Source organism: Oncorhynchus keta, chromosome 32 (assembly GCF_023373465.1).
Source record: "Oncorhynchus keta strain PuntledgeMale-10-30-2019 chromosome 32, Oket_V2, whole genome shotgun sequence".
NCBI lineage: Eukaryota > Metazoa > Chordata > Actinopteri > Salmoniformes > Salmonidae > Oncorhynchus > Oncorhynchus keta.
The window spans coordinates 4807811-4951989 of record NC_068452.1 but is presented as its reverse complement, the minus strand read 5'-3'; the positions used below and the strand labels follow the sequence as shown (position 1 = coordinate 4951989).

Sequence of the window (144179 nt, the reverse complement as noted above, 5' to 3'; positions counted from 1 at the left end):
GAAGAAGGCGCAGCAGCGCCTCTTCAACCTCAGGAGGCTGAAGACATTCGGCTTGTCACCAAAAGCACTCACAAACTTCTACAGATGCACAATCGAGAGCATCCTGTCGGGCTGTATCACCGCCTGGTACAGCAACTGCTCCGCCCACAACCGTAAGTCTCTCCAGAGGGTAGTGAGGTTTGCACAACGCATCACCGGGGGCAAACTACCTGCCCTCCAGGACACCTACACCACCCGATGTCACAGGAAGGCCATAAAGATCATCAAGGACAGCAACCACCCGAGCCACTGCCTGTTCACCCCGCTATCATCCAGAAGGCGAGGTCAGTACAGGTGCATCAAAGCTGGGACCGAGAGACTGAAAAACAGCTTCTATCTCAAGGCCATCAGACTGTTAAACAGCCACCACTAACATTGAGTGGCTGCTGCCAACACACTGACTCAACTCCAGCCACTTTAATAATGGGAATTGATGGGAAATTATGTAAAATATATCACTAGCCACTTTAAACAATGCTACCTAATATAATGTTTACATACCCTACATTATTCATCTCATATGTATACGTATATACTGTACTCTATATCATCGACTGCATCCTTATGTAATACATGTATCACTAGCCACTTCAACTATGCCACTTTGTTTACATACTCATCTCATATGTATATACTGCACTCAATACCATCTACTGTATCTTGCCTATGCCGCTCTGTACCATCACACACTCATATATCTTTATGTACATATTCTTTATCCCCTTACACTTGTGTCTATAAGGTAGTAGTTTTGGAATTGTTAGCTAGATTACTTGTTGGTTATTACTGCATTGTCGGAACTAGAAGCACAAGCATTTCGCTACACTCGCACTAACATCTGCATGTGACAAATAAAATTTGATTTGATTTGACATCCACTTATGACTCTAACCCAGTCATTTGTCATATGCTTAGGATCTGGAAACAGATTAGGTATTTTCCTAACATACTCACTGTTTACATTGACAGCCCAATTTGCCTGAATCATGATTTCCACCCTGCATTGGATGATGTGGTGTTTTCACAGTGGAGGGAGAAGGGGCTCACAACAATTGGTAATCTAATCATAAATGGTCTGTTAGCTTCAGTTCAACAATTACAGGGAAAGTTCAACATGCCAACAACTCATTTTTTCAGATACCTCCAAATCAGGAATTTCGTAAGGACACATATCCCACAGTATGGCATGAAGCCAGATAGTCCTACGTTCAATAGCTTGATCCTTGTCAAACCCCATTCAAAAGGGTTGGTCTCTAGACTGTATGATGTGCTACAGGCCCACATAGAGGTATCCACAGACACCATGAAAAGGGCTTGGGAACAAGAACTTGGTTCAGAAATCTCAGATGAGGACTGGGTAGAAGCTCTCAGGAATATAAACCACAGTTCAGTGAATGCCAGAAACAACCTTGTACAGTTTAAGGTGACACACAGGTTACATTACTCAAAAGTAAAACTGCATAAAATATTCCCGGACACCTCACCACTGTGTGAGAGGTGCAAGCAGGATGAGGGGACGTTGACCCACTTATTCTGGACATGTCCTAAGTTACATGCTTACTGGGCTCTCTTGATTACTTATCTAAAGCCTTTGTTAGAGTTCTAGCCCCAGACCCATTGATCGCTCTGTTTGGTACAGTTGATGGGAATAACCAGGAAGGGAAGGCTGTCTCTCTTTGTACTCTATTAGCCAAAAGGCTCATGTTGCAATTTTGGAAATTGGAGCCTGTACCTACCTTTGAAATGTGGTTACGGGATTTAGGGAATGTAATACGTATGGAAAAGATTCGATATAATACCTCCAATAGAAGTCCAATGTTTTGCCAAATATAACAGCCGATACTGGATAAATGGTCTAGTCCCGCTTCATAACTGGTGTAATGAGTTTCCTCCTCTTCTTCCGAAGAGGAGAGGCGAAACGGATCAGAGGACCAATACGCGGCGTGGTAATTTTCCATGGTACTTTTTAATGATATAAGGTACACATGAACAAACTAACAAAACAAGAAAACGTGAAAACTCAAATTACAGTCCTATCTGGTGCATACACAGAGACAGGAAACAATCACCCACAAACACACAGTGAAACCCAGGCCACCTAAGTATGATTCTCAATCAGAGACAACTAATGACACCTGCCTCTGATTGAGAACCATACTAGGCCGAAAACATAGAATTTCCCAAAACCTAGACAAACAAACATAGACTGCCCACCCAACTCACGCCCTGACCATACTAACTAAACACAAAACACAGAAAATAAAGGTCAGAACGTGACAGTACCCCCCCAAAGGTGCGGACTCCCGGCCGCAAAACCTTGACCTATAGGGGAGGGTCTGGGTGGGCGTCTGTCCGCGGTGGCGGTTCTGGCGCGGGACGCGGACCCCACTTCACCCTTGTCTTTGTCCGCCTCATTTTCCGCCTCCGTGGCTTTCTCACCATGGCAACCCCTCTCAATGACCCCACTGGACAGAGGGGCAGCTCGGGACAGAGGGCAGGGGCTCTGGACAGAGGGACAGGGGCTCTGGACAGAGGGACAGGGGCTCTGGACAGAGGGACAGGGGCTCTGGCGCCTCTGGGCTGAGGGGCTCTGGCGCCTCTGGGCTGAGGGGCTCTGGCGCCTCTGGGCTGAGGGGCTCTGGCGCCTCTGGGCTGAGGGGCTCTGGCGCCTCTGGGCTGAGGGGCTCTGGCGCCTCTGGGCTGAGGGGCTCCGGCAGCGGCGCCGGACAGGCGGGACGCTCCGGCAGCGGCGCCGGACAGGCGGGACGCTCCGGCAGCAGCGCCGGACAGGCGGGAGGCTCCGGCAGCGGCGCCGGACAGGCGGGAGGCTCCGGCAGCGGCGCCGGACAGGCGGGAGGCTCCGGCAGCGGCGCCGGACAGGCGGGAGGCTCCGGCAGCGGCGCCGGACAGGCGGGAGGCTCCGGACAGGCGGGAGGCTCCGGCAGCGGCGCCGGACAGGCGGGAGGCTCCGGCAGCGGCGCCGGACAGGCGGGAGGCTCCGGCAGCGGCGCCGGACAGGCGGGAGGCTCCGGCAGCGGCGCCGGACAGGCGGGATGCTCCGGCAGCGGCGCCGGACAGGCGGGAGGCTCCGGCAGCAGCGCCGGACAGGCGGGAGGCTCCGGCAGCGGCGCCGGACAGGCGGGAGCACCTGCAGAGAGGAGACAGAGAGACAGCCTGGTGCGTGGAGCTGCTACAGGAGGCAGCGGCGCCGGACAGGCGGGACGCTCCAGCAGCGGCGCCGGACAGGCGGGAGGCTCCGGCAGCGGCGCCGGACAGGCGGGAGGCTCCGGCAGTGGCGCCGGACAGGCGGGAGGCTCCGGCAGCGGCGCCGGACAGGCGGGAGGCTCCGGACAGGCGGGAGGCTCCGGCAGCGGCGCCGGACAGGCGGAACGCTCCGGCAGCGGCGCCGGACAGGCGGGAGCACCTGCAGGGAGGAGACTGAGAGACAGCCTGGTGCGTGGGGCTGCCACAGGAACTACCAGGCTGGGGAGACTTTCAGGAGGCTTGGTGTTAGGAGGAGCCTGAAAGACCGGGCTGTGGGGAGCACTGGAGCTCTGGTGCGCAACCTTGGCACCACTTCCCCAGGCTGGACAACTACTCGAGCCCGGACCCTCAAAAGTGCAGGCACAGGTTGAACCGGGCTGTGGGTAAGCACGGGAGATCTAGTGCTTACTACACGCACCTCTCCCCTAGGCTCCACTCCCACAGTTGCCCGGTACGAGCGGAGCGCAGGCAGAGGACGCACTGCACCCTCCCAGCGCCCGGAGACACAGCACGCAGAGCCGGCGCAGGATAACCTGGACCCAGACTGCGTACCGGCGACCAGACCCGCTGAGCAGGCACCATACGCCCTGGCTCAATGCCCACACTCGCATGGCACTCTCGGGGGCTGCCCTATAGCGCACCGGGCTATGGACACGCACTGGCGACACCGTGCGCTCAACCGCATAACACGGTGCCTGACCAGTAATGCGCTGCTCATAATAAGCACGAGGAGTGAGCTCAGGTCTGCTACCTGGCTTAGTACCACCCCTCGTGTGCCCCCCCCCAAAAAAAATTTGGGGCTGCCTCTCGTACCTGTCGCACTGCCGTGCTGGCTCCTCATATTGCCGCCGATCAGCTTTCGCTGCCTCCAGCTCTGCTTTGGGGCTGCGATTTTCCCCAGCCCGTGCCCAGGGTCCCTCTTCGTTCCATATCTGCTCCCATGTCCAGGAGTCCTGTGATGGTGGCCTCTGTTGTTGATGCTGCTGCTGCTGTCGTCGCTGTCCTTTACCACGCCGCTTGGTCCGATTGTGGTGGGTGATTCTGTAATGAGTTTCCTCCTCTTCTTCCGAAGAGGAGAGGCGAAACGGATCAGAGGACCAATACGCGGCGTGGTAATTTTCCATGGTACTTTTTAATGATATAAGGTACACATGAACAAACTAACAAAACAAGAAAACGTGAAAACTCAAATTACAGTCCTATCTGGTGCATACACAGAGACAGGAAACAATCACCCACAAACACACAGTGAAACCCAGGCCACCTAAGTATGATTCTCAATCAGAGACAACTAATGACACCTGCCTCTGATTGAGAACCATACTAGGCCGAAACATAGAATTTCCCAAAACCTAGACAAACAAACATAGACTGCCCACCCAACTCACGCCCTGACCATACTAACTAAACACAAAACACAGAAAATAAAGGTCAGAACGTGACAACTGGGTTGACGATCTGCTGCTACTCTGTGCTGTACTCCACTCAATATTTATTTTTGGCTTAACTTCACTACTTGTAATGACTATATGCTGTCTTCTTATACATGTACCACCTAATAGGATTTTGTTTATGTGTGAGTTAAGTTTTGTCCTCTAAATTGGCCATCCCATTCAACAGTACAATGAATGTCTGTAACGGTTTTCTTCTGTAGACGAAGGATCGGACCAAAGCGCGGTTAGAGTTCAACATGTTTAATAAAGACCATAAATGTGAACACTACAAAATACCAAAATAACAAATGTGCAAAACCAAACCAGTCTTATCTGGTGCATAGACACAAAGGGGAAGACAAGAAACAACCACCCACAAAACCCAACACAAAACAGGCTACCTAAATATGGTTCCCAATCAGAGACAATGACTAACACCTGCCTCTGATTGAGAATCATATCAGGCCAAACATAGAAATGGGACAACTAGACACACAACATAGAATGCCCACTCAGCTCACGTCCTGACCAACACTAAAACAAAGAAAACACAAAATAACTATGGTCAGAACGTGACAGTACCCCCCCCCCCCAAGGTGCGGACTCCGGCCGCAAAACCTGAACCTATAGGGGGGTCTGGGTGGGCATCTGTCCGCGGCTCTGGCGCAGGACGTGGACCCTACTCCACCATAGTCTTTGACCGCTTTAGTCTCCTCCTAGGAACGGCGACCCTCGCCGCCGACCTAGGATTGGCAACCCTACTAAAGGGCCCCACTGGACTAAACAAACTCCTCTGGACTGAGGGGCAGCTCCGGACTGAGGGGTAGCTCAGGGCTGAGGGGCAGCTCAGGACCGAGGGGCAGCTCAGGACCGAGGGGTAGCTCAGGACCGAGGGGTAGCTCAGGACCGAGAGATAGCTCAGGCTGGTTGACGGCTCTGGCGGCTCTGGCGGATCCTGGCTGACTGACGGCTCTGGCGGATCCTGGCTGACAGGCGGATCCTGGATTACTGGCGGCTCTGGCGGATCCTGGCTGACTGGCGGCTCCTGGCTGACTGGCAGCTCTGGCGGCTCCTGGCTGACTGGCGGGAGACTCTGGCGGCTCCGGACAGGCGGGAGACTCTGGCGGCTCCGGACAGACGGGAGACTCTGGCTGCTCCGGACAGGCGGGAGACTCTGGCGGCTCCGGACAGGCGGGAGACTCTGGCGGCTCCGGACATGCGGGAGACTCTGGCGGCTCCGGACATGCGGGAGACTCTGGCGGCTCCGGACAGGCGGGAGGCTCTGGTGGCGCTGGAGAGGAGGAAGGCTCTGACGGCGCTGAAACGGCGGGAGCACCCATAGGGATGAGACAGAGAGGCAGCCTGGTGCGGGGGGCTGCCACCGGAGGGCTGGTGCGTGGAGGTGATACTGGATAGACCGGACCGTGCAGGCGCACTGGAGCTCTTGAGCACCAGGCTGGTGCCATGTACGCCGGCCCAAGGAGACGCACTGGAGACCAGATGCGTAGAGCCGGCTTCATAGCACCTGGCTCGATGCCCACTCTAGCCCGGCGATAGGAGGAGCTGGAATGTACTGCACCGGGCTACGCACCCGCACCGGGGACACCGTGCGCTCCACAGTATAACACGGTGCCTGCCATAGCACAGGAAGTTGGCACAGGTCTCCTACTAATGGACTATTTAAAAACATCAGACCTGAGTTAATCTTTTGTGGGTACCAGCTTTCTACACAGAGGAGTGTGCAGTTGCATGAACGCTGGAAATTGCATTGACTGGCTGTCCAGGATACAGTACATCTAGATTCTCTAGAGAGGACAGACGCTGACTTTGTACAAACCGTAGGTCACAGTAGGCAAATAAATCTCCTTCAATGATACGAAAAAATAATATACAATTCATTTGCATTGTTTTTATCTCCAAAATGAAACACGTGATCCCCCATTTTGACTTCCACACATTGTATGAGCCATACCATGCTTTCAACCCTCCTGTACCTGTGTTGATTTACAGTTTGTTCCCTATTTGGAGACTTAGGAATGTCAATGTGCAAAGTGCAAGAATGTTACAGAAGTCTTGTATATAATACTGTATGTTATTTGAAATTGTTTTGAATTGTATTTATATGTAAAAAGGTACAAAGACCTAGCCTGGGCACCATGTGTTTGACAGAAGGGACAAGGAGCAGAATGTTAGTTAGACGGGTACCCAGACTTACAAAGACCTAGTCCAGGTTAATAATTCCCTTCATTCCTTGGCATCACATCATAAATGTACTCCTAAAAACCTCAGACCTGATACGTTTTATAGACTACATAACATATATTCATTCTAATTATCAAGTCATATGTTTGTACAAAGTGTTATAGTTTTTAAATAAAGAATAAGAAAAATATCTTAGCATGTTATGATTGAGAGACTTCCGTCATGATCACTGATGCACCGAGGTTGCAAAGTTTTAATCCCATGCTGCCCCACTGTGATACATCTTGGTCATATCATGTAGACTACTGAATGTAGAGGTGAGCTCTCCTTTCCAAACACCTGTCTTACATTACAGCGTTTCTGAGCAAGATTGTCAAGAAGTGTTAGAAATGTCCAGGGGTCCAACTTGTTTTTTTTTTTTCTTCTTATGGCCAAACAATCCTCAGAAGCAGCTACAGCATTTCATATTCTACTCTTTGTACCATTTATTCTTGTAAATGATCCGTTTCAGACTATTAACGGAAGCGTTTTTATTTAACGTATATTAATTCACGAAATGTTCGTCGTTGTTAATTAACCGATTCATTTGAAACGTCTATTGTATAAATTATCCCAAAAGCCCAAAATTCGAAACATACTGTATTTTTAAGCAAAGTAAATGTGTTGATCTAATCAAAAACAACAATTTAAAACACAGATTTTCAGGCCACACCATAAAACAATACAATGGATGGTTATTGGTTACATTGAGCATCAGGCTCCTCTATATGGAATGTAAAATATATGTATCAGAAATAAAGTCATAAAAGACATGTCTTTTGAAAACAAAGTCACGCAAAATACTTCAAATAAAGTGTTTATTTTTTCAAATAAAAGTTCAGAGAGAAATTTGTTTGGTGCCAAAACAGTCTCTCAAAACATCCTGTATCCCAAAATGGAAAATAAGACAGTATTAGACAGGCAACATACAATGTCTTTTTGGGATCTGAGGTAGGCCTTGTTGTTATATCTGTCTCTGTGTAAATGTGTGTGCGTCCATACACTTGGTTTGTGTGGATGTGATTTCTAGTATCCGCGCCTGCGACAATCCTCCATCCACAATTCTTCCGCTGTTTTTTTTTCTAAAGGCCAAACAAACCCGAGAACCAGCCGCAACCCTTCTTCTTCTCCTTCTTTTTATTATATTCCTCCTCCATCATTGCCATCCATCCCATCTTCCAGAAGGGTTCGGGTTCCTGTGAACAAACAGAGTTGGTGAGTGGAAACTACAGGCACCTTAATTGGGGAGGACGGGCTCATAGTAATGGCTGGAATGGTGTTAATGGAATGGTATCGAACACATCAAACACACCGTTTCCATGTGTTTGATGCCATTCCAGTTACTCCATTCCAAACATAATTATTAGCCCTCCTCCCCTCCTGTAGTGGAAACAAACCTCAGGAAGCCATCGCCATCAGCAACCTTTCAATGCTGAAGCTGAAGCTGCAGCTCAGTACGGGACAAACAACATTCAAATTGACTGATATTATCAATGAGACAATACAGAAAACAGTGTAGCTTACCTTCTCAAGTGGGGTGAGGAGTTCCTTCATTCTGTCAGCGCTGGCTTTCTCAATGCAAAGCTCCAGCTTGGTCTTTTCTACGGGAAATGGAAATGTGAGAAGATAGTACATTTGAAAGGAAGGGAGGAGTTCAAATTGTTATTGTCCAACTGGTTAGCTGACTGTTACTGTAGCAGTTGACTCTACATCGGATTTTGTTGTGAAATTGTGAATGAAAGAACATTGTGGAATACAAGTAATTTACAAGAGACGAGGCCTGATTCTGAATGTACAACACCAACAGTAGCATTGTTCTACCTGTATCATCCGGGGTTCTGGTCTCTCTCTTGACCGGGATGTTGATGCAGTATGGCCGGTCATCACCCTTCTTGGTGTCCTTGGCGAAGGTCAAGGTAGGCCTCAGGTGAGCCATGATCTCTCTGACCATGATATCGCAGACCAGCAGAGGCTGTATTTCTGGGTATAGCTGGGCTTTAACCATTGGCCACTCATGGAAAGTCCTGAGGTAATTGCTCCTTATAGAGAGTGAGACGTCTTCTAAGAATTTGGCCATGATGTCCGGCTCATCGTTGAGCTTCCTCAGAGTGCGTAAGAACAGTCTTTGGTTTTGGTATTTCAATGCCTCTTTCTGAACCTGGATATGTATGTGCTCTACCATATCATTGCAAAGTGGGACAGCTTCCCATGAACCGTATTGCTGCTTGATTGTACATGAAACTGGGAAGACAGAGTCAAAGGCTTTCCTGACAAGAATAACAGGAACAATATCAAGGTTTGTCACCTTTGGTTTGTTCCTCTCAGTCTCCGTCTGAGTCTGTTCTTGCACAGGCTTTCCACAGTCCTTTGTGGTTGACTCGAAAGCAACAGTCTGTGGGAATTCTTTCGCTGTTTTTCTCTTACGGCCAAACCCACCCCAGAACCAGCCGCAACCCCTCTTCTTCACCTTCTTCTTTTTATTATTTTCCTCCTCCATCATTGCCATCGATCCCATCTTCCAGAAGGGTTCGGGTTCCTGTGAACAAACATAGTTGGTGAGTGGAAACTACAGGCACCTTAATTGGGGAGGACGGGCTCATAGTAATGGCTGGAATGGTGTTAATGGAATGGTATCGAACACATCAAACACACAGTTTCCATGTGTTTGATGCCATTCCAGTTACTCAATTCCAAACATAATTATTAGCCCTCCTCCCCTCCTGTAGTGGAAACAAACCTCAGGAAGCCATCGCCATCAGCAACCTTTCAATGCTGAAGCTGCAGCTCATTAAGGAACAGACAACATTCAAATGGACTGATATTATCAATGAGACAATACAGAAAACAGTGTAGCTTACCTTCTCAAGTGGGGTGAGGAGTTTCTTCATTCTGTCAGCACTGGCTTTCTCAATGCAAAGCTCCAGCTTGGTCTTGTCTAGGGGAAATGGAAATGTGACAAGATAGTACATTTGAAAGGAAGGGAGCAGTTCAAATTGTTATTGTCCAACTGGTTAGCTGACTGTTACTGTAGCAGTTGACTCTACATCGGATTTTGTTGTGAAATTGTGAATGAAAGAACATTGTGGAATACAAGTCATTTACAAGAGACTAGGCCTGATTCTGAATGTACAACACCAACAGTAGCATTGTTCTACCTGTATCATCCGGGGTTCTGGTCTCTCTCTTGACCGGGATGTTGATGCAGTATGGCCGGTCATCACCCTTCTTGGTGTCCTTGGCGAAGGTCAAGGTAGGCCTCAGGTGAGCCATGATCTCTCTGACCATGATATCGCAGACCAGCAGAGACTGTATTTCTGGGTATAGCTGGGCTTTAACCATTGGCCAATCATGGAAAGTCCTGAAGTACTTGCTCTTGATAGAGAGTGAGACGTCTTCTAAGAATTTGGCCATCTTGTCCGGCTCATCGTTGAGCTTCCTCAGAGTGCGTAAGAACAGTCTTTGGTTTTGGTATTTCAATGCCTCTTTCTGAACCTGGATATGTAGGTGCTCTACCATATCATTGCAAAGTGAGACGTCTTCCCATGAACCGTATTGCTGCTTGATTGTATATGAATCTGCAAAAACAGAGTCAAAGACTTTCCTGACAAGAATAACAGGAACAATATCAAGGTTTGTCATCTTTGGTTTGTTCCTCTCGGTCTCCGTCTGAGCCGGTTCTTGCACAGGCTTTCCACAGTCCTTTGTGGTTACCTCGAAAACATCAGTCTGTGGGAACTGCTTCAAAAAGGCAGCCTGACTGACGTCGAGAGCAAGAGGATTATCAGGCATTGTGTTGCTTGATGTTACAACCTCTTCATCGTCGTCCCCAACAAAGTATTTGGGGTCGATCCAGACTACATCTCTGTTGGAGGAACGAGGCAGAGAAACACGACGGATGTATTCCAACTTGATGCGGTCATTAAGGGGGAAAGCCTTCAGGAACAGTGCCAGTTTCCCAACCCGGGACCCGTAGTGATTGTAGATGGTCTTCCTAAGGTCTTCGGGTAGGGCTACTGCAAAGAGTTTGCTCTCCATAGCCTCTTCGCAGCTCCTAGCTATTGGACACCGTGGGCCGAGGACTTGAAGCGGATAGGTGTCACTGATGCCCTTGTACACCATCAGGATCCCCTCACAGATAGCGCTGGGGATGGTGGAGATGATCACCGTGTCCTTCATGGCAACCAGTTTTTTAATCTTGATTGTCGTGCCAAACTGATGTATCATGGCACTCTGCATGTGGAACACAGTCTTTCTCATGTTGCAGAAGGGGGGGCACAGATTTTCATCCACAGATATACCTGGAATCTTCCTCAAGATGTTAAAAGCAACGGAGGCCATTTTAACGACCAGTAAGAGCAGAGCCTGTTGGTCAAGCTGTTTAGTACCGCGTCCGTTCATTGGATGAAGTTTTAGAATAAACTTCACTATGAAGTCACTGAATAGTTCTCCACTAATGATCAATCTAGCAGGTAGAGGACAGATGTTCACCATATCCTGACTAATACGTCTCTCCTCTTCATTGGCAGTATAAACAACGGGCACTGTCTTAGCAATGCATAGACCTACGAGATGAACAATGTACCTTGTCAAGATGTGTGACCTGATTCCCAGTGCTCTCGCCAGCACCGGTTTTGGGCCCAGCACTTGCTTAAGGTTGTTGATGACAGTCTTAGCCACCTCATAAGCATCAATGGACTGCTGACCGTTCAACAGCTCCTCCTCCTCAGTGACCTCGACCCAGGGAATAGACCACAGAAGAGCTTGGGTGTCGTTGATGATAGCAGGTGTCTCCAAATACACTCCCCCCTGAAAGGCTTGGGGATCTACTTGAAGAAGCACCTGGGTGATGACATGCTTGATGTTTGAACCAAGTACCACAATCGTCTTCGGCATGATCTTGTATGCAGTCTTCATCACGGTCTCAGTGTCTGTGAGGACCGTTTGGAGTATGGGACATGTGCTAAGGTCAAGGGCCTCAACCTTCCTTGCCTTCACATAGAAGAGAAATAAAGGCATTGCAATACTTTACTACCTATCACGTCTTGTAGTGTATTTCTTATTACATGTACAGGTTTAGTACTACACTTAAAAAAAAGGTGTTATCTAGAACCTTAAAGGGTTATTCTGCTGTCCCCATAGTAGAACCCTTTGAAGAACCCTTTTGGTTCTTTTTTGGGGAATTTTACCAATTTTTTCTCCCCAATTTCATGGTATCCAATTGTTTTAGTAGCTACTATCTTGTCTCATCGCTACATCTCCAGTACGGGCTCGCAAGAGACAAAGGTTGAAAGTCATGCGTCCTCCGATCCACAACCCAACCAAGCCACACTGCTTCTTCACACAGCATGTAGCCAACCCAGAAGCCCAGAGGAAACACAGTGCACCTGGCAACCTTGGTTAGCGCGCGCAGTGCCCGGCCCGCCACAGGAGTCGCTGGTATGCGAAGAGACAAGGATATCCCTACCGGCCAGGCCCTCCCTAACCCGGACGACGCTAGGTCAATTGTGCGTCGACCCACGGACCTCCCGGTCGCAGCCGGTTACGACAGAGCCTGGGCGCAAACCCAGGGTCTCTGGTGGCACAGCTGGAGCTGCAGTACAGTGCCCTTAACCACGCGAGAGGCCTGATAGAACCCTTTCTACAGAGGATTGTATATGGAACCGAAAAAGGTTCTACCTGGAACTAAAAAGGGTTATCTTATGGGGACAGCCAAAGAACCTGTTTGGATCCCTTTTTTTAACAGTGTAGTATTCAACAAAATTTCACAAATAAAGGATCCTGTCTTACCTTGTCTACCTGGCTGTCCAGGACCTTTATGACGTAAACTTCTGAGGATGAGGGAGGATAGGGGTTCAGGTTTGCCACGAGGACCTCAACATTCTTCTCCTGTGCTTCTCCATCTGCCACCTTGTCCAGCAGGCTGTCCATGACCTCCCTGACCTCTTGTGGAATCTCCACCTGGGTCTGACTGGGGAACTCCACCTGGAGCATCTCATCTGACCTGATCTCAGGTTGGGCCTGTTTCTCTGAGAGAATATCTGCTGTGTCGCCACTCATCAGAGCTGCAGAACCAAGAGGCTCATGGGAAGGAACCGATGGCTTGGCCTTGTCAGTCAGGAGCTGCTGCCCCTCCATGGTTACCTTGAGATGGAAGAGGGGAAGAAGACATTAGTTCATACTGTTCCTTTGTGAACTAAAGGTGCAATAACAGGTAAATAAACAGTCTATGTGGGTGATAGCAATGGTGTAGTATATAGCAATGATGTACTATAGTTTAGGGAATGGAAAAGTATCAGTATACCTCTCCTGGAGACTGGTGACATTGGCTTGGTGTCACGCTCAGCTCTCTATGAACTTCCTGCTCAATCTCATGAAGTCTCTGGCGATCCTTCACCTTCAGCATCTGTACACACAGTAGGAGTTTAACATTAGCAGTGGAATCACACAGGATGTTTTATTTTATGGCCATGACAATGCCATTTTGTTCAGGATATCAGATTTATCATGGATGTTGTCAGCCCAAAACCTATTAAATACTAAAAGGAGAACATCAAAGTAGATGCTTAAACACATGAGAGCTATTGTATAATTAATGGCAAACTTACCAGCTCATCAAGGTAACAATGGACCCAAGAAGACCCGTGGATGGATGTTGAGTCATCCATATTTGCTCCAAGTTATCCCCAGGAGACCAGTAAACTAGAAAATATTTATTGACAGAAAACTCAACTAAAAACTTCAAAACTGTACTAGAACTAAATCCAAAATAAGAACTAAACAATCGAGCAATGCAACCAACACGAGTGCTGTATTATAGCAGTCTGAATTCAGAATACATGTCTATAAATATAGAAGTATAGAATGCTCAAATTTAGAACTTTAGAATCTTTGGCAAACATAAGACATTGTGATGTCACAACTAAATGGTTCAAGTGAGCAAAAAAATAACTGCGGCAAGGACAGGACTAGAAATGATTCTGGAACAGAAAGGTCTTCATTCTGAACTACCTAGTTGTCACAGTATGCTATTTTGCATGATAGAACAGCACTGCAAACGTGAAATATTATCAATAAAGAAAATCTTAACCATATGGCAAACTGTAATGTTGTATTACTCCATTGTTTACAAACAAATCATTTACAATGTAAGTACAGTTCTGAGACCCCATGTTATTAAAATATTTACACAATCATTTATTTTCAATAAATTGTTTTCTTTCACAAAATAACACTCCCGTGCAAATGAATGGCAGGTCAATAGTTTTATTCTGATCATACAAAATGATTTCCAACAACCACAGAATACAGTAACACACGCTCAATAAAACCTTGAATATGAATAGACAACATCAGATACAGTTCAAATCTATCACTAGCTGGTAGGGAACTGGTAATAAAACCCGCTGTCTTTATAAATTATATTTGTTTTTATACAATATGTAAGGAACTATAAGGAAAATATTTGTCATGGATGACTGTCTAGTAGGAACCAAAGCTTTGTCAGTGTCCAGTCCTTATGTCAGTCCTATGTCAGTGTCCAGTCCTTAAAGTCCTTCTCAATAGTTACTTAGATTTGAAAACATTAGCCGAACATAACACAATGTAAAGCTAACAATAAGTCCTGTTAAATCCTTTAAATCATTGAGAACATGTTATGGCCAAAGGCAGAACCAGAACAGTGGATAGTCTCCGTTATGTTGTTTCACGACTGGGACCTTCCACTGGGCTCTGTTGAGAAAACAACGCCCCCAGCAGGCAGTCAGTAGCGTTGCAAGCAGAGGGCTCCTCTCCTCCCAGGCACAACAGCCTGTGGTACCTAGCCTGCGGAATCCAGCACAGCACCCTGGAACGAACACGAACACACACACACGCGCATAGAGATGCACAAACACACACTCAGGCACACACACAGTGTGAGTTATATTAACATGGTCCTGACTCTTAAGTATTCTTTAAACATGTCAAAGATGAAAGAGTGCTGTGAAACTATCTGAGTGTGACTTTGTACCAGTCGTTGATGTCGCCTCTCACGGGGTCAGGATACGTTTGGATCCACTGACCGATTGACCACATCTTGACCATATTGCCTATAGCAACCGTCTCCCCTTTTCCCTCTCCATCGCCCCCCTAAGCAGGCTCCTCAGGGACGTCCTCGTAGCACAGTAAGTAGCTGCACGAGAAACACACACACAGTCACACAGGCAGTGAGAGATGCCATCTGATCCGACTGTTCTTAGGCCTGAATTTCGAAAATGCACATTGTCATCGAACATCTCAGATCAAAAGAGTCCCACATTTTTCTTGACACTAATTTTACAATGATTGTTTATTGGCATGTTGTGCCTTACTTTAACACTTTTTCTAGCTCCCCCCCCTCTCTCTCTCTCTCTCTCTCTCTCTCTCTCTCTCTCTCACTCACTACTCTGTGTTGGTGGCTCTCTCGTTCCCTGCCACTGGCATGTCCTCCTCTGGATGTCCCTCCATCTCGCCATCTGTTTCCTGCTGCAGGCTCACTCTGGGTCTCTCCACATTCCAGCGCATGCGTTTGTACAGGCCAGTGTGGACCCCAGCCAGGTACGGGGCTAGACGACAGTACCTGTATATGGACAGCCCCACACTGTCTATCTGACACTTGCCAATGTAGAAATGGGAAACACTGGAATGGAGAGAGGGGGAGGAAATGCTGTCACTTAAAGTTGTTGTATTTCTTTCTATGAATGTGACCATAGAGGACCTGGAAAACATGTTCTATGTGGTCCTCCTGCCAGTGATAGCTCTGCTCAGGATCTCCAGTCCAGGGAACACTGGGACTGTCTCTCAAATGGCCCCCTATTCTCTATATAGCCCACATAGTGCACTTCTTTTAAACAGAGCCCTATGTAGGGAGTAGGTTATATGGTATCATTTCAGACTAGAACTAAGAGATTGCTTTTGAAAGGACTCCTTGGGGCGCTAGAGAGCGTGCTGTGGAGTAGACGTGCTTTGCTAGAGCTCCGCTCTATTTTGAAACAAATTAGTATTTATCTTAACCTCTCACGACCTATAACTTTAAACAAATATGTCAAAGGGAAAAGGCACCAAAATAGGGTGCGCTAAACAAGATCATTTGAATGAGATAGACAACGAACCAATTTCAACGTCGCTGACGTTAGCTGAAGAGGCTAGCTTCCAAGAGTTCCCCACAGATCCTACTCAAAGTGACATACTGGCTGCCATAAACTCACTAAGCAAGAAGGTGGACACAAGGTTGGCTGATATCGCAAAGAGTATTGTGACTTGGGCCAAATCTGTGAAGGCAACTAAGGGAAGGGTGCATGAAGTTGAGCAGACGACAGTCGATCACGAGGCCAGGCTACAGGACATAGAGAAACAGTGCGCGACGTTCAAAAATGACAACAAAACCCTGAAAGCCCGAATGGAAATGCTCGAGTCGCATTCAAGACGCCAGAACATCCGAATATGTGGGATCCAGGAGGACACTGAGGAAGGGAAACCCACTGAATTAGTCTCGGATCTGATAGAGATTGCTGGGGTGTGAACACTTCAAAACGGCCATCCTGATCGACCGCGCACACAGATCTCAGGCAACGACGCCGGCCAAGGGCGGGCCACCAAGGCCATTCATTGTACGGCTGCACTATCCCCAGACCAGGGATCTCATCCTCAAGCTGGCTAGACAAAAGTTCCCCCTTAACTACAACAGAGCCAGGGTGTCTTTCTACCCAGATCTTAGATTGGAGGTGAGCAACCAACGGAAAGAGTATGATGAGGTACGCAACAAATGCAGGGCGGCCAACATCCGATATGGATTCCTCTTCCCAGTCCGGTTTAAGGTGACAGTCGAAGGATCAACACGTACGTTTGACAACCCAAAAGAGGCCGATCTGTTCTTGACAAGCTCCCTGGCTGAGGATACAGAACGGCTGTGTCAACCGGCTAAATGGCCAAATACAGGCCAGGAATGTGTTTGAATTTCCGGCCTATGTCTTTTCGATTAGAAGATCAGAAATTGGGACTTATATGATAGGTGAGATGTTGTGGCTAATATAGCATTGTTTAATATATCATGTTTTAGTGCCATTCACCCCTAACGTGAGAGTTAAGTGTTATTTAATATTAGTTTATATGCGGAGCATTAATAGACGACGAGTTAGTTCATGCTGTATGTCTAGACACCCTAAGGTTTGTGTGTTAGCCAAGGAGAGCTTCGTTTGGGGAAGTCACTCAGTAAAGGGACGGGAGGGGGGATGGGGTCTGTGTTTTATGTTCACGTTTATTAATACAGGTGGCATGACAAACTCCCGCACGGCGGAACGTTTTTCTTTTGGGTTTTGTGTGACAGCAACAATTTGCTCTAAAATAAATAATGCCCCATAGTGACAGAGCACAGAGTAGACCAGGTGGAATAAAGATAGTCAGCTGGAACTGTAATGGCTTAGGGCATGTGGTGAAAAGAGCTAAGGTTTTCTCTCATCTTAAATCACTGGGTGGTGACATAGTGCTTCTTCAAGAAACTCATATTAAACGCTCCCCTCAGGCCAAGCTACGAGTCGGCTGGATCGGTCAGATATACCAGTCTAACTTTGATGCAAAAGCGAGAGGGGTAGCAATCCTGATAAGGAAAAACATTCCTTTTGTTTACTCATCCTCGATTTCAGATCCTAATGGTCGGTATATTATTGTGGCTGGTACACTGAATTCGAAACCAGTAACCTTGGTCAATTTATATGGACCCAGCATCGATGATCCTGTCAGGACCCGGTTACGAACCCGGGTCTCCGGAGTGAGAAACAGTCACTTAACCAACTGAGCCACGAATAGTCGGCAGAACCCAGAAGATGAGGCAGACACAGCAGTACTTGAGACGGTGTATTTAATGAAGTAAAAAAATGAAGTTCTTCAGGAAAACATGTAACTCCACAACCTCAAAAGGAATCCTACCAGAACAAAGGTAATCCTCCAAGACAAAAAAGGTAAATCCACAAGGTGGAAGGTAAAGCACAAAAAGCCTCAAAAGATACTCAAAAAATAAACAAACAAGAACAAAAAACAGAATTCCACAAGAGAGTCCATCGGGATCAACAAGAGTTCTCAGAGTACTAGGGCTGGGTGCTAACATACAAACACAGAGCAAAGAACAGAGGAAAACAAAGGGTTTAAATACAATCAGGGGAAACGAGGCACAGGTGCAAATAATAATGGGGATCAAGGGAAAACAAAAGGTCAAAAGGCACAATGGGGGCATCTAGTGACCAAAAACCGGAACAACCCTGGCCAAATCCTGACAGATCCATTATTTTTTCAAAGGGTATTTAAGGACATACCAAATATCTCGGATACAAGTGTTATTGTTGGAGGGGACTTTAACTGTACGTTAGATCCTCTTTTAGATAAACAGCTATCAAGGTCACGTCAACAATCAAATGCTAGTGTCTGTCTAAATACATTGATGACGAACGTTAACATTGTCGATATTTGGAGAGTGACGCACCCAACAGACAGGGATTATTCTTTCTTTTCATCAGTTCATAAATCATATTCCAGAATGGACTATTTTTTTGTTGGACTCCAAACTCATTTCAGCAGCTGAGTCGGTTATCTATCACCCTATTCTAATTACGGACCACTCTCCTCTGTCCATGGTGCTGAAACTCGACAATATGTCGCAGTCATTCCGCTTGTTCAAGGGGTGCCCTATTTCGCCTGCTCTCTTCGCTATAGCCATTGAACCCCTTGCTACTGGCATTCGGGCATGTGCCGATATAGCTTCTGTCAAAATAAAGGACACCTAGCACAAAATCTCCCTATATGCATACGATGTTCTTTTGTTTTTGTCCAAGCCTAAAACTTCTATTCTATCCTTACTTAACTTGATGAACACATTTGGCTCCTTCTCTGGCTACAAGATAAACTGGCAAAAAGTGAGTTGATGCCAATATCACGGCCTGTGGATATGCGATTTCTGCAATCTACCCCGTTTAAAACAGTGATGGACAAGTTCACAAGCCTTCGCATTGTAGTGACAAGAGATCTTGATCAGCTATTGAAAGCGAATTGGGACATGAAAATATATCACCTTAAACAAAATATAGATTTTTGGAAAACTCTGCCTATCTCCTTGGTTGGTCGTATAAACGCTATTAAAATGGCTGTCCTACCCAGGTTTCTTTACCTCTTCCAATGTCTACCCAATTTCATACCACAAAGCTATTTTAAGAAACTGGATTCAATAGTAACTCCCTTTTTATGGGATAACAAGGTCAGCCAGAATTTCAAAGAAGCATTTATGCAAGTACAAGATAGAGGGGGGCTTTGGCCTTCCTCACTTTAAACTGTATTATTGGGCTGCAAATCTGAACATTGTGTCTTTCTGGAGGGAAAGTTTACCTGCGATGAGACAGAAGGATATGCCTCCATGGCTTTTAATTGAGCAGGCCTCCTGTCAACGTTCCTTACTCCCTGCACTTGTTAATAGCCCATCATATGTGATCCCTGCCTACAGACAGAAACTAAAACAAGAAGCTCCCGCGCTGAGGTCTGTTCAACGCTGGTCCGACCAATCTGATTCCACACTCCAAGACTGCTTCCATCACGTGGACTGGGATATGTTCCGTATTGCGTCAGACGACAACATTGACGAATACGCTGATTCGGTGTGCGAGTTCATTAGAACGTGCGTTGAAGATGTCGTTCCCATAGCAACGATTGAAACATTCCCAAACCAGAAACCGTGGATTGATGGCAGCATTCACGTGAAACTGAAAGCGCGAACCACTGCTTTTAATCAGGGCAAGGTGACTGGAAACATGACCGAATACAAACAGTGTAACTATTCCCTCCGCAAGGCAATCAAACAAGCTAAGCGTCAGTATAGAGACAAAGTAGAATCTCAATTCAACGGCTCAGACACAAGAGGTATGTGGCAGGGTCTACAGTCAATCACGGATTACAAAAAGAAAACCAGCACCGTCACGGACCAGGATGTCTTGCTCCCAGGCAGACTAAATAACTTTTTTGCCCGCTTTGAGGACAATACAGTGCCACTGACACTGCCCGCAACTAAAACATGCAGACTCTCCTTCACTGCAGCCGACGTGAGGAAAACATTTAAACGTGTCAACCCTCGCAAGGCTGCAGGCCCAGACGGCATCCCCAGCCGCGCCCTCAGAGCATGCGCAGACCAGCTGGCTGGTGTGTTTACGGACATATTCAATCAATCCATATCCCAGTCTGTTGTTCCCACATGCTTCAAGAGTGCCACCATTGTTCCTGTTCCCAAGAAAGCTAAGGTAACTGAGCTAAACGACTACCGCCCCGTAGCACTCACTTCCGTCATCATGAAGTGCTTTGAGAGACTAGTCAAGGACCATATCACCTCCACCCTACCTGTCACCCTAGACCCACTCCAATTTGCTTACCGCCCAAATAGGTCCACAGACGATGCAATCTCAACCACACTGCCCTAACCCATCTGGACAAGAGGAATACCTATGTGAGAATGCTGTTCATCGACGACAGCTCGGCATTTAACACCATAGTGCCCTCCAAGCTCGTCATCAAGCTCGAGACCCATTCAACAGTACAATGAATGTCTGTAACGGTTTTCTTCTGTAGACGAAGGATCGGACCAAAGCGCGGTTAGAGTTCAACATGTTTAATAAAGACCATAAATGTGAACACTACAAAATACCAAAATAACAAATGTGCAAAACCAAACCAGTCTTATCTGGTGCATAGACACAAAGGGGAAGACAAGAAACAACCACCCACAAAACCCAACACAAAACAGGCTACCTAAATATGGTTCCCAATCAGAGACAATGACTAACACCTGCCACTGATTGAGAATCATATCAGGCCAAACATAGAAATGGGACAAATAGACACACAACATAGAATGCCCACTCAGCTCACGTCCTGACCAACACTAAAACAAAGAAAACACAAAATAACTATGGTCAGAACGTGACAGTACCCCCCCCCCCCAAGGTGCGGACTCCGGCCGCAAAACCTGAACCTATAGGGGGGTCTGGGTGGGCATCTGTCCGCGGCTCTGGCGCAGGACGTGGACCCTACTCCACCATAGTCTTTGACCGCTTTAGTCTCCTCCTAGGAACGGCGACCTTCGCCGCCGACCTAGGATTGGCAACCCTACTAAAGGGCCCCACTGGACTAAACAAACTCCTCTGGACTGAGGGGCAGCTCCGGACTGAGGGGCAGCTCAGGACCGAGGGGCAGCTCAGGACCGAGGGGTAGCTCAGGACCGAGGGGTAGCTCAGGACCGAGAGATAGCTCAGGCTGGTTGACGGCTCTGGCGGCTCTGGCGGATCCTGGCTGACAGGCGGATCCTGGATTACTGGCGGCTCTGGCGGATCCTGGCTGACTGGCGGCTCCTGGCTGACTGGCAGCTCTGGCGGCTCCTGGCTGACTGGCGGGAGACTCTGGCGGCTCCGGACAGGCGGGAGACTCTGGCGGCTCCGGACAGACGGGAGACTCTGGCTGCTCCGGACAGGCGGGAGACTCTGGCGGCTCCGGACAGGCGGGAGACTCTGGCGGCTCCGGACATGCGGGAGACTCTGGCGGCTCCGGACAGGCGGGAGGCTCTGGTGGCGCTGGAGAGGAGGAAGGCTCTGACGGCGCTGAAACGGCGGGAGCACCCATAGGGATGAGACGGAGAGGCAGCCTGGTGCGGGGGGCTGCCACCGGAGGGCTGGTGCGTGGAGGTGATACTGGATAGACCGGACCGTGCAGGCGCACTGGAGCTCTTGAGCACCAGGCTGGTGCCATGTACGCCGGCCCAAGGAGACGCACTGGAGACCAGATGCGTAGAGCCGGCTTCATAGCACCTGGCTCGATGCCCACTCTAGCCCGGCGATAGGAGGAGCTGGAATGTACCGCACCGGGCTACGCACCCGCACCGGGGACACCGTGCGCTCCACAGTATAACACGGTGCCTGCCATAGCACAGGAAGTTGGCACAGGTCTCCTACTAATGGACTATTTAAAAACATCAGACCTGAGTTAATCTTTTGTGGGTACCAGCTTTCTACACAGAGGAGTGTGCAGTTGCATGAACGCTGGAAATTGCATTGACTGGCTGTCCAGGATACAGTACATCTAGATTCTCTAGAGAGGACAGACGCTGACTTTGTACAAACCGTAGGTCACAGTAGGCAAATAAATCTCCTTCAATGATACGAAAAATAATATACAATTCATTTGCATTGTTTTTATCTGCAAAATGAAACACGTGATCCCCCATTTTGACTTCCACACATTGTATGAGCCATACCATGCTTTCAACCCTCCTGTACCTGTGTTGATTTACAGTTTGTTCCCTATTTGGAGACTTAGGAATGTCAATGTGCAAAGTGCAAGAATGTTACAGAAGTCTTGTATATAATACTGTATGTTATTTGAAATTGTTTTGAATTGTATTTATATGTAAAAAGGTACAAAGACCTAGCCTGGGCACCATGTGTTTGACAGAAGGGACAAGGAGCGGAATGTTAGTTAGACGGGTACCCAGACTTACAAAGACCTAGTCCAGGTTAATAATTCCCTTCATTCCTTGGCATCACATCATAAATGTACTCCTAAAAACCTCAGACCTGATACGTTTTATAGACTACATAACATATATTCATTCTAATTATCAAGTCATATGTTTGTACAAAGTGTTATAGTTTTTAAATAAAGAATAAGAAAAATATCTTAGCATGTTGTGATTGAGAGACTTCCGTCATGATCACTGATGCACCGAGGTTGCAAAGTTTTAATCCCATGCTGCCCCACTGTGATACATCTTGGTCATATCATGTAGACTACTGAATGTAGAGGTGAGCTCTCCTTTCCAAACACCTGTCTTACATTACAGCGTTTCTGAGCAAGATTGTCAAGAAGTGTTAGAAATGTCCAGGGGTCCAACTTGTTTTTTTTTTCTTCTTACGGCCAAACAATCCTCAGAAGCAGCTACAGCATTTCATATTCTACTCTTTGTACCATTTATTCTTGTAAATGATCCGTTTCAGACTATTAACGGAAGCGTTTTTATTTAACGTATATTAATTCACGAAATGTTCGTCGTTGTTAATTAACCGATTCATTTGAAACGTCTATTGTATAAATTATCCCAAAAGCCCAAAATTCGAAACATACTGTATTTTTAAGCAAAGTAAATGTGTTGATCTAATCAAAAACAACAATTTAAAACACAGATTTTCAGGCCACACCATAAAACAATACAATGGATGGTTATTGGTTACATTGAGCATCAGGCTCCTCTATATGGAATGTAAAATATATGTATCAGAAATAAAGTCATAAAAGACATGTCTTTTGAAAACAAAGTCACGCAAAATACTTCAAATAAAGTGTTTATTTTTTCAAATAAAAGTTCAGAGAGAAAATTGTTTGGTGCCAAAACAGTCTCTCAAAACATCCTGTATCCCAAAATGGAAAATAAGACAGTATTAGACAGGCAACATACAATGTCTTTTTAGGATCTGAGGTAGGCCTTGTTGTTATATCTGTCTCTGTGTAAATGTGTGTGCGTCCATACACTTGGTTTGTGTGGATGTGATTTCTAGTATCCGCGCCTGCGACAATCCTCCATCCACAATTCTTCCGCTGTTTTTTTTTTCTAAAGGCCAAACAAACCCGAGAACCAGCCGCAACCCTTCTTCTTCTCCTTCTTTTATTATATTCCTCTTCCATCATTGCCATCCATCCCATCTTCCAGAAGGGTTCGGGTTCCTGTGAACAAACAGAATTAGTGAGTGGAAACTACAGGCACCTTAATTGGGGAGGACGGGCTCATAGTAATGGCTGGAATGGTGTTAATGGAATGGTATCGAACACATCAAACACACAGTTTCCATGTGTTTGATGCCATTCCAGTTACTCCATTCCAAACATAATTATTAGCCCTCCTCCCCTCCTGTAGTGGAAACAAACCTCAGGAAGCCATCGCCATCAGCAACCTTTCAATGCTGAAGCTGAAGCTGCAGCTCAGTACGGGACAAACAACATTCAAATTGACTGATATTATCAATGAGACAATACAGAAAACAGTGTAGCTTACCTTCTCAAGTGGGGTGAGGCGTTTCTTCATTCTGTCAGCGCTGGCTTTCTCAATGCAAAGCTCCAGCTTGGTCTTTTCTACGGGAAATGGAAATGTGAGAAGATAGTACATTTGAAAGGAAGGGAGGAGTTCAAATTGTTATTGTCCAACTGGTTAGCTGACTGTTAATGTAGCAGTTGACTCTACATCGGATTTTGTTGTGAAATTGTGAATGAAAGAACATTGTGGAATACAAGTCATCTACAAGAGACTAGGCCTGATTCTGAATGTACAACACCAACAGTAGCACCAACCTGTATCATCCGGGGTTCTGGTCTCTCTCTTGACCGGGATGTTGATGCTGTATGGCCGGTCATCACCCTTCTTGGTGTCCTTGGCGAAGGTCAAGGTAGGCCTCAGGTGAGCCATGATCTCTCTGACCATGATATCGCAGACCAGCAGAGGCTGTATTTCTGGGTATAGCTGGGCTTTAACCATTGGCCACTCATGGAAAGTCCTGAGGTAATTGCTCCTGATAGAGAGTGAGACGTCTTCTAAGAATTTGGCCATGATGTCCGGCTCATCGTTGAGCTTCCTCAGAGTGCGTAAGAACAGTCTTTGATTTTGGTATTTCAATGCCTCTTTCTGAACCTGGATATGTATGTGCTCTACCATATCATTGCAAAGTGGGACCGCTTCCCACGATCCGTATTGCTGCTTGATTGTACATGAAACTGGGAAGACAGAGTCAAAGGCTTTCCTGACAAGAATAACAGGAACAATATCAAGGTTTGTCACCTTTGGTTTGTTCCTCTCAGTCTCCGTCTGAGTCTGTTCTTGCACAGGCTTTCCACAGTCCTTTGTGGTTGACTCGAAAACAACAGTCTGTGGGAATTCTTTCGCTGTTTTTCTCTTACGGCCAAACCCACCCCAGAACCAGCCGCAACCCCTCTTCTTCACCTTCTTCTTTTTATTATTTTCCTCCTCCATCATTGCCATCGATCCCATCTTCCAGAAGGGTTCGGGTTCCTGTGAACAAACATAGTTGGTGAGTGGAAACTACAGGCACCTTAATTGGGGAGGACGGGCTCATAGTAATGGCTGGAATGGTGTTAATGGAATGGTATCGAACACATCAAACACACAGTTTCCATGTGTTTGATGACATTCCAGTTACTCAATTCCAAACATAATTATTAGCCCTCTTCCCCTCCTGTAGTGGAAACAAACCTCAGGAAGCCATCGCCATCAGCAACCTTTCAATGCTGAAACTGCAGCTCATTAAGGAACAGACAACATTCAAATGGACTGATATTATCAATGAGACAATACAGAAAACAGTGTAGCTTACCTTCTCAAGTGGGGTGAGGAGTTTCTTCATTCTGTCAGCACTGGCTTTCTCAATGCAAAGCTCCAGCTTGGTCTTGTCTAGGGGAAATGGAAATGTGACAAGATAGTACATTTGAAAGGAAGGGAGCAGTTCAAATTGTTATTGTCCAACTGGTTAGCTGACTGTTACTGTAGCAGTTGACTCTACATCGGATTTTGTTGTGAAATTGTGAATGAAAGAACATTGTGGAATACAAGTCATTTACAAGAGACTAGGCCTGATTCTGAATGTACAACACCAACAGTAGCATTGTTCTACCTGTATCATCCGGGGTTCTGGTCTCTCTCTTGACCGGGATGTTGATGCAGTATGGCCGGTCATCACCCTTCTTGGTGTCCTTGGCGAAGGTCAAGGTAGGCCTCAGGTGAGCCATGATCTCTCTGACCATGATATCGCAGACCAGCAGAGACTGTATTTCTGGGTATAGCTGGGCTTTAACCATTGGCCAATCATGGAAAGTCCTGAAGTACTTGCTCTTGATAGAGAGTGAGACGTCTTCTAAGAATTTGGCCATCTTGTCCGGCTCATCGTTGAGCTTCCTCAGAGTGCGTAAGAACAGTCTTTGGTTTTGGTATTTCAATGCCTCTTTCTGAACCTGGATATGTAGGTGCTCTACCATATCATTGCAAAGTGAGACGTCTTCCCATGAACCGTATTGCTGCTTGATTGTATATGAATCTGCAAAAACAGAGTCAAAGACTTTCCTGACAAGAATAACAGGAACAATATCAAGGTTTGTCATCTTTGGTTTGTTCCTCTCGGTCTCCGTCTGAGCCGGTTCTTGCACAGGCTTTCCACAGTCCTTTGTGGTTACCTCGAAAACATCAGTCTGTGGGAACTGCTTCAAAAGGCAGCCTGACTGACGTCGAGAGCAAGAGGATTATCAGGCATTGTGTTGCTTGATGTTACAACCTCTTCATCGTCGTCCCCAACAAAGTATTTGGGGTCGATCCAGACTACATCTCTGTTGGAGGAACGAGGCAGAGAAACACGACGGATGTATTCCAACTTGATGCGGTCATTAAGGGGGAAAGCCTTCAGGAACAGTGCCAGTTTCCCAACCCGGGACCCGTAGTGATTGTAGATGGTCTTCCTAAGGTCTTCGGGTAGGGCTACTGCAAAGAGTTTGCTCTCCATAGCCTCTTCGCAGCTCCTAGCTATTGGACACCGTGGGCCGAGGACTTGAAGCGGATAGGTGTCACTGATGCCCTTGTACACCATCAGGATCCCCTCACAGATAGCGCTGGGGATGGTGGAGATGATCACCGTGTCCTTCATGGCAACCAGTTTTTTAATCTTGATTGTCGTGCCAAACTGATGTATCATGGCACTCTGCATGTGGAACACAGTCTTTCTCATGTTGCAGAAGGGGGGGCACAGATTTTCATCCACAGATATACCTGGAATCTTCCTCAAGATGTTAAAAGCAACGGAGGCCATTTTAACGACCAGTAAGAGCAGAGCCTGTTGGTCAAGCTGTTTAGTACCGCGTCCGTTCATTGGATGAAGTTTTAGAATAAACTTCACTATGAAGTCACTGAATAGTTCTCCACTAATGATCAATCTAGCAGGTAGAGGACAGATGTTCACCATATCCTGACTAATACGTCTCTCCTCTTCATTGGCAGTATAAACAACGGGCACTGTCTTAGCAATGCATAGACCTACGAGATGAACAATGTACCTTGTCAAGATGTGTGACCTGATTCCCAGTGCTCTCGCCAGCACCGGTTTTGGGCCCAGCACTTGCTTAAGGTTGTTGATGACAGTCTTAGCCACCTCATAAGCATCAATGGACTGCTGACCGTTCAACAGCTCCTCCTCCTCAGTGACCTCGACCCAGGGAATAGACCACAGAAGAGCTTGGGTGTCGTTGATGATAGCAGGTGTCTCCAAATACACTCCCCCCTGAAAGGCTTGGGGATCTACTTGAAGAAGCACCTGGGTGATGACATGCTTGATGTTTGAACCAAGTACCACAATCGTCTTCGGCATGATCTTGTATGCAGTCTTCATCACGGTCTCAGTGTCTGTGAGGACCGTTTGGAGTATGGGACATGTGCTAAGGTCAAGGGCCTCAACCTTCCTTGCCTTCACATAGAAGAGAAATAAAGGCATTGCAATACTTTACTACCTATCACGTCTTGTAGTGTATTTCTTATTACATGTACAGGTTTAGTACTACACTTAGAAAAAAAAGGTGTTATCTAGAACCTTAAAGGGTTATTCTGCTGTCCCCATAGGAGAACCCTTTGAAGAACCCTTTTGGTTCTTTTTTGGGGGAATTTTACCAATTTTTTCCCCCCAATTTCATGGTATCCAATTGTTTTAGTAGCTACTATCTTGTCTCATCGCTACATCTCCAGTACGGGCTCGCAAGAGACAAAGGTTGAAAGTCATGCGTCCTCCGATCCACAACCCAACCAAGCCACACTGCTTCTTCACACAGCATGTAGCCAACCCAGAAGCCCAGAGGAAACACAGTGCACCTGGCAACCTTGGTTAGCGCGCGCAGTGCCCGGCCCGCCACAGGAGTCGCTGGTATGCGAAGAGACAAGGATATCCCTACCGGCCAGGCCCTCCCCTACCCGGACGACGCTAGGTCAATTGTGCGTCGACCCACGGACCTCCCGGTCGCAGCCGGTTACGACAGAGCCTGGGCGCAAACCCAGGGTCTCTGGTGGCACAGCTGGAGCTGCAGTACAGTGCCCTTAACCACGCGAGAGGCCTGATAGAACCCTTTCTACAGAGGATTGTATATGGAACCGAAAAAGGTTCTACCTGGAACTAAAAAGGGTTATCTTATGGGGACAGCCAAAGAACCTGTTTGGATCCTTTTTTTTTAACAGTGTAGAATACAACAAAATTTCACAAATAAAGGATCCTGTCTTACCTTGTCTACCTGGCTGTCCAGGACCTTTATGACGTAAACTTCTGAGGATGAGGGAGGATAGGGGTTCAGGTTTGCCACGAGGACCTCAACATTCTTCTCCTGTGCTTCTCCATCTGCCACCTTGTCCAGCAGGCTGTCCATGACCTCCCTGACCTCTTGTGGAATCTCCACCTGGGTCTGACTGGGGAACTCCACCTGGAGCATCTCATCTGACCTGATCTCAGGTTGGGCCTGTTTCTCTGAGAGAATATCTGCTGTGTCGCCACTCATCAGAGCTGCAGAACCAAGAGGCTCATGGGAAGGAACCGATGGCTTGGCCTTGTCAGTCAGGAGCTGCTGCCCCTCCATGGTTACCTTGAGATGGAAGAGGGGAAGAAGACATTAGTTCATACTGTTCCTTTGTGAACTAAAGGTGCAATAACAGGTAAATAAACAGTCTATGTGGGTGATAGCAATGGTGTAGTATATAGCAATGATGTACTATAGTTTAGGGAATGGAAAAGTATCAGTATACCTCTCCTGGAGACTGGTGACATTGGCTTGGTGTCACGCTCAGCTCTCTATGAACTTCCTGCTCAATCTCATGAAGTCTCTGGCGATCCTTCACCTTCAGCATCTGTACACACAGTAGGAGTTTAAAATTAGCAGTGGAATCACACAGGATGTTTTATTTTATGGCCATGACAATGCCATTTTGTTCAGGATATCAGATTTATCATGGATGTTGTCAGCCCAAAACCTATTAAATACTAAAAGGAGAACATCAAAGTAGATGCTTAAACACATGAGAGCTATTGTATAATTAATGGCAAACTTACCAGCTCATCAAGGTAACAATGGACCCAAGAAGACCCTTGGATGGATGTTGAGTCATCCATATTTGCTCCAAGTTATCCCCAGGAGACCAGTAAACTAGAAAATATTTATTGACAGAAAACTCAACTAAAAACTTCAAAACTGTACTAGAACTAAATCCAAAATAAGAACTAAACAATCGAGCAATGCAACCAACACGAGTGCTGTATTATAGCAGTCTGAATTCAGAATACATGTCTATAAATATAGAAGTATAGAATGCTCAAATTTAGAACTTTAGAATCTTTGGCAAACATAAGACATTGTGATGTCACAACTAAATGGTTCAAGTGAGCAAAAAAATAACTGCGGCAAGGACAGGACTAGAAATGATTCTGGAACAGAAAGGTCTTCATTCTGAACTACCTAGTTGTCACAGTATGCTATTTTGCATGATAGAACAGCACTGCAAACGTGAAATATTATCAATAAAGAAAATCTTAACCATATGGCAAACTGTAATGTTGTATTACTCCATTGTTTACAAACAAATCATTTACAATGTAAGTACAATTCTGAGACCCCATGTTATTAAAATATTTACACAATCATTTATTTTCAATAAATTGTTTTCTTTCACAAAATAACACTCCCGTGCAAATGAATGGCAGGTCAATAGTTTTATTCTGATCATACAAAATGATTTCCAACAACCACAGAATACAGTAACACACGCTCAATAAAACCTTGAATATGAATAGACAACATCAGATACAGTTCAAATCTATCACTAGCTGGTAGGGAACTGGTAATAAAACCCGCTGTCTTTATAAATTATATTTGTTTTTACACAATACGTAAGGAACTATAAGGAAAATATTTGTCATGGATGACTGGCTAGTAGCAACCAGAGCTTTGTCAGTGTCCAGTCCTTAAAGTCCTTCCCAATAGTTACTTAGATTTGAAAATATTAGCCAAACATAACACAATGTAAAGCTAACAATAAGTCCTGTTAAATCCTTTAAATCATTGAGAACATGTTTTGGCCAAAGGCAGTACTAGAACAGGGGCTCGTCTCTGTTTCACGACTGGGGCCTTCCACTGGGGTCTGTTGAGAAAACAACACCCCCAGCAGGCAGTCAGTAGCGTTGCAAGCAGAGGGCTCCTCTTCTCCCAGCCACAACAGCCTGTGGTATCTAGCCTGTGGAACCCAGCATAGCACCCTGGAACGAACACGAACACAAACACACACGCAGGCACACACCATGTGAGCTATATTAACGTGGTGCGTTAAGTATTCTTTAAACAAGTCAAAGATGAAAGAGTGTTCTAAAGCGATCGGAGTGTGACTTTGTACCAGTCGTAGATGTCGTCCCTCACGGGGTCAGGATACGTTTGGATCCACTGACCGATTGTCCACATCTTGACCATATTGCCCATAGCAACAGTCTCCCCTTTTCCCTCTCCATCGCCCCCCTCAGCAGGCTCCTCAGGGACGTCCTCGTAGCACAGGAAGTAGCTGCATGAGAAACACAGTCACACAGGCAGTGAGAGATGCCATCTGATCCGACTGTTCTTAGGCCTGAATTTCAAAATGCACATTGTCATCGAACATCTCAGTTCAAAAGAGTTCCACATTTTTCTTGCCACTAATATTACAATTATTGTTTATTGGCATGTTGTGCCTTACTTTAACCCTTTCTCTACCTCCCTCTCTCTCACACACACTCACTACTCTGTGTTGGTGGCTCTCTCTTTCCCTGCCACTGGCATGTCCTCCTCTGGATGTCCCTCCATCTCGCCATCCGTTTCCTGCTGCAGGCTCTCTCTGGGTCTCTCCACATTCCAGCGCATGCGTTTGTACAGGCCAGTGTGGACCCCAGCCAGGTAAGGGGCTAGACGACAGTACCTGTATATGGACAGCCCCACACTGTCTATCTGACACTTGCCAATGTAGAAATGGGAGACACTGGAATGGAGAGAGGGGGAGAATGATAGATACATAAATGGCTGGATGAAGGATTGTGGAATGAATGTCAGACGAATGAGAATAAGGGTTGACAAGTCCAAGAATCTGTCTATACATTTGCGTCATACTCCACAATGTTCCATTTGCAGATCTAAATACAGGTATTCTAGTAGGTGTTAGTACATATCGTCGCTGTCTGATGAAAACCTTGCCACTCAAATTGTGTTGAAAGCCCCAACTCCTCTCAACATAATCTGAATGTTTTATGACTCTAGGACCAAGAAAATGTACTCAAAACAGCTACTGAAATGTCAAAATTGTATGTTTATTAAAAACAGTCTAATATGAGAGTTCTCACTTTCCTGAAAAGTGTCTGTTTTGGAGATTAGGTTCTTACCTGACAGCGGCGATATGCGTTTGTATGTGCATCTGTTTGTGGTGACTCACAGCCTTCAAATGTTATGGTTGTAAGTACCAGAGGCTGGTGGGATGAGCGATGACCAAAAGAGGCTGGTTGGAGGACGGGCTCATTGTAATGGCTGGAATTATATAAATTAAACGGTATCAAACACACCTACTCCATTCCAGACATTATAATGAGCCCGTCCTCCAATAGTTCCTCCAACCAGCCTCTTCTGGTAAGTACAGTACCTTGCCGGATCAGTCTCTTCCAGTGAGAGAAAGTCAAAGGAGGCATAGGTCAAGACCAGCTGCTCCAGCCTCTCACAGAGCTGCTGGGAGAAGTCTAAAAACTGGACAGATGGACAAAAACATAAATAGACAGACAAACAAATTACCCACCTCTCAGTTTACAGCATCTCTTGATCTACATTTACATTTAAGTCATTTAGCAGACGCTCTTATCCAGAGCGACTTACAAATTGGTGCATTCACCTTATGACATCCAGTAGAATAGTCACTTTACAATAGTGCATCTAAATCTTAAAGGGGGGATGAGAAGGATTACTTATCCTATCCTAGATCTTTCTCTATTAGTTCTCAAACTTCTCATACGCCTATATTCTTGGCCAGAGTTGATTCACATAGACATTTCAGTTGATTTGAAGTGTAGAATACATTTAATATCAATAAAGAGTGCAAAGGGAAGGGATCACCACCGCTACCTCACTTTCCAACCAAGGTGCCTGAATTGAGGATAGAGCGGACACGGTCACTCAATAAAGAGTGACAGTTTTGTCCTACCCAGATTCAGAGGAGTAGGGTCGAGTTGAGGCTCTTACTCGTGAGCGGATGTACATGGGTAGAGGCGTGCTCTGGGGCAGGGAGCTGCGAGCGGTCGACTCCAGGTAAGTGAAGTAGGGCTGACAAGTCCTCAGGAAAGTAGGCACCACGTGAGCAAAGTGTTCCTTCTGCAGGTTGTCATGCCTGCAGACCACACACACACGGTTATGTAACAGGACAGGGCTTCATTATGTATTACTTTAACCCCTTTGAGAAATAATAAACAACTTGAAACACTACTAGATGTAATTGTATAGTTTAGCTGCACTCTTCACTGACTCACCTAACCTCTACCGATCATTAGCTTAGACTACATTAACAACTTTCCTAACGGACTAACGTTACCTGTATAAAAGGTGTGCCTGATACTCATCCGCCTTATCCAGCAGGTACTGGAGTTGCCGCTCAATGGTTCGGAACCTCTGATGATGCTTCCTGTTGATATCCTGGCATGACGACGTGACCTCCCAATCAGCATACCCTGTGCTGTACCTTTGGTCGCAACACGAGGGCGCCAAAGCACAACACTCTACATGCGCCACATTGTCTGAGAAATGTCGGATAATTATTTGTTGACTTGAGTTTGATTAGCAGAGTCAAATCAAATGATATTGGTCACATACACATGGTTAGCAGATGTTATTGCGAGTGTAGCACGTTTTTCGTGTACATAATTACTAAGCTACCTATGCATTTTGACAGTAACTCACCTGTGTCTGGTGATGATCCAAGATAATTTCTCAGCTCCCCCTGTTCCATGCTTTCTTTGTAGCCTCAATACAGCTAGAAGGAATTTACATTTTAAAACTAAAAATGTAATAACAATTATCTAAGAAAAAACTATGTCAAGATGTTACTATTCCCTCTCCTAAAATATACTGGAATACAGCTCTAGGACAAGGACAAGTGAACAGGAACAAAGTATGACTGTTGTCTGGCAAATATTGTGTTTCTAATAAGGTGAAATAAGTATCATACAAAACGCATTCATAGAATCTACCCTGTAAAGACCTTTATTATGGACAGATTCAAAATAGTTATGACAACAAATGTGTATCTTGTAGTTGTGAGCCAGAAACTTAAACATTTATTTTGAGACTCTTGAGACTCCATTTATTTTGAGAGTTCTTATGTCAGAAGATTTGAGTGAGTTAGATTTTATTTTAAAAGAAACGACAATTAAATATTAATTTGAGAGACTCTTATATAAATGTTTTATTTTGAACCAAATGATATGGACCCTGATTTAACTTTCATTGTTATTTTTTGTTTTGTTTCGTGGTAGATTATTTTATCCATAAAATGCAGTGGGCAGAGAACCAACCCCTCTTCACATTGTTTAAGATATAATTGAAATATTATTTTGCAATTATCAGTAAGTGTAAAAACAAAAAGCAATGCGTACCTTTTTGTACTTTGTATGGGTTGTTCATAAAAATAAAAACAATAACCAAATGTTCGCTTTCGGTTGACACCTCAAAATCCTTAACAAGCTTTAGCTTGTTAGCTAGCTAGCAACTGCAATATAAGACAGGGGTTTCTTGTGTGTTGTATTCATTGAACACTTTACACGTTTTTATGGAGGGTACTTAGCCAGTATTTTCATGAACTGAGGATAGTTAGCTATTAGCTAAACGAAGTTACACCTACGCCACTTTCCGCACTCCTCTGAATCGTTGTAGAGCTCATGTGCGGCGCCTTAGAAGTTCCCGTCCCACCGTCAGTTCAGAACTTGACAAGTACGGTTCTCAATCCGTCTCCCGTCTCCAGCCTCCTCTCTTTCTCTTGGATTCTATATCTGACGCTCGGCCCCGGTCTCAACTGAATTTGTCAGTCTGCAGGCTAGCCTAGTGCGACAACTACTACTGTGAGCGCCTAAAGCAAACACTAGACTAGAGCAAGCGGATTCCTCTGCTGGCCGAAACATGCACAAAACCTCTTGACAGTTATGTGGGTTTATTTATATAGATAATTGGAGATAGGCAACCTTTCTGCCTATGGAGACTAATAAATAAATGATTGCAAAATTACAAAAATCACCATATATCTTACACCGCTGTCATTGTCAAGCCAAATATCGTCGTTTGTTTGACAACACTGTTATGAAAAAATGATGCTTTGATTTGTCAGTATTAGTATCCATACTAGCTACATGAATAACGTTATTCTAATGATATTATTCTAACTATATTATTCTAACTATTATTCTAACTCTTATCAAAAGATCAGAAGTGAGTGTGCGGAGTGCAGACTGATGATGACAACCGGCTCTAGACTTCGATTGATGGCTCTTTCAGTTCTTGCCACCAGAGGGAAGCATTGATATATAAAACCCCACTGAATCAACGTGAATTGGGTTACATTACATTTGAAGCTTTTTTAGAGATTTCGTATGTGATCAGAAAATGTATTCATCTCCCGGCGTGGTCACTGTGAGCTGTTGTAGTTGACGTGATTGTGTATAGTGCCATGATGTAATTTATGAGACTATGACGTAAATGTAAACCGTCCCCTCGCCCATACCCGGGCGCGAACCAGGGACCTTCTGCACACATCGACAACAGTCACCCTCGAAGCATCATTACCCATCGCTCCACAAAAGCCACGGCCCTTGCAGAGCAAGGGGAACTACTACTTCAAGGTCTCAGAGCAAATGACGTAACCGATTGAAACGCTATTTAGCGCACACCGCTAACTAAGCAAGCCGTTTCACATCCGTTACACTCACCCCCCTTTTGACCTTCCTCCTTTTTCAGCAACAACCAGTAATCCGGGTCACTGCACCAATGTAACAGTATAATTTTAAACCGTACCCGGGCACGAACCAGGGACCTTCTGCACACATCGACAACAGTCACCCTCGAAGCATCGTTACCCATCGCTCCACAAAAGCCGCGGCCCTTGCAGACTACTTCAAGGTCTCAGAGCAAGTGACTTAACCGATTGAAACGCTATTTAGCGCACACCGCTAACTAAGCCGTTTCACATCCGTTACATAAACGCAGTCAAGAAATTATTAAATTGATTGGCTCAGTTGAGTTGATAGTTTGCATAGGACAGTCATCCTCATGTTCAAAGACATTACTTTGCCTGGACAAGAAATTCGGTGTAACTGTAAGTATTGTACTTAAAATGTTCAAACATTTTATATAAACATATATTTGTTTATTATTTTTCTATCATTGTACAGGTCCAATCTGAAGGATGTCTTAAAATAAAATAAAGTCATAAACGGCTGAGGAGAGTTAAGTCTCATATATGATGAAAAAATAGTTGTTTATCTGTTTGTCTCTGTAATGGGGAAATATTTTTAGTAGTACAGCCATATCCCAGGGGTTTTAAAACCTCTCCTAGAGGACCCCCAGACATTCCACTGTATTCCACAGCTAGCACACCTGATTCATCTTGTCAACTAATCATCAAGCCGTTGAATAGGTTTTAATGAGGTTTGCTTGTTTAGGGCTACAACAAAATTGTGAAACATCTGGGGTTCCGCAAAGAGAGGGTTGAAAACCTCTGGCCTATGCAAAAACAGATTGATGTGCTTTATGGTTGGAAAAGTGGGCATAAAAATGGAGAACTCAAGTGTAATTTAGTTCATTTTGTACCAATACCCCTGGCTGGGACAATCCAAGCTAGTGTTGGAGAGCAGGTGTTCCAGACAGACAACCATGATGGACCAAGGCTGCTAGCACTGGTGGACTGCATCAAGAAGAGCCTCCTAAAGGTTAGAAATGACTTTGAGTTCTGTTGGAAAACGTTTTGAACAGTTCAGAGTGAAATACGTATCTGTTCAATTGGAAAATGTTTTGCGAAGTTAGGCATGCTGAATTCACTCCAGGCAAACCTCTCAGAGCGGACTGGTTGGCTCTAAGCAACACCCACTTCAATTGTGATTGGGCTTTTAATGTGATCAAGCCCTGCCCACTTCCAATTTTGGTCAATGAATGTTGCAAAAAGTTCCGCCTTGCTGATTGTATAAGGACGCTTTGTTTTGACATCTTTACGTGATTGTAACTGAGAGACCAGTTGGTGCTAAACTAGTAATATGACATGTTCTCAACCAGAAATCTGTTTAAAACGAGATAATGATGCATGGGTCATTTACTAGTTAGAACCAATAGCATTGGAATTCTGACTCTAATTCTGATTCTAAGCTTAACCCATATGTGACATGTCATTCAGTTCCGTCATGTCTATGGTGAAAGAGGTGGTTTTAATGGTGATATGATTTTGCTACTGTTGTTGCTTCTCTCAGAACTTCGTGCCGAAGCCCCCTCAAGGCCCCAGGCTGAGCCATCAGGCCAAGATGGCCAAGGCCGAAAAGAATGCCAGAGAGGCCATTGAGCCCAGAAAGGCTAGGGAGACCAATGTTGCGGCGAAAAAACCAAGCCGCCAAGTCGTTGGTGTGTTGGCGCTGCCGCCACCTCTTCTATCTCCGACGACCAATTACAGTGATAGAATTATAAAGGAACATACAATATGGTTGAAGGATCAAATAATGGTTTGACTCTCCTCTTTCTGTAGGTGTCCGGCCAGCTATCAAGAAGGGCACTAAAGTGACTAAGGTGGAGACAGCAGGTGGGTTTTTGGTGACACAGTGGTTATTCAATCGAGTCGTTGCCATGGTTATGAGCTTGTTCGGTGGTAATTCTGATTCTCTTCTGTTTCAGAGCCACCAGGCCCCTTGACACCTGAGGATGGGGTGAGAATGAACTCCTCTCCATCTGTTGATGACCCCATGACCCCAGAGAGTGATGTCACCTCCGATGTCACTTCTCTGGCAGACCCACCCCGTGAGATGACACCTGAGAATGTAGAGGAGGTGTCCTCTCTAGAGGACTTCCTGAAGTCTCACCCGTGAGTCCTGCTCTGAACCGTGTTATGTGCAGTAGAAAAAATATAATCTATTTGCCAGTCCACTAACCAAGGATTCTTGTTTGTTTTTTATTTTCCAGCCAGAGAAAGCTCATCAGGAAGTTCCTCAAACAAAAGGTAAGTCCCCCATTTCTACTTCTTTACCGACTCTAATTATGCCGACAACAACAAAAAACATGTAACTTAAAAAACGAAGAGGAAATGCTGTCACTTAAAGTTGTTGTATTTCTTTCTATGAATGTGACCATAGAGGACCTGGAAAACATGTTCTATGTGGTCCTCCTGCCAGTGATAGCTCTGCTCAGGATCTCCAGTCCAGAGTCACTCCACTCCTCCTGCCGGGGGTCAGGGGTGCTGAAGATCATCTCGGAGACGTTCCACCGGCGGAGCTCTGAGCCAAAGGGGAGGCTCTGGGGCGGGCAGCCCCCCACGCCCAATTCTGAGACAGACCAGGAGATTCAGGGTATAACAGACATGGCTGTCAGTAACATCATGAGGTATGCCCAGGAGGACCTCTTCTCTGGTATGAATGACCTGGAGACCACCAATCCATGCATCACTCTGACCGAAGAGAGGCTCTCCAGCATCTTCTCAGTGCTGTTCAGGGATGCCTGTGAGAGTGCCCAGGAGGCCACCAGACAGATCCACCACATGAGGTCCGGAATGGGAGTCGCCCTGGGTCATCACAGGGATCGAGCAGGTCCAACATACCAGAGTTGGCGTCGAACCTCTGTCAGCTGGCAGAGTGTGTGGATGCTCAGTCACTATTTCTGGAACATCCAAGTGTGTCCTGCTCCAACAGAAGTGGCCCGCAACCCCTTCCAGAGCAGGGCTGGATGGAGGAGCATATTGGTTCAGCCCTAGGTCAGTTGTCCACCATTGAGGCAGACATGGGCGAGTTAGAGAACTTCACCAGACCTCTGCCACTGGCAAATGGAGACGGCAGCTCATCCAATAGGTTGTCAGGGTCGTCCACTGCCTCATCTCCATCCACCTGCCGGTCTTCTCCAGATGTGACCTCAGAGCGAAGGGCCCACTACACCATTATGGCCCTGGAAACCCTCCAGGGGGGGGGGGCAACAGCTGGAGTCGCTCTGGGTCCTCACAGAGATCGAGATGGTTCAACCTCTGTCATCAGGCAGAGGAGATGGAGAGGGTTTATCCCCAGAAAGACACACTCCACTCCAGCGTCAGTGTGGGAGAACTGGGGTCAGTGAGGAGGGCCAAGGGAAGGGATGTCCATTAAGCCCTCAGTGAGGGGTCCCTCTCTGTCTTTGTCCTGCTCGGGGAGAGGCCAGGGGAGATTTTTCCGACCAGCACTTGGGACATGGAACAGAACCAGCCTCCCAGCACTCCCACATCCAGCGAGGAGGATTTGTGGGACAGCAACTCCACATGGTCTCATGGGGTTGAGGAGTAGGAGGGGGCAGAGCCTCGTGGGAGGTGGGCAGCTCCCTGATCCTGACCCCCTCCCCCAGGCCTCCACTTCCCTCTCCGATCACGACAAGAGGGCACTAGGTTAGTTATTATGTAGTCTTGTCTCCTTTTACCCCATTGTTATTATTGTTATTGCCATTTACACGGTGTCCAAGATGTTTTGGGATGAGGGTGCTGTCGATGGGGGAGAAAGTATTCTTCTCCGCTCTGCTGATGATTATTTTTCTCCGCTCACACACCTACTCGTTCAAGGATTTCTCTTCATTTTCACTATTTTCTACATTGTAGTATAATTAGTGAAGACATCAAAACTATGAACTAACACATATTGAATCATGTAGTAACCTAAAAAGTGTTAAGTAATAAATATTGATTTATCGGGGGTGCTGCAGCACCCTCAGCACCCTTACTCCCTGCAGCTATGATTGGGCTGTTTTAACCTCTCCTTTTTTCTCTTCTCTCTCCTGTTTTTTCTACTTTTCTGTAAAGTGTTTTGTGACATGTTGAATGTGAAGCAACACTTTAAATAAATGTTGATTTGACTAGAGGCTCGTCTGCCAGGTCCTGACTGCCTGGTTGGAACAGATGCTGAACAGGATCTGCAACGACGATTACAGGGCCAGTGTCATCATCCAGAAAGGTCCATTTATAACCTGTTTTACCATTATGACCAGTATAAACCCTGTAATAACCAGGGTATTACCATTCTAGTAAATGTACTAGATACATCATAGATGTGACTTCGAACCAGTTCAGAATATGAGTGTGTTTTATTAGGATTGGATTCTGGTGCCAGGGACAGGTTGCCTGACACGCCATGTCCTTCTTCATCAGAGGAAAAAGAGGTGTTCGCAAGTGTCATGACTGTCTTACATTTGGAGCCCTCCACCTCAACCAAGGCAGCACGGGCAGCTCCTGCAAAGACCCTGGAGGTCAACCCCTGTCTGGATGAAGATGAGAGAGTCCCCAGCACCTCCATGATTGAGGGGTCCCTGACAACCACTCAGGCAGCATGGGCAGCTCCTGCCCAGACCTTGGAAGAAGAAGTCGGGGTAGCTGATGTCTCTGGGGTGAGTACCGGCTCCCTGACCCCCACCGAGGACTGACAGGACCTCCTGGAGAAGATTCCCTCTCTCCTGCCGGGTGAGATCCTCAACGAAGAGGACATCCCCCTACGCAGCAGTCCCAGGGACACCGTCATGAGCCCCCAGACCCTGAAGCTCACCCCTTCAGGCTGATGAAGAATCTATTTGTGGAGGTCCAGCATGCCCTGAAGTATGCTGACATCTCTGTCCTCTTCAGCCTGGGGGAGAGCATCCAATTCAGGGGGGAAGATGCAATGAAGGCCATTGTGAAGGCTGCGACAAAAAGGTTGTCCCTGTGCTCGGACTCCAACCGGGCTCAACTGCGCGCCGCACACTATGGTGGCGAGGTAGCTATATGTTGCATGGTAGACACCATCGCGCGTGTCATAGATGACCACGCCCAGGACTGGAGATCAGACGGACATTTTGGAACGAGGAGGAGCCGTGGTGGTGGGAGATCACGCTCCTCCTCAAGCTCCTCAAAGAGTGACATCACCCTCACGGAGGAACTCTTGGCCCAGTGTGAAACCCTGGAAGAGGATCAAGAGGAGGTGGCTGCGATCGACGACAAGAAATGTGACTCTGCTAGCTTGGAGAAGGCCAGCAGCAGCTCCCTTTCCACAGACCTTGTGGACAGCACCTCCACACAGGTAAGGAGACTACCATTAACCAGTAGGTTGTGGAGTTATTGGGGCTGTTTGATTGTGAGGCACCAACTCATATCTGTTTCTCTCTCTACTAAGAAGACAGTGACGGACGAGGCAATGAGGAAGTTAGGAAAGGGGAAGTGAGGTCGCAAGAAGACCCTGAAGAAGAACAAGGTTGTCTCCCCTTGGCACTGATGGTAAGTCCTCCCTTCTGTCAGTCCACATGTCTATTTATCTTCAACAAAATTATATTATTTCACCACCATTATTTCACCACCATCCCCTAACATTAGCACCATTGTAATGTTAGGGGAAGGGACTATGATGACGTTATCATGGCCTTATTCATTAAACGGAAGTAACAGGAAGGAACTTCCTTGAACTAAAAAAAGTGTGTTTTTGTTTTCTGTTGCAAAAGTTTATTTGACGGTTTGTCCTAATGATGTCATCCCCTGTTCTCTGTCACCTGTTCAGATAACCGTGGCTGATGAGCCGGGGAAAAAACAGTCTCTCCTCCTGCGGATTACAGCTGCCATGGAAAAACTATTTAGCCTCCCCTGCAAAAAAAGAAGTGGTAAAAAGTAATTGTTTGGGTATTCCCACTTAGTAGGCACTTCAGTGCACCTGCCTCCTCTACAAACCCAGAGTCAACAGAAGAGGGAGACAAACCCCCCCTACTCACAACACATTTGATGATTCCAACCATACCCCCACGCTATGGAGGCGAGGGAGCCATCTGTTGAATGGCGGACACTATCACACACGTCATAGATGACCATGCTGAGGGTTGGAGCTCTGACGGCCATTTTGGAGCCTGGAGGAGCCGTGGTAGTGGGAGTTCCCACTCCTCAAGGAGTGACATCACCCTCACCAAGGAGCTCTTGGCTGAAAGGGCCAAGGAAGCGGACCAAGACGACGTGGCTGATGACAAAACTGGCATGACACCCCCCCATAACACCACACCATGATGATTCCCCCCATAGCCTGGCCCGGACCTATTTAATAAATAAACATGTACTTGCATCTATTTTTAACCTCTTTTTATTTTTTTTTTAACAAATTCTTAAGTGCAAATTGATGTGTGTACTGCATCAATATTATGAGTTCACTGTGCCAGTCATTATAGTCAATCTAGGCTTTAACACTCTTAAGTGTATTGGTATTGACACAATAAGAGTTACATTTGAGTATTTTCTAATTTGGTCTTTCTGAGGGAATACATCTGCAATATACTGCTAACAATGTAATTCGAAAATTAAAAACACTTCTGGAAATTTACGATGTAGAACTGATCATGTTCTTGCCTTTGACAGTTTAGATCATTCAAATGTAATAACTCAGGGTTGTGGAGGTCACAGTCTCTTATGACGGCTACCAAAGACTGCTTCCAAAGTCTATCCTGCTTCCACCACTCGCTCGCACTAGTCCAATATTTTAACCTCTCCCTACCAGAACCTAATCGATGTAGCTGGCCCGGCACTCATGCGAGATGTGGTTCTGGGTTGCAGAGATTATGGAGGTCAAAACAAGGTCTATAGCTGCGTTTACACAGACAGTCCAATTCTGATCTGTTCCACTAATTGGTATTTTGACCAATCAGATCAGCTCTTTTGCTAAGAATTGGGCAAAAGATCAGAATTGGACTGCCTGTGCAAACACAGCCTAAGACTGCCATGCAGGACCTGACCAGGAACAACTCTGATCTGATAAACTGTCAAAGGCAAGAACATGATCTATACTACTTATACTACTTTGCACAGTATTTTTCCTTCTAGATTAACATTATTAGCAGTATATTGCAGATGTATTCCCCATAATATACTCCAGCAAGCAATAGGCTGGAAACTGACCAAGGAAAAATAAAATAAACTCCTGCCCACAAGGAAATAGGATGGAACACTTGATGATGTGAATGTAGGCTATGTTTATTTAGCCTGCCCATTACCGCTATCAGATGTAAGCAGGCTATTTCTGGTGTGCATTTTCATAGCCTTTGTGTGATGTTTGTCACCTATCATCAACTATGACCAGGTGCTCCTTTGCTCTTCCGTCTCAGTCTCCCTCTGGCAGTATCAAATTCTCTGTAAGCAAATCTCCCATTTGCATGCCCTGAGATTTGTTTTTGTTTTATTCAGCTATAGTTTGAGTTTCTGCTTATGTAGGGAGAAGGAGGCCAATAGGGAAAGGGGATACCTAGTCAGCCGCACAGCTGAATGCATTCAACCTTAAATGTGTCTACCGCATTTAACCCAACCCCTCTGAAGCAGTTGTTGTTGGGGGTTAACTGCCTTGCTCAAGGGCAGAACGACATGTTTTTCCACCTTGCCAACTTTGGAAGTCGAGCCAGCAACCTTTCTGTTACTGGCCCAACACTATTAACCGCTAGGCTACCTGTCTCTCTCTCTCTCTCTCTCTCTCTCTCTCTCTCTCTCTCTCTCTCTCTCTCTCTCTCTCTCTCTCTCTCTCTCTCTCTCTCTCTCTCACACTCTCACACACATCTTCTGCACAACACTGTACCTCAGTTCGTCTTTGGGGCAATTGTTATGTATTGAGACCTAATGGCTTGTTGCTTAATGTAGAATAGTATGTATCCACTATAGATTTGGGCTTGTTTCCAATATTAGATAATGACCGTAACTTGTAGATTTGCGATATTAAATGTTTTAGTCATATACTTTTATTATACTGTAACTGTACTCCATTTATCTTCTGGTTGTGATTGCATGGGCACATTTTTACTTGTAAGCAGAGTAATACCAGTAACAGTTGTTTTGTGTGTGGCTAAATTGCAAATCTGGGAGAGGGGAAAGAGAGAAGCAACAGTGTACAATGTGAGAAGTTGGAAATTACAAATCCAGGGTCTGGACATGGTCACATGATACATTGGGCGCGCTCCTGCTACCTACCGTACACGTTGTGCCAGCGCAACTGCGCGCAGCTCCATCAGAAAAAAATGTGTAGCCTCCCGCTCAAGCCATCATCGGAAATGCGCGGACAGACAAGGCGATATTCCTCTGCCCTCCAAAGCCCGAACGAAGAGTGACACCCTTCGGTCATTCGGTACTTTGCTCGAGGGAAGCATAAGATAGTCTCGTTTGAAAGAAGGATTTTGTGGCATGTGATACTGGGAGACTGACGCGTGTTCGTGGTTCACGGATGTTACTACGAAGACGGATCTCGACAGTTTTTCTGCCTCTGTAGCGTTTTATGTTAGCAATGGATCTATATCCCTCTTCGGAGTCTGTTACGCGGATAGGGAGGGAGTCGTGCCGTTTGTTCCCCGGGTGCTCTAGCTGTTGATAGCTAGCCTCAAAAGAAAAGAACAATGAACGGAATCAAACAGTTGTGTTTTATGCTTTTATCCTACTGACATTTTAAAGACACTCACCGGGAACATTTTGTATTTGTTGAACGAACCATTATTCGAACAACTAGACAAACAGCTTCCTTGGACAGTGGCCCGTTGAGGCGACACAATGGGATTATCTTTGACCATTGGCTGAGGACTGTTTTTAAAAGTTCCTTTATCTCGGAGAATATAGTGGTGAGTTTTTGGACAGAACACATATTTGAGCAACAATTGGATGAATTGATCATCTCGCTGCCTCAATTCGCGGAGAAGACCATTGTGAGCACTCGCCGGACAATCGCATGTTGTCCAGTCCAGTTGGTCTGGTCTAGAACGGCACCATCACTGGAACACGACACAAAGAACAACGATGGCGAATGACTCGATACAAGTAAGTTGTTACGTTGCCGTTACAGTGGAATAACAACGGTGCTACAATGTACGTTATCTGCAGCTGGGGGTATCATCCATTCGACATCAATGGAAACCCAATGCGGTTTTATTTTCTATTTTTTGCTATTGTCAAATAATAATTGAACTGGATTTATGACCGATGCATTGCGCTCTTTATGCTCTGAATTTTGTCAAGACACACTTGTGGTGTCCTGCATTGTCACCTTGGCAGTTCTCAGAACCACCTTGAGTTCCTCATTGCAGCCAAATGCATATGCGAAGAGCTCCTGGCCGGGCGGGCACAATACCGGGCGGGTGTTTGACACAAACACATAAATACACACACACATCCCAGTGTACCTCACCAGTTCTCAGACAGTCATTGTTGCCAACTCATTTCTGACAGCTTGAGTAATGCGTTTCGACTATAACGAGGTCTTTGACAAATATTACAAGGATAATGTGAAATACGAAAAGGAAATTCACACCATTAAAATAGAAATACACACCACTAAAGCGATGGACATTGAGCTGGGGTAATTTTGTCATTTAGACTAGTTTACTTGACAGTATCCTGATACAGTATTTGACTGAGTTGGTGCAATGACTGATGTTCTTTACAGTGGGGGTTGTGAACAACTCAGCACGGGTGCCACCACCACTCACAAAGACGTTGAAAATATCCTAACAGTGGGTACTGTTGTAGGCTACAGAAGTTCCTCTTGCCTCTGCTCTAGTTTAGTGACAAGTTTTTACCTCAGCATTTACCTTGTGTGTGTGTGTGTGTCAGCAAGTCATGAACCCAGCTCTCTGTTTGTAGTAAAAGCAAGGCAAGAAGTGTGTTGAATAATGTGTCCTGTTTAAATGCTGCTTCTCATCCGACTGTTGTTAAAGCTCTGTACTGGGTTAGTAAGTTACTTTACCCTTCTTTACTAACTAGCCTTGGCGATGTCTTCTAGTCACACTGCTTGCCACATGGGTACTGTACTATTTAACATGAATCTTTTATCAGACTCTTATCAGGGCTGATTTATTCATTCAGGTTTTCAAACCCATTCCAATTTCTCTCGTTTGTTGGAACTTAAAACTTCTTCCCCCAAATAGGTGATTCCATGCTTGGCACAGTAGCCAATTATTTGTGTAGCTACAGTACAAGATAATACTAGAAAGCAGTACCAGGCAGGAGGTTGTCACCTCTCTCTCTCGGGGTCGGTTTTGCCCTATCCATATCCTTGGCAGGTTCACACACAATGGAGGAGGGCAAGCTTGGGGGACTGACTCAAGCCACAGTGATGAAGTGGGAACTCTGGTTTGGGGGCACAGCCATTATCCCCTCATCCAACACGTACACTGGTCTGGTGACTCAAACTGAAGACCTCTGCTCCAATGTCCAATGTCTTCAGTGGTGGGGAGGTTTAGCTTCTTCACAGCACACCCTTTTGTTCCCCACACACACAGGAAGACTGATACAAAATAAGTCGAATAGGAATCTGAACCCAAACAGCGTCACACTTCCTCCTAAAGGTCACGGGTGGGGGGGACAGGGATGTAAATGTATTGTAACTAGTGGGATGTAAGTTTGTGATAGTAGAAGTTTTAGAAAGGAGAACGTTGAATCAAATATCCATGAACGTATAGTCATCTATAGTTGAAGATGGAAGTGTACATACACCTTAGCCAAATACATTTAAACTCTGTTTTTCACAATTCCTGACATTTAATCCAAGTACAAATTCCCTGCCGTAGGTCAGTTAGGATCACCACCTTATTTTTAGAACGTGAAATGTCAGAATAATAGTAGAGGATTATTTATTTCATCTTTTATTTCTTTCATCACATTCCCAGTGGGTCAGAAGTTTACATACACTCAATTAGTATTTGGTAGCATTGCCTTTAAAATGGTTTAATTTGGGTCAAATGTTTTTGGTAGCTTCCCACAATAAGTTGGGTGAATTTTGGCCCATTCCTCCTGACAGAGCAGGTGTACCTGAGTCAGGTTTGTAGGCCTCCTTGCTCGCACACACTTTTTCAGATCTGCCCACACATTTTCTATATGATTGAGGTCAGGTCTTTGTGATGGCCACTCCAATACCTTGACTCTGTTGTCCTTAAGCCATTTTGCCACAACTCTGGAAGTATGCTTGGGGTCATTGTCCATTTGGATGACCCATTTGTGACCAAGCTTTAACTTCTTGACTGATGTCTTGAGATGTTGCTTCAATATATCCATATAATTTTCCTTCCTCATGATGCTATGTATTTTGTGAAGTGCACCAGTCCCTCCTGCAGCAAAGCACCCCCACAACATGATGCTGCCACCCCCGTGCTTCACGGTTGGGATGGTGTTCTTCGGCTTGCAAGCATCCCCCCCTTTTCCTCCAAACATAACACTGGTCATTATGTTCTATTTTTGTTTCATCAGACCAGAGGACATTTCTCCAAAAAGTATGATCTTTGTCCCCATGTGCAGTTGCAAACCGTAGTCTGGCTTTTTTATGGCGATTTTGGAGCAGTGGCTTCTTCCTTGCTGAGCTGCCTTTCAGGTTATGTCAATATAGGGCTAGTTTTTACTGTGGATATAGATACTTTTGTACCTGTTTCATCCAGCATCTTCACAAGGTCCTTTGCTGTTGTTCTGGGATTTATTTGCACTTTTCGCACCAAAGTACGTTCATCTCTAGGAGACAGAACGTGTCTCCTTCCTGAGCGGTATGATGGCTGTGTGGTCCCATGGTGTTTATACTTGCGTACTACTGTTTGTACAGATGAACGTAGTACCTTCAGGCGTTTGGAAATTGATCCCAAGGATGAACCAGACTTGTGGAGGTCTACAATTTTTCTTTCTGAGGTCTTGGCTGATTTCTTTTGATTTTCCCATGATGTCAAGCACAGAGACACTGAGTTTGAAGGTAGGCCTTGAAACACATCCACAGGTACACCTCCAATTGACTCAAATGATGTCAATTAGCCTATCAGAAGCCTCTAAAGCCATGATGTCATTTTCTGGAATTGTCCAAGCTGTTTAAAGGCACAGTCCACTTAGTGTATGTAAACTTCTGACCTACTGGAATTGTGGCACAGTGAATTAATTCTAAGTGAAACAATCTGTCTGTAAACAATTGTTGGAAAAATTACTTGTCTCATGCACAAAGTAGATGTCCTAACCGACTTGCAAAAACTATAGTTTGTTAACAAGAAATTTGTGGAGTGGTTGAAAAACAGGTTTTAATGACTCCAACCTAACAGTATGTAAACTTCCTACTTCAACTGTACACTTTTTTTCAGTTTTGCATGCACACACACACACACACACACACACACACACACACACACACACACACTAAAGACCGACACTCAGGGTAATGCATACGGATCATTCACCTAAACAGCTGCATGACGTAATGAGACTGCTATGCACATATCTCAGGCTTTCTCAGCAAGCCGTGGCCGTGTAGGCAGACATACACTAGCTAATGCATTCGGCCGTCGTTGTAAAATAAGAATTTGTTCTTAACTGACTTGCCTAGTTAAATAAACAACACGCTACCAGAGACAATGAGAGCCATGCTGTTCACAATTGAGTTGCTTAAGCTACTTCTTTGCTCATTTTTCTTTTGTATTTAAGAGGAATAGGACTTATGATCTCACGATGTAGAGGAGAAGGGTATTTCCTTATTGACTCTTATCAGCAGAACTTTTCTTGTTAACTGAGACAGTCCCAAGCACAGGACTGTGTCCTTACTGGCTGTCACTGACTGCCCCCATTTGATGTCCCGATTGGCCGCCACTATCTTTGATCTTGGCTCTTGCTGGTCGACACAGTCCATGCACTGTTTTCTTACTGGCCACTGTGCATGGACAGTGTCTCCATGCGGTGTCCATGCTGGCTGTCTGTGCCCTGTTCCCAGTAGCACAGTGTGGCTGTGTGAGTGTGATTGTGGTGGTGGGGGCTGTAAAGGGCATTATGCTGATGATGAGGTTCTGGCCATAGCAGCACAATGGCCCCCATTGTCCCGACTGCAGCCCCAGATCACGTTCACCAATGCACTGTGTTTCCTCATCCTATCCTGGGTGGCCACACCCTCACTAATAGGTTAAAGCAGGGCCCCACGGTGTGGCATCATGGCTGTGTCTGTTTGTTTTGTGTGGGAGTGTTTGTTTATGTGTGTTTGTCAATGACACACAGGTCGGGGTGGAGTAATCGCTTTCGTGTTGACCTGCTTTCACGTGTGAGTCTGGGTTTGAGTAGATATGAGTGTGTGTTGTTTGTGTAGATGTGTTTGCCTATTTGGGCCAGCTGGTTTGCATAGCGAAGCCCTAGTTTTGTGTGTGTGCATGTGTGTCCAATGCCCATACACATGCCCCTGCATATTTTGTCCTGTCTCTCCCTGCCATCCCCTGTGCAAACATCCTGCAGTTCTCATGACCTAATGACCTCGCCCCTCTGTTGCAGCCCCTCCCTCCCCAGTCCCCACCTCATCCACAGTTCACACCCTGCCATGACTTCACCTCTCCACTCTCCTCTCTTCTTTCGTCTTTCTCTTGTTCCATACGCCATGGCCAGACTTTGCCTCTGCCCCGGGGGCCTTGCCTGGCCCTGCCTGTGTGTGTGTGTGTGTGTGTGTGTGTTCACTCGCAGGCAAAGGAGCCTCTGATGGAACGTGGCCACGCACAAACTGCTCTCTCCCTTCTCCTCCCTTTCGCCGACTCCACGTTTTTCCACGCCGATTATGGAGGGATGGGACCTCAGGATCTTATCACCCAATGGGGATAATTAGATAAGAGAAGTATTTTTATTTATTGGGATAGTTCAGGATTTTGGCAACTTCCCCAGAGTCAGATGAACTTGTGGATACCATTTTCATGTCTCCCCGGGCAGTTTGAAGGAAGTTGTTAACTAGCTTTAGCGCAATGACTAGAAGACTGTAGACTTCGTCATTGCGCCAAGCTGTTCCCATAGACTTCTTAGTCATTGCGCTGACGCTAGTTAACATTGGTCTGCGAAACTACCTCTCACGCTCTTCATAATGGTATCCACAAGTTCATCTGACTCTGGGAAAGTAGATACATCCCAAACTATCCATTTAAACACTTCGACAGCAATTTGTCACTGTGTCGTTAGACATGTTCAGTGTTGGGTTTTCCCACTGTTAGCCTATTTGTTTCACTTCAGGGCAGACAGTGTGACTGTGTGCCCGATTTTATCTTCAAAGGTGCCGGACGTTAGTTACACTACTTCAGCAGAGTAAAGATGAAATCAAACACCTAAATCCCAGATGGGCTTTTTCATAACTGCTGTGGATTGTGTACATTGCATGGTAGAATGGGTATGATGTATTGAAGGGAAGTAAACATTGCAATTGTGTTTGGGTTGTTCAGTCAGAACTGTAAATATGATTTTGAGTGTGTGTGTGTCACCCACTCTCAGACCCCTGTCTACTGAGTGTGTACTCTTTGGCGATGACGGTATAAATGACTCTAGGGAATAAGGCCTCTCTCTCTTTTAACAATCCTCTTATATGATTCTACTACAGATCAGGTTACACAGATGACATTTAGAGAGGCTGGTTCACTCAGTGTAAAAGATCCCCAGTGTTTTGTTCTGTGGTTGAATGGAAAAATAATATATAAAGGTAAATATTGTAGAAAAGCCTTTTTTGCATTCATTTCCTGTTAGTGTCAGTGTTCTCTATAACTATTCGGATTAATTTCCTGTTAGAGTATCAGTATTGTCTATAACAAATTCTGAAGAATTGAGTCCCACAGTATCACACACTTGAATATCCACCTGCCTCTGAAATGGGCGTGGCTTGAGTCATCTGGGCGGACAGTCGGGAGGCGCAGAGGACAGGAGACAGGTGTGTCAAGTGTGTTACCTGGAGCTGTGCTGCCATGGCAATGGCTGTCGGGGGAGGATGAGCTCATAGTTTTATGCCTAGTCTACTCTGTGGTGTCTGATACACACACACACATCGCTACCTGGCCCATTTACAGCAGATTAGAGGCCCCTTTAGGATGTCGTCCCATTCAGAGTCAATGGAGCAGTTTGTGGTTAAGGCGGGATGTGAAGCTACAGAGACTAAAACACTCTCAGAGATTGGAGACGAGGATGGAATGAGGTGGCAGACGAGGATGGAATGAGGTGGCAGACGGGGATGGAATGAGGTGGCAGACGGGGATGGAATGAGGTGGCAGACGGGGATGGAATGAGGTGGCAGACGAGGATGGAATGAGGTGGCAGACGGGGATGGAATGAGGTGGCAGACGGGGATGGAATGAGGTGGCAGACGGGGATGGAATGAGGTGGCAGACGGGGATGGAATGAGGTGGCAGACGGGGATGGAATGAGGTGGCAGACGGGGATGGAATGAGGTGGCAGACGGGGGTGGAATGAGGTGGCAGACGGGGATGGAATGAGGTGGCAGACGGGGGTGGAATGAGGTGGCAGACGGGGGTGGAATGAGGTGGCAGACGGGGGGTGGAATGAGGTGGCAGACGGGGATGGAATGAGGTGGCAGACGGGGGTGGAATGAGGTGGCAGACGGGGGTGGAATGAGGTGGCAGACGGGGGTGGAATGAGGTGGCAGACTGGGGTGGAATGAGGTGGCAGACGGGGGTGGAATGAGGTGGCAGACGGGGGTGGAATGAGGTGGCAGACGGGGGTGGAATGAGGTGGCAGACGGGGGTGGAATGAGGTGGCAGACGGGGGTGGAATGAGGTGGCAGGCGGGGACGGAAAGAGGTGGCAGAATGAGGTGGCAGGCGGGGACGGAAAGAGGTGGCAGGCGGGGACGGAAAGAGGTGGCAGAATGAGGTGGCAGGCGGGGACGGAAAGAGGTGGCAGGCGGGGACGGAAAAAGGTGGCAGAATGAGGTGGCAGGCGGGGACGGAATGAGGTGGCAGACTGGGACGTAATGAGGTGGCAGACTGGGACGTAATGAGGTGGCAGACTGGGACGGAATGAGGTGGCAGACGGAGACGGAATGAGGTGGCAGACGGAGACGGAATGAGGTGGCAGACGGTGATGGAATGAGGTGGCAGACCAAAAAGGATAAGTTGCTAATGTAATCATGATGTAATGTTTTGAAGCATTTTAGTACTTTTACCACATAGTTCTAAAGAGTTGTTAGTTGTGTGTGAAATCTATCATTGGAAATAACATGGAAGTGTGTCCATCCAGCCGTAACCTTCCCCAACTCTAATCCATCCTACGTAATGATTTGAAAACATCCCGTCCCGTAGCAATCCAACCATCACTTTCATATACCCTGCCATCTATTTTTGATTAGTAGAGAAATCCTCCCCACTCCCAACCCAAACCACATTTAACCCCCCTGAAACATGTCGATCTGTTCTCAACTCCTTGTTCTCATCCCCTTCAACCGTAATGTTCTTTTCCCATGCGACTATGTGTGTAATTTGGTTTTGGTTGCCGTCAGACACATGACCATCTCTCTCCAACTCAATCTATAGATAAGATGAGTCTCGGCTGACACACGCACGCGCACGCACGCACGCACGCACGCACGCACGCACGCACGCACGCACACACACACACACACACACACACACACACACACACACACACACACTATTCCAGATTAAGCCTTTTTAAACTTTTTTTTTTTTTTAACAAGTCCAACTACTATTATTAATCAATGTGTCACTCGAACCTCAGGGTCCATTCCTGCTGTGGTGTTGACTTGTCTCTGCAAGTCCTGGGTTCAGTTAGCCACAGACCTGCTGAACTTGTCATGCAACCTGTAGCCTAACCTTAACGGTAACTGTTGTGATGCAATGTAAAGTATCGGCCCCCAGCCCACACAGTGCATTCTGAGCCATACGCTTAATTGATCTTTAGTTCATAGGCTCTTTGCTCTGCTGGGAGCTAAAAGGAAGCGTTCAACTAAGTTGAGCCGTATTGTAGGCTATTTCCTCTATCTGCCCAGGATTTGATAGCTCTCTTTTGCAAAGATTAAGTTCCGCGTTGACTTGGATGAAATGCATCTCTTTGACTCTCTCCCGGCGTTCAGACCATTGTGCTACAACAGCCTAACAATGTAGCTGATGTTCTGCCGCTGTCACTGTGCCGTTCATTTTGAAGAGCCGTGTCTCCTGCACGGGGCTCATGCCTTCTGGCCCTGCTGTTTCACTCTCGCGCTCTGACACACACACACACACACACACACACACACACACACACACACACACACACACACACACACACACACACACACACACTTGCATTCCCCCTGTGTGAGAGCTCTGCTATTTTCTGGCACTGTGGGGGCTCCCAGGCAGACAGGCAGTAGTTCTTCACAGTTGGCTGTTAGTCACGGTTCAGCAGCACCACGTTGCAGCCCGCCACTCTCCTGGAAACGAACCTCCTATCTCTTACTGTACACACGTCCATGCACGCCACACACACAGGAACAGGACTAGTCTTTTCTACTTGTGATCCAGCTGTTATTGAGGAGTCTTTTGAAACAACACAAGGACCTGAGCCCAGTAGTCCAGCTGTGACCACAAAGAAACACTGGAGAGGGTCATTCTAGTTGCAGTACCACTTTAAGAGGTCTTGTGCAGACTAACACACACACCACTACCCAGGGTGCTGTGGGGCACAGTGACCCGACAGAGGCGGAAGTGAGAGGAGTAGGTTAGTGTGTCCATCCCATACAGTATTCTCCATACAAATACCATAATGTAATGTTTTGATGCATTTTTTAAAAACTTTACCACATAGTTCTAAAGAGTTGTTACTTATGTGTGAAATCTATCATTGGAAATAACATGGAAGTGTGTCCATCCAGCCGTAACCTTCCCCAACTCTAATCCATCCTACGTAATGATTTGAAAACGTCCCGTAGCAATCCAACCATCACTTACATATACCCTACCATCTATTTTTGATTAGTAGAGAAATCCTCCCCACTCCCAACCCAAACCACATTTAACCCCCCTGAAACATCGATCTGTTCTCAACTCCTTGTTCTCATCCCCTTCAACCGTAATGTTCTTTTCCCATGCGATTTATGTGTGTAATTGGTTTTGCCTGCCGTAATACATATGCCCATCTCTCTCCCTCCTCAATCTATGGACAGGATGAGTCTCAGCTGACACACACACACAGTCACACACAGTCACACACAGTCACCAGTGGCCATGACCCATCAGTCACACACAGTCACGCCAGTGGCCATGACCCATCAGTCACACACAGTCACGCCAGTGGCCATGACCCATCAGTCACACACAGTCACGCCAGTGGCCATGACCCATCAGTCACACACAGTCACGCCAGTGGCCATGACCCATCAGTCACACACAGTCACGCCAGTGGCCATGACCCATCAGTCACACACAGTCGCGCCAGTGGCCATGACCCATCACTAAACCTTGATGCTGTATTGAATAAGTATCCTGCAGGAAATTGAAGCAGAGAACCAGTGTCCTCATCCTATTAACAAGCATTGGTTTTTGGCACGAAAATAAAACCAATCTCTTCCACTCCCACTTGAATGTTCCAGGAATGGTTAGACTGTGGCCTATTTCCCCCACAGTGGACTACAAAGGTGTCATTTCAGACGCGGGCTTTGTTTTTGTTTTCTGGCTGAACATAGCCAACTACTATTATTAAAGCCAGAATTATTTTTGACACATTTTTGGACTTCATAATTAATGCTATGTATCCCCCATGTTTTTGTTAAAGAATAATGCCGCATGAGCTTAGTTGAGAACAAAAAACATATACGCCTGTTTTTACTCCAATGTTTGTAAACAAACACTGTATAACCTCAACATGGTTTAAAGTATAATTGTGATACCTTGTATGATCAGTACTTGCATCCAAAACTCCGTCTATGGATTTGAGTGGATACATTTCTCCAGGCCCATCATCCCAGCTTTCTAACTAAACAATTTGTTATGGTTTCAATGATGGGTTCTAGATTTAACTAATGTGTCACTCAACATCAGGATCCACTCCTGCTGTGGTGTTGACTTGTCTCTGCAAGTCCTGGATTCACTTAGCCAAAGACACCAGCCTAACCTTAAAGGGACATTTGAAATTTGTTCAACTTCATATTCATCATCTCCTGCACTACCCCAACCTTGACATACAGTTGAAGTCGGTAGTTTACATACACTTAGGTTGGAGTCACTCGTTTTTCAACCACTCCACAAATTTCTTGTTCACAAACTATAGTTTTGGCAAGTGGGTTAGGACATCCACTTTGTGCATGACACAAGTCATTTTTACAACAATTATTTATAGACAGGTTATTTCACTTATAATTCACTGTATCACAATTCCAGTGGGTCAGAATATGCTACATACACTAAGTTGACTGTCCCTTTAAACAGCTTGGAAAGTTCCAGAAAATGATGTCATGGCTTTAGAAGATTAGGATAGGCAATTTTTTATTTTATTTTTTTTATTTGACCTTTATTTTACTAGGCAAGTCAGTTAAGAACAAATTCTTATTTTCAATGACGGCCTAGGAACAGTGGGTTAACTGCCTGTTCAGGGGCAAAACGAGATTTGTACCTTGTCAGCTCGGGGATTCGAACTTGCAACCTTTCGGTTACTAGTCCAACTCTCTAACCACTAGGCTACCCTGCTGTCAATTGGAGGTGTACCCGTGGATGCATTTAATGGCCTACCTTCAAACTCAATGCCTCTGCTTGACATCATGGAAAAATCAAAAGAAATCAACCAAGACCTCCACAAGTCTGGTTCATCCTTGGGAGCAATTTCCAAATGCCTGAAGTTACCACGTTCGTCTGTACAAACAATTAGTACGCGTATAGACGCGTTCTGTCTCCTATTGATGAACGCACAAAGTTATGGCAAAATGACTTAAGGACAACACTGTCAAGGTATTGGAGTGGCCATCACAAAGACCTGACCTCAATCCTATAGAACATTTGTGGGCAGAACTGAAAAAGTGTGTGCGAGCAAGGAGGCCTACAAACCTGACTCAGTTACACCAGCTCTGCCAGGAAGAATGGGCCAAAATTCACCCAACTTATGGAAGGCTTGTGGAAGGTTACCCAAAATGTTTGACCCAAGTTAAACAATTTAAAGGCAATGCTACCAAATACTAATTGAGTGTATGTAAACTTCTGACCCACTGGGAATGTGATGAAAGAAATAAAAGCTGAAGTAAATCATTCTCTCTACTATTATTCTGACATTTCACATTCTTAAAATAATGTGGTGATCCTAACTAACCTACGACAGGGAATTTGTACTAGGATTAAATGACAGGAATTGTGAAAAACTGAGTTTAAATGTATTTGGCTAATGTGTATGTAAACTTCCGACTTCAACTGTATGTGACAATGGTGCGTTTCAATGTTTTGTTTTTAAAAAAGGTAGAGGAAGATTAGTGTTTCCAACTAACTGGTTGATGTCATTGGAAATGCTTATCTTCCAGTTGGTTTGTTTTTACTACCAAACATAGAAATGCACCATTTTAACTTATGTTGATGTTGGGGTGGTGCTGGAGATGATGACGGTGAAAAATAAAATGTTTCCTTTAACGGTAACTGACCTAATGTGATGCACGTTTCGGCCCCCCAGCCCACACAGTGCATTTTGAGTCGCAGGCCTAATTGATCTTGAGCTCATAGGCTCTTTTCTCTCTCTACTAGGAGCTAACAGGAATAAAACCCACTTTGCAGTATCACTAGAGAACATTGGCTATGTAGTTATTACCCCCAGAATGTCCATTATTCAATAGGAGGATTCGGACGGGATTCGCCTTTTTCCAATCTACCCCCCTACAATTAATTTTTCTTTCTCTCAATAAATTGACCATTATCACAGAAGACTGAAGGTTTTTATTCCAGGCATGAAGATATTTCAACATGTCCAGGTGATAACAGTCTACACTGATAACTCGAGCTTGGCTTCCAGGTTTTTAAACCACACCAGAACGTCTTTGCTATCGTGTTGCCATAATATCTGACTTGTTGTCATAATCATTATTTTAGCAATCCGCACGAGAATATGTCCTGAATGTCCCCCAGCCTGCACATGTGAGCTGAGCAGCGCACTTGCACATGAGATGCATTTTTAGGCTATGGGTGAGACAGTGAACTGGTCATTTCTAAAAGTTTAGCTAAGTTTATTCTGCTTTGCGATCTATTAACAGCAAGGCGTTTCATTCATTCATTTTTTTACTGCCACATTTGCCAATGTTAAATTAATTGCCACAAAACCTGTAAACAAAAGCATTCACTTTGAAAGTGGATACATGTAAGGGCCTTGATTATATGTGACCGACCACCTCGATTCGGTCTTGTGTAGCAATTGTTTTTCTAACATTTTTTACTACGAAGTGGTAAATCATACACAGTAGTTGAGGAACAATGGGAAAGTAGTTATGCTTTGAAAGTTGATAAACTTGTAATCCCACTTTTGAGAAAAAATGACTCTTTAAATGTTTTGGTACACCTACTGGAGAGCTCTTCTTTGTCTACACCTATTCAGCATCGTTCACACCCTCTTAAGCCTTAGCCCCACCCATCTCTTTAAGGATTCACGTGTGAGCCCATGTGCTTAACAGGGTGAGTAAGATAGGGTAGTTAAACAACCAAAGCTTTCAAGACTAAAAGTGGTGAAAGTAGTAGCCTACGATAATCAAAAACTCCAGGTAAAAATACACGTCATCTAGTCCTGGGCCTATATCCTAATCTGACTTTGGTGCAGGTCATGTTGTTCTTCACATTTGGTATCTGGTAAACACACACTATATCAAATCAAATCAAAGTGTATTTGTCGCATGCGCAGGCTACAGAAGGTGTAAGCGGTCCAGTGAAATGATCAAGTATGTTTATATGAAGAATCTATTGATATTGTACATTCATTTCCAGGCAGACTACAGATTTTTATTTCCTCGCTTGTCTCGAGCTCTGGTTGCCAGGTGAGCTCGCTCATTTCACCCACACTGCCACTCAGCCAGGCAGGTACAGAACTGACTGATTAGGCGCCGCCAAACGTCACATCGATAGCTAAAATGCTGGGCAGATGTAGATCCTATCCTGCCCGGCAGGATATTGATGTTTATGAATGTGTTTTACCAGACCCAAATGGGGATGTAGTGGAAGGTAAACTCTGTTTACGCACCTTTTTACTAGTGAAATAGCATTGACTCACCTTTTTGTATTTAGTTAATTATCGTTTACCCACATATTATTACATTCCCAGCATTGATCAACGCTCAGAAGGCTTCTTGATCAGAGTTGTAATCGTGCCTACCTCTTGGAACGAGTGGAATCATGTTCGCCTGATTTACCTTGTTGGCAGCTCATTCTTTCACCACTCTGTCCAACGGGAAACTCCATCCACGACATCAGCAGAGAGGTGAAACTAACTACCTTAGCCCAGATCTACAGTGGCAAGTAGCAGAGAGACATCGCAGACAGAGGGATTTTTGGGGGCTTTTTTTTTTTTTTGTCGTGTCAACAGAACCCCTGACTCTCGGAGAATGAGTCTAAAACGGGGAAATAGTTGCTGATATTTCAGTCAGATGTCTAGCTAGCTAGGTACTCAAAGGCTCTGGGTATTAGCCAGTTAGCTAGCTAAAACACCTGATCGTCGAACATCTAATTTCAAAATCATGGGCATTAATATGGAGTTGGTCGCTCTTTGCTGTTATAACAGCCTCCAGTCTTCTGGAAAGGCTTTCCACTAGATGTTCGAACATTGCTGTGGGTACTTGCTTCCATTCAGCCACAAGCATTAGTGAAGTCGGGCACAGATGTTGAGCGATTAGGCCAGGCTCATGGTCGGCATCCCAAAGGTGTTCAATGGGGTTGAGGTCAGGGCTCTTTGCAAGCCAGTCAAGTTCCACACCGATCTCGACAAACCATTTCTGTATGGACCTCGCTTTATGCACGGGGCATTGTCATGCTGAAACAGGAAAGGGCCTTCCCAAACTCTTGCCATGAAGTCGGAAGAACAGAATGGTCTAGAATGTCGGTGTATACTGTAGCGTTAAGATTTACCTTCACTGGAACTAAGGGGCCTAGCCTGAACCATGATAAACAGCCCCAGACCATTATTCCTCCTCCACCAAGCTTTGGTATTTGGTATTTTGGTATTTTATTAGGATCCCCATTAGCTGTTGCAAAAGCTGCAGCTACTGTTCCTGGGGTCCACACAAAACATGAAACATAATACAGAATGACATAATACATAACATCAATAGACAAGAACAGCTCAAAGACAGAACTACATGCATTTGAAAAAAGGAACACGTAGCCTACATGTCAATGCATACACACAAACTATCTAGGTCAAATAGGGGAGAGGCGTTGTGCCGCGAGGTGTTGCTTTATCTGTTTTTTGAAACCAGGTTTGCTGTTTATTTGAGCAATATGAGATGGAAGGAAGTTCCATGCAATTAGGGGTCTATATAATACTGTACACTTTCTTGAATTTGTTCTGGATTTGGGGACTGTGAAAATACTCCTGATGGCATGTCTGGTGGGATAAGTGTGTGTGTCAGAGCTGTGTGTAAGTTGACTACGCAATCAATTTGGGATTTTCAACACAATGTTTCTTATCAAAAAGTGATACAGTCAGTCTCTCCTCAACTCAAGAGAGACTGGCATGCATAGCATTTATATCAACCCTCTGATTACAATTAAGAGCAAAACGTGCCGCTCTGTTCTGGGCCAGCTGCAGCTAAACTAGGTATTTTCTTGCAGCACTGGACCACACGACTGGACAATAATCAAGATTAGACAAAACTAGAGCCTGCATAACATGCTTTTTGAAGTGTGGTGTAAAAAAAGGCAGAGCATCTCTTTATTACAACCAGACCTCTCCCCATCTTTACAACCATTGAATCTATATGTTTTGACCATGACAGTTTACAATCAAAAGTAACGCCAAGTAATTAGTCTCCTCAACTTGTTAAACAGCCAGACCATGTATTACCTGATTCACCTGAGGTCTAGAACAATGAATGATTTGTACCAAATACAATGCTCTTAGTTTTAGAGATGTTCTGGACCAGTTTATTACTGGCCACTCATTCCAAAACAGACTCTTTGTTAAGGGTTTCAGTGACTTCATTAGCTGTGCATATATGGTTGAATCATCAGCATACATGGAGACACATGCTTTGTTTAATTTGTATTTATTTATTTCACCTTTATTTAACCAGGTAGGCTAGTTGAGAACACGTTCTCATTTACAACTGCGACCTGGCCAAGATAATGCAAAGCAGTTCGACACATACAACAACAGAGTTACACATGGAATAAACAAACATATAGCCAATAATACAGTAGAAAAAGTCTATATACAGTGTGTGCAAATGAGGTAGGATAAGGGAGGTAAAGGCAATAAATAGGCCATGGTGGCAAAGTAATTACAAATTAGCAATTAATCACTGAAATGGGAGATGTGCAGAAGATTAATGTGCAAGTAGAGATACTGGGGTGCAAAGGAGCAAGATAAATAAATAAATAAATACTGTATGGGGATGGGGTAGTTGGATGGGCTATTTACAGATGGGCTATGTACAGGTGCAGTGATCTGTGAGCTGCTCTGACAGCTGGTGCCAGTGACAGATAATTGGTAAAAAATAGAAAAGACTAGAGGGCCTAGAGAGCTGCCCTGCGGTACATCACACTTTACATGTTTGACATGTGTACATCATCATCTGAACATCTATCACTCCAGTGTTAATGCTAAATTGTAATTATTTTGCCTCTGGCCTATTTATTGACTCCCTAATCCTACTACATTTGCACACACTGTAGATAGGCTTTTCTATTGTGTTATTGATTGTACGTTTGTTTATCCCATGTGTAACTCTGTGTTGTTTTTGTCGCACTGCTTTGCTTTATCTTGGCCAGGTTGCAGTTGTCAATGAGAACTTGTTCTCAACTGACCAATCTGGTGATATAATTTTTTTTTAAATTAAAAACATGTTTGACATTAGAGAAGCTTCCATTAAAGAAAACCCTTTGAGTTCTATTAGATTGCCATATCATGGATTCAGAGCTGAGATTGAAAAGCCATAACACATACGTTTTTCCAACAACAGGTTATGATCAATAATATCAAAGGCTGCACTGAAATCTAGCTGTACAGCTCCCACAATCTTCTTATTATCAATTTCTTTCAACCAATCATCAGTCATTTGTGTCAGTGCAGTTAATGTTGAATGCCCTTCTCTATAAGCATGCTGAAAGTCTATTGTTAATTTGTTTACAGAGAAATAGCATTGTGTTTGTTCAAACACAATTTTTCCCAACAGTTTGCTAAGAGCTGGCAGCAAGCTTATAGGTCTGCTGTTAGAACCAGTAAAGGCTGCTTTACCGCTCTTGGGTAGCGGAATTACTTTGGCTTCCCTCCAGACCTGAGGACAAAGACTTTCCTCTAGGCCCAGATTAAAAATATGACTGATAGGAGTGGCTATAGAGTCAGCTACCATCCTCAGTAGCTTTCCACCTAAGTTGTCAATGCCAGGAGGTTTGTCATTGTTGGTCAATACGAAAAGTCAAAAGAGTTCCATTACAGTTTGTAGAAACATGTCAGACGATGTTTACAATCAATCCTTAGGGTCTTTTTATAATAAGTATTGAATAATATTACAACCGGACAATAGCGTATTCATTACAGAGGAAAAGGAAGGCGCAGTGCACCCGTGTGACCACGCAGTAAACAACTGATTGGCCACAGCCTCGTCCACTTGTTGAAACATCTCTTATTCAGCTCTTATTTCTAAAGACTTTTGACATCTGCTGGAAGCCTTGGGAAGTGCAATCTGGCCCCATAGACACAGCATATTGGATAGGCAATCACTTAAATGAAACTACAAACCTCAGATTTCCCACTTCCTGTTTGGATTTGTCTCAGGTTTTCACCTGCCATATGAGTTCTGTTATACTCACAGACATCATTCAAACAGTTTTAGAAACTTCAGAGTGTTTTCTATCCAATACCACTAATAATATGCATATATTAGCATCTGGGACAGAGTAGCAGGCAGTTTACTCCAAGCTACTCAATACTGCCCCCCTGTCACCAAGAAGTTAAACAGCCCTACAAAGATACTCAAAGTGAATTTCTTAAATTTGAGGAAAGAACATTTAATGTAAGCACCGCATAAGATGTAGGAACATCGCAAAGACCAGATTTTTTTTTATGGAAAAACTGTCACTCAAGTGAAAGCAGGATAAACTGCGCTGATTCCAGCAAAATATTTTGCCTAGACCCTGAAGAGTGAGCTGCCTCATGCTAGCCAGCTGGAAAACAACAGTATAAGACACATTTTCGGTGTATTGATATTTAGCTATGTTATAATTGATTGTAGGGCTGTAGCCACTGAATTCTGGCAGTTGTCACTTGAAAGGAAAAACATCAATCATTGCCTCTCGTGAAGTTGAAATTTAAAATGGTTACGGGAAAAGGTTCGGATTTGGTAAGTGTTATGGCTAGGGTAGGGATTAAGCGTAGAGATGTCCCAAGGATCCCGGATAGAACCAAGTACTCTTACATAGGGCTGTGGTGGTCATGACATTTTGTCAGCCGGCTATTGTCATGCAAAAGCCGGCCGGTCTCACGGTAGAATTGACCTTTTAATGTATGAATGTGGGTGTTTTGAATGAATCATCACCTTAGAAAGCGCTGTCCATTTCGTTGTGCTAGGCTTGAAACAACAATTACAACGACCATGTCTTACACTCAGTTTCAACTAGGGTTGAATATTTTCCCTCTATTCGACAAATATTCCATCCCGAAAAGAAATCACTTTTCTCTTGGGTAACCCGGTATTTCCTGCCAAAACTGGACGTGTCATTCAAACGCATTTTAAGTATATGACTTGAATAGAGCTTTGATCAAAAATGGAAGCTACCGGAGCCTGATGAGCCATACTGTGGGGCGGCAGGTAGGCTAGTGGTTAGAGCGTTGGACTTGGAACCAAAAGGTTGTAAAATCGAATCCCCAGGCTGACAAGGTAAACATCTGTCGTTCTGCCCCTGAACAAGGCAGTTAACTGTTCCTAGGTCGTCAATGAAAATAAAAATGTATTCTTTAACTGACTTGCCGAGATAAATAAAGATAATAAGACATTCTATGAGCCCTACATTAACCTCTTGCTCCTACCTGACAGGCAGGCGTCCCATCTAGACATCTGGAAATGCAAATGCACTACGCTAAATGCTAATAGCACTCGTTAAAACTCAAACGTTCATTCAAATACACATGCAGGGTATTGAATTAAAGCTACACTCGTTGTGAATCCAGGCAACAAGTCAGATTTTTTAAATGGTTTTGATAGCATGTAACACCCCAAAAGACCCGCAGGGGACGTAAACAAAATAATTAGCATAGTCGGCGCAACACAAAACGCAAAATAAAATATAAAACATTCATTACCTTTGACCATCTTCTTTGTTGGCACTCCTAGATGTCCCATAAACACTATTGGGTCTTTTTTTCGATTAAATCGGTCCATATATAGCCTTGATATCGATCTATGAAGACTGTGTGATCAACGAAAAAAATAGCTTTTTATAACGTAACGTCATTTTTTTTAATTAAAAAAGTCGACGATAAACTTTCACAAAACACTTCGAAATACTTTTGTAATGCAACTTTAGGTATTAGTAAACGTTAATAAGCGATCAAATTGATCACGAGGCGATGTATATTCTATAGCTGTACGTATAATGTCCGGGTAAATCTCAACCAAAATATCCGGTCGGAGACCTGAAGAAATGGGCTGTCTCTTGTTCGTTTGACCAAGAAACAAAGCCTAGGCAAATGACAAGACTGTTGACATCGTGTGGAAGCAGTAGGTATTGCAACCTCGGCCCCATTTAATGTGGTTCACCTTTATCATTCGGTTGAAGTGGCGCATGGATATATTTTTCCATTTTCAGTGATCAGATTTTCCTGCACTTTTCGATGAAACGCACGTTCTGTTATAGTCACAGCCGTGATTTAACCAGTTTTATAAACGTCTGAGTGATTTCTATCCACACATACTAATCATATGCATATACTATATTCCTGGCATGAGTAGCAGGGTGCTGAAATGTTGCCCGATTTTTAACAGAATGTTCGAAAAAGTAGGGGGTAGGAGTAACAGGTTAAAGATGTTTTAAGGATCCCAGCCCAAATGATTGCGCTGTTAGCCAATACATAATTGATTTCGGCTACTGCGCATTATGCACGACAGAAAAACATAAAAGCCCATAGCTGTAGATGGCTATATGCGCTCTTGGGTAAATAAATGAAACTAGGTTCAGTAGGCTAATATGTTTGAGTGTGGACTGTATTGTATTATATTATATGGACAGGAATTACGCACATTGTTCAAACCATAGTAAAGCAGGGAGAGAACATGCTATTCTGGTGCAGCACACGCGGCCTACAAAGTTACAAGTATACAGTAGGCTAGCAGATTTGATTTGAATTTTGAAATATAATGGGGCCTATTTGTATAATTAGTAGGCTGGCGCATATATATGCCTTTCATAATATTTCCCCTGATGTTATTAGCCTACCTCTTTTTCTCTCTATTGTTGCTTCATTCCTTCACGTTCAACAGTTAAATGAAATAACTTTATTTTTTTGTCCTTATCTTTATCATCCTAATGACTTCCTTGAATAAAATAGGACTATAATTAGATGCAGAAGGCTTTCACTTCTTATCATGAAGATTGAATGGTGAGGGGTCTGAAAAAATAACTGCAAAACGCCTACCGCCATCGCGTGTTCGCTCTCCTTTCAAACTATCCATGAGGCTGATGTATTTAACATTGAGCAAACAAGAGCTTGCGTCCCTCCTCGAATAGTCTATTGATATAAGAAAAGCTATTAAAAAAAATAGCTTCTAGCCTTTTCTGGGTGGGACTCCAAGATCAATATATAGGACTATATATATCAATCTAAAACAGGATGATCTATTTTGGATGCAATTTTGAATGGAGTTAACGGAGAGCGAAAGAGTGCCCGCACGTGCACTGAATTTTAAAGCAACTATGTTCGAAAGCCAGGCGGATATGTGTAAATTAGACACGCGTTCAGTCTTTATGTTACTGTAGCATAGGCTATGCTGCAGCAAATGCAGGCCTACTTGTCACAAGAAAAACCGTTACCAGGACAAGATGACAGATCTACTACATGTGTTGTGAACTGCGTTCCATACTGAGATGGGCTGTCTGTCCCCTCCCCAGCGTTGCTCATTCATCATGCAGAGGCCGCCGGGAAGCCCGATTTAGACAATGCATATAATTTAACAGTTCAATTTCACGCCATGCTGTTCATATAAATAATTTATTATAATTGACCTTTTTCTCGCAGTTTATCTACCCCGGGGAAAGGGAGTGGTTTTGGGTGGTAAAATCGCAGTAACCTGGTTCCCGCCATTCAACTCCGGTTGATCACAGTGAGGTGACTTTTTAAAACATGATAGATACTGTTTCGATTATAAGTGTTCTGATGTGATTTTTGGATTGCATTGCATTGAAAGTCAGAGGGACAATAGAGCCCTGAGTACCAGGCCTTTGGGCACTGATGGTCTTCAGCAAGTTGGGTACTACCTAAGCATGTCCAGAGTGCACAAGAGGAGATTACTGTGACTCAACGTTCACGTGGAATTTTACTACGGTCATGGCTGCCGGTACGGTCACTGCAACAGCTCTACTCTCACACAGCTAGTTAGCTGGCTAGATGGGGGCGGCGAAACGTGAATTTGGACGAGTCCCTGGCAAATGACAACTCATACATCAAAATGTAGCTACGAAGCGTTGTTTTGCAGCCTGCTATGTTTTTGTGTGTCTTTCTAAATGACAGAGCTTGAGGAATACTCTTCACGAAGAGCAAATATAACACACCAGATTTCCAGGGCTTCGCTAAAGGGATTTAACGTTAACGTTTACCACAGAGTTGAACGTTCTTAGCACGTCACTTGCTTTCACGTTACACTCCACATAACAGTATATGGTTAGTGCGCATTTTGGCACTTTTATTGCGCTGGTAAGCTTCATATCTACTCAGTTCTCACCTTAGTTCACAGTAGTTGACACTCCTCTCCGACTGGACAAATAGGCGTATAGCCATGTAAAGAGGACCCTCTTCAGGACTAATAGAAAAATAGGCTTATAGCCATGTAAAGAGGACCCTCTTCAGGACTAATAGTGAATGCAAAAAAAAAAAGTATTTATATGGAAGTTTTTTGTGTGTTCGTTTTATCTGCATCTCATATCGGTCCTTTTCAGTGGATTAAACGGCAATACAAAACCATCATGTCTACGACAATATCGGTCAGCCGATAAATCGGTCGTGCTCTAATATGTAGGTATCTTTGTTAGAAAGAATACTATATTTCTCTTGACGGAGTGATGCTGAATGTAAAAAATGGCTTAACGCTCCTTTAGGCTAAAATGTTGGAAAATTCTCTGAAGAGCCAAAAAGAAATCTGAGAATTCTGGATCCTATTTTGACAGGTTGCACATAAAAATATATAATTTCCTGGATATTTTAGATGAAATAGCTGACTTTTTAAAAATCATAGGCTATCATCCCAGTTGTCTTACTTGGCATTGAGGGGGAAAAAATGTCTAGAGCCCTGCTTCTAATGTAAAGTAACTGTCCAATAAACCATGTTTTAAATGGTTGTATTTGTCGTTGTCGAGCAAAATAGTTACATTTCTCGCTATATGACTTTTTGTCCATATCGCCCAGCTCTAACACACACACACTGGTATTCTCCCCTGTGAGAGATCTCTGCTCTCCTCTGGCACAGTGTGGGCTCCCAGGCAGGCAGACAGGCAGTTGGTCTTCTCAGTTGGCTGGTAGTAATGGTTCAGCAGCACCGTGTTGCAGCAGGCCACTCTGCTGGAAACTAACCACCTCCCCTCTCTCCCTTCCCTGCTGGGTCACTGCGCACCCACAGCACCCTGGGTAGTGGTGTGTGTGCCCTCTGTTCAGTATAGGCCTACTCTGCCAAGGGAATCAACCCTGAACCACCCTGGTAAAGCTTAGTGTGGTAATCTCCAGGATTCACACATTATGCTCTTACTGTACACACACACACACACACGGACTCCTGCCTTTTCTACTTGTGATCCAGCTGTTATTGAGAAGTCTTTAAAACAACACAACCTGAGCCCAGAGTTCCAGCTGTGACCACAAAGAAACACTGGAGAGGGTCATTCTAGTTACAGTACCACTTTAAGAGGTCTTGCACACACACACACACACACACACACACACACACACACACACACACACACACACACACACACACACACACACACACACACACACACACACACGGCACTCCCTCAGAGGACAGACCGGGCTACAATGAGGCCATTCATGTCCATTCACAGAGCTCCAGCTAAAGACCCAAGGATAACGCGGCCCAGTGCTCACTGCTCACCCGCCCTCCTTCCCTTCATCCCACTTTCCTTGGCTTTTCCAGCTTCAGGCAGTTGTGTGCGTATCCTCTCTTATTCTGCTGCTGTGTGTATCGGCACGCCACCACTGGCCCTGAGTTCTAAGAATGTGTGTGTGTGTGTCTGAGAGCGAGTTCTGAACTTAGTAGATCTCAATAGACACCAAAGACAGACTTGTGGTTGGTGCAGTGTTGTACAGGACAACTGCTGTGTCTGGGTGGGATTGTAGCCTGCGGTGCTAACGGCAGGATTACCACGGCCATCTTGTTGGCCAGACGAGAGACTCACGTTGACTAGAGAGAGCATCTCAGATTTAAGACGGTGTGACTGTTGTACCTGTTGAGCAAAAAAAATATAAAAATATATATATATATATATATATATATATATATATGGCAGTTAGAAATCCCAACTGGACGGTCTTCAGAGATAGATGGGAGAGGTTGAGGGGAAATATGTTGTTCGTGAAATGTATGTAGTATGTATAAGCTGGAAGTGGAAGCCTAAGTATTGTTGACCATTAGTTTGCTCCAGACGGGAGGGGGTGGTAGGGTTAGGGGAAAATAAAGCTAACCAGTACTGAGCAGCTGGGTGGTGGTGGTGCATTGCCTCACTTGCAGTGAACTCTCCTCCACCCAGCAACACAAGCAGCATTAACTCTAAATCCCACATCCCTTGCCTCCTATCTCTCTCTGTCTCTCTGTCTCTCTGTCTCTCTGTCTCTCTCTGTCTCATTGCCTTTGTCCCCAGGCTCCTTGCCAGAGTAAATCCTCCCTCTCTCTCTGCCGTCAGGCCAGGGTGTAGGGTTACTGCTCTGAAGCCTCCATGTTCCACTGCCCTGTCCTGTCCTCCCTCTCAGATGTACTGACGGCTTCAGGTACAGCGGGAGAGGACGAGGCATATGGTAGTTCAGTTCAGAAGTTCAGAAGTTCAGAGTTCAGAAGTTGATCTTCAATATCCCTCGTTCTGTCACTGTCTGTCTTTCTATAGTCCTCCTTTTATCTCCTTGTGTGTCATCCCAACCATCCTTTTCTTCAGCTGCCCTCTCAGTTACAGGGGTTTTCCAGAGTCATGTTTATCAGTATCACCTCACCAGCTCTCCTCCTCCGTCTACTGAGTACTGATCTCTTTAGCATTCTGTTTGCTCTGTTTTTTTGTTAATTCTTTCCAATGTGTTAAGTAATTATCTTTTTGTTTTCTCTGTCTAATTGTGCTGTTGTCCTGGGGCTCTGAACAGAGCCCCAGGACCAGTTTCTGACTCTTCTCAGGTTCATCTCTCTGTTTGTGATGGCTTTGTTATGGAAGGTTTGTGAATCTCTTTTAGGTGGTTGTAGAATTTAATGGCTCTTTTCTGGATTTTGATAATTAGTGGGTATCTAATTCTGCTCTCTGCATTATTTGGTGTTTTACGTTGTCGGAGGATATTTTTGCAGAATTCTGCGTGCTCTCAATTTGGTGTTTGTCCCATTTTGTGAAGTCTTGGTTGGTCTCACAACCATAAAGGGCAATGGGCTCTGACTGATTCAAGTATTTTTAGCCAAATCCTAATTGGTATGTTGAAATTTATGTTTCTTTTGATGGCTGCCCTTCTTGCCTCTCTCTCTACCTCTCTCTCTCTCTCTCCTCTCTCTCTCTCTCTGCCTCTCTCTCTCTCTCTCTCTCTCTCTCTCTCTCTCTCTCTGCCTCTCTCTCTCTGTCTCTCTCTCTCTGCCTCTCTTTCTCTCTCTGCCTCTCTCTCTCTCTCTGCCTCTCTCTCTCTGCCTCGCTCTGCCTCGCTCTCTCTCTGCCTCGCTCTGCCTCTCTCTCTCTGCCTCTCTCTGCCTCTCTTTCTCTCTCTGCCTCTCTTTCTCTCTCTGCCTCTCTCTCTCTCTCTCTGCCTCTCTTTCTCTCTCTGCCTCTCTCTCTCTCTCTCTCTCTCTCTCTCTCTCTCTCTCTCTCTCTCTCTCTGCCTCTCTCTCTCTCTCTCTCTCTCTCTCTGCCTCGCTCTGCCTCTCTCTCTCTCTCTCTGCCTCTCTCTCTCTGCCTCGCTCTGCCTCTCTCTCTCTCTCTGCCTCTCTCTCTCTCTCTCTCTCTCTCTCTCTCTCTCTCTCTCTCTCTCTCTCTCTCTCTGCTCTGCCTCTCTCTCTCTCTCTCTGCCTCTCTCTCTCTCTCTCTCTGCCTCGCTCTGCCTCTCTCTGCCTCTCGCTCTGCCTCGCTCTGCCTCTCTATCTCTCTCTCTCTCGCTCTCTCTGCCCCTCTCTCTCTCTCTCTCTCTATCTCTCTCTCTCTCTGCCTCTCTCTTTCTCTCTCTGCCTCGCTCTCTGCCTCTCTCTCTCTGCCTCTCTGCCTCGCTCTCTCTGCCTCTCTGCCTCGCTCTGCCTCTCTCTCTCTGCCTCGCTCTGCCTCGCTCTGCCTCGCTCTGCCTCTCGCTCTCTCTGCCTCTCTCTCTCTCTCTCTGCCTGACACTCACACACTTTTCTCTGTCTGTCTGTTCAGATGTTCTCCTGACCTGTCACATAGAAGGCCTCGTGGGGAGAAGGGCGGCTACCTCTGCTTCTCTTCCCAACCTTTAGTCACCTCTCTTCACCTCCTCTCAGCCTCGAGGGAGTAAAGCACTGAGGAGGATAGTAAACAACACACTGTGGCTCAGGAGACCGGGGCCTGTAGCAAATCAAAGTAAAACGCTTTAGAAGTGGACCATATTGAAGGCAGTTATTTTTTATGAAAGCAGCCGACCTCCCCACCTCCAGAAGTCTGTATTGTACTTTCTCCTTTGTCCAGTGTATAGTAGCCTAGTATCCACAGGCGGCAGAGCAAACCATATAGAGGGGTGTAGTGAGCCTATCTGCACTCCTAATAGATGTGATTGCCTGCTAAGCCTGATCCCCCCAGGTCCCGCTGCTGTCACCACACGGCACAGTTTAATCTACAGTAGCACGCATAGATACGACGGCTAGCCCTGATCCCTCCCAGGTCTTGCTGACGTCACCACACAGGAATCCACCCCTCCAGATGTTTCTATGTATGACTCATGATTCAGAGAGGGGGGAAGAAGGACGGGAACGGAGGGATTACTCCGTTCAGTTCAGCGTAGGCTGTAGGATTAACTCTGGGCTCGTCATTCCAGTTAGGAGCACAGTTGATCCCAGTCTCTTCCACGAGCAGACGCAGTAACGCTGCAGCTAGCTCGCGCTGGTTTATCATTAACCAGTCTCTATAATTCACCCCCCCTACTAAGTGCTTACACTTCCTCACCTCGATACTCTCTGCATAGCCTACGTTATATGCAGAGAGAGGGAGATTTAGTTCAGGTTCACACGCTGACTTATTTATCTGGTACAGTGAGGGAATTACACCACTTAGGCCTATATCAATTATGCTGTTTCGTAGAGGTGAAATATCGTGGGAACAGAAACATGCCGCGTTACGTCATTTGAATCGGCCGGTTATAACAAGTCGTAATTCTTCTGTATTTAGGCCCTGCGTGTTATTTTTCGACAATAGTGTATTGTTGTGGTTGAGAGGAGACATAGAGAGGGGTGTTGTGTGGCTCCCCCAGGGCCTTGTGGGCCAGACTCATAACTGAAAGTAGGGATGTGGGGGAGGGAGAGCGGGAGCCATCCAGGTTTCAGTCTGTATGTTTACTCGATAATAAAGTCAATGTTCGGTCGAGACAAACCACAGATGTAGAGTTCTGGGATAGTGTCCTCGACTAACCTGTACCCCCTGACTCGGTACCGGTACCCCCTGTACATAGCCTCGTTATTGTTATGTACATTTCTTGTTCATTTTTTATTGATTCCATTTTTAAAAAAAAAGTTTGTTTCTTTAGTAAATATTTTCTTAATGAACTCTTTCTTGAACTGCTTTGTTGGTTAGGGGCTTGTAAGTAAGCATTTCACGGGAAGGTCTACACCTGTTGTATTTTGCGCAAGTGACAAATACAATTTTGATTTGATTAGAGTGAATACGGAACTCACCCATCGAGATCATCCCAGTTCAGTCGGGTGTACTTGCCACACAATAGAAATCAACGTTTTAATATGGTCTGTCTTGAGAAGACTGTTTAACCCTATCTAGAATGTATCCTTGAGGCTGCAGTCCCCCCCATTCTCTTCACTCTGATGCTACAAAGTGTCTGTTTATTATTTGTGACTCAACGTCTGAACGTGCTGTGTCTAGCTGTCCAGGAAATCTCAGGAGTGTGTTGTTGAACTAAATTGGTTTTCTGTTGTAGAGCAGTACAAGTAGTAGAGGATTGGGTCTCCCGATCTCCTCCAGTGTGTCAACGGGACCCGGACTCAGACAGAACACAGGGCATATTTAATAGTCAATCACCATTAAATCTTCATTCAAGTCAGGCCTCCCAAACGGCACACTGCGCACTCGTGTGCGTGCGCACACACACGGACTGTGTGTCTATCTGTGTCATTGTGCCTTTGGGTTGTCTTTGTCTGTGGTTAGGTCTTGCATGTCTGTGTTTATCAGTGTACAGTATTTGATATTAGGTACAAGCATATAAAATGTATTTAACACAGTTACTTTATGCAGGACTTCTGCCAACATCCATTTGGTATTGTACACACACACACACACACACACACACACACACACACACACACACACACACACGTTGGGGTGTGAAAGGCCTGTGCATCCTCTTGTGTTACTGCTCTGTTGGCTACACTAGTTTCACACCTCATCACTGCAGAGTGAATGCAGCTTTCACAGGTGCCTAGTAGTGGGACACAGCACGGTGGAGGGTGTAGCGGCATGTAAAGGCCCTCCAGGGAGAGATTCAACCCTAACGGCTGGTCTAGGATCAGCTGTTACTACCTCAGTGCCATCTGTTATCATAAGGACTAAAATGACAAGACCTGAACAGAACTGAGGCCATATGTACCACATTGTGCAGCATACTGTGGCATAGGCCTGTATCTTAGTCTTCGTGAACAGTGTTAATTCAACAAGACCGCCAACATGCCTTCACAGCAGGAAACCTTGCACCACTTGTCAAACAAGTGTCAGGTTCAACTAGTCCTGCCCTGTATTAGCCTACTGACCCCAGGCCTTGGGATGATTGACAGGTGTCTAGCCCACTCACTGACTCAGCATGGGAGAGAGACGGTGAGTGATGGACAGGCTGCTGATTGGACAGCCGTGGGCTCAGCTGGCGGTGTGTGTGTGTGTGTGTGTTATACTGTTGCATCTGCTGCCAAGGCCTTCAGTCTCTGTGGGCTACTAGAGGGCTTGTTTTTCTCCATCTGTCCATCTCTCTCTCCCTTGCTCTTTCACTTGCTTGCTCTCTCTCCCTCCATGCCTCTCCTGTCTCTCTCTCTCCTCCCTCTATGCCAAAGTAGGCGTTATTCAGATGGTTCATTGTTTATGGATATGAGCCACTTCACCACCAGACCTCGCTCTGTTTACATCCCAGGTGGGAATGTTTGTCCTTAAAACATCTCTCCCCGCTCCTCCTCTCCACGGGCCTTTCTCCCTCCCTCCTGCTATAAAAAAAAGGAATAGTAACACAATAAAATAACAATATACAAGGAGTTCCGGTACCGAGTCATTGTGCAGGTGTACAAGGTAGTTGAGGTGATTGAGGTAATATGTATATGTAGGTATGGGTCAAAGTGACTAGGCAATCAGGATAGATAATAAGCAGAGTAGCGGCAACTAATGTGAAAGTGTGTCTGTTTGAGTGTATGTGGCGTCAATATGCATGCGTGTGTGTTTTGTGTGTGTGTCAGTGTAGTATTTCTATTTATTTCACCTTTAACCAGGTAGGCCAGTTGAGAACAAGTTCTCATTTACAACTGCGACCTGGCCAAGATAAAGCAAAGCAGTGCGACGAAAACAACACAGAGTTACACATAAACAAACGTACAATCAATAACACAATATAAAAGTCTGTATACAGTGTGTGCAAATGAAGTAAGGAGGTAAGGCAATAAATAGGTCATAGTGGCGAAGTAATTACAATTTAGCAAATTAACACTGGAGTGATAGATGTGCTGATGAGGATGTGCAAGTAGAAATACTGGTGAGCAAAAGAGCAGAAAAACAAATATGGGGATGAGGTAGGTAGTTGGTTGGATGGGCTATTTACAGATGGGCTGTGTGCAGCTGCAGCGATCGGTAAGCTGCTCTGACAGCTGATGCTTAAAATTAGTGAGGGAGATATAAGTGTCCAACTTCAGCGATTTTTGCAATTCGTTCCAGTCATTGGCAGCAGAGATCTGGAAGGAAAGGCGGCCAAAGTCGTTGTTGTGCTTGGGGATGACCAGTGAAATATACCTGCTGGAGCGCATGCTACGGGTGGGTGTTGCTATGGTGACCAGTGAACTGAGATAAGGCAGGGCTTTACCTAGCAAAGACTTATAGACCTGAAGCTGAATATGTAACGAATATGTAAAGAGGACCAGCCAATGAGAGCATACAGGTTGCAGTGGTGGGTAGTATATGGGGATTTAGTGACAAAACGGATGGCTCTGTGATAGACTGCATCCATTTTGCTGAATAGAGTGTTGGAGGCTATTTTGTAAATGACATCGCCGAAGTCTAGGATCGGTAGAATAGTTAATTTTACGAGGGTATATTTGGCAGCATGAGTGAAGGATGCTTTGTTGCGAAATAGGAAGCCAATTCTGTATTTAATTTTGGATTGGAGATGCTTAATATGAGTCTGGAAGGATACTTTACAGTCTAGCCAGACACCTAGGTATTTATAGTCTGTTGAAGAGCATACATTTTGCTTTACTAGCATTTAAGAGCAGTTGGAGGCCACGGAAGGAGTGTTGTATGGCATTGAAGCTTGTTTGGAGGTTTGTTAACACAGTGTCCAAAGAAGGGCCAGAAGTAGACAGAAGGGTGTCGTCTGCGCAGAGGTGGATCAGAGAATCACTAGCAGCAAGAGCGGCATCATTTATATATACAGAGAAAAGAGTTGACCTGAGAATTGAACCCTGTGGCACCCCCATAGACTAGATCCAGACAACAGGCCCTCTTGACACACTGAACTCTATCTGAGAAGTAGTTGGTAAACCAGGCGAGACAGTCATTAGAGAAACCAAGGCTGTTGAGTCTACCGATAAGAATACGGTGATTGACAGTGTTGAAAGCCTTGGCCAGGTCAATGAAGACGGCTGCACAGTATGGTCTTTTATCGATGGTGGTTATGATGTCATTTAGGACCTTGAGCGTGGCTGAAGTGCACCCGTGACCAGCTCGGAAACCGGATTGCATATCGGAGAAGGTACGGTGGGATTTGAAATGGTCGGTGATCTGTCTGTTCATTTTGGCTTTCGAAGACTTTAGAAAGGCAGGGCAGGATGGATATAGGTCTGTAACAGTTTGGGTCTAGAGTGTCTCCCCCTTTTGAAGAGGGGGATGACCGCGGCTGCTTTCCAATTTATTTTATTTTTATTTATTTATTTCACCTTTTATTTAACCAGGTCGGCTAGTTGAGAACAAGTTCTCATTTGCAACTGCGACCTGGCCAAGATAAACATAGCAGTGTGAACAGACAACACAGAGTTACACATGGAGTAAACAATTAACAAGTCAATAACACAGTAGGAAAAAAATAATAATAATAAGAAGGGAAAAAATCATCTTTAGGAATCTCAGGCAATACGAAAGAGAGGTTGAACAGACTAGTTATAGGGGTGGCAACAACGGCAGAGGATAATTTTAGGAAGAAAGGGTCCAGATTGTCTAGCCCAGCTGATTTGTAGGATACAGATTTTGCAGCTCTATCAGAACATCAACTGTCTGGATTTGGGTGGAGGAGAAGTGGCGGGGGCTTGGGCCTGTTACTGCGGGGGGTGCAGAGCTGTTGGCCGGGTTTGGGGTAGCCAGGTGGAAAGCATGGCCAGCCGTAGAGAAATGCTTATTGAAGTTCTCGATTATCGTAGATTTATTGGTGGTGACAGTGTTTCCTAGCCTCAGTGCAGTGGGCAGCTGGGAGGAGGTGTTCTTATTCTCCATGGACTTTACAGTGTCCCAGAACTTTTTGGAATTAGTGCTGCATGATGCACATTTCTGTTTGAAAAAGCTAGCCTTCGCTTTCCTAACTGACTGTGTATATTGGTTCCTGACTTCCCTGAAAAGTTGCATATCGCAGGGTCTGTTCAATGCTAGTGCAGTACGCCAAAGGATATTTTTTTGTGCTGGTCAAGGTCAGTCAAGCCTGGAATGAACCAAGGGCTAAATCTGTTCTTAGTTCAAAATATTTTGAAAGGGGCATGCTTATTTAAGAACAACCTTTTTCAAGAATAACCAGGCATCCTCTACTGACGGGATGAGTTCCATATCCTTCCAGGATACCCGGGCCAGGTCGATTTGAAAGGCTTTACAGAAGTGTTTTTTACGGAGCGTTTGACAGTGATGAGCAGTGGTGGTTTGACTGTGGACCCATAACGGACACAGGCAATGAGGCTGTGATATCTGAGATCCTGGTTGAAAACAGCAGAGGTGTATTTAGAGGGCAAGTTTGTCAGGATGATATCTATGGGGGTGCCCATGTTTACGGATTTGGGGTTGCACCTGGTAGGTGTGTGTGAGTGTGGGAGTCCAGTGAGTGTGCAACAGAAAACAAGGGGGTCAATGCAAATAGTCCAGGTCACCATTTGATGAACTGTTCAGCAGTTTTATGACTTTGGGGTAAAAGCTGTTCAGGAGTCTTTTTGTCCCAGACTTGGCGCTCCGGTACCGCTTGCCTTGTGGTAGCAGAGAGAACAGTATTTGCCCATTTTTAGGGCCTTCCTGTGACACCGCCTGGTAGAGAGGTCTTGGATGGCAGGGAGCTCGGCCCCAGTGGTGTACTCTTAGAAAAAAGGGTTCTTTAGCTGTCCCCACAGGAGAACCCTTTTGGGTTTCATGTAGAACCCTATGTGGAAAGGGTTCTACATGGGACTGAAAATAGTTCTTCAAAGGGTTCTCCTATGGGGACAGCCGAAGAACCCTTTTTTTCTATGAGTGTACGCCCTGCCCTCTGTAGCGCCTTGCTGTCGGATGTCAAGCAGTTGCCGTACCAACCAAGCGGTGATGCAGCCAGTCAAGATGCTCTCAGTGGTGCAGCTGTAGAACTTTTTGAGGATATGAGGACCCATGTCAAATCTTTTCAGCCTCCTAAGGGGGAAGAGGCGTTGTCGTGCCCTCTTCACGACTGTGTTGGAGTGTTTGGACCACGATAGGTCCTTGGTGATGTGGACATTGAGGAACTTGAAGCTCTTGTCTCCTTCCCACACTCCTCCTGTCCTCGCTATCTCTCTTTTCTCCCCCTGTCATCTGCTCTGTGTTGTCTGACACTCCTCCTTCCTGTCTCTGTGTGTGAGTGTTGGTGATGGATATTGCTCTGCTCTGGGAGTGATGGGTGAGGTCCTTCCTGAAATATAGGCATGATGTCACAAAGAGAAAAGGTCCTGAACTACACTGTAGTCCTATTCTGTAGCTCAAACACTCGGCTGGGGTTGTGTTGTCACAACCTACCTGAAGATTGTGACTGTGCGGCTGACAAAGGCTGAGGCAGGAACGTTTTTGTCTCTACTTAGCCCTGAATGAAATAAACACTAAAAATAAACCTTCTTTTTGAGTGTGTACCAGCTACATAATTTGGTCCGACAACACTGTCATTAGCCATAACCCGGTGAGAATACCCAGTGTTAAAACCCCTATACTTAGTCCCTTGTGATTGATACCGTGTTATTATGTTAGGCTAAATCTGTGTGTTGATGTGTGCTGATAGGCTTAATTGTTGTGTATGTGAACCAACTGAGTGTGAACTAATGTTGCATGAGAGCAGTAAGCCAGGTGAGGAGTCAGTGCTCCACCCATATTATGTGTCCCAAATGGCACCTGATTACCTTTATAGGGCACTACTTTTGCACTACTGGTCAAAAGTAGTGCACTATAAAGGGAATAGGGTGCTATTTGGGACATAATGTTAATTCGGAAAGTATTCAGACCCTTTGACTTTTCCCACATTTTGTTACGCTGCGGCCTTATTCTAAAATGTATTGTTTTTTTCCCTCATCAATCTACATACAATACTCTATAATTACTTTTTTTGTGCAAATGTATTAAAAATGTAAAACTGAAATATCACATTTACAGTATTCAGACCCTTTACTCAGTACTTTTCTGAAACACCTTTGGCAGCGATTACAGCCTTGAGTCTTCTTGGGTATGATGCTACAAGCTTGGCTTGCACAGCTATTTTCAGGTCTCTCCATCAAAGACTTGTCCCAAAGCCACTCCTGATTTGCCTTGGCTGTGTGCTTAGGGTAGTTGTCCTGTCTGAGGTACTGAGCGCTCTGGAGCAGGTTTTCATCAAGGATCTCTCTGTACTTTGCTCCGTTCATCTTTCCCTCGATCCTGACTAGTCTCCCAGTCCCTGCCGCTGAAAAACATCCCCACAGCGTGATGCTGCCACCACCATGCTTCACTGTAGGAATGGTGCCAGGTTTCCTCCAGATGTGACGCATTCAGACCTACGAGTTCAATCTTGGTTCTTCAGACCAGAGAATCTTGTTTCTCATGGTTGGAGAGTACTTTAGGTGACTTTTGGCAAACTCCAAGTGGGCTGTCGTGTGCCTTTTCCTGAGGAGTGGCTTCCGTCTGGCCACTCTACCATAAAGGCCTGATTGGTGGAGTGCTGCAGAGATGGTTGTTCTTCTGGAAGGTTTTCCCCATCTCCACAGAGGAACTCTGGAGCTCTGTCAGAGTGATCATTGGGTTCTTGGTCACCTCCCTGACCAAGGCACTTCTCCCCCTATTGCTCAGTCTGGCCCGGTGGCCATCTCTAGGAAGAGTCTTAGTGGTTCCAGTCACGTTCTGACCTTTATTTTCCTTTGTTTTGTCTTTATTTAGTATGGTCAGGGTGTGAGTTGGGGTGGGCAGTCTTTTGTTTTTTCTATGTTTAGGTTTCTGTTTCGGCCTAGTATGGTTCTCAATCAGAGGCAGGTGTCGTTAGTTGTCTCTGATTGAGAATCATACTTAGGTAGCCTGCGTTTCACTGTTGGTTTGTGGGTGTTTGTTTCCTGTGTTAGTGTTTGTGCCACACGGGACTGTTTCGGTTTGGTTTATTTCACGTTATCGTTTCTTGTTTTGTATTTCATAGTGTTCAGGCTTTTCTTATTAAAATCGCTGCGTTTTGGTCCGATCCCTGCTACACCTCCTCTTCAGACGAAGAGGAGGAAATCTGTCGTAACAGTTACAAACTTCTTCCATTTAAGAATGATGCCACTGTGTTCTTGAGGACCTTAAATGCTGCAGAAATGTTGTGGTACCCTTCCCCTGATCTGTGCCTCGACACAATCCTGTCTCGGAGCTCTATGTATTCCTTTGACCTCATGGCTTGGGTTTTGCTCTGACTGTCAACTGTGGGACCTTATATAGACAGGTGTGTGCCTTTACAAATGATGTCCAATCAATTTAATTTACCACAGGTGGACTCCAATCAAGTTGTAGAAACATCTCAAGGATGATCAATGGAAACAGGATGCACCTGAGCTCAATTTCCAGTCTCATTGCAAATGGTCGGAATACTTATGTAAATGAAGTATTTCTGTTTTTTATTTGTAATAATAACCTGATTTTGCTTTGTCGTTATGGGGTATTGTGTGTAGATTGAGGAGGATTATTATTTTTAATCACTTTTAGAATAATGCTGTAACCTAACGAAAAAGGTGAAAAGGTCAAGAGGTCTGAGAACTTGCCAAATGTACTGTACCTATGGTTTGCATAACGGAACTCTCCTCTGACGTGCTGAACTATGTGCTTTTTAACACGACAGGGAAGCCAGGGAGAGCTCGAAGGAGGAGCAACGGGAGGAGAAAGTGCCAGGATCATTTTCTAGACTTCCCCTTCCCTTCATCCGTCAGGCCTTATCTGAGCTGGGGGGAGGATGAGTGATGTGGTGGAGCTAGAGACTAGACTCTCTTGTCTGTTTTCTCTCGCTATCTCCCTCCCCCTACCTCTTTTTCTCAGTACCTCTGTTATTATGCCCTCTGGTCATATTTTCTGTCACACTCAATGAGCACATAGAACTGCTCTCCTCTCTCTCTCTCTGATGTTCAGTCTCTAGGCCGACCCTGCCTAAATGAATGTTTACAATTACACACTCTTGCTCTCTCTCCCTCTTGCTTTTTGGCTCTCTTTCCTGCTCTCTCTCTCTCGCTCTCTCGCTCTCTCGCTCTCTCGCTCTCTCGCTCTCTCGCTCTCTCGCTCTCTCGCTCTCTCGCTCTCTCTCGCTCTCTCTCGCTCTCTCGCTCTCTCTCGCTCTCTCTCGCTCTCTCTAAAACCAGGAAGCTGTGCAGGGTAGAGTTCCGTCACACTCTGTCTCTCTTTTTTTCTTTCTGTCCGTCTCTCGCCTCGCGTTCTACTCTCGTCTCTCGACCAGGCAGCCTTTTGCCTCTCTAGTTCCCCTGTAGTTTCCTTTTTCTCTCTCTTCCCTTTTGAAGAGGGACGTTGGCGGTGGATTTGAGCAGGGAGAGATAAAGCAGTGCTCTAGGGGGGAGACTTTCAGAGAGCGCGGTAGGAAGGGAGGCCGCAAGAGGAGGGTGATGGCGAGCGAAGAGGCAATGGGGGAGAGCCCGGGGGAGCTTTCGGAAGACGGCGGTCACCCTGACACAGCGGTAGGGTTCAAAGGGCGTGTATTTACTGTACTGTACTGTCAGTGTGTGTTGCTGTAGTCAGTCGATGTGCCTTCTTTCCCATGGTGTGTGTGTGTGTGTGTGTGTGTCCAATATGTGTGTTTCATTTTGTGTCTTGGTACATTCAATTCACAAGTGTCTGTATTTTTGAGTTTCTGGGTCTGTCTTGTTTATGTCAGTTCGCCTTATAGGCAGCTGTCTACTTCCTTTGTCTGCTTGCTATTCTTCCCCTCCACATCCACTTCTCATAATGTTTTTAAATTGCTTTCTGTTTTCTGTCCCTAGCTGACTGACATGGATATTCCTCCTCTTGTCTGAGTCTCCCTCCTCCTCTCTTTGTCCTCCTGGCTTCATTTGTTTTGTCCTCAGTCCGTCTCGTTCTCTCGTCTCTCTCTCTCTCTCTCTCTCTCTCTCTCTCTCTCTCTCTCTCTCTCTCTCTCTCTCTCTTTGTCACACGGGCCCAGCTGTGCATCATCTGCCTCTCTTCCCTCTCTTCCTGTCCCCCTCGTGCTGTTTCTCTTTGTTTGTGTTGGCTTTCCACTTCCCCTCTCTTTCACTCCCCATGCTCCCTCTCTTGCTCATCCTGGCTCCCTCTCTTTCACTCCCCATGCTCCCTCTCTTGCTCGTCCTGGCTCCCTCTCTTTCACTCCCCATGCTCCCTCTCTTGCTCGTCCTGGCTCCCTCTCTTTCACTCCCCATGCTCCCTCTCTTGCTCGTCCTGGCTCCCTCTCTTTCACTCCCCATGCTCCCTCTCTTGCTCGTCCTGGCTCCCTCTCTTTCACTCCCTATGCTCCCTCTCTTGCTCGTCCTGGCTCCCTCTCTTTCTCTTGCATTCTGTGTTCCCTCTGTCTCCCCTGCCTATCCTAGAATCTTTTATCTTCCTACTCTCGCTCTCCCACTGTCTCTACTAGTCCGGCCGCCTTTCTCTCTATTCATCTGTCTCTCCCTTCATCTCTCTCTCTCTCTCTCTCTCTCATTACTGCAGGGCTGGAGCCACTGAGAGACATACGGGCAGTAAAGCTGCAGGTGTGCACTCTCGTTCTCTTTTTCGCTCCCGCGCCCTGCCTCCCTCTCTCTCCCGCTCTCTCTCCAAGCCCTAGGGATGACATGCTCTTTCTACTTGTTTTCCCTGTCTCTCGTCATCTCCTCCGTCTGCCTTCTCATCCAGTTTATATGTGGTAACTGGTTATTCCCTGCTGTTGCAAGTAGGCGAACAGAGAAATGTGACCATGTTCCACTTGATGAGAGGGAACGTTGATTAGACCAACTAAGTTAGTACAGAAAACCTATTTCAAAAAGCAGCCATTGTACCTGCATGCGCACACACATTTTGTGTATACGTGCCTGTGTATGTTTGTGTGTGTGTGTGTGTGTTCACCAGCCATGGCCCCAAACATGGTGTGTGTGTGTGTTTATACGCTGTGTAGACTGCCAAGAAGTGGGAGCACAGAGAGAGAAACCGTCTGTTTACCTCATGAGGGGCCCTGTGCTCTAACTGTGTACTGACTGTACTGTCTCCCTCATCAAGACACAGAACACACTCCCTCTGGATGTAACACACACACACTCCTGTCAGAGAGACTCTGGGTACCGTAAAGACAGGTGTAATAAATATCTGCTCTTTATTTGGGACCGGTAACCAGGACACACACACACTGTCAGTGCCTCTGCTTTGGCGTATTGGAAGATTTTCACCGACGTTTGTGTATGTCTGGTGACCCAAGACGACTTCCCAAGATGGACGACCTGTGAGGTCGTCTCCGTTACGTCACAATGGCGTAACGGCCTACCGTCACAATGGCCTACCGTTACGGCTCCGTTACGTCACAATGGAATGGAGTCGCGGCGGAGTGTCAATGGTTCACGGCGGTCTATCTGGGTTCTCTTACCGCCACTGGCCTCACACACACACACACAGAAAGCTGACTCACTCACACCAAAATCCCCTCCCTTGGCCTGACTTAAACTCTCCACATCACTGCAGGTCTCCGGAGTGTGTCGACACGCATGACCCATTGCCAGGGTATTGTTATTGTAGAGGGTGTGATCGGTGTACTGACTGGACTCATGCTTCATCCCCTGTCGTGCGTGTGTGTGTGTGTGAAGCCAGTGGCTGTAAGAGAACCTAGATAGACCGCCGTGGGCGGTCTGGGTATCTCGTGACTGTATCTGTGTTCAAATCGTTATCTCGGAGCAGGAAACTCCGGCAGACTGTTTTCCATCGTGAGCTCATGATATTCTAATGCAATCTGACCATGTTCTCTCCTTCTCTTCAGTTCCCTCTCTTCTCTCTCTCCTCCGCTGGTCTTATTGAATTAGCCACTGTTAGCGTATAGCTAATGGCACCACGATCTATTGAATTAGCCTCTGTTAGCGTATAGCTAATGGCACCACAATCTATTGATTTAATCTCTGTTAGCGTATAGCTAATGGCACCACGATCTATTGAATTAACCTCTGTTAGCGTATAGCTAATGGCACCACGATCTATTGAATTAGCCTCTGTTAGCGTATAGCTAATGGCACCACAATCTATTGAATTAGCCTCTGTTAGCGTATAGCTAATGGCACCACAATCTATTGAATTAGCCTCTGTTAGCGTATAGCTAATGGCACCACGATCTATTGAATTAGCCTCTGTTAGTGGTGCCATCAGCTATACGCTATCTATTGAATTAGCCTCTGTTAGTGTATAGCTAATGGCACCACAATCTATTGAATTAGCCTCTGTTAGTGGTGCCATCAGCTATACGCTATCTATTGAATTAGCCAGCCATTATCTCTATGCACTTATCGGTACTTACTGCGTTGGGGATTCCAACCAGACGGCTATGTATTACACGTTGGTGCAGTTGTGTGAAAGTCCTAGTGGGTCTAGGAGCAGGTGGACAACTTGCCGTGTTGACAGTGATATAGGCCTAATTCAATTGCCATTTAATTGGAGCTCTGGTGGTTCAGACACTGATCTAAGGTCAGTTTTGTGTTTTCCCCGCTAATGGTCAAGGCCAGGATTTGGACCTAGCTGATCCTAGATCTGTGGCGAAGGGCCACTTTTACCCGCAGTAGCCTCACACACTGACACTTCCTCTATCGGGGTTACTATCTTTTCTGTTCATCTTCAACCCCCACACTCTCTATCAAATCATACTTTATTTGTCGCATGCACCGAATACAACAAGTGTAGGCCTTACCGTGAAATGCTTACTTACAAGCCCTTAACCAACAGTGTGAGTTAAGAAAATATTTACCAACTAATCAACCTTGGCCTTCCTGAGTGAAGGGCCAGCTCAGCTAACATGGGTACTGGACTCTTTCTACATTCAACAACACTAGTTACATCACTGCCTTGCCAGTTGCCACACTGATGTGGCTAGACAACAACAAACTAAAGCAGAAACAGACTGGCAGCACGGCTCCAGTTCAGACATCCTGTCTACCAGACTCTTTCTGCGTTCAACAACATCGCCTTGCCAGCACACAAGGCGACACCAAGCTCCTGAAGCAGAAACAGACGGGTTCAGTTCAGGCGTCCTCTTGGCCTATGATGTGGTAGAAGTGGAACACAACAAAGCAGCACGGTCAGGCTCAAACCCCCAGTCAACTCAACAACCACGGCCTTCTACACTACAGTACAGTGTATCCCTAACCAGGCTAACAGTACAGTGCAGGGAGTGCACCAGCCAGTCTGCAGAGCGAGAGTTTCTCTCGCCTCGCTCTCCTCCTCCATGCTTTACAGACACAGCAGCAAACTTTGTCATCTTTAATTCAGGTCGCGGCGGGCCTGAAGACCTTGCAAGCCTCCCACCCACTCAGGCTGGGCCTGGAGCACCTCCCCAGGGTCCTAGAGTCGCGCTAACTGCTAGCATTAGCCTCTCCTATCATATTAGATGGATGTTGGGACTAGCTAGCTGTTAGCCCCATGGTTCTGGAGTGAGTTCACTAGGAACCACAGGCAGGGAGTGCAAAAGGCTAACTTTATGTTAGCCACTCCTATCATATCAGATGGATGTTGGCGCTAGCTAGACGTTAGCCTCTTCCTGTAATACCAGTTGGATGAGGCATTAGCAAAACATTGGTCTCTTCCTGTCATATGATCTGGATGAGGCGCTTGCTAACCGTTAACCTCTATTTTTCCTCCTTTCCTGTAATGTGAGCTGACAGCCTGGGCAAGGATGCTCTCTGCTCTGCTCTGTTTCTCCTCCCTCTTGTTAAAGAGTAGCGGTTAGCTTTTAGTGGCCACTGCACTCAGTCCTGTGTACATTATGAGCTCAGAGGAAGTCAAAGGTCAAAATGGCTCATCCTCCCATACTTATTTGACTGGCCCCATTCCAGTAGTTTTGAAGTGTGTCCTTCCATCCTTCCTTGAGGTAATCACTAATCACGGCTGTAACACGTTTTGATTGGTGAAAGCAAAGGGTTCACAGCTTTCCCACTCTCAGCCATGTCTATTAGTAGCTAGGTTTCTATCCAAATTGAAACATTTTTTTAATGAGAATATTGTAAAATCTGCATAAAGAAAATATTTTCCCCACCAGTTGTGTTTCCAGCAAACTGACTTGTGGCAGATACTAATCAGTGCGTGATGAAGTAGTGCACACGCAATTTACTTTTTCGCTTAAGTTTTCGTGTACCGAATAAATATCGAATTATCAAATCAAACTGTAGTTGTCACATGCGCCAAATGCAACAGGTACAGATAGACCTTACAGTGAAATGCCCTTAACCAACAAAGCAGTTTTAAGACAAATACCTCAAATAAATAAATAAAGTCACAAATAATTAAAGAACAGCAGTAAAATAATAATAGCAAGGCTATATACAGGGGGTACCGGTACAGAGTCGATGTGCGGGGGCACCGGTTAGAGGTTGTGTATACATGTGGGTAGAGTTATTAAAGTGGCTTATGCATAGATAATAACAGAGAGTAGCGTAAGAGGCGGGGGGGCAATGCAAGTAGTCTGGGTAGCCATTTGATTAGATGTTCAGTCGTCTTATGGCTGGGGGATTGAAGCTGTTTAGAAGCCTCTTGGACCGAGACTTGGCGCTCTGGTACCGCTTGCTGTGCGGTAGCAGGGGGGAACAGTCTATGACTAGGGTGGCTGAAGTCTTTGACAATTTTTTTGGGCCTTCCTCTGACACCGCCTGGTATAGAGGTCCTGGATGGCAGGAAGCTTGGCCCCAGTGATGTACTGGGCCGTCACACTACCCTCTGTAGTGCCTTGCGGTCGGAGGCCGAGCAGTTGTCATACCAGGCAGTGATGCAACCAGTCAGGATGCTCTCTATGGTGCAGCTGTAGAACCTTTTGAGGATCTGAGGACCCATGACACATCTTTTCTCCTGAGGGCAATAGGTTTTGTCGTGCCCTCTTCACGACTGTCTTGGTGTGTTTGGACCATTCTAGTTTGTTGTTGATGTGGACACCAAGGAACTTGAAGCTCTCAACCTGCTCCACTACAGCCCCGCCGATGAGAATTGGGGCATGCTCGGTCCTCCTTTTCCAGGAGTCCACAATCATATCCTTTGTCTTGATCACGTTGAGGGAGAGGTTGTTGTCCTGGCACCACACGGCCAGGTCTCTGACCACCTCCCTATAGGCTGTCTCGGCGTTGTCGGTGATCAGGCCTACGCTACCACTGTTGTCATGGGCAAACTTAATGATGGTGTTGGAGTCGTGCCTGGCCGTGCAGTCAGTGTGTTTGCATTGCATTTTCAACTGTAGTTTTGCTGTTGCGTTAAATAGCGAACGTGCCTACTCTGGTCTTGGTACGTGTGATCTAGCCAACAGCTGGCAGATACCGTGCAGTAGGCTACACAATGAGATTAATGGATAAGCGCAATAATGTTTTTATTTGTCAAAACGTCAGTCAAACATCGATCATCATGTCACCAGAATAAGACCCTCGGCATTTATTGGAAAGGAGCATCAAGCTCGTACCGTGCACTTTCACCCCCCTGTGGAGTTCATAACATATTTAATCTGTAGCCTAATTTAAACTGCATGGTTTCTCGGGTCGTAGTGGGAGGACCACACAACATGTCATCGCGTGACTCCAAGTTCACTTCGATATGATGGTTATTTGTCAGTATTTGCACATAAAGGCTTTTCCACCACCATTCCTCACATAATACATTTTACCGACACAAAACGATCCCACCATGTCGAACGGATAGATTATCCGTCGGCATTTATAAAATTGTACCGACACTTCCTGTTTCCATCACAGCTGTCGAGGTTCATTTAAAAAAAAATAAAAAACGCTATGACTTGACTCACAGAAAAGCAGTGGATGGAAACGTGGTTAGTCATTTACTTCAAAGACAGGACGGAAGGATGCCTTTTTAGTATGTTTGGAACGCGGCCCTCTCTCGTTCTCTCCCTGATAGCAGAGCAACACAGGCAGGAAACAGGAAGGGCCTGAGCTGGTGTGGGACGGATATCCTGTCCCCCTCTAACGTTACTCCTCTACAACCCCGACTGTCTTTTCCTTTCTGTTTCTGTACTCCAACTCAATGAGCCTCGGTGTGGTTTTAGCCAGCGGTGTTGTCAGAGGTTCTCTGTCGCTGTGGTCTGGCGGTTGTAATTTGAAGGTGAAAGGGGACTATGTGTTGGCATGGCGATGGGCTGTTTGAGGACGACGACAGCCAGGAGGTGATGTGGTGTTTTTGTATTGTTTACGGTTTTGGGGGGGACAGGGGGGGGACAGGGCTGCGATTTCCTATAGCAGTGATTCATTCAGTCTCCCGCTGGTCCCCTGATTGTTTTGGCTGGTTTGCTGGCGGACTTTCTCCCTGAGGGAATTGCAGCTTGTGGTAACCACTGTGCCTCTGACTGTACAGTCAAGCTCCAATTTAGAGCTCAGAACATTGGCAATTTCAGGGGGGACTGTGGACCGGAGAGATGTGACGTCTTAAACGTTGTCGCTAGCTATCGGCCTCCTGAAATATGTATTTAGCCTGCATTTGAGTTTTCTACAAACACATGCTAACATTTGTTCCATCCTCTCTTTCCCACTTCCTTCCTCTCCGTCCTTCTGTCTTCTGTTGCCCCCCCCCCCCTTTTCACCCCTCATCCTTCCCCTCCCTCTTCCCCCTGTCCAGAGTGACCCAGGTGGGCTGTCCGTCTTAGAGCAGCTGGGTCTGGACCAGAGCTCGGACTTCTCAGACACCGCGGTGCAGCAGCGTCTTGATGAGCAGAGGGAGAGGATCCGCAGGGAGATCAGGAAGGAGCTGAAGATCAAGGAGGGGGCTGACAACCTCCGCAGGGCCACCACCGATAAGAGGAATGCCTCCCAGGTAGGCTAGGTTTCCTCCCCTTACACTCGTACTATAAGTCCCCCCCTTCTTACAATGTAATTGAATCGTTTTATAATAGTTTCATTGTGTTTATTGGGTCTCATCAAATAAAGCGTAGGGCGTTACATGTAAGTTAACATAGTGACACAGCACAACACGAGGCATTACACATTCACTGACAAGCATTGATGTAAAGTGCTACGAGCATAGGAAAGTTGCAATGTAAATGTCATTTGTTGTTGTGTGTTATTCACTAGGTGGATTCCCAACTACGCAGCTCCAACCGCAAGCTGGAAGACCTGCATGCTCAGCTGCAGGAGCTGGACGCTCACATCATGGTCAAGGGAGGAGACGACAACAAGGGTATGTTTTTAGACTATTCCATTTACACTTTTATGTGTCGCCCCCTTGCGTTGTCATAGCCGTGCAAGTATGAAAAGGGAGATTTTTTTGGTTGTCGTGATAGATTGATCCTCAAGGTATTGCGTAGGTATTGCGATGACAACATGTATCTGACCTTTGACACCCCCCAGATGACCCACCCCAGTCCCCGGGGGCGGAGAGCCGCTCGTCAGCAAGCCAGGACCGCATTGCCGCCCTGGAGAGACAGCTCAACATCGAGCTCAAGGTCAAACAGGGAGCCGAGAACATGATTCCCATCTACGCCAACGGATCCACCAAGGTACTGTCCTCTCTAACCAGCCATCTGCTGATTCATCCCCTCTGTACTTACCACACCTCTTTCCTCCCTCCCCCATCTGCTGATTGTCCTTGTCTCCTGTCACCTCAGGTCTTTTTTCTATGTCCTCCCCGCTTAAATGCATGCTTCTCCTTAATCTACAGCGATCTGAAAACACAGGAACCGGGAAAAGCAACATGGTGGATTCATACCAGGATTTAGCATATGTATACCACATCAGTGCAGATGCAGAAAAGAAAGCAATTTAGACTTGAGGTGATTCATCACATCTTCTACTTCCTGACATGTGACCCGGGTCTTCCTGTGTCTTTCTCCTCCAATCAGGACAAGAAGATGCTGCAGACGGCACAGCAGATGCTGCAGGACAGCAAGACCAAGATCGACATCATCCGCATGCAGATCCGCAAGAACGTGCAGGCCACAGAGCACACCGAGGACACACAGGGTAGGACAGTGTATACCTACCTACCTGTCTGTGTGTCCGTCTGTCTGGGCGGCCCTCTCTCTGTGTGTCCGTCTGTCTGGGCGGCCCTCTCGCTGTTTGTCTGTGTCTCTGTCCATTTCTGATTTGCAGGTCAATACTTTGCCCGTGTCCAACTGTCTGCCTGCAAAATGTAACTGTCTATTTTGGACTGTGGCGATATAATCTGTCTCGGAGGTACAGGTTTTGTCTGTTAGGCTGGAAGGTTGCCAGCACATTTCACCTTACCTCAATCCGTCAAATTGCAGCTCAGTCAGAAGGCCATCAATACTGCCCAGCTCTAACCTCTCCCCATGTACAGTATAGTCATCTACCTCCCCCTGAGTGTCCTTCCAGACTGAGATGAGGCTAACAGTAAACAGATCAATACTCTACAGCCTCAGGGACTGTCTGGATGCTTCTCTCCTGGAGTGAGGAGGGCAGCCAGACTCATTGACATCCCGCGTGTGTGTCTGTCTCTCGCCCTCTCAAAGCTGTGGGCTCAGTAGAAACTCAAGAGGACACGCATACACACACTTTTGTGCACAAACACTGACTCTCAAAGTACAAGCACACACACACACACGCGCACACACACATGCACTCATCGTGCGTTATAAGTTAGCAGGCGATCGATGAATCTCAATTGCAGAAGGGCACGTGAATGGGCCTTTATGGGCCCTCCATCCTCAGGAAACAGCTAATGGGGTCATCTGGAGAAGAGAGGGATTGATGGAGGTCAAGAGAGGTAGATGGAGGGAAAGGAGTAAGGAGGGGAGAGGAACTGAAAGCTATTTGGAGGGACTTTAAGGATCATGTGTTCCTACGGGCAGGTGTTTTCTGGTGTACCCAACAGAACTCTGGCTAGTGAGGATAGTGTATTCCCTATGGAATATGTCTTCCAGGCTTTTTCCTCGTCGCTGGTCAGAAGCACTTCTTCAACTTTCAAATGTAGACAAATGTAGACATATGTGACGAGGGATCCTTGTTAAAATGTAGCAGGGTGAATGTGGGGTCGAGGATGGGATTTTCACCCTAAGTGGCTTTAGTGGTTACTTAGCCAACGACTTCCACTTCCACACACACACTTGCAGAAACAGACCCCCATCACACACTCACCTAAAGGTAAACACATACTCACGTGAAGGTAAATACACACTCCCTCTGTATTTACACGAATGCGCACCCGCACACACACACACACACACACACACCCCTTATGGTCAGACAGAAGGGTCTCTGGCACCCAGCCGAAGACCGTATTAGGAGATAAAGGAATTCAACCACATACCCACCCACCTTTCTCTTCTGTGTCTGTATCTCTCTCTCTCTCTCTCTCTCTCTGTCTCTCTGTCTCTCTCTCTGTCTCTCTCATTCAACCACATACCCACTTCTCTCTTGTCTGCCCCTCTCTACCTCTGTCCTTCCACCCCCTCGCTCTCTCGGTTTCTCTCTCTTCCTTCCCCCCTCTCTCTCTTCCCACCCACCTCTCACGTTCTCCTTCGCTCTCTATCTCCATCGCACCCTTCTCTCTCTGTCTGTCTCTGTTTCTCTCTCCCCCTCTCCTCCCTCTCACATAAGCACAGTACACTCTAAATCTATACAGAACATCCAAAAAGCTTTTGTCCTCGACAATATTCCAACACACATTGATGAAATGTCTCAACCCCTCTGCTATTCCGCAGTCTGAATAAAAAGAAAGTGTCATCTTGAGTTTATGTCCCAGTACTCCTGGAGAGGAGCCATATTTTCCCCGTCTCTTTTAACACATCACCAGTGACGGGTGAAAGCAGAATGGTAGAAGGACCGCTCCAGTCTAGTCCGTTCACCGGTCAAGTCAGGTCAGATTCGGGGTTGTGACAGAAAGCATAAAGAAGAGTGCCCTAAACTACACTGACCATCTTCCTCTCAGGGATAGAGTTTTCCTGATAAATAAAACATTCCAAATCATTTTTTAATTCGTTTTTTTTTTTTTTTTACCTCAGAGTATATCAGAAACTCCTAGACTATTATTGAAGTTAACCTATGTTAACATTATGCATTAAACGCATACGTCTAGGTCTACTCACTCCTTATATGCGCTTTTCACTCATCCCTTCTCTCCCCCCTCCAGGTAACCAGGACATGTGTGGTGTGGAGCTGCGTATTGAGGAGCTGAGGCACCACTACAGGGTAGAACACGCTGTGGCAGAGGGAGCTAAGAATGTCCTCCGACTACTGGGGGCCAGCAAGGTCCAGGATAAGAAGACCCTGTCAGAGGTACACACCACATGCATGTGTAGACACACACAGAACACGAACACACACCACATGCATGTGTAGACACACACAGAACACGAACACACACCACAGAACTCATTGCGTGCAAACTCACTCTACATGGATGCATATGAATCCAAATGTAAGCGATGTGAAATGGCTAGCTAGTTATCGGTGGTGCGCGCTAATAGCGTTTCAATCGGGTGACGTCACTCGCTCTGAGACCTTGAAGTAGTTGTTCCTCTTGTCCTGCAAGGGCAAGAGAGATGGGTAGATGGGTAACGGTGCTTCGTGGGTGGCAGTTGTTGATGTGTGCAGAGGGTCCCTGGTTCGAGCCCAGGTAGGGGTGAGGAGAGGAACGGAAGCTCACATCAAATATATCCAATCCAAAGTTAAATCTAGAATTGTCACTTACAAAATAGCCTCCAATACCCTACTCAATAAATTGGATGCAGTCTATCACAGTGCCATCCGTTTTGTCACCAAAGTCCCATATACTACCCACCACTGCGACCTGTACGCTCTCCTTGGTTGGCCCTCGCTTCATACTCGTTGCCAAACCCACTCGTTGCCAAACCCAGGTCATCTACAAGACCCTGCTAGATAAAGTCCCCCCTTATCTCAGCTCGCTGGTCACCATAGTAGCACCCACCTGTAGCACGCGCTCCAGCAGGTATATCTCTCTGGTCACCCCCAAAACCAATTATTCCTTTGGCCACCTCTCCTTCCAGTTCTCTGCTGCCAATGACTGGAACGAACTACAAAAATCTCTGAAACTGGAAACACTAATCTCCCTCACTAGCTTTAAGCACCAGCTGTCAGAGCAGCTCACAGATTACTGCACCTGTACATAGCCCATCTATAATTTAGCCCAAACAACTACCTCTTTCCCTACTGTATTTATGTATTTTGCTCCTTTGCACCCCATTATTTCTCTCTACTTTGCACATTCTTCCACTGCAAATCAACCATTCCAGTGTTTTACTTGCTATATTGTATTTACTTTGCCACCATGGCCTTTTTTTTGCCTTTACCTCCCTTATCTCACCTCACTTGCTCACATTGTATATACACTTATTTTTCTACTGTATTATTGACTGTATGTTTGTTTTACTCCATGTGTAACTCTGTTGTTGTATGTGTCGAACTGCTTTGCTTTATCTTGGCCAGGTCGCAATTGTAAATGAGAACTTGTTCTCAACTTGCCTACCTGGTTAAATAAAGGTTAAATAAAATAAATGAAAAGATTATCCAGGGTTGTGTTCATTGGGTACAAACAGGTGAGAATGTGTCCGTACAGAATCTGAAAATACACCTTTTGAAGTTCATTGAAACTTTTTCATGCCTACCGAGCTCGACCCTGGTTTGGTCTTTAGGGTCTCGGCCCTATCCTTCCAAATCCATGAATCTCTCTACCTCCAGGCCCAGTGTCATTTGGAAACCCACACTTCTATACAGTACACACACTTCCTGGTCTATTTCCGAGCATCTCACCCCACTTCCGCCCCCTCTCATCTCCTCCAGGCCCAGTGTCGTCTGAGCGAGGCGTCCCAGCGGTTGGACCTCCTGAGGGACTCTCTGGACCAGCGTCTGGCCGACCTGCCGGAGGACCACCCCAAGGCCTGCCTCATCAGGGAGGAACTAGTCCTGGCCTCCTCCCCCGCCTTCAGCTCCCGCCACAGTGCCCCCTACCTTCACAACCAGTACAGCACCCTCAGCAAGCCCTCCCCGCTCACTGGTGAGAGACACTGGTCTAAACGTGTCAATAGGATAGGACTGCACACAACACTCAATAGTATCCGTCACATTCAACCGTCTACGAATATAATATACCATTTAGCAGACGCTTTTGTCCAAAGTGACTTACAGTCATGCGTGCATACGTTTGACATACTGTACATTCACACTCGTTCTGTTTCGCTGGCATCATGCCCTGGCTTATGGATTCTTCTTGATGGTGGACTATTGACAGTGGTTTCATAGCGGTTAGCTTCACCATGGCATTTCAAACTAAACATGGACAGGGGCATCTTTACGTCACGTGGTGAAGCGCTTGCTTCAGGTCCAGATAGTGGCGTCTCGGGAGCATGCTTACTCTCCCCCCTCCCGGTGTCTTCAGGTACTCTCCAGGTGCAGCTGCTGGGCTGTGTGGGAGTGTTGGAGGTGGTCCCGGGGCGCAGTAAGGGCACGGCGGTCATGCTGCCCTGCTACAGCCCCGGGGAGGGACGCTCCTTCATGAACCGCAGCAGCAAGAGCAACCTGTACGGACGCAGCGGGAGCGTCAGCGGCAAGACTCCCAGCAAGACTGACGAACTCTCCTGTGAGTGGCTCGGGTAGAGTGTGTGTCTAATGAACCATACCGTTACCATGAATTGGGCTGTTAAATGGATATTTGTGTAAAGGTGTGTTTGTGTAGTGTGTGTAATAAATGTGTGTGTGTGTGTTTGTAGCGGAGGTGAGTGCGGTGCTGAAGATGGATAACTCAGTGGTGGGTCAGACAGCCTGGAAGAGTGTAGGGGAGCAGGCCTGGGATCAGACCTTCACTGTGGAGCTGGAGAGGGTGAGCGGTCTCACACACACGCACATACACACACACACACACGTATTCACACACAGACAATATTATGCATTCAAATATGCTTACACAAGTACAAATGTCCTCTCTCTCTCACACACGCACGCATGTACTCACTCACAAAAGAAACAAGTCTTCACTCTCTCTCTCACACACACACACACACACACACACACACACACACACACACACACACACACACACACACACACACACACACACACACACACACACAAAGGGACCAAACCTCTTCACACAGTCTTGCTCCTACACTAGTCAGCTCTTTGAAGAGGTATCATGTGTCTGTGTGTATCTTAGTTGGAACCTGTTACGTGTGTGTGTGTTCCAGTCCAGGGAGATGGAGATAGCAGTGTACTGGAGGGACTACCGCTCGCTGTGCGCTCTCAAGTACCTGAAGCTGGAGGACTTCCTGGACAACCAGAAACACAGAGTTCAGCTGGAGCTGGAGCCTCAGGGGCTGCTTCTGGCTGAGGTAGGTTTCAACACACACACACACACACTGTAAACTTGACACCATTAAAGAAGTGTCAAAACTGTGTTTGGTAAATGAGTTGATCGATCCATTATATAGAGGGCAGTTGTGACGTGTGTGATTTGTTCAGGTGATATTCTTCAACCCGGTGATTGAGAGAGTCCCACGCCTTCAGAGACAGAAGAAGGTCTTCTCCAAACAGCACGGTGAGAGAGGGCAGGGAGAAATCCAGAACCTACTGCTACAGTGGATATCTTACTACAGTATTTCCCACAGAGCTAGAATGAGAATTGTATTTCTATGGCGTTTTTATTATGATGATAACGGAAGGGTTGACCTCAGCACAGCACCTCCTTGTGGTCATAACAGATTTAACCGCATGGTGTCTTTTGAAAATGGGTGCGTTTGCTGCTGTATAGCTGGATTTATATATTGTGTGTGTGTGTGTTTGAACTGTTCCGGTGTGTGTTTGCAGGCAAGGCTTTCCTGAGAGCTCGTCAGATGAATGTTGACATCGGGACCTGGGTCCGACTCTTGAGGAACGCTATCCCCACCGTCAACAACACCGGAACCTACAGCCCCAATGCACACAACCTCAACTCTGGGTATTACACACACACACACACGACTTGGTGCGTGGCCCACGCAAGCAACTTGTACCCAAGTATCTACTCCTCAAATTCATCCCTGTAAGCTGCTGAATGAACTCCACTTAGCATGCTGTGCACTCTGGACCCTGTCGCTAACCACCCATGTCTGTATGTGTGTGTGTGTATACGTGTGTGTGTTTGCACGTGTTTACAGGGAGATCTCAGTGGAGAAACTAAATCTGGACAGTGACTCTCCAGTCAGACATGATTACAGGAGAGACTCTGATAATAACACCCCGGTGAGAGAGGGACAGGAAGACGAGAAACCCAATAAGAGAATAGCAAAATACAACATGAGATGAACCTCACACACTCACCCACTTCATTTACCTCTCTCTCTCACTCCTGGCTTTGCTTCCTCCCTCCGTCTCTCTGTCCTCTTCCTCCCTCCGTCTCTCTGTCCTCTTCCTCCCCCCGTCTCTCTGTCCTCTTCCTCCCCCCGTCTCTCTGTCCTCTTCCTCCCCCCGTCTCTCTGTCCTCTTCCTCCCCCGTCTCTCTGTCCTCTTCCTCCCCCGTCTCTCTGTCCTCTTCCTCCCCCCGTCTCTCTGTCCTCTTCCTCCCCCCGTCTCTCTGTCCTCTTCCTCCCCCCGTCTCTCTGTCCTCTTCCTCCCCCCGTCTCTCTGTCGTCTTCTTCTCCCTCTGTTCTCTTTTTCTCAGGAGCGGTTGCCAGTGATTGAGCCCTTCTCTCCCCCAGACCTCACCCCTGATCGCCCTGCCCAAACCCCCCCTCTGAGCAGGTGTGCACCCACACTCGTTCCCGCGGACGCGCTCACTATGCGGACACACAAATGGTCATATATGTACACCTACGCACACAAGGGTTTCGCACACACAACAATGTTATATTGGCGGCCACCAGTGACCAAGTGCCTTCCAGGCACCTCCGTTAACCTATGAACTGTTGAAATGCAGTACACACCTCTGGCCATGCTGGACCAGTCACTGTGTTTACTGTGGAGATATGATTTATTGTGGTAATGTGTCTCTCTCTCTACAGTGAACATAAGAAGCTCCTGTGCCTCCAGGACTTCAGGCTGATCGCTGTGCTGGGCCGGGGACACTTTGGAAAGGTACGCGTTTCTAACCTCCCTCTGGCCTTCCAAGTCCAAAATAAACACTTTGATTTAGTCTGAAATGTGACCCTTGAACCCTGTCTGTTTTACCTGTCCTCTCTCTTAGGTGCTGCTGTCAGAGTATAAGAAGACAGGAAGTATATACGCCATCAAGGCCCTGAAGAAAGGAGATATTGTTGCACGGGACGAGGTGGAGAGGTGTGTGTGTGTGTGTGTGTGTGTGTGTGTGTGTGTGTGTGTGTGTGTGTGTGTGTGTGTGCCTTTCGTTTATACATTTACAAACTTGACTTGTTTTTACATGACTGCAACAATTTGTCATCACACAAGGCTTTGAAGTTGAACTCTGAAAGCACAGATCTCATTTTCACCACCTCTGCTGTTGTTTTTCTCCTCTCCCTCCAGTCTGATGTGTGAGAAGCGTATCTTTGAGACGGTGAACGTCTCCCACCACCCCTTCCTGGTCAACCTGTTTGCGTGTTTCCAGACCCCGGAACACGTGTGCTTCGTCATGGAGTACACGGCTGGCGGTGACCTCATGATGCACATTCATGCTGATGTCTTCACTGAACCACGGGCTGTGTACGTAGTCCCAGTGTGTGTGTGTGTACCTAGTCCCAGAGAGTGTGTGTGTGTGTGTGTGTGTGTGTAGTTCCAGTGTGTGTGTGTAGTTCCAGTGTGTGTGTGTAGTTCCAGTGTGTGTGTGTAGTCCCAGTGTGTGTGTGTGTAGTCCCAGTGTGTGTGTGTGTGTAGTCCCAGTGTGTGTGTGTGTGTGTGTAGTCCCAGTGTGTGTGTGTGCGTAGTCCCAGAATGTGTGTGTGTGCGTAGTCCCAGAATGTGTGTGTGTGTGTGTGTGTGTGTGTGTGTGTGTGTGTGTGTAGTCCCAAAGTGCGTGTGTACGTAGTCCCAGAGTGTTTGTGTGTGTGCGTAGTCCCAGAGTGTTTGTGTGTGTGCGTAGTCCCAGAGTGTTTGTGTGTGTGCGTAGTCCCAGAGTGTTTGTGTGTGTGCGTAGTCCCAGAGTGTTTGTGTGTGTGCGTAGTCCCAGAGTGTGTGCGTGTGTACGTAGTCCCAGAGTGTGTGTGTGTATGTATGTGTGTGCGTAGTCCCAGTGTGTGTGTGTGTGCATAGTCCCAGTGTGTGCGTACATAGTCCCAGTGTGTGCGTACATAGTCCCAGTGTGTGCGTACATAGTCCCAGTGTGTGCGTACATAGTCCCAGTGTGTGCGTACATAGTCCCAGTGTGTGCGTACATAGTCCCAGTGTGTGCGTACATAGTCCCAGTGTGTGCGTACATAGTCCCAGTGTGTGCGTACATAGTCCCAGTGTGTGCGTACATAGTCCCAGTGTGTGCGTACATAGTCCCAGTGTGTGCGTACGTAGTCCCAGTGTGTGCGTACGTAGTCCCAGAGTGTGTGCGTGCGTACGTAGTCCCAGAGTGTGTGTGTGCGTACGTAGTCCCAGAGTGTGTGTGTGCGTACGTAGTCCCAGAGTGTGTGTGTGCGTACGTAGTCCCAGAGTGTGTGTGTGCGTACGTAGTCCCAGAGTGTGTGTGTGCGTACGTAGTCCCAGAGTGTGTGTGTGCGTACGTAGTCCCAGAGTGTGTGTGTGCGTACGTAGTCCGAGTGTGTGTGTGCGTACGTAGTCCGAGTGTGTGTGTATGTAGTCGCAGAGTGTGTGTGTGTACGTAGTCCGAGTGTGTGTGTATGTAGTCCCAGAGAGTGTGTGTGTGTGTACGTAGTGTGTGTGTGTGTGTGTGTCCCAGTGTGTGTGTGTGTGTGTGTGTGTGTGTGTGTGTGTGTGTGTGTGTGTGTGTGTGTGTGTGTGTGTGTGTGTGTGTGTGTGTGTATGTAGTCCCAGAGTGTGTGTGTGTGTGTATGTAGTCCCAGAGTGTGTGTGTGTGTGTATGTAGTCCCAGAGTGTGTGTGTATGTAGTCCCAGAGTGTGTGTGTGTGTGTATGTAGTCCCAGAGTGTGTGTGTGTGTGTATGTAGTCCCAGAGTGTGTGTGTGTGTGTATGTAGTCCCAGAGTGTGTGTGTGTGTGTGTATGTAGTCCCAGAGTGTGTGTGTGTGTGTGTATGTAGTCCCAGAGTTTGTGTGTGTGTGTGTATGTAGTCCCAGAGTTTGTGTGTGTGTGTGTATGTAGTCCCAGAATCTGTGTGTGTGTGTGAGTAGTCCTGGTGTGTGTACGTAGTCTCAGAGTGTGTGTGTACGTAGTCCCAGTGTGTGTGTGTACGTAGTCCCAGTGTGTGTGTGTGTACTCCACTTTTTTGAATAGGTGTCTTACATGTTTCTGTCTCTGTTGACAGGTTCTATTCAGCCTGTGTGGTTCTGGGGCTGCAGTTTCTCCATGACCACAAGATTGTGTACCGGTGAGTCAACGACACACATCTACTCTCTTAGCATTCCATCCAAGTCCATGACGTCTGTAACATTTCCTATGTCCTGCCTCCTCCAGAGACCTTAAACTAGACAACTTACTGTTGGATACAGACGGATATGTAAAGATTGCCGACTTTGGACTCTGTAAGGAAGGTGGGTGGTCAGAAGTTTGTTGAATCTTTACACTTCTATGACGCGTACGTCTGGATACCTAGTGTGTGTGAACACTCATGTGAGTGCGAGTTTTGTGTGTGCCCAACCTGTGTGCGTCTCTTCCTGCCTGCATGCTTAACACTGTGTAATAACATCTCCCCCTCTATAGGGATGGGCTATGGGGACAGGACCAGTACGTTCTGTGGTACTCCAGAGTTCCTGGCCCCTGAGGTCCTAACCGACACCTCTTACACCAGAGCAGTGGACTGGTGGGGCCTGGGGGTCCTCATCTATGAGATGCTGGTGGGAGAGGTGAGACGTCATTGAAGAGTTGGACAAAATATAGATATGGGAGGACAGAAGATATCTGTCCACTCTTTATTTGAGTAGACATATTCAATGTACATCACTTGGTAGCAGTATACCGTGAACAGAAATGTCGAGTCGCATCAAAGAAAATCTCCTTGGGTTTGGTTTGTGTCTATATTGGGAGGTCTGGTATTTATAAATGGGCTTCCCACTCAATTGTCGGAGTGTATTTCTCTGCTAGTCGCCCTTCCCTGGTGACGATGAGGAGGAGGTGTTTGACAGCATCGTGAATGACGAGGTCCGCTACCCACGATTCCTCTCCACAGAGGCCATCGCCATCATGAGGAGGGTATGTGACCACACACATAGGTCCATGGTCTGTGGCACCTCACAGATTTGTCCGTTTAATGATGGTAATGTTGTAGTCCTTGTCTCTTTAATTCATGATGTTGTTTACCTGGGAACAGCAGTTCTGATAAGACTCTCCCTCCCAATAACCCCCATAATTTTCTCATTAGCAAGTTTAGTATAACAGCTGGTAATTTGACTTCTATAACGGCTATCAATATTCGTGTGTGTGTGTGTGTGTGTGTGTGTGTGTGTGTGTGTGTGTGTGTGTCATGAACAGCTGTTGAGGAGGAACCCAGAGAGAAGACTAGGCTCGGGTGAGAAAGATGCTGATGAGATAAAGAAACAGCCTTTCTTCCGGGTGAGTCAGAAATCCATGACACCATATTCATCTTTTTCCATTTCTCTTCATCCCACACTTGTTTTTGCAGGAACATATTTTTCAACCGTGATGTTGCTTTTTGTTAACCCTGTTTTTTTTCTCTCTCTCTCCTCCAGGGTCTGGATTGGGAGGCCCTGTTACAGAGGAAGCTGCCCCCTCCCTTCGTTCCCTCCATCAAGGGCCGAGAGGACGTCAGCAACTTTGACGAGGAGTTCACCGCCGAGCCTCCCGCCCTGACACCGCCGCGCGAGCCCGGCACGCTCTCCCGCAGGGACCAGGACAGCTTCTGCGACTTCGACTACGTCTCCGACCTCTGCTAGGGGTCGAGAGGTTGTGACCTCTATCACATCATCATCATATGAGGGTCATGGGGTCACGGCAGTCTGCAAGGGTGATCTGCATCCACCACACTGTGAATGTGATATGAGAAACGGAGAAGGGTCGGTCTGTAGTGTAGTCTATGTCTGTGTGGGAGGTATGAACTAGAGGAGATTAATGCAGACTCAGGCCAAGACTCTGTGACTGTGTTTTTTTTTTTACACTGCAGCAGCATCTCACACAACTGAGCAGGTGCCCGTCAAGAGGACTGGTGGTTGATGGGAAATGAAGTTCTGTTACAATGAGACTCTGTTTTCCAAAGGAAAAGAAGACAGAAAAAAAGAAACTGTGACGCCCGCTAAGCTTGTGCCACTTCCTCCCTATCTAGAACACTCCAATGGCTGTGTCCTTACAAGAACTTGTCATAACATGTGTAACTTCTACTACACAGTCAACCCCTTTTAACTTTGCCTTCCAGTTCCATCCTCCTTTGTGCCAGTGTTGTAGTCTGCTCTGAGATCTGAGGATTTCCATGTAACGTTCAGGGTTGGGATCCATACCATTTCAATTCAGGAAGTCAATTGGAATTTCAGTTTATTTCCTGAATTGAATTGAATTGGATTGAAATGGAATGGACTCCAACCCTGGTTCCTTCATACTGTGACAAAACACAAATAATATTTGGGAGAGGGTTTGGTGGGGTGGGTGCATGGCTTGAAATGATGCCTTAAATTTCTACTGGGATCTATAGAAATGCATTTAATTTTGTTATGTTGTGGTCCTTGGTAACTAACTGTGGTCCTTGGTATGCAATGAGGGTGATAATGTTTTACATTAATGCTAAGAGGAGACAAGGAAGTACCTCCATCTGCCTATCAAAATGATTGCTTGGAAGAAGTTGAATCAACAGTGTGTAGAATCATCTATATATATATGTATGCATTGTTACAACGTTGTGAACAATCACCCATCAACAGAAGGGGTAAAGAACCACTGCTTGGAGGAACGGTCAATTGTGATCCAACCAGATCACTAGTCCATTCACAATGGGCAATTGTTGCCCTTTTAACATTCTTTCAAATGTTCTGATTTGAGTTATTATGGGGGGGGGGGGTCAACGACGACAGTGCTTTTGGTTCTGTTTTTGGTTGATAATGAGGTCGTTGAGAAAAGCAACAGAGAGGGTTATTGAATTTATCCTGTTGCCTTTTAATTGGTCCAGTCTGTGAATTTTATATACGGGTGTGTCATGTGGCAGTCTACACCTGTGCCATTTGGTCATATCTGAACACATAAAAGAAAGGTTGAAGGATGCATGTCTCGTTCCAAACATGGTAATATTCACCCAAACGAACACACACTGAGAGACTTTAATGCTCAAGACACTCAAATTCAATCAGTGGCATGAAGCGGAAACGCATCCAAGCAATGAATCAGGCTCAGGCTTCTCCAGGTTGAAGTGACCATTAAGAACAGGTCTAGGATCAGTTTATTCCAACCTCCAACCACTAGGAAAAGAACTGACCTTAGATCAGAACTTAGAGGCAGCTTCATCCTCCAACTACAGTACATGCTCGTCTGCAGGAGTCAATAGAAAACAAACTTTACCTCCCTTGTCTCTGTGTATGGGGTGGGTTGTGAATCATGTTTGTCTGGCTGCAGACTACTTATCTTGTGTACGACTATACAAAAGGAAGTGAAAGTATGAGATTAGTTATTTATAAAGAAAATCTGTTGGGAACACGGTTTACTGTGTTTGATTGGGTGTCTCATCATCAGACCATTCTCTGTCACCTCCCTGCTATTATAGCAATGCTCTATCTTCACAAGTAAGATGGTCATAAAACAAAGGTCATTTTTAGACAAGCTTTACCATGTGAACTCATGAAGAATGTCCTGAAAGTATCAACTCATGTCCTCTCAAATTCATGTAGAAAACTATGCAAAGAATCATAAAAAAAGATGCAGACATCAACATCCACCTTGTAATAAATCACAAAAATGCAGTTTTATTTATGTTTTGAATTGGGACTGTGTGAAAATAGTATTTTTTATTTGCATGATAAATTGACACGCATAATTTAGTTGATTACATTGTGTCAATGAGTTATATGGCCCCAAAGCTTGACAGCAAATTTTACAACATGCTGTACCAAACATGCAAGCAAGCCAATGTTCTATGGAAATGAGAATGTTTCAAACAGGGAGGGCATTGGGACATCAGCCGTCCCTGCCTGTATAGTCCACAAGAGAGGGAGCCTTGGGCTAGCTGGTTTCGCTCGATGATGCCAGAGAGGAAGAGGCGAAGCGAGAGGATTTACTCCGCCCAAAATCTGTCGGAGTGAGATTAAGCCCTTTTTCTGTACGGAGGTATATGAGAGTGTCCGAAGTTGAATTACGTTAGGCTTATTTGATCGAATAGAAGTTTCGTAATGTTTAGGATTTACAAATATATTGATGTAAGTGGATGAACGTGGCATTCTGGCAATTTGAGAAAAACGACTTAGTTGTGCATGTTCACGCTCGCCTATGACCTCTCATTGGTTAGAATGGTCCCACATGATCGCGCCTGCCTTCAATCATTGAGGGCATGTATTTCCATCGTTAGAACGGTCACTCTGCTATCTACTCATTATAATAGATCATCTTTGATAGTGTTCAATTTTTCAAGATGTCGTCGCTGGAACAGAGACTCTCTCGAATCGAGGAGAAACTAAAGCAAGAAAATAAAGAAGCTCGTAGAAGAATTGACCTCAATATCGACATGAGTCCACAACGTTCACGTCCGAGGCCAAGTGAGTATCAGTGGGGGAGTCGGTAACGGAGAGAGGAAAGGGGAAATAAGCGAACGGAGAGGCAGAGTGAGGGCAGGAGAGAGGGGGTGTGATAGGGATATGCTGCTGCTGTTAGCTAACAGACTAAATGAATAAACAAATACCCCAACTCGGGACGTTGCCCTGCCCAGAGGTGTCATTCCGTTTCCATGTATATAATATATCACGTAAACATTTTGAAACTGTAAACCAGAATTGTATATCAATGCAACGTTGTAACCGAAACTCAATTTAAATCCCGAACTGTGTTTTGGTTCTGTCCTGGCAACTGCTGGCTAGCAACTAGCTAAGTTAGCTCTAGTAGGCCCCATCATCCATCCGTCAGTCCATTTGTTGTTGTTAATTTCTCAACACGGAAAATGAGCTGTTTCTCAGTATTTGACATTTATATCTGGTCTAATATGTTTCATTAACCAGACATGGCTTGTGTGTGTATACGTTTCTAGCGATACTTCAAATGTGATTTTGACCGAGTCAGTGTTGTTAGTAGCCAGCTAAGCTAACGTTAGCTTTTCGAGCTAACGCAGTTTACCAGTTAGTTGCGTGAACAAACTTGCCAGCTATAACGTTCAAGATAGCTAGCAAACTACCCCTGAAAGTGGCTCACGTCACAAATTGCACGAATATGGTGTTAGTAACTACAAAACTAAACAACAGCTGTTATCTTTTCAGTGTTTTCATTTTCTAAACCAATTCCATGTCTTGTGATTTGTTTTGCATTAATGCTCTTCTCATATTTTGGGCATGATGGATATTTCCTTATTTCGGCAGTCTTGAACATATTTGGCAGGTAATGTTTTGGTCATAATGTAGACGAACACATCTGGCAGAGTGTGTGGGCATAATGTAGCTGGCCAGCGAGAGTCTTTGCCAGTCAAGCCACCAAAATGCACCATGCAGGATTTATCCCAACAGCCCCGATTTAGGATCAGCTTACAGCGATATGAAGGTCAAACATTTCAAACAGGCTTGGCTCCTGCCCAATGCTTATGGGTGAATTTCGTCTTGCACCATTCAATGCCAGCCACATTCAGTGCAATATGGTGACATGGGTACTTAAACTCTATGCTGATCCAATTTGTAAGTCGCTCTGGATAAGAGCGTCTGCTAAATGACTTAAATGTAATGTAATGTAATGATAGTGGTGGTGTCGCCCTGAGGTAATTTTTTATACTTTCATATCAAGGTATTTGATGCGTTTTCTTCTCACTGCGTTTCTTCTTGATGCGTTTTCTCTCCCAGCCTCATTGGAAAGCTAAAGGCTTGGGAAAGCAAAGATGGTGTGGTAATGCAACTCTTATCTTTGACGAGCTCAACATTTGAGGTGCTAGTTTAAAAAAAAAATTCACACACACAGCATATCAACTGGTCTGAGGTGCTTTTGTTTGATTTGAACCTTCCTTCATTTTGTTTTGTGTGTGTCTTAGTGTGGAGTTGTAGGTCATTGGTGTGTGTATGGTAGTTTATTGGTGAGTCTCTGTGGGTGTTAGACAGGGTATGTGTGAGTGAATACCTGGCATTTTACAGTGCAGTAATATGCACATGTGTATTTTCTCTCCTCTGTCCAGTCATCGTGATCCAGCTCAGTCCTGCTCCAGCTCCTTCCCAACGTGCAGGTATCATTCAATCATCGCTCTCTCTGTCTGCCACTGCACCGTCCATTCATCCTTCCCTCTCTTTCTCACAATCCATTCTTTATCCCTCTCTTTTCTCTCCCCATCTCCATGTCACTCCTCCTATTCAACAGCAAGGGAACATTTCACCCTCAGTAGCTCAGAACAGAACGTATAGATGCTAGTAACTTCACACATTCTTCAGATGGTTTCACCAAACCCGAATGACTGGCCTGACTGATACCTAACCAGCGCTTGTACATTATCCTTAGATATGAATGAAGGCCTAAATGAATTGCAGTACATAACACAACACACAGCCTATGAATTCTTCTCTCACAAAATGTGTGTAATAGGCTAAACCTATTTAGCCCACAATTGTACACAGCACACCTAAAATATTCTAAGACTATTCTGACAGTATGGAAGCCAAGAGGCATCTTTTATTTTCAAGTGGCCATTTGCACTGTATCCCCAGTTGGTCGCAGTCTCACCTCCACTCTAATCTCATTCTCCCTCCATCTTTCCATCTCTTCTTCTCCATATGTGAGTGCCAGTGGCAAGGCAGTGAGTGTGTATGCCTGGGTTTGCGCGTGTGTGAGGATATTATTAACCCATTTTGCTGGTTGCAGAGAAAAGTTGCATGTGGCTTCCTGCACGGTTTTTATTACACAGTCTAATCCAGCATCCCACCACCGGTTGGTCTGCAGGAGTGCTGCTGTGACCAAATCTGACCACCTCTTCTCTTCCTCCTTTCACGTCTGAAGACTTGTCCTTCAGCCTGTCTGTCATGTCTTCATCCAGGCTGGGCCCAAGCTGGCATTCTCTTTGCTCTGCAGTTCAGGCTGTGACAGGTTAATTTCTGTCTGTCTTGTTGTGTGTCCGTCTGTTTCTTCCATGCTCTTTCTCAGGGTCAGATAGTGTTCTTTGTGCGCTAACTAAGCATTCTCTCCTGGCATCCCCCTTGCAGTGGCACTGTCAATTGCCAGTGGTGGCTGATGTGTGTGTGTGTGTGTCTGTCTGGATCCAGCTGTATGGAGGACTGTCTGGTCTTTGCCAAACCAAAAATTGCCGAGTCCTTTACTAACACCCACTAACCGGATTTCTACAGTGAGCAGGTCCTGGCTGCATGTGATTGAACCAGGGATAAAAGCTACTGCCTGGCGTTGGTGCATTTATCTCTTGAAAAGGCGTTTTAAAGAACTGCTCAACACTACCTCGTTGCTTTGAAAACTTCAAACAAACCAAAGGCTCCGAAGGTGCCCTTTGCAAAACGACCCCATTCACAAATTAGGAATGGGGCACTTTTCACACAGTGTATAAAACATATCATATGAACGGTCTGAACTGCGGGTTGGTTGGGGGGGGGGTGGAGTCCTCTTCGGGGGGGTCTCAGAGGTCACTGAGAGAGCTCCAATGTTCTGCAGCAGAGGGTCCACTCCTTTTGGTGGTGCTGCTAGTTAGCTACTGACTGAGCAGCAGTCTGGACGCATGGTCTGTTTGTGTGGTTGCATGGTGGGTCAAAGCTAACACTGCTCTCGTAGCTGGTCTCCACTGCTCAGTGCTCACCCTGTCTATATGCCTGTGGAGTGTTGTCTCCTTGAACAATAACACTTTTAGCCTTTGTGTCAAATTATGTAGTAAAAATGAATTGGCAAAACTACCCTTCAAGTTCAATTGAAGTTTTTTACCTATGCTTTGCTAATATACAGGCTAAGGGTTGTGTTGCTATTGCTAATACTTGTGGAATGTCTTGTCGAAGTGTTCGTATTGTGGTCTACAGACATTTACAGCCGACCTCTTGGAGACTGAACTGATATCGTTCTACTTACACTGGCCTGCTCTGTCTGTCCGTCATGGTCAAATTAAGCATCGACTGCTTTCATTCACTCCTTTTGAAGTCTGAATGGAAACATGGGGGAGTCCCAGATGGTACAATTTCCCCTTATAGTGCACTACTTTTGATCTGGGCTCTGGTCAAAAGTAGTGCACTAGGGGGCTGTTTGGGATGCACCCTAAATGTGTATAAACTGAGAGGCAATGGGTGAGACCTTGAAGTAGGAATGGCCCCAAATTTTATAAGCCATCCTATACAGTGCATTTGGAAAGTATTCAGACCCCTTCACTTTTCCCACATTTTGTTACGTTAGCCTTATTCTAAAATGTATGACATTGATGAAGAAAAACAATCTACACAATACTGGGGCGGCAGCCTAGTGGTTAGAGCGTTGGGCCAGTAACCGAAAGGTCGCCAGATCGAATCCGGAGCTGACAAGGTAAAAATCTGTCGTTCTGCCCTGTCATTGTAAATAAGATTTTGTTCTTAACTGACTTGAATCAATAAAAAATAGCCCATAGTTTAACATTTTTGGCTTTAAAAAATAAATAAATGGCTATCACATTTCACAAGTATTCAGACTGTTTACTCAGGACTTTGTTGAAACACCTTTGGCAGCATCAAGTCTTCTTGGGTATGATGCTACAAGCTTGGCACAACTGTATTTGGAGAGTTTCTTCCATCTCTGCAGATCCTCTCAAGCGCTGTCAGGTTGGATGGGGGAATCGCTGCACAGCTATTTTCAGGTCTCCAGATGTTCAATCGGGTTCATTTCCGGGCTCTGGCTGGGCCACTCAAAGACATTCAGTGACTTGTCCCAAAGCCACTCCTGCATTTTCTTGGCTGTGTGCTTAGGGTCATTGTCCTGTTGGAAGGTGAACCTTCGCCCCAGTCTGAGGTCCTGAGTGCTCTGGAGCAGGTTTTCATCAAGGATCTCTCTGTGCTTTGCTCCGTTCATCTTTCCCTCGATCCTGACTAGTCTCCCAGTCCCTGCCACTGAAAAACATCCCCACAGCATGATGCTGCCTCCACCATGCTTCCCCGTATGGATGGTGCCAGGTTTCCTCCAGAAGTGACGCTTGGGAATTCAGGCCAAAGAGTCCAATCTTGGTTTCTTCAGACCAGATAATCTTGTTTCTCATTGTTGGAGAATCCTTTAAGTGCCTTTGGCAAACTCCAAGCAGGCTGTCGTGTGCCTTTTACTGAGGATTGGCTTCTGTCTGGCCACTCTACCATAAAGGCCTGATTGGTGGAGTGCTGCAGAGATGGTTGTCTTTCTGGAAGGTTCTCCGATCCCCACAGAGGAACTCTGGAGCTCTGTCAAAGTTGATTGCTCAACTTTGGCTGGGCGGCCAACTCTAGGAAGAGTCTTGGTGGTTCCAACCTTCCATTTAAGCATGAGAACCACTGTGTTCTTGGGGACCTTCAATGTTGCAGACATTTTTTGGTACCCTTCCCCTGATCTGTGCCTTGACACAATCCTGTCTCGGAGCTCTAAGGACAATTCCTTCGACCTCATGGCTTTGCTTTTGCTCTGACATGCACTGTCTGCTGTGGGACCTTATATAGACAGGTGTGTGCCTTTCCAAATCATGTCCAATCAATTGAATTTATCATAGGTGGACTCCAATCAAGTTGTAGAAACATATCAAGGATGATCAATGGAACAGGATGCACCTGATCTCATTTTCCAGTCTCATAGCAAAGGTTCTGAATACTTATGTAAATAAGGTATTTCTCTTTTTAATTTATGAGTAAAAATGTCTAAACCTGTTTTTGCTTTGTCATTATGGGGTGTGGTGTGTAGGTTAAGGAAAAGTGTTTACTTAATCAATTTTAGAATAAGGCTGTAACAAAAGTCAAGGGGTCTGAATACTTTCTGAAGGCACTGTAGACCTGTAACTGTCGGTGTTTTCAATAGCCCGTCAGTGACGGGGAGTTAGAATCCCAATGCTATTTGGCTTCCTTTCCTTAGGTCTCTCTCTCTCTGTTACTATTTGGTCAAAGAGCTAGACAGATTCCACTACAACGCTGCCCTCTTCAATGCTGTAAGCTCAATGATCATTAAGAAGAGAGATGAGGTAAGGAGAGTGGCATTGATTACAGTAACACTAGCCTGGGTTCCAGTCTCTTTCTGACAACGACAAGTTTCCTAAAGCAGACACGGGCTAAAACAGACTGGCACCCAGGCTAATAAAGGACAGCCCCTGTCTTCCTCTTTAACCTTCCCAAATTTATACTCCTCTCTCCCCCCCAGCTCTTCAGCTTCCCCTGGCTAACGACGGAGGGGGGAGTCGCTCCTCGTCCTCTGAGAGCTCACCCCAGCACCATTCCTACCCCAGCCGCCCGCGACACATGCTCAACCTGCCCACGCCACAGTACAGCCTGGTGAAGAGCGTGGAGAAGTAAGACAAACACGCATGCACGGAGCATACACACACATGTATGCACATGGAGCATTCGTGTTCTGGAAAGGGATACAGAAAGTTACAAAAATATATTTTTAAATGCTTCCATTCACACACATACGTCAAATGACACAACTAACATTTTTTGTGTGTCTGTGCCGTGTCCCCTTAGTGCGGAGATAGACCAGAAGCTGCAGGAGATCATGAAGCAGACAGGCTATCTGAAGATCGATGGCCAGGTAAGAGACCATAGCATTGCCTAAAGTGATTATTGTTTTTTTGTATTTCTCTCTACTCATTAAAAATAATGTGCTGTATTGACAAGCATTCGGGACGCCATTTACAACCGGATCATACGCAGAGCTTTGAGTACTGTAGTACATCATGCTGCATGTGCCATGTATGTTTGTCATTGACATGTTGTGACTCGTCACCTGTTCCCCTCAGCGGTACCCGGCCGAAGTCAGTGACCTGATCAGCGAGGGGGAGATCGGCAGCGGCACGTGCGGCCAGGTGTTCAAAGTGCGCTTCAAGAAGACGGGCCACGTCATCGCCGTCAAAGTAAGCCTTGTCTACCTCCAACCACAGCTTGTTGGCATTAAAACCATATATAATAGCACTGGATTGCATTTTAAACAGGCAGTTTGTAAGCGTGTTACACTGTCTGGCAGGGGGTCACTTCACTTTCATGTCTTGAGGATGAAAAGTCTGTCCTTCCGGCCTCCGCGCTGATTCTGTTGTCCTGGATGCGTTGTCTTGTTGCAGTTTGACACTTATGATAAAATATACTTTATTGTCCGTTTAGATGGAAATTCATTACATGGTGTCAGCATTAGGGATGCACCGATATGACATTTTTGTCCGATTCTGATATTTTCCTTCCCCCAAAAAACTATATCGATACTTGACATTTTAGCAGCCTTTTAAGCGTTCTAGTACATAGTTGAAACACACACACATACTGACCAAAAAGTTATTTTGTTGGCATTAACATATGTCCCCATTACCAGTAAAAACATAGTCAAAACCTGTTTTTCACTTACGTGCTATTTCGTTGTTCATTTGTTCAGTCTTAACCAGGATTTCATCATACATGTCAAGCAGTGACGTTTCAGCTGTCTGTCTGTCCGTGACCTCTCTTCCTTGGTGCGCACTGTCACTGTGTCCGTTTCCGTCTTGTCCAGCTGTGTCTGTAACATTTCACCTAAACCCTGTTTCTTGTCTGCATCGAAGTAGCGGTCCTTGTACCTAGCATAGAGCATGGTGGCGGCACAGTAGAGGCTCAGAGAGAATGCCACGGAATCTCTTGTTCACAGCCTCTTGTAGAGTACCTTTACAAGTTTTAACCCCAACGGTCTATGTCGGTGGTTTTGTTGAGCAGCGTTTCAATGCCATGACAGAGGGTATCACGTCTTCTGCAGACACGGTTGATGATTATTTCTCCAGTCAGTTGTTCGAATGGCGCTAGAAGTGTGTTCATGTTTCAAACATGCTCTCAAATGCCATTGAAATGGCAACAGCGGTATAAGAACCAGCACATTCTTGAGCAATACGACTTTCCTCAGTACGAAATCCTCGTCGACCCACTGTGCTGTCAGACTCGGCATGCTCATGGGGTTGAAGTCGCTGGTCCAAATGTCAGTCGTGAAGCTAATAGCAGTGACGCCCATAGCAAGTTGCTCAGGGATGTGCGTTTCCACAGTACTGTGTTTCTCCGGTAGGTCAACGTCATCTGAAAAATAGCCCTTACTTGGTACTGTGTACCGGAGCTCTAGGTGATTGACCAGTCAGCGAAAGCCAACATCCATGACAGAGAACGGTTGATTGTCAAAGGTTATGAATTCCATTTTCCTGGCGTTAATGGATTTCGCCTTTGTCTCCCTGAAATGTTCTTGCTCTTTCAAATGACTGCTAGACTTGAACTTGTTTAGTTGTTGGAAGTGTGCGATTTAGTATTTTTCAGATTTTGTTCTGTGTAGCGCTGTATTTTCTGTGGCGTCACTACGTCATCTACCTACGTTATGTAGTTATGCACGTCAGCTGAGACATCGGTATTGCGCATCGGCGTTAAACTAGACATCGGGCCGATGCCAATGTTGCCATTTTTAGCGAATGTCGTCCGATTCCGATATGCTTATCGATATATTGTGCATCCCTAGTCAGCATACAAACACAACATATTACATGCAGTACGGAAAACTGCAAAGTTAGTCCACAAGTACACACTTACATTTCAACATATTCAAAGTCTCTGCGGCCTACTGTCTGACCGTGTATTGGGCCTGCATCTGTCCTTGCATCTATGTCCCACTGTTCAACAGCCTAATGGCATGAACCTAGCCTTGCTCCTATTCTTGCTGAACAGTGGGAACCTTAATCGCCTTCCAGCAGCTCGAAACATTAGGCCTATTCTGTTATGCAAGTGCTGTGTGGATGTTCTACTGCCGCTATTTGGGTTAAGGCCACAGCATTGGTTTTTCCTACTGTGGCAGAACACATAATTCCATAGCAGACGATTTGTCCAGAGGATATAACTGTTGGAGACAGCCCTAGGCTGTTTGTCAGTTCAGTATCGCTGTTCTCTATCGGTTTCTCTCTGGGCTTTGCCTTCCATTGTTTATCCTCACACAATGATAGTAATTATACTGAATCGTCACTGCTACAATTAAGCATTGTTAACCCCCCCCCCCAATTTAACTGTTTAACTATTAGACTAGTAGTGACTGACTTCCTATGCGGGGGTTGCATACAATGCTTATTCTTGGTATACACAGTCATGGTTACAAGCACAAACAACATGGCCTACGGGGATAATGGCTGGAGCTGTAAATGATTATACACTGCTCAAAAAAATAAAGGGAACACTAAAATAACACATCCTAGATCTGAATGAATGAAATAGTCTTATTAAATACTTTTTTCTTTACATAGTGGAATGTGCTGACAACAAAATCACACAAAAAATATCAATGGAAATCAAATGTATCAACCCATGGAGGTCTGGATTTGGAGTCGCACTCAAAATTAAAGTGGAAAACCACACTACAGGCTGATCCAACTTTGATGTAATGTCCTTGAAACAAGTAAAAATGAGGCTCAGTAGTGTGTGTGTGGCCTCCACGTGCCTGTATGACCTCCCTACAACGCCTGGGCATGTTCTTGATGAGGTGGCGGATGGTCTCCTGAGGGATCTCCTCCCAGACCTGGACTAAAGCATCCACCAACTCCTGGACAGTCTGTGGTGCAACGTGGTGTTGGTGGATGGAGCGAGACATGATGTGCTCAATTGGATTCAGGTCTGGGGAACGGGCAGGCCAGTCCATAGCATCAATGCCTTCCTCTTGCAGGATCTGCGGACACACTCCAGCCACATCAATCAATCAAATTGTATTTATATAGCCCTTTGTACATCAGCTGATATCTCAAAGTGCTGTACAGAAACCCAGCCTAAAACCCCAAACAGCAAGCAATGCAGGTGTAGAAGCACGGTGGCTAGGAAAAACTCCCTAGAAAGGCCAAAACCTAGGAAGAAACCTAGAGAGGAACCAGGCTATGTGGGGTGGCCAGTCCTCTTCTGGCTGTGCCGGGTGGAGATTATAACAGAACATGGCCAAGATGTTCAAATGTTCATAAATGACCAGCATGGTCGAATAATAACAAGGCAGAACAGTTGAAACTGGAGCAGCAGCACAGTCAGGTGGACTGGGGACAGCAAGGAGTCATCATGTCAGGTCGTCCTGGGGCACGGTCCTTGGGCTCAGGTCCTCAGAGAGAGAGAGAGAAAGAAAGAGAGAATTAGAGAGAGCATATGTGGGGTGGCCAGTCCTCTTCCACATGAGGTCTAGCATTGTCTTGCATTAGGAGGAACCCAGGGCCAACCGCACCAGCATATGGTCTCACAAGGTGTCGGAGGATCTCATCTTGGTACCTAATGGCAGTCAGGCTACCTCTGGCGAGCACATGGAGGGCTGTGCGGCCCCCCCAAAGAAATGCCACCCCACACCATGACTGACCCACCGCCAAACCGGTCATGCTGGAGGATGTTACAGGCAGCAGAACAATTCTCCACGGCGTCTCCAGACTCTGTCACGTCTGTCACGTGCTCAGTGTGAACCTGCTTTCATCTGTGAAGAGCACAGGGCGCCAGTGGCGAATTTGCCAATCTTGTTGTTCTCTGGCAAATGCCAAATGTCCTGCATGGTGCTGGGCTGTCAGCACAACCCCCACCTGTGGACGTCGGGCCCTCATACCACCCACATGGAGTCTATTTCTGACCGTTTGAGCAGACACATGCACATTTGTGGCCTGCTGGAGGTCATTTTGCAGGGCTCTGGCAGTGCTCCTTCTGCTCCTCCTTGCACAAAAGGCGGAGGTAGCGGTCCTGCTGCTGTGTTGTTGCCCTCCTACGGCCTCCTCCACATCTCCTGATGTACTGGCCTGTCTCCTGGTAGCGCCTCCATGCTCTGGACACTACGCTGACAGACACAGCAAACCTTCTTGCCACAGCTCTCATTGATGTGCCATCCTGGATGAGCTGCACTACCTGAGCCACTTGTGCGGGTTGTAGACTCCGTCTCATGCTACCACTAGAGTGAAAGCACCGCCAGCATTCAAAAGTGACCAAAAAATCAGCCAGGAAGCATAGGAACTGAGAAGTGGTCTGTAGTCACCACCTGCAGAACCAATCCTTTATTGGGGGTGTCTTGCTAAATGCCTATAATTTCCACCTGTTGTCTATTCCATTTGCACAACAGCATGTGACATTTGTTAATCAGTGTTGCTTACTAAGTGGACAGTTTGATTTCACGGAAGTGTGATTGACTTGGAGATACATTCTGTTGTTTAAGTGTTCCCTTTATTTTTTTGAGCAGTGTATTATAGCTATGCAATTTAACATGTAGAATGCTATGTTTTGTTCAGCCTTAACTGGCAGGTACAAACTTTATAATCAGTGCGTTATGTTCTTAAAATACATAGGCCTACCTCTATCATTCAATCATATGAAAAAAAAAAATATATATATATATACACACACACACAGTTTCACTTTTCACCATCTGGTGACCTACTGTATATAGATGAGAGGGAATAGGTTTGGATAAGGAGGGGGCAGGGGATGGGTTTGGATAAGGAGGGGGCAGGGGATGGGTTTGGATAAGGAGGGGGCAAGGGATAGGTTTGGATGAGGGGGCAGGGGATGTAGGTTGCTGGAAACAGCTGATACTCTGGAGTGAGAGGTTACTATGGTTACCCAGAGACAGATTGGACTATAAAGCACTTTCAGTGGATAATCTCCTTTTAAATCTCCTTTTTAGTGTAGGATTAGTCCTAATCTGTGTCCGGGAAACCGGCAGTATGTGATTGGCTAATGGTTAAGTGCTCGACAGGTTTGTGGGGTGGGCGGAGTTGTAAATTAGTGGTGCCATCTAGTTGGTTGAAGTTCTCCTCCCTCAACTAAAATATCAACGTTGAATAATGACTGATTGTGTGTGTGTGTCACTAGCAAATGCGCCGGACAGGAAACAAGGACGAGAACAAGAGGATTCTGATGGATCTGGATGTGGTGCTGAAGAGCCACGACTGCCCTTACATCATCCAGTGCTACGGCGCCATAGTTACCAACGTGAGTCACACGCACAGATAATTTAGTATGTCACATCATTTAAACCATATTTATTCAGATTGACAGAAAAAGCTTCTTTCTTGTAGCAGTTTCACTGTTCTGTTTAAAATGCCAATGTTCTGTGACTGACTGTGATTGGTACTCAGACGGATGTGTTCATCGCAATGGAGCTGATGGGGACGTGTGCTGAGAAACTCAAGAAGAGGATCCAGGGGCCCATCCCTGAACGTATCCTGGGCAAGATGACCGTGGCAGTGAGTCTCTCCATCTCGCGTCTTATCTCTTGCGCTCTCATACCCTCAATTCAGGCTTTGAACTGAAACTCAAATTCAGAATAAAAAAATTGCCCTTCATTTTCAATTATGTTAAGTTCATCTCCTGAATTTAGTTCCATTGGAATTGACCCCATCCCATAAAAAGTTTGTTCACCTTCTCTTCAATGTAGTAGTGGGTTACCCTTTGTGTGTCTACAGATAGTGTCGGCTCTGCTGTACCTGAAGGAGAAGCACGGTGTGATACACCGGGATGTGAAGCCCTCCAACATCCTGCTGGACAACAAGGGCCAGATCAAGCTGTGTGACTTTGGCATCAGCGGACGACTCGTCGACTCCAAGGCCAAGACCCGCAGTGCCGGCTGTGCTGCCTACATGGCTGTGAGTCACCTTGGTGGACACACGTATCCTACCACGTTTAACCTACCGAAGTGAAGGCTGCCATTTTGATGCTAAAGCGCCACTATTTTTCCACCTGGGGTTGCACATAACTCTGTAAAAATTCTGAATGCTGCTGTCCTCTGTCAAATGTTTCTAATTTCCCTGTGTATTGGTACAATAATTGCAGTTTTCCCCTAACCCAAGCCTGTTTCTCTGTGTCCCCAGCCTGAGAGAATAGACCCCCCAGATCCCAGCAAGCCTGACTATGACATCCGAGCAGACGTCTGGAGCCTGGGCATCTCGCTGGTAAAACACCCACACTACTTCATCACACCCTATTCCCTATGTAGTGCATTTCTTTTGGTCAGTCCTGTGCCTTCGTATTTGGCCCTGGCCAAAAGTTGAGAGCCTTTACCTACCTTCTACACTTTGACACTTCTCAATGTCCTGTCATCCATCTGAAATGATCAAATGGGTGTAAGTATTATGATAATTGCTCCATCAAGTCTTTTGGTAGGCTAGGTGGACTTTTCGCCGTATTGTTTACAGCCATCCAGCTATTCACGTCCACAAAGGAGCATGAAATGGTGTCTAGGTTAGGGGCTATGGGTTGATTTCTAACTAGTGAAGAGGTTTGATAACTGTAGTCTTAGTGGCCTGTCGTTGAGAGTGTAAAGGCTGGTTAACAGTCGGTCTATCGACATGTCTGTAGACAATTTACGTAGCGAAATCCAACTTGTCGTTATGAGAAAGTGTAAACGCACAACGACGTCCGCAAAGTGAATTCAGTAAATGTCAACCTAGCAAACCAGGCAACGAAAAGCAATTTTCTAAACAATGTTTTGGTTCGTTAGCCAGTTCAAATAATGACCATAGAATAACTGACAACATCTTAACTTTGGCTACTTTTTATGAATTATTATAGGAAAATAAACTCACAATTAATGGTGAGTTTACAGAAAATAGCTTACTACCACAGTGCGACTAAATAAAAGTTTGTCATTGTGTCTGCGAAGTTTAGAACTCTGGTTGCTGTGGCAGTCTGGTAACCACAACAACGGACATAGCGACAGTCGCAACAAGAAAGCTGACAGTCACAGCGATGGTCTATGGACCATAAATTTAAATGTAGTTTTGACTAACGATGCTTGTCGCATTCTAATTGCCTACAGACATGTCGTTAGACCAAGTATAAACTGGCCTTAACGCTGTAATGTGTTGTCTCTGCCTGCAGGTGGAGCTGGCCACAGGACAGTTCCCCTATAAGAACTGCAAGACCGACTTTGAGGTCCTGACCAAAGTGCTGCAGGAAGACCCTCCCTCTCTCCCCCTCAGCATGGACTTCTCCCTCGACTTCCAGTCCTTCGTCAAAGACTGGTGAGACAAAACACACACGCACTGTGTGACTCATTGAGAGTTTATTATTCATTTCTGCAGTCTTACGGCTCTCAACCAGTCTCTGCTCACAGTACAGTTGCTAAGTAATATCAAGTGCTTTTTCTGTTAATTTTTACGTCACTGACTGCCTCTTTCCACAGCCTCACAAAGGATCACAGAAAAAGGCCAAAATACCACAAGCTGCTCGTAAGTCTCTCCCCTCCAGCTGTTCACACACTGATTCTTCACCACATCTACTCTAAACCATGATTTGGGATTACAAGAAAGGGAAGAATGTTGTCTGAATTAAATGTTTATTTAAAGACACAATCTGTACATTAGAAAGGGAATGGATGCAGTGTTCTAACTCCTCTCTTCTGCCCTTCCTCTCTGATACCCCACCAGGAGCACAGTTTCATTCGGCGCTATGAGGTGCTGGTGGTGGACGTGGCAGGCTGGTTCCAGGCGGTGATGGAGCGCACTGAGTCGCCGCGCAGCAGCCAATGTTACAGCCAGCACCAGCTCCACTCGCTCTTCAGCAGGTAGCCCCCGGCCACTGGCCCCGCCCCAGCCTGCAGCCGGGAGACCCCAGAGAGGGACGGAGACACGGAGTAGGCCTTTATCCCTAGACAGACAGACTGGCTCGGTGGATTGATTGATTGAGTCTGGTTGATTAATTTTGATTGAGTCTGGATCAGGACAGACAGACACGAGGGAGAGTAGAGCTTCACCCTGTAGTTAGGCGTCATCAGAAGTCATATCAGCACATGTACATTATCATCGTGAACACTTCAGCACATACTGTAGGTTGCTCTGTATCCACGATGCATGCACACTTTTCCATCTGTTCGATACTGACGTACAGTAGCGATACTGTAAAAGCATTTACGTGGTTAAACACATACATAGATACTACTCACTCACTAGTCATATCTCACGCGCCTGTATAATCTTGTTCAGCTCCAGCCCTAGTCATAGCTATGGGGTCTGACGACAGAGTAGTCGATACACACTGGAGCTAATTTCTGCTACATCATGTAGTGTTAAGACAATGTAAGAGTCCCTACGGCAAGCCCAGAGGCCCAGTGTCATCCGCAGTGATGGCTCGGCTCAGAAGTGGAAGGTTCAGTGCAATATTCAGCCGGGTGTTATTGTTTCTATACTTACTCTTCAACAGGTTGTGTATGAGTGTGTGTACTAAGACGCAAGTGTACGCTCGCTATTATGGATGGCAAATAGCTGTCCCACTGTAGCTCTAACAGACCAACTAGACTCGCTGTATTTGTTTCAGTCTGGTTTTTAACCATCGTTTTGAAAATACAATAGATGACAGAAACATTAACTTTGATTCAAATGCTTAGCGAGGAATATCAACAAGTACATGTTCTAGCAGCTTTGAATTGGAAAAACGGTGCAAAATACAAAAAAAAAGTAGGGTTATGCGTAGCTCTGTAGAAAGGGTGTTTTGTATGTATTTATTCATGTTGAGTTCAGGATGGTTTTGAGTGGGACTGGATAACCAGTGGATGAGATGGAGGGATACAGAGGAGGACAGAAGTCTGCCTATTATCGGACTTGGTTTACTGCATTTACCCCCAGCTGCTGTGTTTAAACTCAGTCAGGGAAACTGTACTGCCAGGTAGATGAGGTTTAAAGCAGTGTTGCTTGTTGTTGAAGAGGAGCGTTAGAAAAGAAAAACCGTTTGGAGGGGAGGCGTGAGTTGTTTGTGTCAAACAGGCAAGGGACAGCAGCTTGCCCTTTACAAATAATACAATTAGATATGTTTGGCTGTGGAGCATTTCAACCCTCCCTCTTTCCGCTCTTTCTAAATGGCACCAAGCCACTCACCCTCTGCTTTATTTCATTCTTTCTGCTGTTCCATCTTCTAGCGGCTCCACAGTTTTGGCAAACCAAAGGTGGTAGGTGTTGGTGGAGGGTGTCACACAAGGCCCTCTCGTTGCTCCTGACTGCTGCCTCCCCTCCTGCAGAGTCAAAGCCAGGTAGAGAAGACTACCCCCCCCCTTTCCTAGCCTGAGCATTAGGAGTTTGCAAGACGGCACTGAGAGATCTGGGATCAGGCTAGACTTCCCCAACACACAACCAAGCCAAATCACTGCTAGAAACAGACACGATAGGAGAGGGAGATAAACGGTATGTCAGAGGAATGGAGCGAGGGAACCGGAAATGTTGACTGAATATGTGCAGAAGAAGAGCTAGGGAGAAGCAAGATGAGGAAAGAGTTGGATAAAAAAAAAAATTGAAAAATTAGTGATGACAGGATGAGGTGAAAAGGAGCGGAGGAAGAGAAGGATAAGAAAGTGAGAAAGAAGGTAAAGAGAGGTACGTGACAGAAAGGTAAGGGTTATCTAGAGCTAGTGAGGGAGGAGTGAGTGACAGCAGAGCGGTGAGTGTTTTGATAAAGGAGAGATGTGAGGAGGAAGCGAGAGTTTGAGGCCCTGAATTCAGCCATAGGCAGCCAGGCTATGGATCAGATGTTGGCCATTGTAAAGCTATCTGGACATTGTAAAAGCTTTCAATGGTGTTGCACCAATATACCAATTATGCTTTTATTTTTTAGGGTGAATTAGGATTTGTGTTTTGATTGTTTGCTGTTATATTCATTATTGTATCTTTTCAAAAAATATTTAATTATTTATTACGTTGCTACTACTGCTGCTAAATTGCTGTCGATAATTGTCCCCCAAAGGACAAATACTTTAGATCATTTTTAAACCAAATAAGTGAAGTAATGCAATGTCTTTACAGTTACCAAATACAGAAGAGCAAGTCTGATGGTGAAGGGGTGAGAGAACAGTGACCGAAAGCTAAACCCATAGATGAGTAGCATAGGTTAACGTCACTAAACTAATCCACGCAAACGATGTACACCTCACGTGTATCTAACGGTGTAATAGCATGTTGTAGTCACATATCGCACTACAGCACCGCAAAGTCTAGTTGTTATTAGTGAAGGAGTGTCCGTCTGTCCGTCCTGACCTGTGAACCTTGACCTTTTGCTCCCTGACCTTGGACATTGTAGTCCAGGGTCACCCTGATTTGAGAATGGTCTGTCTACCTGTCCGTCTGTCTGTCCGTGGGCCTCCTGCAAGCTCGACCTTGACATTACACACCAAAGGTGTCATCAACGAAAACAAGTTATTATTGATATTCTAATTGATTACTATGACTACGATATATTCAGAGTTTCTCTGTAGCTAGTGTGGGATAGGGGGAGGGGGTGCTTTAGGGGTTGCAATGCCCGTGTGTGTAGAATACAGGGAGAGACTTGTACTCTGACAAAGCCTGGGCACAGCAATCACACCCACTCAGCCAGACAGACCTTTTTACTGTGTAAACTGGTACTGTAATAAGCCACTGCTCACCATCACCAAGTCTTTGGAGAGTTCAGGAGATTGGCTGTGTTGCAGGTAGAATTTACATGGTTCTCTTATTGTTGTGGAATAGAGAACCGTGTTGGTTCTTTGTGTTATGTTTCAGTCTGCAACGTTCTGTTTGTTGTTGCCCCTCCGCAAATCATCATGTACCAACATTGAACCATGACTCTTTGGTTTTGGTTCTACTATAGGCAATCAGGTAGTAATGACACACACGTTATTATACAATCTAGGCTGCCTGGCCCACTTGCTAAAACAAAGTTTTAAAATACTGACTTTATATGTACTTTATTAGTACTATCCCTTGTAATTTACATGTTCTCTACCCCTTGGGTTGTCCAAAATCACTACAAAGTGCACTCTACTCAAAGTGCACCCTATTCCCCCAGTCTTGGCTGTCCAGTGCTGTGTCAGACCCAGTCTCCCACTGTCAACTTTCTCTTTTGTTTTGCTGACGTCTTTTTACAAGCACACACACATACACACGTGGTTGGAAAACACCTGACAGGTGACTGTGCCACTTCACCTTTCTAAAAACGGGAAGAACTTTTTTAGGCCCCTGGTGCAAAACCTGAGTGACTTGGGTGTTTTGGTGTGTGTTCGTAAAATGTATAGTAATTTATTTTTTTAAAGTTTGAATACTAATCCTAACCCATTGCCAAGGACAGCGGTGTCGCGCCACACACACTCCAAATGTAGGCTATAAACAATATGTCTACAGTGGTGCTGGTTGGCTACTGTTTAGTGGCTTTGTGTGTTCTTAGCAGACAGTGGCAAAGCCAGCGCTGTTAAAGATGTACTCTGGTAGGGTGCCTCTGAAGTCACACCCTATGTAGTGCACTGCTTTATCACCAGGGCTCATAAGACCCCGGTTGAGAGTAGTGCACAATGTAGTGAATAGGGTGCCATTTTGGATGCACATAGTCTGCTGCTGCGCTGTACCTTGGGGGTGCGGTGGGAGGGTGTGTCATCGCCCCATCTGTAAGTAAAACCAAATATCATTTTCACTATGCAGTCATTCAAATCAGTCAGCTTGCTGTACATTAGGAAGTCCTCCTGTATATAAACATATGGTGATGAAACTGGAGTTGGTGACTGAATGAGATCTTCTCCCTAGTACGGGTTGAATTCATGTCTTCAGCTAGTCCAGAGGGAAATTGAGTTAAGCGAGAGACGTGTTTTTGAATGAGCTGACTATTTAAGGATTGTGTTGGGGTGGGGCCGTTGGGTTGTAGTTTTTGGGGTGGGTTAAATGGGGTTTGTAGTTTGGGGGTTGCTAGTCCAATGCTGTAAGTATATCAATTGCATGTTATTGTCACTGATGTAACTGCTATTGATTTTAGATTATGTTTGGGGGGGGGGGCACAACTCTATTTATAATTTTTACATATTATATATTCTTTTGCAAAAAATGTAATTGTATACTTAGGAAAATACACACTTGCCTTTATGTTCTCTTGACTTGTTTTCAATCTGCTATTTGCAATATACATTTTTACTTTTATTGTTTTTTTAGTTGGTTTCATGGTGAGAATGAGTTCTTTTTTTGTCTTTTCCTGAATGTGCTGTGTGTCTTTTGTTCAATTAGCTGTGTGAGTGAGGATGGAGGGCAAAGGTCTGTGTCTTGGAAGGGTTTTGTCTATGATTATTATTTACCTTTTTTTGTCTTTAAAAAAAAAAAGTTTTTTATTTGTATTATATTCAGGGAAAAGATGACACCAAATTGAATAAAGATATTTCCGGATGATCCTAGAGAGCGGTTGAGATGGAGAGTGTGTGACAGTGTAGTTAGAGAAGAAGTCTTCTTTCTGTCCTTCCGGAACGCCTGGGTCAAAGGTGTCTTTTTCTCTCAAAGCGGAGCGATCACTTTCACTGCTCCGTTTAGCCGCTTCTTCTTCACCCTGTGTCGCTGTAAAACTTTGGTCCTCCGATATCCTCTTAACTTAATTTTTTTTTTTTTTCCCCCATGGGCAAAATATCATTGTTTCTCAGTTTAAATCTTTTGTGTGCCATTGTATTTTATCTCTGCCCAGAAGCCCCACTTTGTTTTTGTGGTTCTCTGATACTGTATGGTCAAACTAATTTGACTGCATCTGAAATGGCACCCTATTCCCTAAATGGTGCACCAAAAGTAGTGCACTACAACAGGAGTGGGGTGCCATTTGAGACGGCGCCAATGAGAGAGCGTCTTATTAATGCTGAAATTGTCATGAGTGGCGTTTGCACTTGGGCAGCTTTTTGAGTCGGGTGGGAAGGGGTCTTTGGGAGCTCTTTTGGGTTGCAGACGTACCGTTTGACCAATCACAGACCTGAGACTGGCAGAAGAAAAAACAACTGATTTCAACAATGTATATGTATTATCACTATTTATTTATTGGTTGTGTTTTTTTGTGGGTTTTTTTTTAAGCCAAACAAGACACACATGGTAAAGAGAATTGTCTGTCATTGGCGTTGCCGTTGATACAAAAGCCAAATATCAAACCACACTAACCCACAGGAAACATTGCTATTGTAGTGGAGTGGTTTAAACTCTAGATGGTGTATGTGCTTTTAGTACTGGCTTGGCTGAGCTGTAGGATGTCTGTCATGTTTGTATACTTTAGTGTGTGCACTCATTTAATTGAAATCCTGCTCAGTCAAGCCAAATAGGTTATGGTCTAAACCTTAACATTTACAGCATGGGTGGTATTAGAGAGAGTGCTAAGCTAATACCCATTTTAAGTTGGCTCCTATTGTTTGAAACTTGGATTGGTTTTACACAAGTAATGAATTATCCTCCTGAAAGAGACTAGCAGTCAACTTTTTACGCATACTCTGACTGAAATAATAGTTTTCTATTCCGAAGTGGACTGATTGGCGCGTATTTAATCTGTACTCTTAGCGAGGTGGAATCGCTGTTTTTAAAATGTTGATAAAAGAATAATTTGCTTGTTCCCTAGGGTTTCTAAATGCAGTATTGCATGACTTGCTCGATTTGAAAGGGGGGAAATTGTATATACTTTTTCCATCGCCATTGCAATTCCATGGCTGTTTGTATGTATGACTCAGAGTTTGTTCTGACAGTTGTATCAATCTACACAGCTACTGTCTCCCTCTGCTTTTCGCTGTCTCTCATTTTCCGTTAAATTTCCTCTATTTCAAACAGAATAAATGCCATTATATTGTGAATACCTCAGGATTTTTTTGGAGACAAATCAAATAAAGAAAACTTCCAAAATGTTGTGGAGACATGTTACATGAGTCTTTTATTGCCTGAAGTCTACATGCCTCTTATGACTCAAACAATGTTTAAAAAAATAAAAAATAAAAAAATGTATTTAAGCATATTGATGTTGTAGGACTCCTACCGAAAATACCAATAGATTTGAAAAAGCTGCACTTTTTGTAAAACAGAAAACATTCCTTGTTGCAATGCAATTGAAAGCAACTAGAATGTTAGACAAATGCATTAAATTAAACTTTCCTATTACATTGTGTATACCATTTTGTGAATTTAACATTGATCATGAGGTCGGGCTACTAAGAACCACAATGTTGATTTACTGTTTAACGGATGCCCCTGTTAATGCTATTCCACTTTTGACACATGGGGTCTTGACAACAGAGATCCTATAAAATGTCTGTCGTTATATGGTAATGAGGTTGAACTAAGGTTGCTATAGTATTTTTACAAAGTTAACTTTTTGATTTGCTTGCCTGGTCTCAAAAAAAAATAGATATTAACTGTTTGTTAATGAAGTCTGTATGGCCTTACTTCCAGATACATTTAGGCTACACAGACAGCAGAGGACATGTCGTTAGAATGGTCTGGCTGAAAAGGATGGTAGGTCCCACAGTTTACTTTGAATGATATATTAAGGCAACATCATGGAATTCCTTTCTTATAGTGTAGGTGTCCATTTTGTCATGAGATTTGGCAGTACAATAATAATAGTCAAAATAACACGTCATCTGAGGGTAAAAACAAGGTAGGTTTTAGCAATGCTTTCCATAAGAGGCTAAAATGTTCTTGACAAGGGCCACACATTTGGTTAGTCCAGGACGTATCAAACATCGTACCTTTCAGCAGCTGCTCCCTGGTCCAGTCAGGAAACTTTCTCTGGATCTTTTTGATGAAATTTCTGAGAATCTCAAGTGCCTTGTTTAAGATGGTCCTGGCTGTCCTATTCTCCCTTTTGAGTGTGGTTGCCACTATGTGGAGTAACATCAACCTAGGAAATATGATGGAAATCAATGGACAACACTTCACTTACATTGTAATCAGAAGAGGATGGTGGGAGGACCTATAGGAGGACGGGCTCATTGTAATGGCTGGAATGGAATTTTTGGAACGGTGTCAAATGTATGGAAACCACGTTTGACTCTGTTCCATTAACTCCATTCTAGCCATTACAATCAACCCGTCCTCCTATAGGTCCTACAACCAGCCCCCACTGTAATCTCATTCAAACATGGCACTCAGCATCAAAAAATGCTAACGGAAACAGAAATAGGATGAACAACTTTATTAACCTAGAAATTCCATTCGAAGCTCTCAAATCTGGGCTTTGAGGACCTGATTCATACCTTGGACACCAGGGATGTATTCATTAGGTACCAAGAGGAAGAAAACAGAGGGACTACCTGGATTTGTCCAATAAGAAAGCTGCCTTTTTTTTCTGAAATGCTTTGTGTTACCTGCCCTTATGAATACCACCCAAGTGACTGGAATTCTCTGGCCAATCAGTGACTTCAATTAATTATAATCTGAGTGCCTATCTGCATAAGTGTAACAGTATAATTTTAAACCGTCCCCTCGCCCATACCCGGGCGCGAACCAGGGACCTTCTGCACACAACGACAACAGTCACCCTCGAAGCATCGTTACCAATCGCTCCACAAAAGCCGGAACTACTACTTCAAGGTCTCAGAGCAAGTGTGCGCTCTTATCTGTGTGTCCTCGCGAGGAGTGTGTGTATGTGTGTGCGCTCTTGTCTGGGTGTCCTCGCAGTGAGTGGGTGTATGTGAGATATCCTGTATGATGCCTAACATGTTTTACTGTGAAAATACGTTGTTATGTGTTGTCTCAGTTATAGCAATATAATAGCAGTAAACTGGTCATTTGCATAGGGAATAGCACTTCATTACAAATGCCTTTCAAACATGTCAGCATCAAACAATAAAAGGTAATGGAAACAGAAATAGGTTCAATGGCTTTTTAAAATGAATCTGTATAAACTCCATTTATAGCCTCCTTCACAAATCCAGATACCAACTCAGTCGCCTTGTGGTTAGAGTTTCTACCCTGAGATCGGAAGGTCCCGGGTTGAGTCATACTAAAGATTGTAAAAATTCCTCTCTGCTTCGCATTTAACATTAAGGAGATAGATTAGGGGAAAAGACCACGTGATAAACTAGCATCCTGTTCAAATGTTGTACTTTTACATCAACCTCTCTCATGCTACAGACACAGGAAATATGCTGGCTGGCTCGCTCGTGTTATTTTTTCCATCAGTGTCCCTGAAAGAAATTAGATGCATGATCACTCCACAACCGATGAATAGTTACACATAATCTGAGTGCCTACCTGCATTAGACCAAAGCCTCTTCCATAGTCCCCCCAGCCTTGTTTTGGGACGATTGGTGAAATTCTTGAAATTGAAGGATCCTCAAAATGTTAAACCCGAGCCGAGCCGGGTTTAAAAATAAAAAAAATCTGCACAAATGTGACCATTTGATAACTGAACTGACACTCGCAAAATGGTCAAGCCAGTATCCGCCTGAATTGTTATGCACGAATACACAACACTTTACGGTATTACGTGTTTCTTGGTAGGGCAACTTGAGTCGACTGCACTCTCACGCACAGATAGAGACGATAGCTACAAATAATTTAAAGTAAACAATTTGAAGCACACTTTTATACAATATCCAATTATACAATATTGTTCATTTCATTTTCGTGCCTTATCAAAAAAAAAGGGCGGGGAAGGAGGGGAGGACAAACAGAGAAGGGGTGTTGCCCAGGGGTTCAAGACACGGTACCAGACCAGACCCCTGCACTCATGAGGACACACATGTGTTAGAGCCATCTATACCCTTCCTGTGATGTTTTATGCTTGCTTACTATCCATGAAATGTCTGTTTTTCCACCAGACATTAGTATAGGTGATTTCATTGCCATTGAAGAGGAGTGGGACAACATTCCACAGGCCACCATCAACAGCCTGATCAACTCTATGCGAAGGATATATGTTGCCCTGAATGAGGAAAATGGGGGTCACACCAGATACTGACTGGTTTTCTGATCCACATTCCTCCTTTTTATTTAGGTTTCTGTGACCAACATATGCATATCTATATTCCCAGTCATATGAAATCAATAGATTAGGGCCTAAAGAATTTATTTCAATTGACTGATTTCCTTATATGAACTGTAACTCAGTAAAGTCTTTGAAATTGTTACATGTTGCATAGTACATTTTTGTTCAGTATAATTCCACCTTTTCAAATGATCACCTATTTACTCTACGTATAATGCGAGAATCTACATCCACAAGATGACAGAGTAGACAGTAGATAAACTGACTGAATATGTGAAGGATATTTTTGGTGAGTATTGGCAAAGTGGGACACTTTCTGAAACCAGCAACACAGTAAAATGTTGTGTATTTACGTCAGAAATCCAGGCAGAAACAATCCTTCTGACAGGCACTAGTGAGCCTGATTTCCAGGAAATCACAGCTCTGTCCAGAAACAATCCTTCTGACAGGCACTAGTGAGCCTGATTTCCAGGAAATCACAGCTCTGTCCAGAAACAATCCTTCTGACAGGCACTAGTGAGCCTGATTTCCAGGAAATCACAGCTCTGTCCAGAAACAATCCTTCTGACAGGCACTAGTGAGCCTGATTTCCAGGAAATCACAGCTCTGTCCAGAAACAATCCCCCATGAAGTACGCCCATCCCATCCTGTTAATTGAAATATATCTGAGCTGTGCATGGAACAAAGGATGATAAAAACCACGTTGCCCATAATTTAAAGTCCCACTCTGATATTTACAGCTATTTTTTAAATAGTTCAAATGAATGAAATATAGGCTACCCATTGATTCTTGAAGAATATCACTTACACACATACACTGGTCTTCCACTCAGTGAAGAAAAACAACCTTACATCGGCAATAACATTATTACACTAAAAGATACTCTTGAGTGTACAAAACTCTTTCCTAATATTGAGTTGCACCCCTTTTTGTCTTCAGAGCAGCCTGAATTCATCCGGGCATGGACTACAAGGTGTCGAAAGCATTCCACGGGGAGGCTGTCCCATGTTGACTCCAATGTTGACTCGCCAGCTTAGCCAGGGTCTTAGCTTGAAGGTCGGTGCTGTGACTCTCCTGCTTGCGAAAACTGAGGTTGGGCTCTGCACCTGGGGTAGAAGAGTTATTTTATCCTATATTATGTCAGATATAGAAATATTTAAACTTTCAGCATTGGCTCTGGCTTAATTTGCCATTGTCTCATTAGCCATGGTTTTATGATCCGATCAAGATTATCCAATCACAGGTTGGTCACATCTACCCATTGTTTAAAAATGTGTCCACATTGTGATCATTTTCCTGGTCCCTTCAAGCATTCCAATTATTTGAAAGATATTGTTTCAAAATAATGACCTTTTTCTCTCAATAATTGATGCCTTGAGTCAATGATTTTAGAAGGCGGTATAGTTATGATTTAAATAGTTTGACCGTCCAGATCTATTTTAAATTGTAAGATATCCAGAAACAATGTGTCGCGGACCACCTCTGGAGCTGGTCAGTTAGATCTGATCACAATCAGTTCACAATGGGTCTTTTAATCGTTCACACCTGTCTAAATGTGGGCACAATGTGAATGTGGACAAGATCAGGACGAATGTTAGTGCCAGGTATATAAAGAGCTATATAAAACAATGACAACTAGTTTATTCTTGCCGTGGACTAGCCTATATTGTTCCTTTAAAATGAGGCAGCAGTTAAATAAGAATGTGTTTAGCCTATGCAATGACGGACTGTCTAACTTTTGGATGATTTCCACCAGTAGTTTTGAAAGTAGTGCTCTCTCACGAGCCAAAAGTGTCCCCCCCTGTCACAACTTGCAGACTTGTTTACGTGTTGCTGTGTGTTTTGTTGCCAACCTTACTTTGCTACCTGACAACTTTACGTTTTTTCTTTTTTATATTTTTAGTTTTTCCCCTCACTCAACTTTTTTTAATTAAACTTTTTCACTCCGGACGCTTTATCTGGACATGGTTCGTCAGGACCTCCAACAGCCGAAGCTAAGTAGTAACATTAACATGATGCCTTCTAATTGCAGTCGCTGTACTCATAATATACAGGATAACGATCGCTTTACGGCGAGGATAGCTGTGCTGCAAGCCCAGCTTCAGATCAATCGTTAGGCAAGGGTAATTTCAGTGCAGGAAAGGATGAAACAGCGCCTGTGCCACCAGTAAGTACAGACAGCAACGTTAGTATAAATCCCCTCGCACGGTCCCCGCAGCCGGACATCTTTCTCATGGCTTCTGGAGGGAAGTGCTGTAGGGGGCAGGGCTACCGACGTCAAGGCTAATCTGAAGATGGTGCTGGCTAAAGCTATAACCGGCGAGTGTAGAGAGTATAGAGATATTGTTATCCACGTCGGCACCAACGATGTTAGGATGAAACAGTCAGAGGTCACCAGAGGTCACATAGCTTCAGCGTGTAAATCAGCTAGAAAGATGTGTCGGCATCGAGTAATTGTCTCTGGTTAGAGGGAGTGATGAGCTCTACAGCAGTCTCACAACTCAATCGCTGGTTGAAACTGTTTTCTGCCCCTCCCAAAAGATAGAATTTGTAGATAATTGGCCCTCTTTCTGGGACTCTCCCTAACCCTAACCCACAAACAGGACCAAGCCTGGCCTGTTGAGGAGTGACGGACTCCATCCTAGCTGGAGGGGTGCTCTCACCTTATCTACCAACATAGACAGGGCTCTAACTCTTCTAGCTCCACAATGAAATAGAGTCCAGGCCAGGCCATCAGGCTGTTAGCCAGCCTGCCAGCTTAGTGGAGTCTGCCACTAGCACAGTCAGTGTAGTCAGCTCAGCTATCCCCATTGAGACCTTGTCTGTGCCTCGACCTAGGTTGGGCAAAATTAAACATAGCGGTGTTCGCCTTAGCAATCTCACTAGGATAAAGACCTCCATTCCTGCCATTATTGAAAGAGATCGTGATAGCTCACATCTCAAAATAGGGCTACTGAATGTTAGATCTCTCACTTCAACGGCAGTTATAGTCAATTAACTAATCACTGATCATAATCTTGATGTGATTGGCCTGACTGAAACATGGCTTAAGCCTGATGAATTTACTGTGTTAAATGAGGCCTCGCCTCCTGGTTACACTAGTGACCATATCCCCCGTGCACCCCGCAAAGGCGGAGGTGTTGCTAACATTTACAATAGCGAATTTCAATTTACAAGAAAAAAATGACGTTGTCGTCTTTTGAGCTTCTAGTCATGAAATCTATGCAGCCTACTCGATCACTTTTTATAGCTACTGTTTACAGGCCTCCTGGGCCTGTAGTGAGTGCTACGGGGCGGTAGTCGTTTAGCTCAGTTACCTTAGCTTTCTTGGGAACAGGAACAATGGTGGCCCTCTTGAAGCATGTGGGAACAGCAGACTGGTATAGGGATTGATTGAATATGTCCGTAAACACACCGGCCAGCTGGTCTGCACATGCTCTGAGGGCGCGGCTGGGGATGCCGCCTGGGCCTGCAGCCTTGCGAGGGTTAACACGTTTAAATGTCTTACTCACCTCGGCTGCAGTGAAGGAGAGACCGCATGTTTTCGTTGCAGGCCGTGTCAGTGGCACTGTATTGTCCTCAAAGCGGGCAAAAAAGTTATTTAGTCTGCCTGGGAGCAAGACATCCTGGTCCGTGACTGGGCTGGATTTCTTCCTGTAGTCCGTGATTGACTGTAGACCCTGCCACATGCCTCTTGTGTCTGAGCCGTTGAATTGAGATTCTACTTTGTCTCTGTACTGATGCTTAGCTTGTTTGATAGCCTTGTGGAGGGAATAGCTGCGCTGTTTGTATTCGGTCATGTTACCAGACACCTTGCCCTGATTAAAAGCAGTGGTTTGTGCTTTCAGTTTCACGCGAATGCTGCCATCAATCCACGGTTTCTGGTTAGGGAATGTTTTAATCGTTGCTATGGGAACGACATCTTCAACGCACGTTCTAATGAACTCGCACACCGAATCAGCGTATTCGTCAATGTTGTTATCTGACACAATACGAAACATATCCCAGTCCACGTGATGGAAGCAGTCTTGGAGTGTGGAGTCAGCTTGGTCGGACCAGCGTTGGACAGACCTCAGCGTGGGAGCCTCTTGTTTTAGTTTCTGTCTGTAGGCAGGGATCAACAAAATGGAGTCGTGGTCAGCTTTTCCGAAAGGGGGGCGGGGCAGGGCCTTATATGCGAAGTTAGAGTAACAATGATCCAAGGTTTTTCCACCCCTGGTTGCGCAATCAATATGCTGATCAAATTTAGGGAGTCTTGTTTTCAGATTAGCCTTGTTAAAATCCCCAGCTACAATGAATGCAGCCTCCGGATAAATGGTTTCCAGTTTGCAAAGAGTTAAATAAAGTTCCCCCAGAGCCATCGATGTGTCTGCTTGGGGGGGGGGGGATATATACGGCTGTGATTATAATAGAAGAGAATTCTCTTGGTAGATAATGCGGTCTACATTTGATTGTGAGGAATTATAAATCAGGTGAACAGAAGGATTTGAGTTCCTGTATGTTTCTTTCATCACACCATGTCTCGTTAGCCATAAGGCATACGCCCCCGCCCCTCTTCTTACCAGAAAGGTGTTTGTTTCTGTCTGCGTGATGCGTGGAGAAACCCGTTGGCTGCACCGCCTCGGATAGCGTATCTCCAGTGAGCCATGTTTCCGTGAAGCACAGAACGTTACAGTCTCTGATGTCCCTCTGGAATGCTACCCTTGCTCGGATTTCATCAACCTTGTTGTCAAGAGACTGGACATTGGCACGAAGAATGCTAGGGAGTGGTTCACGGTGTGCCCGTCTCCGGAGTCTGACCAGAAGACCGCCTCGTTTCCCTCTTTTTCGTTTTTTTGGGTCGCTGTATGCGATCCATTCCGTTGTCCTGTTTGTAAGGCAGAACACAGGATCCGCGTCGCGAAAAACATATTCTTGGTCGTACTGATGGTGAGTTGACGCTGATCTTATATTCAGTAGTTCTTCTCGACTGTATGTAATGAAACCTAAGATGACCTGGGGTACTAATGTAAGAAATAACACGTAAAAAAAAACTAAAAACTGCATAGTTTCCTAGGAACGCGAAGTGAGGCGGCCATCTCTGTCGGCGCCGGAAGTTGTAACTCACTGCCTTCCTGAAGACAAACAATGTATACGAAATGCTTCAGTCTGGTTTTAGACCCCATCATAGCACTGAGACTGCACTTGTGAAGGTGGTAAATGACCTTTTAATGGCGTCAGACCGAGGCTCTGCATCTGTCCTCGTGCTCCTAGACCTTAGTGCTGCTTTTGATACCATCGATCACCACATTCTTTTGGAGAGATTGGAAACCCAAATTGGTCTACACAGACAAGTTCTGGCCTGGTTTAGATCTTATCTGTCGGAAAGATATCAGTTTGTCTCTGCGAATGGTTTGTCCTCTGACAAATCAACTGTAAATTTCTGTGTTCCTCAAGGTTCTGTTTTAGGACCACTATTGTTTTCGCTATATATTTTACCTCTTGGGAATATCATTCGAAAACATAATGTTAACTTTCACTGCTGTGCGGATGACACACAGTTGTACATTTCAATGAAACATGATGAAGCCCCAAAATTGCCCTCGCTAGAAGCCTGTGTTTCAGACATAAGGAAGTGGATGGCTGCAAACTTTCTACTTTCAAACACGGACAAAACAGAGATGCTTGTTCTAGGTCCCAAGAAACAAAGAGATCTTCTGTTGAATCTGACAATTAATCTTGATGGTTGTACAGTCGTCTCAAATAAAACTGTGAAGGACCTCGGCGTTACTCTGGACCCTAATCTCTCTTTTGACGAACATATCAAGACTGTTTCAAGGACATATTTTTCCATCTATGTAACATTGCAAAAATCTGAAACTTTCTGTCCAAAAATGATGCAGAAAAATGTATCCATGCTTTTGTTACTTCTAGGTTAGACTACTGCAATGCTTTTACTTTCCGGCTACCTGGATAAAGCACTAAATAAACTTCAGTTAGTGCTAAATACGGCTGCTAGAATCCTGACTAGAACCAATTTTTTAAAATCATATTACTCCAGTGCTAGCCTCCCTACACTGGCTTCCTGTTAAGGCAAGGGCTGATTTCAAGGTTTTACTGCTAACCTACAAAGCATTACATGGGCTTGCTCATACCTATCTTTCTGATTTGGTCCTGCAGTACATCCCTACATGTACGCTACGGTCACGCAGGCCTCCTAATTGTCCCTAGAATTTCTAAGCAAACAACTGGAGGCAGGGCTTTCTACTATAGAGCTCCATTTTTATGGAATGGTCTGCCTACCCATGTGAGAGACGCAGAATCGGTCTCAACCTTTAAGTCTTTACTGAAGACTAATCTCTTCAGTGGGTCATTTGGTTGAGTGTAGTCTGGCCCAGGAGTGTGAAGGTGAACGGAAAGGCTTTGGAGCAACAAACCGCCCTTGCTGTCTCTGCCTGGCCGGTTCCACTCTCTCCACTGGGATTCTCTGCCTCTAACCCTATTACAGGGGCTGAGTCACTGGCTTACTGGTGCTCTTTCATACCGTCCCTAGGAGGGGTGGGTCACTTGAGTGGGTTGAGTCACTGAAGTGATCTTCCTGTCTGGGTTGGGCCCCTGGCCGTGCTGCTGCTCCAGTTTCAACTGTTCTGCATGCGGCTATGGAACCCTGACCTGTTCACCGGACGTGGTACCTGTCCCAGACCTGCTGTTTTCACCTCTCTAGAGACAGCAGGAGCGGTAGAGATACTCTTAATGATCGGCTATGAAAAGCCAACTGACATTTACTCCTGACTTGCTGCACCCTCAACAACTACTGTGATTATTATTATTTGACCGTGCTGGTCATTTATGAATATTTGAACATCTTGGCCATGTTCTGTTATAATCTCCACCCGGCACAGCCAGAAGAGGACTGGCCACCCCTCATAGCCTGGTTCCTCTCTAGGTTTCTTCCTAGGTTTTGGCCTTTCTATGGAGTTTTCCCTAGCCACCGTGCTTCTACACCTGCATTGCTTGCTGTTTGGGGTTTTAGGCTGGGATTCTGTCCAGCACTTTGAGATATCAGCTGATGTAAGAAGGGCTATATAAATACATTTGATTTGATTTTTTTGTGTACTACGTCATCCAATTGTATACTACAGTGGCTTGCGAAAGTATTCACCCCCTTGGCATTTTTCCTATTTTGTTGCCTCACAACCTGGAATTAAATTTGATTTTTTTGGGGGGGGGGTTGTATCATTTGATTTACACAACATGCCTACCACTTTGAAGATGCTAAATATTTTTTTTATTGTGAAAAAACAAGACAAAAAAAACAGAACTTGATTGTGCATAACTATTCACCCCCCCAAAGTCAATACTTTGTAGAGCCACCTTTTGCAGAAATTACAGTTGCAAGTCTCTTGGGGTATGTCTCTATATGCTTGGCACATCTAACCACTGGGATAGCAAAACTGCTCCAGCTCCTTCAGCTCCTTGGGTTCTTGTACAGCAATATTTAAGTCATACTAATGACTAAGTAATTCTCAATTGGATTGAGGTCTGGGCTTTGACTCAGCCATTCAATACATTTAAATGTTTCCCTTTAAACCACTCAAGTGTGACTTTAGCAGTATACTTAGGGTTATTGTTCTGCTGGAAGGCGAACCTCCGTCCCAGTCTCAAGTCTCTGGAAGACTGAAACATGTTTCCATCAAGAATTTCCCTGTATTTAGCTCCATCCATCCTTCAATTCTGACCAGTTTCCCAGTCCCTGCACATTGTAACATGCATTTGCATATTTCCTTTAGGGAACGCCTCCTCTGTGAAGTGCATGTGTGCACAAACTCCGTTCGACCTTGCACTCCTTCTGAACAATGGCATTTTTAAAAACTTTGGCAAAGCATTAAGTCTATAAAAATGTGTGTGCTGTGTTCATCAGAGATTGGAGTTTTGGGAACAGAAAAATGTATTGAGATCAGATGTTTACGCTGAGATAATTAGCAGAACGTCGGCCCAGTTTCACCTATTTCCATCCTCTCCCATTAACCCGCGAGTGGACTTTTTGGCCACTACCATATTTGGTGGTGAGAGAACTTTCTAAACAGATGCTTCAGCTTTATAGCCCCGGTGACCACAAGTTTGGGAAACGCTGCTATACACAGCCACCATATTTCATTTTGATTAACTTTCACATTGTCAGGTCTAAGTAGGCTGCTAAATGAATCATGCAACATGTGAATTAGCTTTTGATTTTGTTAATGGCCGTAATTATGAACATTGCCATATCGGCTCGTGACCGGGGAACAGTGGTGTATATTTTAGCAATTACATTTACTTTTGATACTTAAGTGTATTTAAAACCAAATACTTTTAGACTTTTACTCAAGTAATACTTTACTGGGTGACTTTCACTTTTACTTGAGTAATTGTCTATTTCGGTATCTTTACATTTACTCAAGTATGACAATAGACTACTTTTTCCACCACTGCTGGGGAGGAGCTTGGCCATTCAGTGCAATTTGCTTGTAATTGGTACGTCAGCCCCTAATCTTTCCATGTCCGTTATAAAAACAGTGTTGCCTAAAGGAAGTCAGTTGTGCATGGGCAGAGGCATATTTGTCAAATTTGCAGCAGCAAGAAGCAGCACGCAGCAAAGCAGCACTACTACTTCTATTTGAGTTTTAGTTTATACATTTTGAGGAATCTCCAGTTTCAAGAATCAAAACATCAACATGGGTAAGCTTTTATCTTTTGAAAACAGAGGCAAATGGTGTGATTCGGTTCCATCTACTAACCACGTTTCCATCCACAGTTTTTATGAGAGTAAAGTCGTACTGTATATATTTTTTGAATATCACGACAGCTGTGATGGAAACAGGAAGCTCCATTAAAATGTTTACAAACGCAGACAGATAATTTGTTTGTTCGACATGGTGGGATCGTTTTGTGTTGGTGAAATAAATAACGCAAGAACTGGCGGCGGAAATGCCTTAATGTGCACATACTGATATCATAACCATCATAGGGAGTCACTACGACGCAGGAAACCATGCAGTTTACTGTATTTGGCTACAAATTAAATCAATGATGATGAAAAGAACCAGTAGCTGGGCTTGTGGAGTCTGCTGACTGCACAGTGATGAGCTTGATGCTCCTTTACAATAAATATCAATGGTTTTATTCTAGTGACATGATGATCAATGCTTGACTGCGTTTGACAAATAAAAGCATTCTTGCTCTTCTCCATAATAATCTAATGTAGCATACCTGCAGTCTATCCGCATTGTATCTGTGAGACGTTGGCAAGAGCGCATGAGTCAAAAACAGTGTAGGCAGGCACATTTGCTATTTAGCGCAACAGTTGTTGTGACAACTATCAGTAGAGTTGAAAATGCGATAGAAACATTGAAGTTTTGATTTTTATTAGGTACATGACAACTAAAGGCACAATATACATAAATTGCACCGCCATTTCCTGGTTGCAGAACTTCTCATAGTTCGCCTAATTTCAGTTTGTGACAAAACAAGCAGTCATTGTGTAGAGAACCATTGTACCATCTAAACCCTGTGACATATTTTCCCATAAACAAAAATATTGTACTTTCAGCTGTTTGATGATGGTGCACAAAACCGAAAGTAAAAGAGGCAAAAACAAAACGTTTAAATGGGAAGCATAGAAATAGTGCACATGGAACAGACCGCTTCTTAGTCTTGCTTTCAATGAGAATGACAGATCTATAACTAACATTTCTATGTGAATTTGGTCAGGCCACTCAAAAAGTAATATATTGCAGCAACAAGTCCTTTGGGAGGAGATACACAAAAGATTTTAGAATATTTGCATGAAAATCTAGCTAGAGTCAATAAAATGTATTTATAAAGCCCTTTTTACATCAGCCAATGTCACAAAAGTGCTGTACAGAAACCCAGCCTAAAACCCCGAACAGCAAGCAATGCAGATGTAGCAGCACGGTGCCTTTCCGTTCACCTTCACACCCCTTGGCCAGACTACACTCAATCGTAGGACCTGAACTGAAGAGAACTGAACTGAAGAGATGAGTCTTCAATAAAGACTTAAAGTTCGAGACCGAGTCTGCGTCTCTCACATGGATAGGCAGACCATTCCATAAAAATGAAGCTCTATAGGAAAAAGCCCTGTCTCCAGCTGTTTGCTTAGAAATTCTAGGGACAGTAAGGAGGCCTGCGTCTTGTGACCGTAGCGTACGTGTAGGTATGTACGGCAGGACCAAATCGGAAAGATGGGTAGGAGCAAGCTCATGTAATGCTTTTTTTTGTGTGTTTAAAAAAATTAGCTTTTTTTTTTTCTCTCTCCAATTTCGTGGTATCCAATTGTTTTAGTAGCTACTATCTTGTCTCATTGCTACAACTCCCGTATGGGCTCGGGAGAGACGAAGGTTGAAAGTCATGCGTCCTCCGATACACAACCAAACCAAGCTTCTTAACACAGCGCACATCCAACCCGGAAGCCAGCCGCACCATGTGTCGGAGGAAACACCGTGCACCTGGCAACCTTGGTTAGCACACACTGTGCCCGGCCCGCCACAGAAGTCGCTGGTGCGCGATGAGACAAGGATATCCCTACCGGCCAAACCCTCCCTAACCCGGACGACGCTAGGCCAATTGTGCGTCGCCCCACGGACCAGAAGCTCATGGAATGCTTGTTAGTTGGCAGTAAAAATCTTGAAATCAGCCCTAGCCTTAACAAGAAGCCAGTGTAGAGAGGCTAGAACTGGAGTAATATGATTCATTTTGGGGGTTCTAGAGCATTGCAGTAGTCTAATCTAGAAGTGGCAAAAGCATGGATACAATTTTCTGCATAATTTTTGGAGAAAAGGTTCCTGATTTTTGCAATTTTACGAAGATTGGGGAAAAAAGCTGTCCTTGAAATATTCTTAATATGTTCGTCAAAAGAGAGGTCGAGGTCCTTCATAGTTTTATTTGAAATGACTGTACAACTATCAATATTAATTGTCAGATCCAACAGAAGATCTCTTGTTTCTTGGCACCAAGAACTAACATCTCTGTTTTGTCCTAGTTTAAAAGTAAAAAAGAATGTACGCCATCCACTTCCTTGTGACATGTCTGTCGCACATGGGTGTCCTTTTAGTATACAACTCTGAAGTCTGACTAATAGTTAAAGCTATTTCACAAAATCTGCTGCACCAGTTAAAATATCCTGTCATATATTTATATTAGCTTTGTCATATGTGTTATATTTGATTTGAAATGTATATGTAGAGGAGAGTGGGGTCATTTGAGCCACTCTTGTTTCTAGAAAACCACACACACAATTATTCATTTGACCAAATATTTAGGAAAAGGTAATGAGTTCATGGAGTCTGTGAAGGAAGAAACCACATGGAAGAAGTGGTAAGCAAGTTGTGCCACCCCAAATTATTTTATTGGGTCAGAGGTTTCATGATGTTTGTATCTAAACTAAACCTTTCATGAAAGTGCATCCTTGTAGTTTTGTGGGCTAATATAGTCCAAATGTTTGCCTTGGGGTAAGTTGAACCAATGGCCATGTTGTATGTTGAACAAATTTAAATGTTTCCTTCCCAGGCGTGATGCAAGGCATTATCGCTGGGATATGGGGCAACAACTGGGCCTGGCCTGTGTAAAAACAAAAGCACATAGTGTTTGTTAGGTGTTAGTCCTTTGTTAAAAGGTGCTTAAAATGATTAAAAGACAACAAACTATTGTGATTGTTTTTGAATTGTGTTCTGGAAATAAGAGTTTTAAAAAGGCAGTGGTAATATTTCATTCAGTACAGAAATGTTTATATGGTACACTTTACCCTGTCCCTCAGCTCAATTTACCCCATACCTGGGATACACAACATCCGGAAATATATGTGGATATATTTAATAGAAATATGACTATATTTTCCTTCACGGAGTGATGCTGAATGTAAAAAAATGGCTTAACTTACCCCACTCACCCCAACCAGAACTCTATATACATCTTGTGTTTTTGGAATATCACTGCTACCTTACAAAAGGGCTTGTACTAATATACACTTCAGTTTGTCTTGTGTAGTCTGTGCACTTTGAATTTAATCTCACGTGAATTGTCTTGATTATAGCCTATGATATGAAGGTTGGTACTACTTGTACCTCATACAGCTATAGCTGTAAGTGGTCTCTGGCAACTCTTACAAGTTCTGACAAATACTCAAATATAATAAGTTCATTTACCAACAGGATCTCATGAAATGGCAAGCGAACTGCCGTACATGAACAACTATAAGTCCATCATAAAGCGAGTGGGGCATAACCATGGAGTGGAGCCATCCATCATAGCTGGGATCATCTCACGAGAGACCAGGGCTGGGACAGGAGCAGGACTGGTCAATGGTTGGGGGGACAATGGAAATGCATTTGGACTCATGCAGGTAGGTACTCAGTTTTGCAGGTACCTTTGTTATACTGTTGTTGGCAGACAAGAGAGCTTGTTTCCTATTTCACAATACAATAAGAAGTGGTGTCCATAGATTTCTATTGCATATATATATATTTTTTTTATAGGTTGACAAAAACTGGCACGTTCCACTGGGGAGATGGGACAGTGAGGAACATCTGAGTCAAGCAACTGGGATACTCGTTGGTATAATTGGATCGGTTCAGAGAAAATTCCCTTCATGGACCAAAGAGCAGCAGCTGAGAGGTATTGCCTACCAATTGACCCGCCCTTCTTGCCAATAGTTTTTTTTAGATTGATGGAAGCTACAATGTAATTGTCTGCATCATTTCCAATCCCCCATATTTTTTGGGTAAAAATATATATATATATCTATATCTCACTATCCTTTGTAAATAGTTTCCTTTATTTTCTCCTAACCCTGCCATTCTTCCCCTAGTTGGAGTAAACAAATGGGAAACAACACCTAGGCTTCTACTTCCAGCTTATGCATACTATATAGATTTTACTAGCAATGCATTTTACAATAGTTATCTTTTGTTTGTTTTTAATCCTATCCTTCAGCTACTGTCAACCCCTCCCATCTATCTCTGAAGACCATCCAGTTTTCTATTCTCATAGTCTACAGATTGCAAACCAAAGATAAAGACCTTTGATAAAAGTATTATTATTTTATTGATCGATTGACAATGACTTTTCAAATCACCCAGCAGTGCTATTTGCCAAGTTAGCTCCTGGTAAATGTTGAAATTCTCCAGACATTCCTGAACCAGCGACCAAAAACAAGCTACATAACCTGTATAAAAAAAAAATACCAAAAACAAATGATCTAATGATTCTGTCTCTTGAAACTGTCCCAAGTTTGATAGAGATGATCAGTCATAGGTTTAATACAAACTTTATTATGCATTATACAACTACATAGATTACATGACTACATTACAGCCTGTGTTTTTTTTTTTCAGGAGGGTTAGCAGCCTACAATGTGGGGCTGAATAATGTCCACGGTTACAGTAGAGTGGATGAGATGACCACTGGGGGGGACTACTCCATGGATGTTCTTACCAGAGCTCAATTTTACAGACGTAATGGTTATTAAAGTCAACTCCGTGATTGCCTAGCAGTTTTCAATTCAGTTTTTGATTCAGACCATTGTGAAGTAAATGACATCCTCTACTATCTCATCAACTTAGACTGATGTTTAATTGTTAATTAATTATGATTCATTAATCCAGTGTTTTAATGATCCTTGTCCTATGGTGCACATTTTTCTTTTGGCCTAGCAGTAATACACTTGAGTCAACTCATCAAACATTCTAGTTCATATCATTTTCCAATCCAACGTAATGAGAGAAATGTTTCTGTCCTATTTGTGCTCCCTGTGATTGTCTTGCACCGTCACTATGTATTGAAATAACATGACTAGCTACAATCTTAAAAATAAAATGTATGATTATAATCTTTCTTTTGTTGAAATCAGTATGGTGGAAATCTGGTAGCAACCCCAGTCATGTCCTGGATTTGACTCATTGACTTACTTCTCGAAATACAATTTTACAGAATACACACTCACTTTTTCTTAGGTTGCTAACATTTATTAATTGTCAAGGTAGAGTGATTACATTGCTGATTTCCAATTTGTATGTAGTTTAATCTGTGATTAATGAACAGTATTTTTTAATTTTTTTTAATTATAATTCAAATGAATGAAATATAGGCTACCCATTGATTCTTGCAGAATATCACTTACATGAATACACGCTCTTCCACTTAATAGAGAAATCCAACCTTACATAAACAATTACACCTAAAGATACACTGAGTGAACAAAACATTAGGACCACTTTCATAATATTGAGTTGCACCCCCTTTTGCTCAGAGCAGCCTCAATTTCTCGGGGCATGGACTACAAGGTGTCAAGTGTTCAACAAGGATGTCTAGCTGCCCTGGCTCCCTATGTAGGTCCATGTTGACTCCAATGCTTCCCACAGTCGTGTCAAGTTGGCTAGATGTCCTTTGGATTGGGGACCATTCTTGATACACACGGTGAAAACTGTTTAGCGTGAAAACCCCAGAAGTGTTGCAGTTCTTGACACAAACCAGTGCACCTGACGCCTATTACCATACCCTGTTCAAAGGCACTTACATCTTTTGTCTTGCCCGTTCCCCCTCTGAATGGCACACAAACACAATCCATGTCTCAATTGTCTCAATCCTTCTTTAATTTAAGGATCGGACCATTTTTGTCCCCCAATTTTCACCTAAAATGACATACCAAAATCTAACTGCCTGTAGCTCAGGATCTGAAGCAAGGATATGCATGTTCTTGATGCTGTTAGCAATTGATGTTATTCTTCAATATCACAAACTCCAAAGCAAATCAAGGGGAGAAAAATAGGTTTACTCAGACAGGACAAATCAAGATGTTCAGATGTCAGTCTCCCTTGTCCTCAGCTTTCTCCCACCGAACAAAGGAACAGGATGCCATTTATAACCCCCCACCCTAGCCTGGGGTTGACCGATCAGAAGTCCTTGCAGTACAACTTGGCCAATGGCCAAATAACAAGTATCCTGCCCCCGACTCAATGTACAGAACATAGCACATGTCACTGAGTTCAGGAGTGACATTCCACAGATGTTGAACTGAAACCAAACTCCTATTTACAATTCGCTATTGACCATTAGTACTCTCGTCCACTCATCTTCTGTGTTGTCTCATCTTCAAAATATTCTTATATTCCTCCCTAGACCATAAAAAAAATATATAGTTCAAATGTATTTTTAGAAAACATGAAAAAATAGACAGAATAAAAACCATTGGCAGTAAGCATAAAATCCTTCACATGAAACACCTTGCAATTCTATAGAACACAAAGGACATATTCTACTTGCCGTTGCAATAAGAAATAGATTTCACACAAAGTTATAGAGAGGTATCAACAAGTGTGATACCACATCGGAGAGAGCATGGTTCGTTACAGCACCGAGGACAGTTACCACGGGCACATTGACCACAATCATAAGGCTTGGTGTGACGATGAAGACCCTTATTCTGGTCAACACCACTGACCCACATTCTGGTCAACACCACTGACACCCATCTCCAAAAAGGACACGGTTCATGAATCTTATGATGTACTCTCACATAATCATAGGATTTTAGCAGACAAACATTGTGGCAATAGCACACTTAACCTGGATGAGGATAAGAAAAATAAACGCAACTCCCAACTATTGGAAGTATCATGCTCACCAAATAAACTTCCACATGTACCGAATGTTGAAGACAACCACATGACTAAGCCTAAATCACCTGGATTGTAACCATGGTACTTAGCGCCCTCAGTCCTGATCTTTTGGATCAGGTCAGTTATTTCCTCAGAATTATCAGGAATGAAAGTACAGTGTTCAGCACCAATAACAGCACATGTACCCCATTGTGCTGACAGAAGATAATCAAGTGCCAATCGATTTTGCATCGCCACAGTCTGAATGGCAACCATCTCAGCTGTAATTAACTCAAGACTCTCAACTATACAATTAGCTACGAGTTCCAAAGGGTTAGCCATTATTAATAACTATTTTAGGAATACCATAAGATGGAAAAGCAATCGCAAAGAATCTCTCCGTTTATGACGGTGTGATAAAGGAGAATTCACTGAATGCCTTACGTATCCCAAGGTTTTCCAGAAAGCACATTTTCAGAGTGTCCCACTTTGCCAATACTCAACCTACTTAAAAGCAAAAAATATCCTTCACGTATTTCGTGGATGTAGATTCTCGTGTTATACATAGACTAATAGGTGGTCCTTTGGAAAGGTGGAATAATACTGAACAACAAATATACTACCCAGCATGCAACAAATTCAAATACTTTACTGAGTTAGTTCAGTTAAGGAAATCAGTCAATTGAAATAAATTCATTAGGCCCTAATCTATTGATTTCACATTACTGGGAATACAGATATGCATCTGTTGGTCGGATATAGCTTCTTCTTTTTTTAAAGGTAGGGGCGTGGATAAAAAAAACAGTCAGTATCTGGTGTGACCACCATTTGCCTCATGCAGCACAACACATCTCCTTCGCATAGAGTTGATCAGACTTTTGATTGTGGCCTTTGGAATGGTGTCCCACTCCTCTTCAATGGCTGTTGCTGTATATTGGCGGAACTGGAACCCGCTGTCGTACACATCGATCCAGAGCATACCAAACATGCTCAATGGGTGACATGTCTGGTGAGTACGCAGGCCATGAAAGAACGTGGACATTTTCAACTTCCAAGAATTATGTACAGATCCTTGCAACGTGCATTATCATGCTGAAACATGAGGTGATGGCGGCGGATGGACGCCACGATAAAATGCAATTGTGTTATTGTCTGTAGCTTATGTCTGCTCATACCATAACCCTACCAACATCATGGGGCACTCTGTTCACTGGATTGACATCAGCAAACCACTCGCCCACATGAGCACGCAGGTGAGCTTCCTTGAGATGTTTTTTTTTTTACAATTTGTGCAAAAATTCTTCAGTTGTGCAAACTCACAGTTTCATCAGCTGTCTGGGTGGCTGGTCTCAGACGATCCTGCAGGTAAAAAAGCCAGATGTGGAGGTCCTGGGCTGTCATGGTTACACGTGATCTGCGGTTGTGAGGCCGGTTGGAGGTACTGCCAAATTCTCTAAAACAATGTTGGAGGTGGCTTATGGTAGAGGTTATCTGGCAACAGCTCTGGTGGACATTCCTGCAGTCAGTATGCCAATTGCACGCTCCCTCAACTTGAGACATCTGTGGCATTGTGATGTGCTTCTACACCTGCATTGCTTGCTGTTTGGGGTTTTAGGCTGGGTTTCTATACAGCACTTTGAGATATCAGCTGATGTACGAAGGGCTATATAAATAAATTTGATTTGATTTGATGTGACACTGCACATTTTAGACTGGTCTTTAATTGTCCCCATGATGATGCTGTTTAACCAGCTTCTTGATATGCCACAGCTGTCAGGTGGATGGATTATCTTGGCAAAGGAGAAATGCTCACGAACAGGGATGTAAACAGATTTCTGCCCAAAATTTTATTTTAGATAAATAATATTTTTGTGCATATGGAACATTTCTGGGATCTTTTATTTCAGCTCATGAAACATGTGACCAACACTTTACATAATGCATTTATATTTTTGTTCAGTCTATATATTTTTAATTTTTTTTTTTTATTATTATAGTGGAAGACATCTGAAATCTATGATCATAGTGCCCTCTACTTGTGACAGGCAAAATTGAATCTGATATATTCTATAGCGTTAATCTAGTTTTGTCTTCTGACATTTGAATTCAACATTGATCTTTCATGTTCAGTGATATGCTGCAATGTGAAAAGCCAATCTCCAACTTCTCTAATTAGTAAGTATGGTAAAAAGTATAAAATAAGAAGAGAATCACTGGGATTTCTTGACATTTCAGAAAATGTACAGAATTTCCTATTGGTAAGGAAAAATAAAATAAACAGTAATTGTATAATTTTTTAAAATTTCAATTATTTAATTAACCAAAAAATAGAAACAGCCATGATGAACAAGGAAAATAAAAGTAAAACTGAAACCCCGGGAGGATAGGATAAAATCAAATAAAAGGTGAGGCATAATGAAGTGGGAGATCAGGGAGAGACATTTAAAATAAAAAACGGTCAGATCATTTTTTTATTCTCCCACTCTGAAAGACACAGGGACAGATGGGCACGGCCACGTAGTCTTCACTGGTCAGGGAGCGATTTTCATCTGGAGTGTTCAACTGAAACGATAAAAGGTGAAAGTCGAGGGAGAGGTTAGTTTACAGCGTCTAACTTTGTGTACCCACATAAAATGACTTCCAGATGTTGGGTCCAAAAAAATAACCTAATTAAATAAATGGATGCCTGCAGCCTTTACGCCTGTATTAATGGCACCTGTTTGAACTTGTTATTAGTATAAAAGACACCTGTCCACAACCTCAAACAGTCACACTCCAAACTCCACTATGGCCATGACCAAAGAGCTGTCAAAGGACACCAGAAACAAAATTGTAGACCTGCACCAGGCTGGGAAGACTGAATCTGCAATAGGTAAGCAGCTTGGTTTGAAGAAATCAACTGTGGGAGCAATTATTAGGAAATGGAAGACATACAAGACCACTGATAATCACCCTCGATCTGGGGCTCCACGCAAGATCTCACCCCGTGGGGTCAAAATGATCACAAGAACGGCGAGCAAAAATCCCAGAACCACACGGGGGGACCTAGTGAATGACCTGCAGAGAGCTGGGACCAAAGTAACAAAGCCTACCATCAGTAACACACTACGCCACCAGGGACTCAAATCCTGCAGTGCAAGACGTGTCCCCCTGCTTAAGCCAGTACATGTCCAGGCCCGTCTGAAGTTTACTAGAGAGCATTTGGATGATCCAGAAGAAGATTGGGAGAATGTCATATGGTCAGATGAAACCAAAATAGAACTTTTTGGTAAAAACTCAACTCATCGTGTTTGGAGGACAAAGAATGCTGAGTTGCAGCCAAAGAACACCATACCTACTGTGAAGCATGGGGGTGGAAACATCATGCTTTGGGGCTGTTTTTCTGCAAAGGGACCAGGACGACTGATCCGTGTAAAGGAAAGAATGAATGGGGCCATGTATCGTGAGATTTTGAGTGAAAACCTCCTTCCATCAGCAAGGGCATTGAAGATGAAACGTGGCTGGGTCTTTCAGCATGACAATGATCCCAAACACACCGCCCGGGCAACGAAGGAGTGGCTTCGTAAGAAGCATTTCAAGGTCCTGGAGTGGCCTAGCCAGTCTCCAGATCTCAACCCCATAGAAAATCTTTGGAGGGAGTTGAAAGTCCATGTTGCCCAGCAACAGCCCCAAAACATCACTGCTCAAGAGGAGATCTGCATGGAGGAATGGGTCAAAATACCAGCAACAGTGTGTGGAAACCTTGTGAAGACTTACAGAAAATGTTTGACCTCTTTCATTGCCAACAAAGGGTATATAACAAAGTATTGAGAAACTTTTGTTATTGACCAAATACTTATTTTCCACCATAATTTGCAAATAAATTCATTAAAAATCCTACAATGTGATTTTATGGATTTTTTTTCTCATTTTGTCTGTCATAGTTG

The 144179-nt window shown here is 45.0% G+C and overlaps 4 protein-coding genes and 1 long non-coding RNA gene across 10 annotated transcripts; 3 read left to right on the top strand and 2 right to left on the bottom strand.

Moving 5' to 3' along the window:
• Positions 1-29782: 29782 nt before the first annotated feature.
• LOC118364868 (UPF0575 protein C19orf67 homolog) lies at positions 29783-34279 on the bottom strand. Of its 2 annotated transcripts, none has more exons than XM_035746649.2 (8): positions 33979-34279; positions 33039-33111; positions 32674-32875; positions 32328-32472; positions 31738-31838; positions 30850-31086; positions 30475-30636; positions 29783-30340 (listed from the first exon to the last, which is right to left on the bottom strand). In XM_035746649.2, the coding sequence occupies exons 2-8, from the start codon at positions 33085-33087 to the stop codon at positions 30139-30141; spliced, it is 1098 nt and encodes a 365-aa protein (XP_035602542.2). In that variant the 5' UTR covers positions 33088-33111; positions 33979-34279; the 3' UTR covers positions 29783-30138. The 2 variants fall into 2 exon arrangements, with proteins under 2 accessions (XP_035602542.2, XP_035602543.2); XM_035746650.2 differs by lacking the exon at positions 33979-34279 and adding an exon at positions 33734-33931.
• Positions 34280-43309: 9030 nt separating this feature from the next.
• LOC118365707 (serine/threonine-protein kinase N1-like) lies at positions 43310-100322 on the top strand. Of its 3 annotated transcripts, none has more exons than XM_052490434.1 (23): positions 43310-44115; positions 86291-86485; positions 86743-86848; positions 87019-87167; positions 87510-87630; positions 89759-89904; positions 91429-91642; positions 92024-92224; positions 92355-92464; positions 92829-92972; positions 93103-93178; positions 93448-93577; positions 93777-93861; positions 94280-94359; positions 94620-94692; positions 94802-94893; positions 95098-95274; positions 96999-97061; positions 97148-97224; positions 97394-97536; positions 97775-97882; positions 98162-98242; positions 98380-100322. In XM_052490434.1, the coding sequence occupies exons 1-23, from the start codon at positions 44095-44097 to the stop codon at positions 98581-98583; spliced, it is 2796 nt and encodes a 931-aa protein (XP_052346394.1). In that variant the 5' UTR covers positions 43310-44094; the 3' UTR covers positions 98584-100322. The 3 variants fall into 3 exon arrangements, with proteins under 3 accessions (XP_052346394.1, XP_052346392.1, XP_052346393.1); XM_052490432.1 differs by lacking the exon at positions 43310-44115 and adding an exon at positions 78843-79173; XM_052490433.1 differs by lacking the exon at positions 43310-44115 and adding an exon at positions 85685-85841.
• A 470-nt stretch (positions 100323-100792) lies between these two features.
• LOC118364866 (dual specificity mitogen-activated protein kinase kinase 7-like) lies at positions 100793-121556 on the top strand. 2 transcript variants are annotated; one of them, XM_035746647.2, is made up of 12 exons: positions 100793-101376; positions 102984-103031; positions 107123-107270; positions 107446-107512; positions 107721-107834; positions 112777-112896; positions 113043-113150; positions 113370-113549; positions 113775-113855; positions 114784-114926; positions 115088-115133; positions 115332-121556. In XM_035746647.2, exons 1-12 carry the CDS (start codon positions 101253-101255, stop codon positions 115470-115472), a joined length of 1320 nt encoding a protein of 439 aa, XP_035602540.1. In that variant the 5' UTR covers positions 100793-101252; the 3' UTR covers positions 115473-121556. The 2 variants fall into 2 exon arrangements, with proteins under 2 accessions (XP_035602540.1, XP_035602541.1); XM_035746648.2 differs by lacking the exon at positions 102984-103031 and having other exon boundaries at positions 100795-101376.
• Positions 119170-124253, bottom strand: LOC118364867 (uncharacterized). Its single transcript, XR_004821677.2, has 3 exons — positions 123888-124253; positions 122381-122532; positions 119170-119300 (listed from the first exon to the last, which is right to left on the bottom strand). It is a non-coding gene; the product is annotated as an uncharacterized LOC118364867 (long non-coding RNA).
• LOC118364865 (lysozyme G-like) lies at positions 123127-138486 on the top strand. 2 transcript variants are annotated; one of them, XM_052490435.1, is made up of 4 exons: positions 123127-123224; positions 136810-137000; positions 137134-137272; positions 137992-138486. In XM_052490435.1, the coding sequence occupies exons 2-4, from the start codon at positions 136821-136823 to the stop codon at positions 138123-138125; spliced, it is 453 nt and encodes a 150-aa protein (XP_052346395.1). In that variant the 5' UTR covers positions 123127-123224; positions 136810-136820; the 3' UTR covers positions 138126-138486. The 2 variants fall into 2 exon arrangements, with proteins under 2 accessions (XP_052346395.1, XP_035602538.1); XM_035746645.2 differs by lacking the exon at positions 123127-123224 and adding an exon at positions 133153-133321.
• The last annotated feature ends 5693 nt before the right edge of the window (positions 138487-144179 follow it).

What these genes read in the sequence shown, in the direction of transcription:
- LOC118365707 (XM_052490432.1), top strand. Translation starts at nt 79,102, where the DNA reads ATGGCGAGCGAAGAGGCAATGGGGGAGAGCCCGGGGGAGCTTTCGGAA. An exon ending in ATAAGAGGAATGCCTCCCAG is followed by an intron (nt 86,486 to 86,742) that starts GTAGGCTAGGTT and finishes GTTATTCACTAG; the next exon opens with GTGGATTCCCAACTACGCAG. An exon ending in ATGAGATGCTGGTGGGAGAG is followed by an intron (nt 97,537 to 97,774) that starts GTGAGACGTCAT and finishes TTTCTCTGCTAG; the next exon opens with TCGCCCTTCCCTGGTGACGA.
- LOC118364866 (XM_035746647.2), top strand. Translation starts at nt 101,253, where the DNA reads ATGTCGTCGCTGGAACAGAGACTCTCTCGAATCGAGGAGAAACTAAAG. An exon ending in GGAGCCTGGGCATCTCGCTG is followed by an intron (nt 113,856 to 114,783) that starts GTAAAACACCCA and finishes CTCTGCCTGCAG; the next exon opens with GTGGAGCTGGCCACAGGACA. An exon ending in CAAAATACCACAAGCTGCTC is followed by an intron (nt 115,134 to 115,331) that starts GTAAGTCTCTCC and finishes ATACCCCACCAG; the next exon opens with GAGCACAGTTTCATTCGGCG.
- LOC118364865 (XM_035746645.2), top strand. An exon ending in ATGCATTTGGACTCATGCAG is followed by an intron (nt 137,001 to 137,133) that starts GTAGGTACTCAG and finishes TTTTTTTTATAG; the next exon opens with GTTGACAAAAACTGGCACGT. An exon ending in CAAAGAGCAGCAGCTGAGAG is followed by an intron (nt 137,273 to 137,991) that starts GTATTGCCTACC and finishes TTTTTTTTTCAG; the next exon opens with GAGGGTTAGCAGCCTACAAT.
- LOC118364868 (XM_035746649.2), bottom strand. Translation starts at nt 33,087, where the DNA reads ATGGAACAGGGGGAGCTGAGAAATTATCTTGGATCATCACCAGACACA. An exon ending in CAGGCACACCTTTTATACAG is followed by an intron (nt 32,473 to 32,673) that starts GTAACGTTAGTC and finishes TGTGGTCTGCAG; the next exon opens with GCATGACAACCTGCAGAAGG. An exon ending in AGAGCCACCAACACAGAGTA is followed by an intron (nt 30,637 to 30,849) that starts GTGAGTGTGTGT and finishes TTTCTCATGCAG; the next exon opens with CTACTTCCTGTGCTACGAGG.